Source organism: Folsomia candida, unplaced genomic scaffold (assembly GCF_002217175.1).
Source record: "Folsomia candida strain VU population unplaced genomic scaffold, ASM221717v1 Fcan01_Sc001, whole genome shotgun sequence".
In the NCBI taxonomy this organism is placed as follows: Eukaryota; Metazoa; Arthropoda; class Collembola; order Entomobryomorpha; family Isotomidae; genus Folsomia; species Folsomia candida.
The window spans coordinates 14,435,705-14,546,493 of NW_019091193.1; the positions used below are offsets into that span (position 1 = coordinate 14,435,705).

The following is a 110,789-nucleotide window of genomic DNA, read 5'->3' on the forward strand; positions in this document are numbered from 1 at the left end:
TAGACTTTTTTCTATCATAATCTAGATGATTTGCTGAATTTTTAGCTATGTGACTAGTGAGGAAACCCCGGGTGAAGTTTACATTAGGATTGGCCAAAATTTTACCGAAAAATTCTACGGCATACTGGTGTAAATATATCCTTGTACATATATTCACATATAATCACTATCTGGCGAGCAGCATAAACCAACAAGACGCGCTGGTGTGTCGGTCGGATAGTGAGCGAGCGAAAGACTTTATGCCCAAAAGGCTTTTGCAAGAGATGTGCAGTTTGATGGACGGCATTGTATTTGATTAATCTTTTCTCTCCCTTTCCCCAAATAAGTTACAGCGAGCGAGTCCATGGGTGGGTGTCATATACACATCTCTATACAGACTATTTACCTAACGTTGACTCGTCATTCATCATTTTATGTTATTAGGAAAGAGCCGGAATCCTATCTCGACTCAATATTTGCCAGCTAAAACGGAATAACATGCTGGGTGGATTGCCGACGAACACACAAACCAAACCCCAGCAACAACGTTGTCCCGAAACACTTGTTTTTCACAAAATTTCCAACTCGGGATTGGAGCCAAGTAGAACATACACAGAGACGACACAGAAACCGTGACAAGTTCGGGGGAAAGGAGTGGTGGTGGTGGTCGGTTGTCCGACGGGTCGTAGTTGAATGAAGGAAATACAATACTCGAGAAAAACAAGTCGAATTAGTTGAGTCAGAGAGGGTGAGAGACGCAGAGATGACAGTTTGACGCCGTTTTAGACGATAAGAAACGCGAAGGAGTTTACTGCATGCCAGGAAAGTTGAGATTACTTGAGAATTAGATGTTCACCAGTTGTTTCCCCTGGGATCTCAAATATTGAGTAATTATATACATGCACTCTCTTCTAGCTCACACAATTAAAGAGACATTCACAGCGACAAAATTACTTGCTCGCAATCCTTCTCACTTAATACATCGTCGTCCTCCGCCCTCCGTAACAAGGACAAAGCAATAAAACGCGTATTCTCAGCTCCCAGAAATTGCATACCTTACAAGCACTCGTGCATGCCAGAAAGACGACTCGCGCACAGATTGCTTTGAGAAGAGAAAGTGTTAACAACCTCTCTTGACATTTTAGTAATTTTACTATTCTTACAAATTCTATTTTAATCCAAAAACTCTCAAATCAAGTCGTACATGCACATTTTATCTGCAAGAAAATAAATAAAATTTATCGCCTGAAGATGATTAATTCATTCTATAAGTAGTACGAACTTAACATAAAACTTGGCTTAGACATTACTAAAATAGAATTTGGTCATTCATTTGGCGAAAACGCTTTCTTTTAATATTCAAGAACTACGTGCATATATCTAGTTTGGATCAATATGTACTTTCGATATGATATTTAATTACACTATTAACTATTTTTGTCAGTCTCAAACTCTCAGCAATTTAGACTACACACGCTAGAAGTAAATACAAATATGTGTACTTTGGGCTACGTCATATAGTCAGTAAGTAAGTAGTACTACTTCAAGTGGATGGGATAACTGTCACACAATTTGTAATTTTTCTATTTGAAATTATTTAGTTAACAGTGCACTTGATTTCATTGGTCGGGCAGTGAAATCAACTAATGTGGGTTTCTCAGAGCCAATAAGAAACCGCGAACAAATTTCCCCATTTGCTGTCCTCGTGTACAAGATAAACTGGTGAAGGTAGTTGAATGGATGTGAACCTAACAGGAAAATTGAAATCTCTAGTTTCTGGGAAAATAAATCTAAATTTAAAAATCAAAATCCCAGTGGCTTAGAATTACAGTATTGCAAATTGGGGGCTTTGTTGAGCACGGGATGTCGGCACATTCGGGCAATAAAAGAAAGCTCTCGAGTTGGAAATGTTGGAATGGATACTTTCACCGCCACCACCACCGCAATCCTTTTCTCAGGTGCGGTGCTGCACGGGCTGTGGGCTGATGGGTTGCTTGGAGTGATAATGTTCTTTGGGAAGAAAAGATGTGCTGCGTCTGATGTGAGAGCTCATCCCTTTGCATCAATAAACGGCTCAGAAGGAGAAAGGGTTTGAGAAATCTAATCTGATGCAAATCACTTAGAAGCAGACGGAGTAGGAGGAAAAGTAGCTAAGGAGGAGTTTTTTGGTGTCCATTCGGTCAGAGAAAGTTTAGCTCAAGACTTAAAACTTTGTGTAAAGTTTGACCATAACATCTCCAACCAGCCAACGAGGCAGCAAGGCAGTGGTGTTGGTGAGAATGGTGGGATAGATGAAGTGACTGCAGATTACATTTTCCTTTTCACTCGAATTGACACAAAGTTTGGGAAGTAGAAAAATTCCTATGTCGTAGCTACGCACATACTGCTGCATGTATGTCTTTTATGTATGGATGGACATTGGACAAGGCCAACTATTTATCACAATGTTTGCAAAGAAATTGAAATAATTCACGAAAATCGAGTGCTCAGCTTCTGACAACATCAATAACCCTTACTGAAATTATTCAATTCCCCAAGTGCCTCGTGTTTACTTAAGAATTCAGTATTCCAGTATTGACACAACGTCTCTATCTCTTGTAACTCACACCTCCTCCTCCTCCTCCCAACACTAATGGGACAGCATGTGCCGCTGGCAGCTATGCCGTAGTAGCATCATCATCGTGATCAGCTAAAATAAAACACAGATCAAAACTTTACGTTTATGTTCTCAGGAGATGTTTTATTTAGCGTGGCTTTCTTTTTACACCCAAATTTGATTAAATCGATACAACCCATTGAATAGCAGGGTGGGTTCGGATTTAGACATGGTGGATGACGTGTGAGTTGAGTGGGGATCTTCAAGGAGACACTTGAGGGCTGGCCAAGTCGAATCAAATCTCATCACGATAAGTTGTGCAATATCAGACCATGCTGTCGATTTATCCGACAGAGACTTTTCTCATCCTGGAATTCCGGTGGTGGATGGATGGATCAGGAAAAATGAGTAAAGGTAGAAAGAAATCTGAGCTGTTGTTGTGTTATGTGATATGAACGAGACATGTGCAGAGACGGTTCACAAGGAGAAACAGCTAAGACAAAATTTAAAAAGCTTCAAAAACAGACAACGAAATCTGCCTAAAATATAACCTTTGCTGCGGTTCGTGTTGGAAGGTAGACGAATAAGGCCAGGATTTATTTGATGATAGAAACTGTAAAAGACACTAACATATCATATGGAAGTACATATCAGTGATATCAGTGCTGTGATCTACATTTACTGAGATATTATATTGCACTAGATATGCAGATGTAGATTGAAATTGCGGACCGTGATGTGAAAATATGTAAAAATGAGAAGGGCCGAAGTGAGATGATGGGCCGCCACCGTACAAAAATGGTTGTATGAAAATGTGCATGCACATAGATGTTAAACATTGGTTGGTGTAAGTCCTTAGCCCAAACGCTATGCAGCAGCCCCACTCGTGGATATCGGTGATCAGAGAATCTGTCCATGTGCAGATTTCGTCTCACTTTACCTTATTCGGTTCAATCGACAGTTCAAATAAACTCTCCTTCTTCCTGTCTTCTTCTCTCTCCCCGTCTCTCCTGCTAGGAGAGGAAGCCATCTATTTGTGCATGGATATGGAGTAAATTCAAAATCAAACGCACTTACTACTGGCTGACTTGCCGGGGTTAGTGACAAAGTTTAGGTTCGCAGTTGTATGTATGTATGCACGTAGTATTTACACACTCTTTTTTCTCTCTCCTTTTCTTCTCACCACGACCCATTCGCCAAAATAATGCCCTTCTCAAGTCTACATACATACATGTGGAAATAAAATTTGGTATCCAAAGTTGAGTTTCAGAAATCATATGAGATTTCCTTTTGCTTCTTAAGTTAAAGTTCAATGTACAGGTCTCAGTTTTCTTAAGCGACCTGATTTGATAGTCTCCTCCTGTTGTGCTCCTTCTCCTCCTTCTTCGTCTCTCATGTCCCGGTTGACTTGGCTGTCTGTTTCGAAAGTGTAGAATAGAAAATTGCCAAAAGGAGTCAGGAAGAGGAGCAGATTGGAATTGAAATGAAATCCCCAAGACGTGGTGAATGCACGGGTGAAGGCATGCATGCCATCCATGTCAGCCTGGCAGCGACGGCAGCCACCGACCAAAGTCCGTGCCTGCCTATGATACAGTTGATTTTCCATAAGAATAACTTCAATCCATGCCGGATGCCCCATTAATTTTGGGAATCTTATGGGCATTCTGTGGTTGTTCCATCGTTATGGATGGAGTTGAGCAGAGAGAAGAAACTTTCTCTGGCTGTGATTTCATTCTATTGCCGCCATATCGAAGGATGCCAATTATGCACTTAAACTACTGGCTCATAGTCCAAAACCCATCGTTTGGTGAGAACCTCCTATCCATGGCCAACAATAACGCAATAGCGTCCTGACCTAATAGATATTTCTCTACATCTCATTCACTTGGCTCAGAATTAGGCTCGTCGATGGCGACGAAGAAGGAGGAGGATGTGGACGAGGTAACCGTTGAGAGCTCCGTCGTCGTCCTGATGCTGGCGAACGCACAAGAGGAAAAGAGAGAGAGAGCTCACAATACGTAATCAACTTTCCCCGATGAACTAATAGGAAGAGTGAATAGTTATGCTACTTGGAGGGTTTGCGGAATTATTTGCCAGGCTGTGGCTGTATGGATTTTTAATAGACATGCTCTTCATTATTCAGCTCAGTTTATTAGATTTCACGTCCTAACTGCCATATTCTATTCTCCATCCTTTATTGCTACCACTATTTTCACTATCACTATTGCTTTCATCACTTTGCCACTGCATTTTCACCCTGAAGGGGAATAGTTAATCTTCAGACCCCTGCAAAAAGTATGCACGGCCTTCTACCAGGCTTTGTTTTTGGCCTTTCTCATTTATTTGTGCAACTAGTAACATGTATTGTGTGCTATTTTAGAAGTGTTGTGACTACCAGGATTTTACTTATTATTTATAACCTGTTCATTGTGATGGGGAATTAAAATAGCGAATCTTTGTTATTATAAGATTGGATTATTCCCTTAATTTACCAGCATATATACATATTGCTGACAGCTGCAAGAAAAAAATATTTTGTGAATGGTGAGAAATATGAGAAATGTTTTTATAACTCGATTTTTATACAAATTTTCCAACCACTTTTTTCTTTTGAGAAGAAATATTGAAAACAGCGTGAACTCTGACAAAACACATTTGTTTCCAAAAAGAAACTGAAAGTTATTTAATAAGTATGAATTTGACCCACTAAAAGTTACTTCAATAAGCTTAAGTTTCCTTAAAGTTGGTTTTATGTATGTGTCTGTGTTTCGTTCAGTGGTGGTGGCAAAAGGAAAACATTAAAACGAAAGATTTTTTTTGCGACGCGACGTGTTGTTGTTGTACTTTTGTTATTCGCATCCCAAACTATACCAAAATACGAATTGATTACGCCGCTGGTTGGCTTGTTTTTTTTTGCAAATACACATGGGATTTAGAATTCAGAGTTAGAGAGGAGGAAAGAAAAGATGGGATGTGGCAGCTGCATGTACGCTTCCTCATCCCCACACCATATTTACAGAAAAAAATGCTAGAATTTTAAAGAAGAGAACTAACTTGGATATATATGCATATATAACTTTGGATACTATTGTTCACATATAGGTTATTTGTTAGCAGGCACCAAAAGCAATTCTAGGAGCGAGTTTAAAAAGAAGTAATTTTATGCATAGAGAAGAAGAACTTGGTTCGCACCGGAAGTCCAAAAAGTTATACAAAAGTTTGGGCATACATGGATACACTTGCCATTCTTTTGCATTCATTAGAAATTCTTGTTGCAGTCAGTACATATTCTCGTAATTTACTACATTATAATATACTCTGGTGATGTAGTTTACTACAAAAGTACAAATTCTTGAGGGGACCTCGGCTCACCCTTTGTATTCTATACATCTGCCGTCATATGAACTCAGTTAGACTGATAGAAACGACTGACTTTTATTGAGCTGTTACTCTATATGCATTTAGCTTTCATATCGCCGTAGCTTTTATAGCGAGTGGTTGGCACGTAAAGGCTTAGGAAGTGAATATTATACAAATTTGAACAGCAGCCGGAAGTCCGTGTTTAGGGAGTTGGCTCAATCAACAAAAAGAACGGAAGAAAATGCTGAAAGAATTGCTTATTAGAATTCGATGCAGGTCGTCTCATGATGAGTTTTGGTTGTACCAACAAACCAGATGAGATGACAGTTAGGAATTTGCTGTTCTATGTTCTACTCTCTCTCTCTGTCTCTACACCTAGAGCGTCTTGCTTGTGATAAGCATAACGCCACAAGCGCCGCAGTAGTAGCAACGTCAGCGCCAACGCTTCATAGAATGCTTCATCAGACAGAAGAAGGGTCGGTCGTTCCAAATACAAAGCCAGCTTCATCCATAACAAACACGTCTTTTTGAGCCAACTGACAGATAGACATATTATACGGCTGTACGGTTCTCTCCAATGCAATCCATCCATAATATGGATGGGTGGATGAGCAAAGCAGGACAAGCTACCACGAAGGGGGTGGAACATATATTCGTATAAACATGTACAGATATACGTACACGGGCGACACAGTTGTCGAAGTCAAGTCTGAGACTCTCTTTGTTCCACTAATCATTACCAGAAGAAACAAGTCCTCTTGTTTCTGAGCAAGTCGGTGTCCTTTTACTGTTCGTCGGTTCCTATCTACTCGTTCAAACCCAATCATGACCATGACAGATTTTTAATTATTAGAGTCACTCCTGGAAGCAGCATTGGGAGAAAGTGTGGAAAGAAAACTAATCAGGAGGATATATAAGAAGCACTGAGAGATCTGTCTTCAAATGTATATTCAAGTATACAAACATGAACCAAAGTTTGCAATCGTGAATGAATGACTGAAGAGAGGAGGATATCAATCTTAGGGCAACCCAAATTAAAAGTTTGACCCAAAATAATCTCGTTAGGTAGCCCAAAAACTTTCTAAACCAACCCTCTCTCTCTCCATCCTCTGGCTCGCGTTTATTTACCTCTTGTGGCAAAAAACGTGTTTTTCTGCACGAGAGCTCCAGGATGTGATGAAACCACATCGAGCAGGTTTCTCTGGCTCAGATTATGGTTGGGGAGGAAGCGGGCGTGATGCAAGCGGGATAAAAGAGGACGAGAGGGCATGACACTTAAGGTATAACATTAGCATGCGGATTTCTTCGACACAGCTCAGCAAGGACTGGGTGGCCTTAATAATTTTCCACTCTCGGTCGTCCCTACAAGGAAATAAACTTGGGGCGACCAAAATTGATACTGAGGTGGACGAACAGCAGTTGTTCTCACTGGTGGAATGCTTCGTTCCGTGTACACGTTTACTTCTCAACTCGGCTCATGCACTTAGGAACACATAGATTCTGTTTGGATTGGATATAACATTAAGGCGGATGGGGCAAAGGAATGGGGACTCCTCATGCAATTTCGGAAGGGAAGGAAACCCGGGTAGAGGAGAGACACGCAGAATCCACTGCTCGTTTCCTCCATCCAGAGAGGCAGCACGGGGGCACACACAGGCTGTCCGACAGAGAGAGAGAGAGAGAGAAAGGCCAGGATTACTTCAGAGCAGCAGCATCACTCTTCTCCAACACACGGATAACCACGGAGCAGCCCCCGTCATCCTCGTCGCTGAATAGTGAGAGAGAAATAGTGAGCAATTCCACACAGGCAGCAGATTTGCTGAACGACGACGGGTTGAGAAAAAGTGAGCCAAGTTTGGGGAAAGTAGAGTGGCAAGGAAAACAAGTCGTACGTACGTACGTATAGCGGAATCATACCCGTGGGTGGTTGGTGCGATTATCCACACAGTGCAGCAAGCAGTACCTACGAAGACGCTTAGGTTAGACGCTTGACGGTGGTACATATTGGTTGGTGGCACGGTATATATCGTGCGGTGGATCCTATCAGTGTTTCGTCGCTCATACATTTCTATGCGAAAGCACCGAGTTGACTTTTCCAGTCGCATTTAAACTCTTCTCGAATGGATTTTATTGAGAGTGTCACCGTCGTCTAGTCAGTCTCTGCTCTGCTCTCGCGGACGGGATTTAAGCAGGACTGAGGAAACATTCAAAGAGAGTTCTCCTCGATCCGTATTATACGACACCCATACGAACATTTTTATTCACAGCCTGTTTGAGTGAGTTTGCTTTCCTCACTCTCATCTCATACGGCACTTTACATACCACTCTCATCCAGCCAGGCACGAAGAGTTAACTAGAGTGCAAGAGGGAAACCAGTGTAAAATAAAACATAAAGCAAAGTCAACGCAAACTTTCTTCTCGCCAGCCCTTTCTCCGCCGCCCGCCTTGGCCTGCCTGCCTCCTCCTCCGCCTCGTCTAGTGAAAATTTACTTGACTTGTTTCCGAATGGGACAACTTACATCAGCTTACACGAGACGGGTCCTGATTGCGTGTGCTAATAAAAACCAGAGAATCCCTCTCGCTGCCCGAGTGGTGCAAGGAAAATCACCACGTTAGCATCTCTGCTGTAAATTTACGTTCACTTTCCCTTCGCACTCTCTCACCCACACATTCTTGTCGGTCCAGTCCTGGAGCAAATAAGTGGTCCAGTTCTTGCTAACTAAATGTACAACACTCGCTGGCACTGGGCTGTGTCTCGCACATATTCTGTGTTTCCCCGTGTAGCGAGAAAATGTGGATTGAGAAATTAGAGACTTTTCCTCCTGCTGCATATACATACGTAGGTTCAAAACATATGTGAAGCAGTTGTGCGAGTGGGAAAAAACCGTCGCAACAAATCTGAATGAATTGGTCTACTTTTCTCCTCTACGACCCTGAGCCAGAAAGAGTTGGTCCAGACGGTTTTGTGCTAAACTTTTAAAGAAATACGAAATGAACACAATGGAGAGATTATTGGGAAGAATGTGGGTAGCTGCTGCTAATAGCATTTGAACTTCTGACAAACGGTTTCTCCCTCACTACACTTTCACCAAGTATCAGTGTTACGCAGTTAAGAGAGATTTGGGGACAGAAAAAGAAGGACGGACGAGATATAAAGAGAAAGAGAGAGTGAAACAGAGAGCGAGCTAGAGGATGAAGCTGCCATTAAACGTAATGATAATGATAGTCAAACAGAACTGAAAGAGTATCACTGTGATTAATTACATTGCATTAGATTGTGATTCGGATCCTGCTCAACTTGAGTCTGCCCAAGTCTCTTCTTGAGAAGTCTGTCTGTACTCCACTTTGTCTTTTGCAGTAGCATTTATTTCCTCCTTGTTCTGTGGGAAATTACAGCTCCCCCACATTTGTGGCCCATCCAAATCTCATCCTTCGGAGAGGAGAAGACGAGGCCAGTTGAGATCCAGAATCTCTCAAGATCTCCCTCACGCGAAATCGATGTCGTTATACTCCTCACTTTCTCTGCCCTAATAATATTCATGGCTACACGATAATAAGTAGTAGGACGGATACAGATCAGTGTGCTCCCACTTCTCTCGTGGCTTTACAATAGTTCACAAGATCTGTGATCTGCATAACGAAACGGAACACAAAAGAAGGCTCGGAACAAGAAAGCTGCTGTACCTTCATCGTCGCCCGTTGTCGTCGTCCTCGTCCTCGTCGTGGTGGTGTGAGACACTTTACGGACCTCACGGACTCATATATTTATAGAAGCAGACTGCTCTCGCAGCAATTCTCAAGAAAGATGAGAGCTTCTCCTCATTATTATCCACCATGGACTTTTCTCATCTTTGCCATACCATCCTATTGTGGTTATGAGTCTGACGACCACCATCAAAATAATGGAAATGGTAAGAGTACTTTTTCCAAGTAAAACATTTTTGCATTATACAGAACAGCGCAGCACATACTTTTGTTGTACTCCAAACTTAAAGCCGAAACGATAGTCAACAACCAAAGCCACATTTCATATCCACACAAAACAGAAAAGAAGTGTGCTTTCTTATATTTAGACCGACGCGATGGGACCTCAGCTCTGCGTTCAGTCGAGTCTGTGAATACATAATGCCTTCGTAATATCCTTAATGCTCCACCTATGCATTATGCATCATAAGCGTATTGTATTCCAATTGAGAATCTTATTATGTGCTATACTGCTATTTAAAATGGCAAAAACTCCAATTTAATGCTCCCTGTAGAAAGTAATAAGCACTGAAAAGTGGACTGAATTTCTTGGCACGGGGGCATACTCCACACACACACACACCCACCGAGGAAAGAAAGCTGCTTTTTATTAGAAAACCTCCACCACGACCACCACCACCTCTTGACGGTGCACAAACATTACATTCCTTCCCTTTCCTTGTTATTAGTGGAGAGAAAAGGCATTGTGCCAGGAGTGATGCGTTTTTTACTTCAAAAAACTTGATGCCACCGCTGCTGAACAGCTTCAACACCGATAAATTGGACAATATACACATACAAATGACTAATTATTTCTCACTGTTTATTACTAAACTAGATTTGACTCCCTGTTTCTTAATAATTTCTTATTCATAATTGTTCCTGCTTCTAATATTTTTCTAAAATATTTAGTGCACATTTTAAGCATTACTGTGAATCTACATACAAATACATAAATATGTACATACAGACTCGTGTGTGATTATTTTAATTCACTGACAGACAGACTGACAGACCGTGTGGGTGTGCATATCCGACTAGCCATATGTTGGAGTGCTTTGTAGTACAGTTGGGGATGTCACGGCTTTGCAACTCCTAAGCCGATCGTGTGTATCCCCTGCTCGCCTATGGATCGTGTTTTTACAGAATTTTCTCCACTCACTCACACTTTAGTCCATTTGGGGATGTCGGGATATTTCTCACTCTCCTAAAGACCAATGTGCTCCAGTCTTTACTGAAGTCGAGCAATTCAATTGTCGAATGTAATTTATGAGCCGTAAACTTACGAGTTACGAACTTGGCAGAACAATAAAAGAATGACCTGTGAGCTCGAGTCTCTCATTAATAATCGGTAATGGTGAAATCTGAGAAATATGGCGAGCACGGAGCACATGCTGTGCAGTGAAGAATGAAAATAGGAACAACACGCTTCACATGATGATGATGGTCTTGGTGGTGTGACCGTTGGACGACGACCTGTATCGGTGAAAGCGCTCTCCTTTCCTTTGCATTCCCTGGCTGCATAAATCGAAAAAGGCTCCGGCCCCCAAAAAGGACACAGATTGATAAAATGCCACAATAAAGATAATCCAAGCAGAGAGCGGTACATAATAATCGTTGAAAATCTATCCTGCAACAATAACAATAAAGTGAATTCGCCACATCTCAAAAACCCATTGCAGGACAAGCAGCCGTGCTTGCTCAAGTGCGATTACACACATACGCAGAGCACATTGGAGTCAAAAAGCAATAATATCGCCGTAGTGAAAGCAGTTAAGCCACAAACCAACAAGTCAGCTGGCATTTGCTCACGACCTCGCGGAGAGAGTACGAAGACGGTGGGTGCGCATTATTAAACACTTTATGATTCCTGATCATCGTCGTATTTTCCACGCCCAAAAGTCAATTTCTTTGCCTTGTTTCACTCTAATGCGTTTACACCAACAAGCAATAAGCACCAGGGCTGTGCTCCTTCCAGAACATACTCTCCACGACATAAACATGCTAGATATTATACAAGATATTATTATACTACATACATATTTATAGCTCCAGACTCTTAATTTCTCTCCAAACAGCGACGTCGGCTATTCCTTCGTTTCGCTCGTAATTGATGAAATATTATTACTGTGTTTTCCCTCGTTTCACTTCCCACTTTCTTGGTTGCATGTTCTGCAGTGGTAATTATAATGTAATATATTTTCTCTAATTACTGTTTTCGTTCAGCTAAAGATCTATCATTACTCCAGGCTGCAAATTTAAGCACATGAATGGGTTGTTTGACACTTTCACTATTTTTTTCACACGAAGGTGAGTGTGAAAATTTTACTACTTTAAAATTCCTGTGAAGAGTAACGAAAATGATGCACACTTTCACTACCCGTAACTGGAAGGCCTGTAAACTTATGTGTGCACATTTCCGTAAATATGCATGTACCTGTACAAAGCCTGTGGAGTAAAATTGTTATTCATGGTCCCAGAGGGTCTGTTATGAGGGAGAGTAAAAGGAGAACCCTGTCGTTTTACGGACAACAGAGTACATGAAATAATGAGATAAGCGCACCAAAGTATATTTTTAATCTCTTTTTCAAATCTGAATGTACTCCCCATTTCCACATGTGTGATACAAGTTTGGAGGGAGGACTACTGACTGGGGGGCAATTGCGGGGAATAATTGCCCCAGCTACGAAATATGACACATCGCCATTCAACCTACCAACCATAATGTATGCATTCATAATTCTTGACTTGATATGCGCCCGTTCATGTGTAGAGGCAAGTAGGTACGTATGTGCGATATGGGGAAATAGTGGTGGTGGTGGCAGATAGATATTAGTATGCATTCAGTTTTCATGATTCTGTCTGCTTATAAATTACGTTTTTGTATGGAAATTAGGCTTATGACATGTTGTCCATAATATATTACGGCTAATTTACTCGGCCGCATGCCAAAGGTTTCGGGAGGAAATCATTATGTAACAAACTGCTGGTACTTACTTGTTTTACACGCCTAAATCAGATCATGGCGTAGAAAAGGGGGAAATAATGTGGTGCACATATTTACAATTAGTCATGATAGACATACCTATGTACCATGTGTGCGTAGGTATTTAGGCAGGCAGGCAGACGTACATTCACAACCCAGAGGCTAAAGTTTGATATCCAGCAATTATGTAGACGAAACTTGTTCCGACCTCGGAACGTCAAACTTGATTATGAGAGACGATAAGAGTGCGCCAAGAAAAAAATTTGAGGTGAAGGAGGCTGGATTTCGATTCGAAAATTAAAGTTTGGATTGCATCCTTCACACGCTGAATCTGTTTCCACACGTAATTAGTGCTTATCACGACATTTCCATTATTTTTTCCACTCTTGTCAACCTCGAATGCTTTATTGCTCACTAAATGCCAAATGCAGTACACATTCGGTTTGATCATTATTATGGGCGTCTGTAAAGGGAGCTCAGAGGCAGTTTAAACTTACCAACCACGGCAAATAATTTACAACATGTCAAACTTGTTCAGCCCGTGAAAAATGTACAAAAATGTACTTATCAGAATTTACAATCGCTGAGGAACTCTTACTAAATAGTTAGTTGTGGGTAAGTAGGAATGTACTTGTTATGTAAGACCCCGTTACATGTATAAGTATTATACATAAATGATACCCCCAAGCACTATGCTATGTACCGATGGGTGTAGTACTTGTGGTAATAAACTATTTGATCGCCTGTAAGTTAAAGTAGTTTGTTTGTGCGGAGATGGTAAAATTTATTAAAAACGAAAGGCCTCAGGAAACAGATTAAATATTTACCCTTGTCCATACTACTATTTGCAGGCAGACTATATACATAAATACTCGTGGTATGTGTGTTGTAGCAATGAAAGTAAGTTTGTTACTTAATTTAAATGATGCATATTGAGTTGTCTCTTAACCACAAGTCACCAAAGTAGTCTCTGCGTGCATGGCAAATACTTAGTTTGGTTGGGCAAGTCATTTGCTTTTCCGTTTATGTTTGCAGAAATCGACAACATGGAAGAAATTTCCGACATTCCACACACATTGATGCCTCGGAACCAATCTCTCGTCGATAGAGAAAGTTCATTTCCAAGTCAAATTCAAACTTTTTATTTGCGTCAAGTTCTCGGATGAACGCGCCTGCCCACCCACCTGCTTGCGCTCAACAAAAGCACGTAATAGGAGATGTTATGTCAACTGCTGAATTTGGCTCAATCAGAGATTTTCTCGCCAAATTAGCATGCATGGAAATGTAATGAAATCTCAAGTTTTTTGAAGCCATGTCCTTGTTTCAGAGTTTGTTTGAAAGTAGGACACGATTTCCTCCTCCTCTTCTATACCTTGTGACATGCATGAAAATCTAGTCGCAGATGGAGAGAGAAATGTTTCCCTCTCACGTCCTTTTCTCTCTCTCTCTCTCTGATTCCTCTCCCTTTGCACAAAAAGTTACACATGAATGAGAATTTTAAATAATTTTGGATTAGTGTGCTAACGTGTATACGAGGAGGAAAATAGAGCAGAGTGGGTCATGTATTTTGTGGGAGCGTTGAGCAGTCAGTTTGCTCATGCAGTATATATGTAGGGGTTGAATATGTACACATCGTTATATCCACGAGGAGTAGAATTTCTCCCATTCCTCCTGACAAAACGTGACACTACTGATTTTGTGGACCATTTTGCTACTACAATTCGGACGTTTTTAGCTGCCATTATTTCGCAGCTAATTTATGTTTAGAAAATGGCAGCCGAGAATCTCCGACAGTTGTTTTCTCTGCTTGAAAAAAGACGCTCCCAACTTTCAGCAATTCAAGTCTCAAGTGAAAGTAAAAGTGTAGAAGAATGGATGTAGAGTGCGGAGAGAAGAAGTATTGAATCCCAGCTCAGATGGTTCGTATTAGCAGGAGAAATGGCAATGGCAAATGGCAATAGCAATCCATTCATGCATTCATGGTTAGTGCCTGCATTACTGTACTCAGTTACTCAGCAGCAGAACATCCGCGACCCAAACAGCCAACGAGATTCGCCTCTCCAGCAACCAAACCATTTATATATTATTATATCGGTACTACTTTGTATAAGAGTGGCTCACGTAATGGCTTTGAGTTTACGGAGCACGATACCATGATGATATCCCACGCCACACCAAGACCACCACCATCACCACAACAGCCGCCGCCGACGCTGGGCCAAATCGGACTTCTTCAAGTAAAAGTTGGACCCACAATGTGACTATAATAGGCGAGGTATAGATGGCTATGGGCCTACGAAGGCTAGAGGCCAGCGACAGAGGAAAGCTACTTCTTCTTCTCTCTCCCCCTGTTGTGCGTCTTTTCATCTGTCCAGCTTATGGTTCTCTGGCTTAGCGCAGCTTAACTTGCCCTCTGCTTTGTTCTAAGGATGGAAGATCAATAATCGGATAACATATCGAACTTGTAATGTTATACCCACCACTTTCTCCTCTTCCTCTTCTTTTCTTCGGTTGGGAATGCTTTGTGGCGGAGGTTCATGTTGTTTGGAGCTGGAGGCATTGGTGGATGCTTGCGAACGAGTGGAACAACTATCCAAGCCAACACGAGGACAGTTGATGAGTCCCAAAAAAAGTGAAAGCAGAAGAAGGACGAGAGGAAAACAACCTCTGGCTGTATTCAGAGCTTGCCCGGAGAGTGTGTGCATACATACATGTGTGTACGTACATGGGAGAAAGCAGCGGATATTTAAAGCACGCATCCCCACCACCATCCCCTTCTATCACCTTCCATGCTTTTCCTCCTTGCCAGCCAAGCTTGCCAACAGAAAAAGGAAAACTGTTTTTGGCAAAAAAACGCTTGAGAAAGAAAGAAAGAAGAAAGAGAAAGAGAGGACACGGATAAATTTTGACTCGGTATTTTCTCTAACTTACGTGAGAACCAGGGCTATGTACAGTACCACCCACCTACGTCTACATACGTACATATATACCTGCCACTATTTTTCCTATTGGTATTCTATAGAGAATCTCCCATGCGAATGGCCAATATAAATTTTGCTGACTGTGAAGTAGTCAAGCAGTCAATTCTGGAGGTTTTGAGTGGGTATTGAAAATCAGATTGCAGAAACTAGCTCAGTGCACAAAATAATATAATATTGCAAGATTATGCCAAAATAATGCCCTGTCGGGTGTCCGTATCTGACAGGGAATGAAATAAATAATAAAATGTGTACGTTCTCCTGCACTCGCAGCCAACCCGGCGTTGTTACCTAAAGTTGTGTCTTGTCAAAGTTTACGATTCGCTCAATGAAAGAACTCCATTCGATTGCACAAACATTCTTACAACAAGTGTAGCCTCCGTATGTAACTCAATAAAGGACAAGTATAGAAGAGCCTGACAACAAATAAACTTAATATTTTATTGATGTGAGCAGCAGAGTGAAAGTCGGTCGCGAGTTGTGTACGGTATTTACATGTGTATAAAATCCCATTGTGCTGTGTCGTTATCATCGAAACAAATCTATGTGTGATATTGCATTTGGCTAAACTTTCTGCACTCCATGTTTTATTGGATGATTTTTTTGGAACAGGACCAGGCGGACGTGTGGAGCTAACTGGATTATACCCGGGACCGTATTTCGATATAGAACGAAATCATCAAAACGTTTCCACGCACGTGGGCACTACAGCCTATTTGCCCTGTTATGTAAGAAGATTTCATCAATTTCCCATTAAATTCAAATAAAATTGGATAAATTTGATACTCAATACGTATTTAGTACACACATGCCGTTTTTAACTATTTTTTTTAATTTGTTTTTTGTAGGTCAAGCAGCTCGGGAACAAATCGGTAAGTCAATTACTATTTCCGTCTGTACGTGTATTATGTTTCACCCACCGCGTCACGACCTCGTCATCTCGGTGCACATTACAAAACAAAATTCCTTGGGACGGAATAGGCTGCCCATTTTTTCGTGTATGTACTTTTACTTTCTTTCTTTTTTCTTATAACTTTTGTTGGAAGAGGAAACTTCCATTTTCGTGTTTTATACTTGGCACTTCATTTCACCTCCTACATCTCGCATATGAAAAAAACGAACGCGTGTCAAAACGAGAGGAATTGTATCAAGTCATGCAGCTGAAGAGAGTTGGGATTTTTCACTCGTTCTCAAACTTTTCAACTCAAGTTTAGCGAGCCCAAGGCAGAGAAAAATTTCATAACATTAATGTGTTTTACATAGGCATCGCCAATCTCACAGTCCGTTCCCTCCGCTTTGCTCTCTTCCATTAATGTGATGACATGTTCTCGTGCTCAATCCTTTCACTACTAATTATTGCCGTGGAAGAACCCATCAACCCGCTTTCTATGAAGGCTGTACATGCGTTCATCACCTCGTATTTTACAAAAAGAAGCTTATCCTGTCTTACAGCGCAGAGATTAAATGAACAAAGGATAGCACAGTTCAGGTTCAAATATATCCACATGCAGACAGATAGGTATACATCCATTGTTTCTCTTAAATCCTTCGTTTTGAAACTATACTACCGTTGGCCGTGTAATTAACATTTACTGTCTGCATTTACAGTTAATTTGCAATTTTTCTTTCCTCAATGTTGCTGAGGAAGGGGAATGCTTTGCTGTTCTGGCCGTATATATAAAATGATAGCGTAAATGCATGCATACATACAGGCAGTGAAACTGTTGTTCCTGGATAATGTTACCTTCCAGTCCAGTTACACCAGACTGTTGAAATTGTCTTTTACTCGAAATTGCCTATATCCTTCGTCTTAAAGGTCTCGTTTAATGGGGTGCTCAGGTTTAGCTTTTAAAAGCTATACATATTTAAAGCATGGGATGATTTCTCCTACATAATTTCGCTAAATGAGGGGCATCCACCCTCTCCACCAGAAAGTACGGACTCAAGAAAGTCCGCAAAGTGTATAGTCCAACCAGACTACATGCATGTATGTATGTATGCATACGTACATACGTACCAACCCCCTGCGGGTCTGTGTCTGTCTTCTCTTTCTTATGTATACTAGCAACGATCGATCTTTTATTCATTGCAAAATCACAAATTACGAAATCACTTAGTCATTGCCCTATAAGTACATGTGGAGAAAAAGGAGAAAAAAGAGAAGGGTTTGAAAGCCAAAGTGCGGTTATAGGTTGGATTGGATTGGATGATGCCTGGGAAACTTTCGCCGTCTTCACTTTTAAGCCCGCTGTGTCAGTGTCAGCAGTAAAGTTTTGTTAAAAATATATTGGAGCGGAATTACTCCAACCACCACAGAGATTGCCCCTCCACTTCCTCCATGTATAAGCGATGATCATGATGAACGGCCTGCTTGCACATTTCACTTCTCGCCATCCAAAGCTTTTTGAAGAAGTTTTCCCAATTCAACGGTTTTGCCATAAAGTTGTTGATTAGCTCAAGCCCTTTTGACTTTTCAGATTCAATAACTGCCCAGACAAAGGAGAAGTAGGCAGGCAGGCAAGTCAGCACAAGAGTCAAATCGGCTATATGCTACTTAGTTCTTGGTTATTATGGTTAGGTTGAAGTGAGGAGGGTAATATGCCTGCGAGTGGCGTAAGTAGTCTGCATATGCGGCGGCTGTGACTTGTGATAATAATCCAGCCGAGCGGTGGTGGTGGACATATACATATAAACGTCAAAAAGTTATTCCTAAATTAGATTCTCCACTAATGAAGTTTCTTCTCACACGAGTTCTTTAATTTATCTCTGGAAAATGATACTAATTTGACTTCTTTGTTCTTTCAACTTTAAAAAATTTGTCTTATGAGATTTCAATTCTCCGCGACGCATGGTGTACATTTAAGAGCACTGCATGTGGCGGTGGTGGCCGGAACAAGTTTTGCGAGTCAGTTTTAAACAAGGGAAACGGAGCAATATGTTACACGGCATCACAAATCACAAAGGCTCCCCTTCCCTGAGTTCATTTAGCCATGCATAAAGAGAGATAAAAGGTATAGTGAGACAAAAGATGCTTTCCGTGTAACCACTTTCTCCGACGCTGCCTCCGCCGCGGTATTGTACGTCGTGCCCTCGTCGTCGGAAGAGTGAAAGCGGCGTGTGGATGGATGGAGGGAGGCAGCGGCACGAGAGGGACTGGGAACGACTCGGAGGATTCAAAAGGGAGTCGAAAGGGTTTGGAGAGCGAGTTTCTCAACCGCAAAAAGCAATGTGAGTGGCACTGCTTCTGATAGATGGTTATAGAAAAAAGAGAGAAATCCAAAAAGAAAGAGGGTAAAAAAAGTTGGGCCACCAAGTCATATACATCCATAGTCAATGTTCATTGATTTTTGACCAATCCAGGACATTTCAACTGTTTCATACAATTCAGAGTGGAGGTATTTTAAAGAGAGAAATCAGAAATGACAGCCTGGAGTCAGCGGGTTTTTTTATAAGACTCATCATTTTTTAAACTCAATTTACCAGCCTAAGTGACCAGCCTAACTTAACTTGAGGGAACTAACAAAGTAAAGTGACAGTTTTTAGGATAAACTTCCCCCATGAGATTTCTTTCTGATTTTTTATCTCAACCAGCCGCCAATAATAGCCTTCGTCTGTTCTACACACACCACACACACTTCCAACTTTGGTCCAGACAATAGGCAGGGGTTAACTAAAAGTATACAGAGGACGGGTGGGGAGAAAATGCTTAGAGGTGCTCCTCCTATCTCGATTTTGTGGCCATTCCGGAGGAAAAATATCAAGTCTTCTCAAAGGGATTTGGAATATATGTTCTCGAGGATTTTAGAACTCGAAGAAAGGAAAGGAATCTATCTGTCCACTGAATCCCTGACAAAGATAATATATTATTGCCCGCTTTGTGACACAGTTCTTTTGTACGTACTGAATGAATACTAATTTCCGTCCGCAAAAGTCCTCCACACAAACCAAGCCAAGCGGAGAAAGCTCTCTCTACAGCATAGTGTATCTTATTCCATGGCTCTCTCTCTCTGTGGATTAGTCTGTTGTGTGTGAATACGGTCGGAGGAAATGTGGAGCAACTATGCATTCTTGAGACCAGTTGAGACTTGCTTTCTATTGAGATAGAAAGTTGCAAGAAGAAAACGCGATCTATGTGCATTGTGTGCTTATATGTAGTTAAACGGTTTGCTTGACAAAAAGAACGAGCTGGTTATATACCGCACAGCAACAGCAAGCAGAGCGTTTTGGGATATGTGGTTGTAGAGATCTCTGTAGCTGTACGCCAGAGAACATTACGACTACCACCCACTATTTACTAGACTATGTAGACTACTGACACTTTGTCCAAGCACCAACTCAACACTGTCAGCTCTGTTCCAGGAAAGTGGAAATTTCGAATGAAATTTCCGTTCGACTTGCTCAAGTAATTCGTATTGAGCCGATGGGTTGGTTTCATGTGAGAAGGTTGTGCGAGGAACAGTGTAAGCAACTTGTTAAATGACATCCTTTGAGTCTTACAATTCCACTCCATTATGCGGTAGAATGCTTATCGAGTTCCGACATGTAGCCAATAGGAGCCTTCCACCAACACCAGCAGAAGATGATCGAATCATAAGGATACCTTTTGACAGCAGGAAATTCTCAATATCCTTTCCCCAACTATTTTGTCTTTGTCTATTTCAACTGACCGGAACTTCAAATTATTGAGTCCTTTTATCGTGTAATCTTCCCATCGACGTGACTAAATCGAAGTTCTGCTGGGGCACGTGTTACCCATATACATACATATGTATACACATACTAGTTATTTGGACCATTGGTAAAAACATTGCATTTTTTTTTGCTCAAAGCTGCTCTTTGACATCATGCTTTCTGCAACGTGATGACAACACGTTACCAACGAGTCAGTTTTTTGCCTTTTCCGCCCTCAATATTCGAATACGTTTCCGGAACGTGATGATCATTCGCTGATATCAAAACAGCAAATATGTAGCAACAGCAACGACGTATGTATATACATATATAGCACATTCTTAGGCACTATATGCACATTTCCAATGTCGTATTTTTCAACAGTTGCTTTTTCACTACCTATAACTTTCCAAAACCTGTTGTCCTATATATTTGGACTGTGAGAAATCAAGGACTTTGCAAAGGGATATTTATGACCCACTTTGAAATCGCATGACGTTTATTATCTGGAACCTTATGGCGGTTTATGCTGAACCAGGCGATTCAGCGGTTGATTATTACATGTACTAGCTCACTGCATTCAATCCGATATTATTGGACATGGCGGCAACATACATAAAATAAAAATCTTTCCATTTCCTGTAACAGCAAAGCAAAAGCGTCGACTTGATATTGATCGTCACTCACGTATATAGAGTGAGCTAGTCCATACATACGTGCATATATACGTACACGAAGTATGTATACCATTATTGCCCATCAAGAAGTTGAATTTAGATGCAAGTTAAAGGAAGGGCCGAATGACTTGATATCATTTTCTTTGCTGCTCATGCAGGCACACCACACAGACACCAATAATAGTCAGTTGAATGTCCAAAGTCGTCGGGCACCAGAGTCGTATGTAGTAAGTAGCCCCTTTCTCTCCCTCTCTCTCTCTGAAGGAATGGCAGCAGTCGTCGTTGTAGTTGTTAGCTGAAATGTTTTCATAAATCCTGACGCCTTTTGGACGGAAAGGAAAAGCAAAGGCAGTGGGAAGATCACATATATATGAAAACTGTAAAAATTGTGAAAGGCTCTTTATGTCGGACGCATTAGGTATTATGTATTTGAAAGATGAATGTATTTTCTTATGCCATTCTGGCCCCTTCCTTGTGTGTGTGTGCGGAATGGGATGATATGTGTAATGGAATGCATTCCCCCATGCCCAGATGAGATATTATATTATGAACTCACTTTGGGTTAGAGAATTCGTTGCGAAATAAAAGTTGTCGGAGAGAAGGAGAAAGCATGCATGCCAGCCAAGAAGACTGGTCTGGATGGTGTTGTACTCTATGTAGATGTACGTATCTGGATGTATGGTGTAAGTAAGTAGTGGTGCAAGAAGGAGTTAGTTGGCCAAGAATAAGAGGAAAACTTGCTTGCCTCACAAAACTCTGCTGCTGCTGCTGCTGCTGCTTTATTATTATAGAAAAAGGCTGAAACTGGTTCCATCATAAGTAGAGTATCATAACTTTGCACTTTCATTGCATGCATGATATTTTGTGGATTGGACGAGGAGCTGGAAGAGCAAAACTACTACTACTTACTACCTTTCTCACCAATACACTCGCCCTAAAACTCTCCGTATATTATGATACAGCGATAAATCGAGCTTTAACTCAAATTTATTATTGTAAAGCTCCCATGAACAAGGAACTTCTTTTTCCGTTATGCTCTTCCCGTCCGCCTGCCTGCCTGCCTGCCTGCTGGAGGTGGTGGTGGAACATACTCGCGGTGGATGAACGCGAGTCGTCAGTCAGCCGACCTTTCTCATTGAAGTGGATATCCGAGAGAAAGCATCGAGCTGCTGCCTGCCTACTTTGTCTCATGTAAATTTCTGCTGACTTGTGATCACGGAATAAACGTGGAGGCTATGCTATAAAAAGAACCATCCAACTAGATTTCATACCTCTCACGCTATTGAATATGTTATTTTTCAGCTTTTGGTTCATGATTGATATTCTTGAGAATCAGACCAGAAGAGGAGAGCAACACGAGCCTCGAATAATTCAATCTTCAAGATTCCATTTCTTCAGTTGTGACTCCATTTCGCTTCTTAAGTATTTCTACATCCCTCAGACGCTTTCTGTCTCTTATCCCACTTTCACCGTCCACACGCTCCCTCTGCGCGCTCATTGAGAGCTTCTTCTCCTCCTCCTTCGTCTTCGTCTTCTTCTTTTTTGGAAGAATGAAAAATTCAGCGAGAGAGCTTTCCACGAATTTCACTCTCCCCAATCAATAATGATTTCCCTTTAGATTATACCTATAGTTCAAATAGAAATGATGTTTATTTAGTTGACTGACTCAATTTAGATTACATGAACAGACACTTAACAAGACCTTTCTGAGCGAGAAAAAAAGAGGCAGCATTTCACGTGGCGCTAAGACTGCTTATTCCAAGGGCAAGTTCCAACCCAGCAACGTTTTGCATAAAAGTTTCTCCCATCATTTTATACCTCTCCAATAATAACGTGCGTAGCTACTTTTTATGACAGAGTTGACAATAAAAAGACATGTCGATTGCTTCTCAAAAAAGTAAAAAGAAAATCAATGAAGTGATGGATCGATTTTGACATGAGATGGGCACTAGGAGCAAAGTTTGGAAGAGTTTCCTCATGCAGACTACAAGGTACATCATTAAAAGAAATATAATGTAAGAGGACGACAGTTGCCACGTTTTTAGCATCATGAGATGATGTTGAGAAGAAAAAAAAGTTTAAATACGGACCAGCAGACATGGACACACGGTCATGTGTCCTCGACGTGGAACAAATCCGTCCTTATTTACTACTTGCCTACATTGCTTATGGGAATGTAGGATTACCCTCTTTCATCGTCTTCTCCTTTGCACCAGAGTCATGCAGGTAGAAGTAATAGTGGAATAATACGAACAATCCGATCCGACGAGCTTTACGTGCTCCGTGCCTATCCATTAAATTATGATTCCGACATGCGGTACAAAATTACCAAATTTAATCGTTTAAAATAATATCATTTTAAATGTCTTGAGGAGACGTTAGCCAACATCGTTGCTCAGAACAGGAACCTCTCTCCTCATGCTGCCCCATACATTTTTTAGTTTAGAGTCATTTCGGACTGACTATCTAGGCAGTACCGCGGATAAGTTATGCATATCACAGCTTTCTCTTTCGTCCTCATTATAATAACCTAATAATAACTTCCACTAGTCAAGGTGGTCAAGGGAAGGAGTTGTGCATAATTTGGTGCCAAATAATAGAGAATACTTAACAAACATTCACGAGGGTGGTGAAAGTCCGGTCAATTTGGACAAAAATATATAGAAGCGGACTCTGTCCCTAACCCGAGCTAAATGAAGTTGCAAATGTAGATTTGTTTTGTCCTGAAAAGAATGTTTGTTGGTCACAGACCTCATATTTATTTCTGACATGATGGTCTGCTACTTTACTCTAGAAAGATAATTGATACGATCCGTATTCACATACAACTTAAATTTGGATCAAGTTTGAGAAAATCGCAAAAACGTAATATCCCAAAAAAGTACACTTTCCGACCCTAATGCCTCAGACCTACCTGCTCATCCTAGGGTACCGGGGTTTAGCTGACAAGTCTGGGGCCTACAATCTCTATCGCCTGGGTCCTCGCAAGGAATCTCGCAGCCAATGGTTCTAATGCATATCGTTTGTGATCTCGACTATCTCATTCCGAGAACCATCCTCTCCCTCGCAAGCACCCATCACGGACGGATATGAACACTTTTCTTGTGAAAAATAATTCGTGTCTGCTGGCTCTCATGTTCGTAATGAAATGAGGGCGAGAAAACTGAATGTGAGAGAATTTTAGACAAAGAGTGAGATACCGTCAACTAACTGTTATCGTGGCAAACTTTCCTGCAAGAATCTTTTCTACTGCTACGTGCACTACGCTGTTGTACGTATAAGTTACATATAGAAGAGTTTGCTTTGTTCCTACATACGAGGACACAACATATCTACATACATTACATATGTGCATGCACACACACGCAGCGGCTATGGAAAAATAAATTTTAGCACACCCAGTGGTGGTGGTGGTGGTGTTGGCGGCGGTGCTGGTGGATGGAGAAGGGTAATATTTTGCAAGTTGTTGGCGAGGAATCCAACTGGCCGAGTCACAAGATTTGGTGGTGGTAGTATGTATCTTTGTATTTAATTAATTTAATCTGTAATTTAATCTGTAATTTAATCTGTCAGGTCTATGACCACAAACCACCCAAGCTTACAACAACCATGGTCCTCTTTCTCTTTATATTAGTCACTCGGCATTAAATATTCCTCTATCTTTTGACCATTTGTTATGCAAAAACTTGGGAACAAACTGCTTGCGTTATCTGCCAGCGCTCGGTTACTCTTTTGGTCTCCTCTGTTCCGTTTCCTTCTCTCTGCTCAGTGCTTACCCTCCTCTCGTTCTTTCTCTTAACCTGCTGCTGGTCCAGGAGGCCAGGTATGCATGGTGTGAAGGTATATGCACGTACATAGGTACCATTTACATGGCTATTACCTCCCACCAACATTTTTTGTTCTCTTTTCCTCCTCCGTGCCTCAGCCAAGCCGTCCAGAGTTTGCTTTCATCGAAAACAAGGGTGAAGCAGATTGAGTGAGTGCAGATATTCTTCATGTGTTCGAACTTTGAACAAGTTGAAGTGGGCTGGAGCTGGAGGAAAGTGTTGGATGGATAGAGAAAGCGAGGTCGGTCGGTCGGTATGGAACACGCTGTCATGCAATTTACCCGGAAAGATTGATTACAAAACCCCAACCAAGAACCGAGAACAAGCCTATCTCTCTCTTTCTTCGGAACAATAATGCCTCCAACTTTTCTCTCCATGCTGCCGTAAGTGCTACATTGCTGCTGTTCCGTTACTGCTACTACTACACAAGACCAAATGGACCCTCAAACCACCCAATATCTATACATACATACGTTTTCCTGTGGACGTGAGCAGTGGGCAGCTCTTGGGAAAATTATTAATTTTTCCATGAAAGTTCACAAGAGAGATTGGGAGTGGAGGTCACACGAACGATCAAATTGAAAAGCGACCAATTTGCGAACGGAGAGCTCAATTTTACCTTATTAATTGTTTACTTGGTCCCCCTGAGGAAATTGAAAAACCTACCCAACATGTTTTGCTGTTTCATACGCAGTGGTTTCAAACTCAATTTTATATTTTTTAGCAGACAATAATTTATAATTTATATATTTATCACATATGTAATTTGGTGAGCATAGAACATTTAATTGAATAATTTCGCTTCTTGTTTTCTTGCACGCATCTAGTTAAGCAAGTTTGGACATTAAACGAGTCTTTATCTGCAATATTACGCCAATGCTAAGATATTTTGGTAACACTAATGTATACATCTGTACCTGGAAGCGGGTGGGCTTGCCGTAAGTAAAAGAGAGAAAATAATATTGCGGTCTTAACTGTCTGGAAATCTTTATGTCGTAATTGAGTCATTTTCAAGCTAGTAGATGTGTTTGGTGTGGTGGCTTCTTGCTCTGGTGGAGGTGGTGGTGGTGATACGGTAGTGTGTTTAATGGGGCGAACACCTCAACCATTTTATGATCTTCAGTGGACTTTTATGCCATTTATGCCTTGGAAGCATTACACTGGGGACATTATATTTCATGAATCTCCGACCGACCCATTGTTCTATGTTCAGCAGTGGCATCCGCTCATTCGCTCAAGCACCTCGCTCGTAATTGAAGGAAAACTTTGGAACTGGACTACGGACGACAGACCCACATCAACCCTTTTCCCAGTGCTTTCCACTGACCGAGCAAAAATTTCTTGCTCTCTGCTCCATTACTTGCAATATGTACAAAAACCTGTTCCCCAGTCCCCACCACCACCACCACCACGGACCACTAACTTAAATGACATTTGTAGCAATTAGAGATCGATATCCATATCCATTTGCCTCAACAATACGTAAATGCATTCATCCAAAAGAAGCAATTTATGTACATGGACTGTAAATGTGACTTTTTATGACGAGGACTAAAAGTCAAAGTTGTTTATGCCGAAGTGGATTAATGTAATAATTCTTTGCCATACACGCGTGTTAGCATCATTCAAGACAGCAAGTGTTGTTGGATAAAAATCCAATTTTGCAGATAAACGTAAAATTTTCACAAATTCCTTGAAGGCAATAAATTGTTTGCTAACAATACCCTGGAGAAAAGGGCGAAAACAGTAGTGTTGGGGAAACCAAACCTGTAATGTATAGACCCAACGGGGAAACTGCCTCTCGTCGCATTAGTGTTGGTGTTAGCGAAAATCCTCCGACAGTTTGAGTCCATAACATAAACTGCGTGTGATCAAATGAACCACCGATCAGATAACCGAGTCTGACAACAGAGGAGTTTCAGCCGTCTCATGCAAAACTAACTATAGCGTTTAATTCCGTCATTAGTATGTACGTATTTGTTTCTCTCTCACACTTTCACTCTTTTTGCATGCTATCGCGTTTCACTTTAGCGAGTTTGTTTGCAATGCCTCCAAATTGTTTCTGGTTGAAACAATAGGCCTTAAAAATACATGGTTTGAAAATAATGATTTGTCGCGAAACGAGAGAGACGGATGTGTTAAAGTTGGCATGACTTGGGAACATACTGACGGAGACAACTTGGCTTCTGCTTTGTGGGACGGATAGCTAAAACTACAGGAGAGGAAACTTTTCCTAATATCATATTTCATGTCATATCGGATTGCTGTTGTATTATTCATTTCAAAGCGAGCAGGTCAAACCCTTCTTTCTTCCCTTATGTAGGGTGATCATGGGTGGGTGTGCGAACTGCTAGTTGGTTGGGCTGCAAGAATGAAAGCATTTCTTTGTTCATCAAATTTGATTTAGAAGGAAAGTCTAGAAAATAAATGCGTGTGCAGTTTCTTGGTCTAAATATAAGAAGAACATCTTTTATTTTATAACGCATATCTATACCGAGAGAATGGGGGCAGAGAAAGCGGTGATATATTTTATGCCGTCTGACTGATAGTTCTTTTTCTTTAATTTCTTAGGTGGCGTGGATTCGGAAGGTAAGTGTATGACATTGACATTTTCAACACATCCTTTGAACGCAGAAGAAGGATTAGATGCTCTTGTTGGTACACTATTTTGACGTGCAATATGAATAAAATATGCATATGGCCCGTAGTAAAAGCGTTCATGTACAAAGTACACATTATTTATTATTCCTGTGGCATATGAGCTGGATAAATGTCATGCAGTAATATGAAAGATTTTGATGTTTTTTTTTTACTTTTTAAAATCTTTTAGGTGGATTCACATATTGTCACAGTGGATCGCTACACATTCATCGCAGATGAACGTTTCCAAGTCATTGCGGCTCCACCAGGTGAGTTATTTTAATGCCTATGATGGTTTGTTATGCAATTTTGAGAAATAAATTATTCATTACGTGTTGTTATGTCATAGGCGACTCTTGGATCCTACAAATCAAATACGTTCGTTAACTCATTCCATATCTTTCCAACTATAACTTAACGAATAATTTAGATTTTCAAATCATTAATGAACAAACTGAGAAAGTACCTTGAACAATTATTAATGTTAAAAAATATACAAGTATTCAGTTATTTTGAATGCGCTCATACATTTGTACCAATACGAGCTTACGTATTTAACAATTTCTCAATTTGTACAAGACTGGTAAATCTAAACAAGAGTTAACATAGAATTGGAAAGATATGGGATGAGCTAACGTGCAATGTCCACAGGTCCAGCCCCGAGATGGTAATATAATATAAATCAAAATATCATGAAAAGACGTGAAATGTATAAATCTCAAATATGAATAGATGGCGTATACGAGTGTCAGATATCGACTGAGCCGAAATTGTCATACCCGATCTATCTTACGGTTTTGGTCCCTACCATTAGGTACGTTTTTCCGCTATCCTCAGCAAAATCACAAGCACGTAATTCATGTCCGCTCGGCACTCGACAGTTTTTATTAAAGTTACAGAGGAGACAGTGATTTAATTTATAGTTTGCGTCTTTTTTCAGACTGGAGCCGCAAGAAAGTCCTCATATATGGGAGTCGCCACAGTCAATTCTGCAATTAAAATGCATTGTACAGGCGAGTGTACACACATAATAATACATTTCGTCGAAATATTAACAACAAACTCTATAAAAATGACAAACAAATTGAATTTTATTGAGCCATAATTATTAGATGAGAACCTCTGTTTGACAGTTATGCTTAAGATTTGACTCATGCTAATTGAATTAAAATGCATTGTGCAGGATTCTCTACCTGATAATGTTGGGAAAATCTTGTGGTATCATAATGGTCAATTGTTGGATAAAAACGATGACAAGAATTCCATCACCTTTCAGGTAAACAGTTTTCCTCACTTTACAAAGATTATGGATGACGCTAGATTAACATAATTATTTCATGTCATATTTTAGTCCAAGATAGAAGACGAGATGATTGTTGAAACAGCAACGTTCCGCGGAGTACAACGTTCCCAAAGTGGAAATTGGACATGCTACTTAAATACTGTTGGTTTTGCCAGGTAAGTTTGGCTTGTTAGATTTTACTTGTAAATTAGTGATTTTAATACACATTTGATTTATTAAATTCAAAGACAGACAATTAGTTTTTTAAAATTCCGAATTAACTTTATACAATTTCAATGAAATTATTTCATATACACCTTAAAAATTATTGTGAAAATATCTCAGTATACAAATTGTGATTTATGTGTAATAGTGCTCTCGAATCAAGAATCTCAATTTCACCAAAGAAATGTGTAGGGAAGCATGTGGAGTCCAAAATTCAATTCGATTGTTACGTTATAAAATGTTTTTTTTGCAGCGCCACTGTTGTCGTCACAGGTGGTAAGTACATGTCTGATCCCATGTAGGTCTCCTGATTTTCCACACGGGTAGAGATTCTCCTACCCACCCACCCACCCACCTACCCTAGCTCATCTCATCCCCAATACTTATTATTATACCTTGCAATAATAAAAAACATGACCTATTTCCTTTGTACAGGGGAGGCATCGGCTTCTCTCCAGCGTCCAACATATGGCGTGTCTAGCTCATCTTACTCCTTGATACTTTCTCTTAGCTCAACAACATACCAAAAGCTGGAAGCTGTTCTTTTAATATTCCTGCTCTACCTCGTAGAATTATAATAGTCAAGTTCTCTCGCCCAACTGCACTTTGGGGGGCTTATAAGGACTCCCACCAGAACCATCCTGACATTGCTTAGAAATATAGATCCTCTGACTCGACAAACTTAAATTTCGTAGGCGAGGTGTCATGTAATAAGTTTAAGCATACTTGTAATAATAACAAATTAAGCGTTATTCAGGCTAAATGTTGCATACTTACATACATACCTGCGCCCTATGCTGTATATTGAATTTAAGTGCAAAGGACCGGCAAGTGAGACCTTACGAGGGACATGGTCGTCAGTGCTACTCATATAAAAATCAATGTACAGCTTCAAACTCTTGTTAGTGATGTCATAGTAAATGTTAACTATAAATAAGTATCTTGAGAGTAGTGTTAATATAATAAATCTGCTAGGTATGCATTCTTGACTGACCTACATATGTAGTTACTAGTCAAGACCTTCGTACTGCAGGTCAAATGCGCGTGCACAATTTGATTAGGACTAATGAAATACTTAATTAGGCTATACAATAGGGATATGCACGCTGCTCTTTGATCGGGTCGTCCTACTTGCTGATCGTTAATGTTGGAGGTGAAGGGGAGGGAATGATGCGTCAAATGTACCTTTTATAGTGAGCAAATAACCACCCACCCAGACTCATCTTAAACAATTGCTCCCAAGCCCTTCCCATGCAGACTACCAGAACCACATCCATCTCGACTGATTGTTTCCCCGACTTGGAAGAATGATAACGTCAATGTCTACATATTTCCCCGACAAAATCGCATCCGATCCTGTCTCGGCGTTTTGGAGCCTGGTGCGTACGTATGTATGTGTGTATGTATGTACTAGGGAATGTAAGCTGTAATCAACAAAAGTACCTGAGATGAAACGCGCAGCGGAGGATGAATTGGAACCCATATAAATGCAGCAGAGGAAGAGAGGATATGCATGTATGTAGGTGGATCACTGTTGGATATATTGATTTCTCACGTATTATTACTGTACATATACTTCAACTTTGATTTCATTTGTAGTCCCTGAAGGGAATTCCTCAAGTGCTGACTGACCAGCAGCGGCAATCGACAAAGAAGAAGAAAAAAGAGAGGCAGAAATAAGAATTCGATACAAACAATTTGAGACGTTGTTGAGGAACACAAAGGAAAGGGAATTCCTGATACAATTTAATCCAAATCAGAAAAACCAGCTCTTATTGGATGTTTATCTAAATGTCTCCTTTATTTGGAGCACGATCACCATCAAGCTGAAATCTCAGCAGAATAAGTTGAACGAGAAAGCAACATCCCACACAACTGGCTGAACTCATCGTCGTCATGAAGTATCATCATCATCTACTTTCTCCACCCGGCCCGATGATATCCAGACCAAGGACAGCACAATAGCAGGATGGACTATCAGTGTCTGGGCCCAACCACTTCATAAATTTGATAACTTCTCAACAACGTAGCAAAGAGAGAGAGAGAGAGAAGAGAAGCGAGATAATCAAAAGATAACTTTTTATCCAATTGGAGCTTCGATTATACTTTCTTCGCTTTTTGGACAGGCAATTTCCATTTCAAACTAAATTGAATTTTATATTTGCCTTGATCACAAGAAATAAAAAAAAATTCCTCTTAATTGAATTCTGTAATTATACGAGATGAGAATAATCTTTACACAAATTACAAACAAAGTGTTATGTCTACAATATATTAAACCTTGAATAAAAAAACAGTATATAGAGCAAAATGTAATGATACAATTTTCTAAAACAAGTCGTTGCATATTTAATTTTATTAAATTTAAAACCTAATCATGCCAATTTAAATAAAACTGAAATCTTTTCAGACTTGAAAATGTAAATACTTTTTCCACATGTCACGCAATACCGACTACTTAGATACGAAACTGCATATGTATGCTTCATACAAAAATATTTAGCCATCTTACTCATGGTCAATTTCATTCATCTTCCGCACAAGTAAAAGTGGTCTGGGTGTAGTCCATACATAGATCAAAGCCATGCTTCATGCACATAAGACAACTACGATTAGGCTTTTAGTCATGCATTTTATTTGCATGTATATTTTTCTGAACTCCAGTCATCAGATTATTCACCATTGTTCATTTATGACCGTAAACTTGATATGAATCCACCTCACGAGACAGAAGATTAATAATTCTTCCCCAGAGAGACTGCAAATGTCTACCAAACGTATGCAAATTGCACCGCTTCTACATTTCTTTATGGGCTTTATGGAGTATGTTTTGTGCATTTTTGTCGGGTAGGGAATGAAAATGAGCCTGTGTGCATTACACATTACTCACAACAACAACGTAACTGTGTGTGTGGCAAACAAATAGCAAACAACAACACTTTCACTCATTTCTCACCCATCCATCAATCATCATGCAAAACGTACATGTAACTGAACTTGTTCTGTCTGATCCTGAGGAGAAGGGGGAGACATGGCAAAAGAAAGCTCTCTCGTGTTCTCTCCACCAGTGAGGAAAAAGTGATTTATTTTTGCTTTCCTTTTCCTCCGTGACGAAGGATCGACGAAGAAGAGTGAGAGGAAATAAAAGGCATAAAGAAAGCAGAGAGTCAAGGCTTTCTCTGAGGTTAAAAAATGAATGTGCACCCTTGCCACCTTTGCTGTTCAATCCGAATTTGTTAACTCCATTGAATATGAAATATATGCATACATTTTTATGTGTTAGTTAGTATTTTAGGTATTTTATGAAACAAACCTTCAAAAATAAAGACTTTTGCTATATGAAAAAGCATTACTAATCATTAATCATACAGTTACAATTTATGGAGGTAGCAAAAATCATACTGGGCTCTGATGAACATATAAATATTCCTGCATTTTCGCATTATGGAATTAATATTACTCGGGAATGAAAGCGAAAGTGAACATGTGGAACTGACTGAGGGTGCCAAATTCAATCAGCTGACTTCTTTCGATTTAACACCCGACAACAACAAACAAGTCAGCCGACTGCTCTGAGAAGATGCATTTAATAATTTATAGTTAAATTACATTGCCCACTAATACTAAATAAGGTAAGTTAACTTCAGATTTTTTAAAACTTCGTGTGCTCACTGATAGTGTCAAAAATTATATGTGAAGTGTTCTTTTGTATAAAGGAAATGGGACCAACTTGTACAAAATTTAAGTTTAACGTTGAGATAGTTGGGATTGGAGTGGATGGACTGAAAAAGTGATAAATCGACTTACTTATTGGTAAGTTTTAAATTGTCATCGTGACAAAATTTTCCGTATTTCCTCCGTTTTGTCATTTACATACGTTTTGTCCTTCGACTTTTTTCAGAACTTATAAAATATTGACAAAATCCACTATCATATAAATCACACATGCTTAACCACAAATTCTAATCAGTAGCATAAACTTTCCGCGTATAACCCAGTTTTCGTTCATCTAATTTTCAAACACAGCTAATAACATTGTTACAAGATAAATAACGCATGTATGTACAGATCCCCACTTCTACCTAATCAATGTGAATTCATGCATGTTCAGCCAACTAATTAATTTGAATTTCATAAACAATTTAGAGCCGGAACTTGGTCACGGGAAAATGGCATCTCAGGGTAACTCCAACAATGGCAACATTCCTTCTTCTCCAAGTTCCAGCGACCTTCCTAATATCGGGGGGCCGAATTACAAGGCGCAGTGGTCCGACCGCTACAACTCTGCCTGGGCATTTGAAGACTGTGATGCTATCGCCATCAGGGAAGGAACAGTTAATCTCTTTGAACATCTTGTGGCCTCAAAGGTACAAATATTAGTTATTATATTTTACATAATATGACACTATTAATTTATACTTAATTTGCAATGATGTCGCATTTATTCAGGAAGTCTGTATCAATCCTTCAAAGCCAATGACAAATCAAACAGTGAACATTCCTGATTACGAGTGCCAACCTTCATCTGTTGCTGAACAAAAAGACTACATCTTATCGCAATTACTTGCCCAGCTAGAATTAGCGTCCACCGTTTGTCTTGAATCTCCATTTTTTGTAATTTTACGAAAACGGATGCTTGTTTTGCACAGAATACTGTATGCCAAATTCCACATTATAGAGGTATGAACAATTTGTTTATTTAGATTTTTGTATTTAGAATTTCATAACCGTCAAATAATATTAAGTTTGGGAGATTCGAGATATAACACATTAATTAATCGAATACTTATATTTTGTTAAATTATGGATTAGGCATCAAATTTAAAGACTACCAGAAATGATTCCGTAATTGAAATAAAAGAGATGTCCAAGACTTTAGAATCTAGTTCTACGGATTCACTAATAGAACTCGGGGTTAAGACAGGATTAACTTTATTGTTCAGTATATTGAAAGTTAACTGGATTCAAAACACAGGTATGTAAAGAACACAGTAATTATAATCATTTTTAAATACAAAACTAAGTTTCGTTGTAATTTTCCTCTCTGATGCAGCTCATGCAGGGCTTTGTCGAGATATTTTACAGACGGCATCTGATGGTGAGTCGTAATTTATTATACTCATTACGTGAACATTGAGAAAGCTGAATTTTTTTCTAGTAATTTGGAATTTGCCATCACTGTCCCTTGCTGACGAATCCAAAATACCTCCATTAGGGACTTCAAGTCTACAAGAAGTATCCAAATTTTTAAGGCAAGTTGTGATGCAGGATTATGGAGCCGATATTGAAAGTAAGCAAAAACAAAATAAGTAGCAGTCATACAACGATTGAGTGATTACACGTGTCTCGAAACTTTGTTTTATAATTAGGTGGCGTCCTTGCAGCTGAAATTTTACTTGGTATGGCTGTTCAACGCGGTAGTCTTTTGCATATGTTGGAATGGATTGAAATGGCGTTAAATAGTAGCAGACAAGATGGTCAAGACCTCTACGTTTCTAAGAATATTACTTTTTCTGCAATGGCCGCAGTTCGAAGAATTTCTGTACAAGAAGTTGAATCAACGTGGAGTACTTCAGGAACGTTCAACAATGATAAACTTGATGTCTATTCAGCCGCCGTGATATTGATGAATGAAGTAAATTGAATATCGACACTGGCCGATAATTCAACAATTTTAATTAAATGCAAAATATTTTTCTAAACATGTCTGTGTTTATGTGTTATTATAAATAGTTGGTGAATGTATCTGTTTGCGCCGATTCGTCAGATATGAAGAATTCTACCACCTACAACTCTTTAAAAGAATCCAAAGTTTACTCCACCTTATTCAAACACAAACTTGATAATGGGGGATTGTCAATCTCATCCGTGCATAATAGGGATAAAGTATCAGAAGTAAATATATACGTGTGGGGGTCAAATTCGTCCTATCAGTTGGGTGAGACAGGGCTTGATAGAATGATGCTACCAAAGTTGGCTACTTCTTTTTCTGATGTAGACTCTGTAAGTTATAGAGTTCTGACTGCAATAATAATTTGGTTGCAATTCCATTAAACTGATTATTAAATCAAACAATTAGTAATACACATAAATAAAATACTAATAATATAGGTCGAAGCTGGTCAATTTTGTACATTTTCTATTCAATCAAATGGGACACTCAAGGCTTGCGGTACGTTGTATCAAAAATCTATTCTTTGTATATTTATTTTCAAGTTACATTGAGTACGTTGGAAGTTATTTCAAAAATATGTTTTATATTAACAGGGAAAGGATGTTACGGCAGGCTTGGCCTTGGAGATTCTAACAACCAACCGATCCCTAAGCAATTACCTTTGCCGTCGGATACAAAATTCATCAAAATTTCCTCATCAAAAGGTTCTGATGGGCACACCTTAGCATTGACGTACGATGGTAGAGTATTTTCATGGGGCGATGGTATGCATTAGTATACATATATTATCTATACTGTGTTTTATTGAATGTTGATGATGCAAGTTTTATACCCGCTTATCAGGGGATTATGGAAAGGTAAATATGAAATATTATTTAATTTAAATGGTTGTTAAATAATATTTAATTAAATATTTAAATAGCTTGGACATGGTGGTGTGGCAACTGAGAAATTTCCAAAGCAAATACAAGGGGCATTATCTGGGAAGGTAGTAAAGGACATATCTGCGGGATATCGTCACAGTGCATGCGTTACCGAATCAGGGGAGCTGTTTTGTTGGGGTGAAGGAGAAGGAGGACGACTTGGTACGATGACCGATTATTTTATATGCACAATACAATAGTTTATGTAATAATACAATGTTGTTCTTTTATTAATGGTATCAGGTTTGGGAGATACTAACGATCGCCAAGTTCCAACTTTAGTAAAAGATGTTTGTAATGTTGGATCAGTGTCTTGTGGTAAATTAGCATTTGTAAATAATTATCTAAATCTGATGAATCTTTTTTGATATTTGAATTAAATATATATTCAGGTGGGAGTCATACACTTGCGCTATCGAATTGTGGTAAAATCTGTTGGTCTTGGGGTGCAGGTATGTAAAATATATTAATAATATATAAATCTTAATAATATATAATTATTAATATATAGATTATAAATACATAATCAATATATAAAATACGGTATATTTGATATCAAAAATTATCAGTAATAATTATTAGGAGAGTATGGCAAGCTGGGAAACGGTAACGTTTCTCGTGAAATTCGTCCGAGGGTAAGAAAACAAACAGAAAACTAAAAAATTTTGCTGTTTCACAATTATGAAATGTATGTATATTTCAATCAGGTTATCGAAGCTCTTCAAGGACATGTGATTATGAAAGTTGCGACTGGTTCATACACATCTTTCTGCATTACGAGTAATGGAGAGGTAGAAATTTCTAATATTATTTAAACATAATAGACATGTCAAAATTGTCCTTTAATTATTAATCGAACATTAACATTCTCTTGTTTCTTCCATCACTTATTGTTCTTAATTGCAGGTGTTCGCATGGGGAACAGGGGTTTGTCTAGGAAGAGAGGCTAACGAGACCAAAGTTATGCTACCAGAGAGAATTGAGGCACTGGTTCGAGAAAAAATGGTTGATATCTCCATTGGAGAGTCGCACGTGCTAGCTTTAACAGATAAGAATGAATGCTACGCCTGGGGAAACAATGCAATGGGACAGGTATCTTAGAATATTATTGAGACTTTTAAATAATTTTACTACACAGATATTAGAGTGGAACATGTACTATGCTTAGTCAATTATTATAACCTTTCTGGTTTGTTAATACATTTTAAATTAAATAAGTTTTGTATTTTGTAAACCATTTTTAGTGTGGAAGTGGAAATACAATTTCGCCGACTCTAATTCCCCGAAAAATAATTGCATTGGAAGGAGTAGCAATTCAAGGAATCTCTGCAGGAACAAGCCATTCCGTTGCTTGGACAAATTCTAACTTGTTGACGTAAGTCACATATTATTCCTAAACGGCTGTCAAAATATCTGCTTATATTCTATTAATATTCTTTTTTACTAGTCGAATCAGAAATAAGCAGTCATTCTGGATGGATACAAAGGTTCAAACTATCACAATGCTTCGAAATCTATTGCAACAATACGGTCTGGACTTTAGTAAATTGATCAAGCCCTTTGATTCAGAAAGGTATGTATGATACATACATACAATATATGACAGCCTTCATTGTTAGTGCAAAGTGTTAATTGAGTTACTATAAACAGCGAGCACCAGCAATTCATTATCTTATGCCTCAGACTTTTAAATAGTCATTGCTATCAAATGGTCCAAAATCAAAACCTGGGTGATATGATGGAAAACGAATTGTCAATGCTGAGGACCCTTTTGTTCAAGTAGGATGATTCTTTTTTCAACTTTACGTCTTACCACCGAATAACACATTTACATTTTCCAGAATGCTCGATATCGATCTTCCTCAAAATGTTCAACAATTAGTTGGCGAAACTCTTGTAACTGGCGCCCCTATATTACTACCTCCTTTAAAGGAAAAATTGTCACTTTTATTAGACATGTTGCATGACGTACAAAATCTCAGCAAGGGCCAGGTACATATAATGATAATAATTCATTAAATAATTGCTTTATGATTTTTTTGTCTGTATTTATCACAAGTTTGACTTATTATTTTTATGTAATAAATTTTAGAAAATGCTGTGTGAAGTCATTCTCACCAGTTTAGAAGACCATCAACAAGTAGGGGTCTTGGTGGGTCTTGGAGTGGTCAAATCTAAAAAGCCAGTGGATAATTTTTCAGCAGATGATATTTACTCTACTCAAAAACTAATGACTCTGGTGCTAAATATATTATGCACGAATCTGGTATGTGTTTTAAACGTTCGTGTTTAAAACGTACTGTAACTATTTATACATATTATGTTGTAAAAATTTCTTACGGTGTGCTCTTACATTGCCCATTTCTTTGTAGGAACAACGACTTGATCGTCTTCTCGTCGAGTCTAATGAGGATGAAGAAGTCATTAGTTTTTTCAATCAGCGATTATCGGACTTGCTAACATCATTGCAAAATCACATTTTCTCGTATTTAATATGCTCCAAAGACACACTGGTAAGTGAATACATATATATCCTATTGTTGTCAGTAAAACATCTTATTTTTTTTGCAGAAGAGCAATTTGTGGGATATATTATGCAACCATGTCGTTCTGTTGTTGGAAAAGGCTACAGAAATATTTAAACAAGTTGCATTTATTCTCAAGCGGAAGCAGACTCTACACATACGAGTTGCAAGTACGAGAACGGTCGCCCAATTATTTAAAAAATGTTTTGTGATGTTTTTAGTTGTACATACAACTGGGATATGTAAAGACGTTAAGTTTCTGAAATTTTTCTGCAGGCGTAATTTATGTTTCTTTCTGTGGATCAATGGTGTCACGAATTTTGAACACAATGCTGCTTCCCATCGGTCGGGGTTATCACCTTGCAGTGGGAAGTTTATTGAAGCTTGTTGTTCGTATGGAAGATGTAGTACGATCACTACCTCCAACTGAAGCACTACGTCACTCCGAAGAATGGAATCCCGGTATGCATGTTGCAGTTGTATACATATGTATACATTAAACTCATAATAAATGATGTGATATAGATGCTGATACTCCTACTGCTTCCGATTCTGAGCATGAAAAATTGTCTAGTGTTTGGACCTGGTTTTTCGACATGGAAAGAACATGTGCTCATTTAATTGGGAGACTTGTGGGCGACCGTATTCGAGGAATACCGATGATTCAAGAAGAAGTTAACTGTAAAAATTGGTTACTTAATCGATTGCTATCACATGGCATGGAGGAGGCATTTGCTGAGAGTACAATGGATGGATTTAGTAATATTTTTATAAATCGAGATGCACAATGGACCGAAACATTAAAATGCGCATTGGGATCTTCCAACATGACGGATGACTTGAAAAAGTTATTCCAAATGATTATTCCAATCCCCGTGGATGATAACTGCGTGAGAACTTTTGTTATTTATAAATAGTTCTTGAAAATTTAATCATACATAAATTTAAATAGCCTCAAATGTTTTTTGATAGGTTTCATCTAACACAGTGACTTGTCTATACGAGTTAATGTTTGAACATGCCAAGAGTTTAGGTAAGTGTTTCAAACTCTTTCTTTTATAGGATTATTTGTATGTTTGTTTTTTTTCAGACTGGGAGTCTGCCGGAGGAGGATCAAATGTCGACGATCCTTTGCTGGATTCAGTATCAAGAGTTTTGCTGCTAGTTTTAATCAAACATACAGGTTTACTAGCCCAAATGATGATGATGTCGGTGTAAGAATTTATGAATAATGAATATACACATGTTATTTGCGGACAATCATGTCGATTGTGAGCTTTATTTTATAATGAATCTTTCCCTGTTTTTTTAGAACGGAATCCAGGCATAGTGCAAAACTTGATGAATTATTTGGCCTGGTATTCCATGTGAGAACCCGATTGATATCCATCCGTCAAGAAAAACTTATTAAAGGATTATTAATATCATCAACTGAAGAAATATTCAACCCTCAAAATCAAGAGGACGGTGGTGGTGTTTGTTCTGTTTCGCCTTCAATTATTGATACAAGAGCACATGATTGGATTGAAGTGTCAGATGAAGATACCCCAATCGCTGGAACATCATCTCAACGTCACATGATTCGCACATCGTCTTCATCATCCAGTCTTGGTCGTTTGCAGGAACCGAGTGAATTTATGAACGACTTGAGAATTTCTGCCGCATCAGATTCGGCACAAATCAATAATATGGAGTTGTCGGCTAACCGACCTTCTTGGAGGTTTTATGACAGTGAGGTTGAGGGATATCAAAGCCCACCAAGAATGCGACATTTGGCTTTTAATGCGCGAACTAGCGTGAGGGGTTCCGGCCGAGGTCGAGGAAGGGGAAGAGGAGTATTTAATTCCTTAGTTATTCATAATAACGAAGAAGAAGCCTCTATATTTCAGCCCAACAACAACCAGCAGAGTTCTACAAATCTATTTCCAGCTCTCCAACCTCCAATTGTGGATTTAACAATGGATTTAGAAACGGATGGCCTTAATCGTGATCCCACACACAATGGATACTTTTTACTGCATGAACCTGAATCTCCAGAGCACCCTCCTCCTACTGGAGGTTTTCATAATTCTGAATTTTATGCCACTAGTAGCAATTCAAATCCACCACTACTAGTGCAGCAGCACTCGAATGATGCTGTAAATATTCTTCAATCTGGTTCTACTTCTGTTGAAAATCCTGATCCGGACGACCCAGCTGTGGATGATGTTTTACCTGTTACGACACCCGCACTTGTTGAACTTGGCTATGATCAGATTTGTCACAAACTTATTAGAAATTCCATGTTACTCATATTGGGTGTGCAGTCATCAACCACATTTCATCATCATTCTGATGACAAATCTGGGAATTTCAGCAATACGATGGACAATATTCATAGTGAAAGAGATGATTTTGCTGAAAATCTTCCATCTGCTAAAAGTTCAGAAACATTTCGGTCACCTGAAAGTCGATACTACAGTAACAGTAATGGAGGTATGAAATCTGATATGCAGCAGAAAGAAGCCGTTGCCGGCGTTGAATGCGTTCGTCGTCTTGGTCGGAATTTGCTACGATTTGTTGCATCTGAAGTTATCATGTCCAAACAAGATTGGTACAGCGATAGTTTAGAAGATCCAAGCGGCTGGAATTCAGAACCACAGTGTGTAATCAAAGCTCTGAAGCAACAGGAAGAACGTGCAAAACTTCGAATAGATGCATTCAATCACATTTTAGAATTAATGTCCACTTCGAGGGAAAATTGTGAAGATGATGACACCCAATCTCAAACTGTCAACAGCAATGAGTTTTTGTCATCTGTGCATGAGTTTCTATTAGCAGGGTGCTATCAACTAGGGTTATCTGCCCCTCCTCTTCAGTTTTCTCCAAAACTTGAAACACTAGAGCTGGAAATCAAAGTACAGTTGGCGCACTATTTGGATTACGTACAAGCCGCTCCAATTAATTTACAAAATCAACTAATCACGGTTGTGCACAACATTATGCGTTGGCTCATAGTCAGTATACGTGGATTTACTCCAGATAATACCTCTTTGAGCTCGATCGTTAAAAGAACTATCATGCCATTCCAAAGCGAAGAAGTCAAGCTGTTGAATGTGTTTGCTCTAAGTTGTCGCTTCAAAGCCAAAGACGTGGACCTCGTCGTCAGTTCAGGACTGTTGCCAGTTCTTGAGAAGCTTATATCTTCTACTACTCATGTGAAAAGTCAGCACGATCTTTGGCCTGGTTTGCCACTATCCCATTATGTTACACTTGCCAGCATACGACTACTCCAGCTTTTGACCGTTTCAACGGCGTAAGTACATAATAATAATAATAATAATAAATAATAGCTTTTAAATATTAATTGTTAATTTAATACATGACGAATATTTTTTGTCTCCATTCTTTTTATGCAGAATTCATATTGACTCCTTAAACGAAGGACTGGTGGAGAAAGTTGTAGATATAATGCATGGACAAGTTTATGGAATGTTGACAGCGTTGTGTGGGGATCGAATATGCAATATTGATGGAAGTTCGCCAACTCCACAAGGAACTCCAGATACTCCAGTTGCCTCTTTATCTCCAGTCACAGATTCGCAAAAGCCAATTTGTTCATCTGCATTTGTAAATTATATTTAAAAACCAAATTAATTAAATATCTCCCAAAAAATATATATGTACATGTGTATATTAATTTATTGTTTTACTATTTACCTAGAATCAGCAAAAATTGCTAACTCCTGCAGAAAAGCAAGACCTGGAAATGAGATTGGGTGACTCTTTGGTGTTTCTCCGCAGGTTAATTTCTAACGGTCCAATGGGACAATATTTATGCAGGTTAGCGAAATTATTTTTGTTGTACTCATCATTTATCAATTAAAAATATGTGCCGTGTGTAGATAAGTATACTCAATTCTCATTTGAACCTGTATATAATAATAATTTTTGAATCATTTCGTGCAGATATCAATGGATTAAGCTATTGATGTCATTCATCTCGTGTAAACCTTGTGATGACGTTGATTTGTTTTTAAAACTCGGAAGAGAAAGCGTGGAAAGTGTGGAAAGTGCGTCTCCAAGTTCGAGTGAAGATGGTCAATTTCTTACAAATTCTGAATTTAACCTATCTCCAATTGGAAAAGATATCTATAAAAATATTTTGCTTACTCCTGGCATCCGACCACGATTATTAACCGTTCAACTTCTTGAATCAGTTTTACTACTTGCCACCAACGAGGGAGCCGACTTCAAAGAACAGGTCCATTAAAAAGGCGTATAATGTCACGGAAAGTACAAATTTTGAACGTTTGTTGTATCAATTATATGCAGGTTGTCAAAGAACTGCTCTTACAATTGCAAGATGCAATGTGGCTCATTCCATCATATGAGAAAGCAAAGCAGAACATTCTGTATAGAGATGAAATATGCCGCAGCATTTATGGCGACACGTTGTTTACCGACAAAAGTGATAGCATCAAGTTGATGTTCGACTCAGAAAAAGGAACGTGCTGCTTTATTGAAAATTGTCAGACTCTAGTACATGGGCGAGGTATGCAAAATTATATTTGTTAGTAAGTATTACTTCCAACGTGAATGAGATGGACGTAATAACCATCGTTTGTTATCTTAGGTGGTAGAGGTTATGGAGTTGCAAACGTGGGGTTTTCTTCAGGTAGAATAGCTTACTTTATAATTAAAGGTTATTACCTGCTGTGACATGTAATGATTTTATTTGGTTTTAGGATGTCACCAATGGAAATTTTTAATTGTCAAAGAAAACCGAGGAAATGAAGGAGTGTGTATTGGAGTTTGTCGTTTGCCCATCACTGATCCGAGTCATAGAAGTAGTGAGTTGATTTATTTATTAAATTGTGAGAAAATGATTTGCCTGTGGCAATATGAAGCATAGCATAAATATGTTATTTACATATATTTGATCTATATATTTGCACAATATACATACATTGTCCTAATTGTCATATTTGGTTGATGTAGGTTCGGATATGTGGCTATATCGTGCATACAGGTAATAATTTACTAATTTATGTTTGTGTTTTTTCTAACCACACTGAGATTTTATTATTATGTTTGAATAAATTAGTGGAAACTTATACCACAAAGGAGAGCATTCCAACACGCTTCCAAGCTATACTCAAGTAAGCAATTGTACAATGTTAAGAATTGTACACTGCTAATTGTCATAATATATATTCAGGGAGACTACATTACCGTTATCCTGGACGTGGACAACAAAACTCTTAGTTTTGGAAAAAATGGCGAAGAGCCTCTTGTTGCATTCCAAGATGTTGATGCTGCAGGTTCGTAGCATTGTTTTCATTTAGAAAGTGTGCCGGTATCAAATCAAATGATAGTGTTCTGTTTCCTTTGCAGAAGTGTTCCCTTGCGTATTGTTTTATAGTACCAACCCTGGAGAAAAAGTAAACTATAAGCATATTTCCTAGTACTTTATTTTATTTATGATGGATAAACTAAATTCGATATAGGTAAAAATTACGGATTATGAACCTAAACGTCCTTTAAAAACATTAATGGCTGCGGAGCCGTTCTGCTCGCCCGTTGGAAGCACTCTTGCAGAATCTCATGTAGCACTTATTCGTAAACTTCATTCTAATGATGTGTGGACAAAAACGGTATACGCATTACTTTTAATCAAGATTTGCATTATGGTAACAATTGATAACAATTAAGGCTATTATTTTTTGGCGAATATGTAGGTAAATGATTGCTTAATGGAACGCCTACTCAATGCACGAGACATTTTAATCTATTGCAATGGAGACAAAACACCAACACCATCCACACCTTCAGAAGTTTGTGATGACGACGATCCAATTGAGACAATCAATATTTGTAACAGTACAGAAAAAATTACAAAGAAATGCAGACCCGATAGTTTTGAAGACATTGACAAGCTATGTAAAGAAGTTTGGCCTGCATTAGCCGTAATGGGTGGGATTGACCGAGGTGGTGAGGACGAAATTAATTTTATTGATATCATCTTTGGCATTACTTACACGGGACTATATGTACAATACCTACAGAAATCGATACAAGTTTATACTTTATTTAATTTTGTTTAGCACGAGTTGGTGCTAAATGTGTCCATAAACCTACTGGACGACGAGGCGTCATTCTCGGGGCTTTAAAAGCTGGACTTACAACTGTGAAAGTACAATGGGAAGACCCAGAGTCTTCCGTTAGGTAAAGTCTTTTGTTACATAATATTATTTATATGCATATGTACATATATATTTATGCTTACACATTTATGTATATGCTACTCCTATTATACGCAGACGTATTTCTAATATTTAAATTATTTTGTGACAGTGATGCGGCTATATCAAGCTTGGAGCCGTTACCAAGCAAGTCCTTTGATGCAGCCAAGTTTACATGCGCAAATGCCGAAGTTTTGAAATTGTTGTGCAAACTCGCCGGCTTGACTGGTGAAGTAAGTTTTTTATAATTTATATTTATTTTTGGGTTTATAGTCACTAATCAAGTTCATTGTTATACTAAATTTATTTAGGTGGATTTTCCTTCTGATAATGTGGACCATCCATTTGAAATTTATATTGATGAATCCGAAAATAAAAACCCTTCCGAGACAAATCAAGAGATGACTACATCGTTAAAATGCATTGATGGAGAAGGAGTGGATGCAACTCTGTGGGGTTCGTATGCACCTGAAATTCACCAACGACCATCTACAACCGATGGTATAAATCAGACGTCAACACCTGGTAACTCTTCAACTGCGGTTGAAGTTTTGTCGTCACAAATGGTGTCCGATATTATTCAGGGTATTGAATCACTTTGCTTTGTTCTTTGCTGCAAAAATTATTAACTACTAATTTTTTCCATGTTCAAGAGGTCACAAGAAAAAATAGTCAAGAAACTTCAACTACCGATGACGATTGCAATTCCATTAAGCAAGATATGTTTCACAAACATGTGTGTATACTTTACTTAATGCAGAATTATTACAGATGTTTAGTGCTATTTAAATATCATCAATGGATTGTGGTTGTCACATTTATAGGATGATTCAAAAAAGTCAATATTGGAACTAGAAAATGCGGTTATAAAAATTGGATTTATAAAATTTGGCGCCATGAAAAGCTTGTGCAACATTTTAAACTGTGGGAGCTTTCTCGAGCTCCTCTTGGTACCGAAGGCTCACAAACGCAATTCCAATTCATCGAGCGCTAGCAAGAAAGAAATAGAGGAAGAAGACTTTGATAAGATTGACCATGACCTTGAATACATGTGTCCCAATTGTGGGAAAAACAATCCATCCGCTGATGAGTGTGATCACTGCTCCAAAAATGACAGTATGTCAGCGGCTTTGAGTGAAGTTTTTTCTTACTTGGCTAAGGTACAGTAAAAAAATATGCAATATCTATAGCATTATATACATGATTCAAAATAACAGTACCTTTTTTATAATTATTCAAGGAAAGTATAAAGCCCTGTCGGACATCGTCATTGTACTCGCTGCTCGATCTGGAGAGAGTGCAGTGTGTTATTTTGCACCAATATTTTAAGCATTTCACTGACGCAGTGGGACCAAACTTTAGTTACAAAGACCCCTTTACAGATTCATTATCAGAAAATCCTGATAATTTTGCAATGCCGAAACCACTACAACAGCTTAACGTATGTTTTTCGTCAAATATAGTAAACGTAGTTTACAAAGTCTAGTAAAATTTAGTAAATTTATGTTACTACTATATATAGGAAGTTGATCCAAGAGCTACAACTTCAAATAGGACTTTTCGAGGACTGCCTATGACTTTGGCGTCGTTAGCAGGCCGCGTATATCCTCCCTTGCGCCACACACCAGGTAACATCCAAATCTCTTTACTTTTCAACACTATGTATAAAAAAGAGTTTTCTGAAAAATCTCACATATTTTTTAATAAGATGGAGAACGTCGAGATCGGCAACGACTTGAAAGCAGCTTATGGAGAGACTCTGACGGTCATGCCGGTAATTTCCTTGGTGCATCTCCCTCCAGAAATTCTAGTCTTTCAGGGCCGCCTAGACGACGACAGAGACCACCATCTCCTCCTACGATGCGAAGTCTGATGAATTCTATTCCAAGTTCCCGTCTCCCTACTCCTTTATTGGAAATGGGGTTCAATCCACGACAAATACGAACAGCAATGCAAGTATTGGGTCTAAGCGGAGAATTAACCGTGGCTGCTGTTAGTCAGCTCAGTCTTTGGCTGTCCGAAAATCCTAGTACAGACTCAGAAGATAACATAATTCCTGATCGGTCTATGCGTGGGTACCACTCGGGGAGTGGTAGTAATAACAGCAACACTTCACAATCTCTTGTAAGTAACAATTTAACTTAAAGATCTAATCCTATATGTTGATAATTCGTTGGGCTTTCGCCCTCCCTACAATCAGTAACGACTAATCCCTATTATTTTTAACAACAGCAGGCTGAAAATCGTCGAAGTTTATCAGCATCAAATTCTTGTACACCCGATGCATACCAACCATTAACAACAGGTATTTCATAAACACCATCCTTAGCTAACTTGTAAATTACTTACTTGTTGGATTGAATCATTCAAGTTGATGAATGTCAACACTTACATAATTTATGCACTTTTACTTGTAGGCATAGAGCGAGTTGGACAATTAGTTCCAATGGACAGATCATTCCAAGACTACATACGGTATTATTAAGATCACGCAAAACCATAACCATAAACGCATAACTACGCAATATTGTTACGAAATAACCAAAGATGTAAATACATTAAACTTTTCATAGGCAAGTGCGAACGTTAACGAGAGATCGGGAGATCGAAAGATCGGCGAGAGATCGGGTCCAGGATGGTAGGTTCATTAGATTTGCTGGAGAAAGTGCCACCGAGGCCAGTAACCAAATTGCGAGATCAGATGCAATGCACACCAATCATCGATTGCAAAGACACCGCTCTTTATTTTTGGTAATACACGGAAATATATTACAAAATGTATGCGACGCTATCAGGTAATTAATTACTTGGCTCTTTTTAATTAATTTTGCAGATTCCGTTAGTAACTGTTCGTACTCAGCATGGAGATAGAGGATTATGTTTGTTTTGTTCAAGTCTGGAGCATGATGTCCTTAGTCATTTTACCACTCATCACATGGGATGTGGAATAAGATATCCTGAAGGTGCTTGAATCACTAATTTGAAGTTATAGTTATCATTGCATATATGAATCATATTACATATATTCTGCAAAATACCATACAATATATCTATGCACAGCAATAATAATCGTTATCCTGCAGGTGCTTGTGGCGAAGTTCGAGGTAAATGCATTTTGTCTAATACCTATTTAGTTATCAGGCAATTAAATCTTTAGATTGCAATATTTGCATATAATTAATAATAATTATATCTTTTCTTCCTCTCATCTTACAATACTAAATTCTCAGGACTTGCATTTGGCCTCTGTGAGCATTGTTATCAACAATATGGCGGAGAAAACATTCCACGACCCCATAGCAGCAACTCAAACACGTCAGTTAATGAAACTGCCCTTTCTTTGCCTCCGCTAACTATGCTTGCAAATAACTGCGAAACCTTGGATGAAAATGACTTTGCAAATCGGGACGATCATTCAATTTACTCCTTTAGTAGAGCTTCATCGTCCTTCCTAAATAGAGAGGTTGTAGACCCCGGAAGTGGAATGCTGGCATATTTAGGTGGGTCAATGAGATTATTCCATAATGTTTCCAGTTTAATGACAATTTAAAATGTTGCCATATTTAGGACTCACTGAACGAAAGCCATATCCCGACAATGTTCCTTTTGATCAATGTGACCCATTGGGCTCTAGCGTTGCTGACAAAGTTGCTGATTTAAAACGGACGGGTAAAAATGCCTAGCTTTGCCAATTGGTTTCCTGTGTACGTGGAGTCTTATTTTGTTATAATTTGTTAAATTATTGTTTCATTGTTTTGCAAAGAATGTACAGCAAGTCTTCGCCCAGTTGCTGAGCAAATCTTACCAATGGACGAGTCAAAGCAACGAATAATCACAATGAAGAACTCTGTTGAAGCAGGAAAAGTTACTATTGCTAGGTAAATGCATTTTTGTCCAATATTTAGGTGATTAAATCTTTAGATTGCAATATTTGCATGTAATTAATAATAGTCATTTCTGTTCTTCCTTTAATCCTCTAGAAGTATCATCATGAAAGCATTGACCCTTCTGAGTATCAGGTAAATCTTAAATTTTATATGATTTTCTTACATTATGATCTTCAAACTGCAAGTATATTTAACATGTTCTACATATTTGTGCAGTGAATCATCTTGTGACATGGTTGCAGCATTGCAAAGAATTGGACTAACTGATGTCGATACAATTATTAAGGTATGTCAAAAAGAGTTTACTTAATTACGCATGTAATTAATAATATGTCAGCCAGGAAGTCCATAAAATAACATTAACAATATATTTTATTTTTCCTAAGCTAATGTGCTTAACCGCAGCTGGAAGAATTCAAACATCGGACGATCCTGAAGAGGACCGTAGGCATTATCATATCAGAGATTCAAATAGAGCAATCCCTAGTGCATTTTTAAACTTGCCATACGATGCTTCTACTTGCACCAAATTACAACACCTCGGAAAAGTTGTGGAAGTATTGACAAACACCAATGTAGATTCTGCTACATCGGTTTTGGAAATGTGTACAAGGGTATTTTTTAAATATATTAAAGAATTTATAATCCAAGTAGATGATAATATAACATTGTTATGCCTTTTTCACTCTCATATATAACATTGGTTGATAAATTTCTAATCTTTTATATCAGGAACTACTTAGTGCTGCTGTGGGATTCATTAAAGTTGATCCAGCTATGGAAAGCATTCGACATCCGAACCTCGTTGTGACCATGTCGCTTGTGAGCTTGATGAGTGAAAACTCTTCAGTTATATTAGAACAAGGTGAAAATATACATCAGATCTGCAACGTTTTTTTATGATTTAAATAGTTATCAAGAGTTTATTAATTAAAATGTAGATTTTAATAATGATGGTACTGGAGCAAATCCTAGCATCCTGGACGCTTCTCTGTGCTTAATCGAGTCATTAGCTACCTGTGCAATGTCGGCTAAATTGTCAGGAGGTCACCGACAGTGGGCCATTCAACAGTTAGTGAAATGCTTGTCATCTCGGGAAGCAATGTTTCGTGTAAGGAGTTTTATAGTCTATAACCTTTGCTATCATACTTGCGATAAATAATAAAGTGTTTAATTAATTAATTATTTTATGAAGCAGGGTTCAAAAATTCCTCATTATGCTGAAGAAAACTTGATATTAGATATTGGGTTCGCCGAGTGTCGTTTGAGTTTACTTAAACAGGGCATTTATTCCCTACATTTAATGCCAATGTTTAAGGTAGTAACAATATTAATCTTGAATGTTACATATGCATATACAAGGTCACTGATTACATGTAATTAATCCATTATTTCAGCAACTGCTTAATCATCTGACAGCATTGTTAAAAGTAAATATTTTGGATTAATGAAATAGATTAATGTTATGTCTATAATCATACTATTTTGAATTCGTGAATCCATTTTGTATCAATGTAGGATCAATTCAATTACGAGCGACCGAATGTTGAAAACGGAGATCAGTTGATGTACTCGAGGTATTTACAGAGTTTGGCCGCTCTTGCATTGAGCCTTCGTCTTGATAAAATCCTAAGAACTTCCCTTGATCCATTAAATCTCAACAACCAAAACTGGCAATGGTTAGCGAATTTGGGATTGACTATTCGTACGGCAGAGTCTCTCATTTTCCGCACAAAGTTGCCTACGGACTTTGTCGAGAGATTTAAAATCGGTACAACTGAAAAAGCATATGCACATATACGGTTGAGTATATATTGGTGAGTATTTTTTTGTTCGTTCTATATTCCTGCCCTTTCTAGACGAGGAGGAGGCTATTCGTCGGGCGGATGGTCAGTCAACCGTTTGGAGTTTGGATATGGACTCACAGCTAATGGTCTGGGCCAGGTAAATAAAAAGTCATGTCAATAATACGGTTTTGGAGTGGCTTCTTAAATTTTAGGCTTTTAAACTCGTATTAATCTTTCATTGTGTTAGAACTATTCCACAAGATTGGCAATTCGGAGGAAAATGTGAAGTCTACATGTGGGGAAATGGCCGTCATGGCCAGTTAGGAGAAGGAGGTTGGTTGTATTTGCGAATATATTCTGCATGAAAGTTTTTAATATATATATATTTATGTATATAGAACTAGCCGGACGACAAGTAACCACACCGAAACTGTCCCCAGCGTTTTCAGGAGCACAACAATTAGTATGCGGGCAAAATTGCACATTTCTGATTCAGGGTTCAGGGTCGATTCAGTCAATCGGCGAAGGAAGCTATGGCCGACTGGTAGGAAATTAATTTTAATTCATTTAAATCATTCATTTAAATCGGATTTAAATCATTATTTACTTTGTAACATATTTTGGGAAATTTAGGGACATGGCAATTCTGAAGGTAAATTGGAGAAGAAAGATATAAAACATATTCAAACTTCAAATGTTTGGATATGTCTTCATATCATATGCCGACGCCACGTGAATCCAGTCTAATTCAAATTGTTCTTTGTTACAGACATGAATACTCTGACTACTATTTCCACATTATCCGGCTACATTGTGGTTTCTCTTGCAACATCCTGTGGGTCTGATGGCCATTCACTTGCACTTACCGAAGACGGGGTAGTTTTCTCATGGGGTATATTTGAGTGTTATTTAATTTAATATTTTGTGATATCAGAATACTTTTATTTATTTCATTCCTTTCTAGGCGATGGAGACTATGGTAATCCCCCTGATCTTACTTATAACAAATACCACTACCAGTACAAGGAACCATAATTATAATGAATTTTATGCATTACTAAAATTACCTAATTTTAACAGGTAAATTAGGCCATGGTAATTCAGACAGAATGCGTAGGCCGAAACAGATTGAAGCCTTGAAAAATGAATTCGTCGTTCAAGTAAATCAGTTTTTTTTTATTTCATTCAACTAATTTTCCTATTTTAACTTGGGGACAATTATTCTACAGGTTGCGTGTGGGTTCAAACATAGTGCTGTTTTGACCTCGGATGGAGCAGTGTTTGTGTTCGGGTCGAACGAGTATGGACGCCTAGGACTCGGCAATGTTGGCAACAAGAAAATTCCCGAAAAGATCACTGCATTCGGAAATAACAAGATTGGATTAGTTGCATGTGGTAAGAAAAGTTCTTTCTTTCGTTCTGAAATTATTAAACTACTAGTAACAAGTTAAATTTTGTTACTTTGGAAAAAAATTAGGACTAGCGCATACTATATGCGTTTCTGCCGATAAGAAAACAGTTTGGGCTTTCGGAGACGGTGAAAACGGTAAACTTGGTCTGGGGACGACAAATACCGTCGGAAGTCCGCAAGTCATTGATAGGTTGGTTGACAGATTTGTCATATATTCTGAATTGTTTTTCTCGGGTCAATTTATTATTATTTTTATATTCAGCTTGCAAGATATTGGTATCGAGAAAGTATGTTGCGGAACTCAATTCTCAGTTTTCTTGACATGTGACGGAAGGATATACACGTACGTTAGAAATAAATTATGCACAAACTTTAAATACATTTTAGGGTTTAATAACATTGAAAGGATGGAAAGAAGTCATTCATGAGCAGGTAAATGAATGTATTATATATTTTTTTAGTTGTGGTATGGACCGCTTGATTGGTCAACCGCACGTGAGATGTTGCAACCGACCAGCGCAGGTATGACATTAAATAATACAAATTGTAATTGTTAAGTATCATGCATTGTATGCATCTACTTTTGTCCTAATTTTCTTTTAACTGATGCTTACTGTGATTATGATTGCAGATAATGAGTTTAGCGGATAAACACCTAGTTGATATAGCTGTTGGTGCTGAGCATACTCTGGGTGTCACTTCTGGTAAGAAAAACAGGTTTTATTTTTCAACTGGAATTAAACGAGCATGTTAATCGAATGCCCACTTGTAAATACACTTTAAATTTAAATAACTCGATTAGCTGGCGAAGTCTTTGGATGGGGATCAAATACGGACGGGCAGGTTGGATTAGGACATACATTAACTGTGAGAGAACCTGAAAAAATTGCAATGTTATCAGCCCGTGGAGTGCAACAAGTAATTCAATCTTTGCATATATGTAAATATACTAGTGTTCATGAAATAACTAATGCGTACACTATATTGTATCTAATAGGTGTCAGCAGGTAGAACTCACAGCGCGGCTTGGTAAGCTAAGAATAATTTTGTTTCGGGTTTCATAATGTATATTTTCAGAGCAAGAAAATGTAATCTCATTCACAGATTGATATGTAAATAAATAAATCCGTATTTTATTATTTGCTTAACAGGACGGCCCCGCGTGCTGTGCGTGGTGTAAATTTGCAATTTGGCGTAGATTTAAAATTAGGGACCCCTGATTGCGTCCCCCCACAGGTAACTTTGTTATAAAAGTTAATTTATTCAATACAAAAACAAGTTAAAATATTGTTTTATCGCAGTATCATCGTCTTCAAGATATTCCGATTCCTGCGTTGAGAGCTCGTCTTAAAACACTGTTTAACTTTTCCGATCTTCTTTTTGGAACATGGAACCTTTTACCGTTGATAACACCAGTGGTAAGTCATTTACGTGGGTGTTTTATTATTAATTTTCAAAATGTATGTTCCACACTGTTTCTGACCAAACTTTTGATGAAATAACAAACTTCAAATACTTTTAGAATGCTGTGATTTTTTTCAGTTCTGTAGGTTAACATTAACACTAGCAATAACTCATTAAAATTTACCTCGAAAATATGCCAAAATTTACGACTTGATTTCATTATCATCCGAAAACCGTTTTCCCCTGATGTTTTTCTTTAAGTTTCGAAACGAATAATAATCACTAAGGGACAAGTCTGGACTGCACGGGGCGTGGTTTGTGCAGGTAAAGCGATTTTCGTCTGCACTAACCCTCGCAAAAAGCCAGGTATGAGGTGGCGCGTTGTCGTCTAAAAAAAGGCCAACTCTTTATTTTGACCCCACGTTTCTTTTCAACCGGAGGACGCAGCTCCTTCGGGGTTCCTGCATACACGGCCCCATTTATTGTAGTATTTACAGCAATAAATTTTATAAGGAGGGGACCTTTGGTATCCTTGAAAGTGGTCATCATCATTTTTTTGTCAGATTTTTGCACTTTTCAATTCACGGGCGGTGGCAACCCCTCGTGCTTCCATTGAGGGAATTATTATTTGGTCACCGGGTCATAATAGTAAACCCAAGTACCATATGCAACTAATAAAATATTGAGCAGGTTCAAGTCTTCATTCAATAGGTTAAAATTGGCATTGCAAAAGTCGACTCGATCCTGTTTTTGAGATGCTGAAAGCAATTTTGGTACCCAACGGGCGGAAACCATTTTCATACCTAAGTGTTCAGTTAACATGGAACAAATTGCTGGTTTTGAAACACCCATCTCATCTGCCAAATAGGACAGTTTCAATCGCGGATCTCTCATTATTTGTTCCTCTAGTTTCCGGAGCCTTTCTGTGGAAGAAACGGATTTTGAGCGTCCTGGCGACTTTTTGCCCGAGACCTCGTTTCGCCATCATTTAAAATTATTGACCCAATTGAATTTGTGTTTTGTGTTGGGCAGTCTTCATCGTAAATTTTAAGGATTCAACCATAAATCTGCGACACGTATTGCCGATCCAGCATTAAAAATTAAATCACACTACGATATTTAATTTGCAAATCTAGCATTTTTTCCGTCGAGGTAAAGTTTGCCGATTTATTGCTAGTGTTTATGTTAACCCACAGAGCTGAAAAAAATCACAGCCTCCTAAATGTATTTGAAGTTTGTTATTTCATCAAAATTTTGGTCAGAAACAGTGCGGAACATACCTTTTGAAAATTAATAATAAAACACCTACGTATTACTTCACACATACTTATTTAAAGTATTTTTTAGCGTGGCATGCAATAAATGCGTTCTGATTAATATATTTTGATATTTATACATATAGAATTGCTCTCCACACACGAACAGTGATCCCCAATATTTCCCAACTTCTCCAAAATTGCGTCGTTTGCTCACATCTCGTGTCTATACATTGCCATTTGTTCGCACGCTACATCGTACAATGATTCAATCGAGGACTTATGGCCCACAGATTACTGTTCGCAGATTAACTACAAAATGCAAACGAAAGAAACCCATATTTACTCAAATTTCGACTCAAGTTGTCCAGATTGCACCACAAGAGTTAAGATTGCCTGCGCGTGCTTGGAAGGTGATTTTCTTGCTTTCTTTTTTGTTCATCTGCCTAGTGTCTGTATGCATTTATCATGATGATTTCGAATTTAATTGTGTTGTTCTATAGGTCAAATTAATTGGCGAAGGGGCTGACGATGCAGGGGGGTAAGTTGTTCAAAGAGTTTATTTATATAAATAAAAAAAAGTTCATCATAAGCAAAATCACATTTAAATACTCTTAATTAAACAGGGTATTTGATGACACAATCACTGAGATGTGCATTGAACTCACAAACGGATCTCTTCCGTACCTGATTCCAACGCCAAACTCGGTAAGAACAATTAGTTAAATACTTAATTACGAAACAAATAAAACTTCTTTATGGCTGAACAAATTTGAATTGAGTTACACTCCCATTGGTTCCTGTAGGCAAATGACGTGGGTTTCAACCGAGATAGATTTTTACTAAATCCTGACTTGACATCAACGGATGACATACTGGCCTTCAAGTTTATCGGTACCAATCTTGCAGACTATATAATTTTTTTGTAAAAAAAAATATTTCATTAACTTGCATTTTGTAGGCATTTTGTTTGGCGTTTCAATACGAACTAAAAAACCTGTTGCAATTCATTTGGCTCCCATTGTTTGGAAACTCTTGGTGTAATAGTTCTATTTTTTAATATTATTATATGACAATTTAGTATCAAAAAATGTAACGTTTAATGATTTTGTGTTTCAGAGGTGAAGAAGTGACTGCTGATGATTTAGAAGAAGTAGATGCGATGTACATAAAGGGTTTACAATCGATCCGGGATCACGTCGCATCTCAGTTTAACGAAACAAATTTCCACGAGGTTTGTTTAAAAACTATGTATATAAAATACTAATTTAAAACTAAATTCTAATTTCACAAACTTGTCATCAAAGGTAATTCCGTTGGAATGCTACGAGGGTACAAGCAGTACAGGGTAAGTGTTTCGTATTATCTGCCTTCATGGGTGGTGGGGTTCATAATGATTCGCTAATTCGTTTATTATTTCTTATATAGGAAACTAGTCCCCATTGTTCCAGGCGGTAAGACAATCAGCATGGAAAATTTTAATTATCTTAACCTCTCAACATGAAAGTTTTATTTTATTATGTGGCCATTGCATTAATAATCAAGTAATTTCAGGTCGAAGCCTCCCACTCACTTTCTACAACCGAATGGACTACATTGAGAAAGCTGTCAACTTTAGATTACATGAACTGGATCTTCAAGTAATGCCACTTTCCAAAATTTCGATATCATTCATCCGATTAGCTTTGCAAATTTTTAAAATTTTTTAAATAGGTGGCGGCAATACGCGAGGGCATGGCCGGAATTGTTCCCGTCCCATTAATGTCTTTGATGATGGGCTCTCATTTAGAACAATTGGTCTGTGGCTTACCAAATATTTCAATTCGATTATTGAAGCAAGTCGTGAGGTAGAGAAATTTATACAAGTTTTCTTATTTGTTTGACTTTCTTAAGTATTAGAATAATTTGCATACTATTATTCGTGTATATAGATATCGAGAAATGGACGATAATAACGAACTTGTCCAATGGCTGTGGAGTATATTGGAAGAATTTTCTAATTCCGAGAGAGTGTTGTTCATGCGGTTCGTCTCAGGAAGGTGAGCTCCTTTGGGTCGCAATTTAATAACATATGTATGCCAGAGTCAGTTATTTCTCTTTTGAACTTCGAAGACGGCTCCCCCCACTAACAATGATTTGGTCGTGTGAATATGTATGTTCAATTTAGTCAAAAAGTATGACGAATTGCCCGAATATCGGGTTTCTACGACAATTCCGAATATTTGCATCAAATTACCCCACCCGACGTATATGACCCCCACCGATCAACCCCTTCTGGAATTTTACTCATCTTGAAATTTACCTCCTCACTTGCCCCATACTACAAATGTACATGTGTGCTATTTAATTAGTCTATGGAACTATGTAATAAGGGTATCTAGAGAAGATATCCTACAGGGACATTTCAGGGTCAAGGTGGTCCCTCTACTTTTTATAAAGAAAGTGACGTGTCTAATGTGGTTCTTTAAAAAATAAAACTCAAAGTTTAAATTTTCCCTACCTTTACCATCAGTAATTGAAATCTATTAGAATATTAAACTTCAATTTGAACACATTTATAAATTATTCATTTGTGATGTCTAGGTCAAGACTGCCTGCGAATCTCGCAGATTTTTCGCAGAGATTTCAAGTTATGCGAGTTGACCGACCATTAAATGGCTTGCCAACTGCTCAAACTTGCTTCTTTCAACTTCGCCTCCCCCCGTATTCTTCCAAGGTAAATTCAATTTGTTTTTTTTTACTGATGTTGTGCGTAATGTATAATACATACATATGCACTGTTATACAGGACATTATGCGTGAACGGTTGAGGTATGCAATCAACAATTGCACTTGTATCGACATGGATAACTATATGTAAGTAAACATCGTTATTGATGCTAAATATTTATTATTAATGCATACTGTTAATATATGCTTACAATTGATAATTAATTATCCGTCAGAGAATGAGGCATATTGATACATATGTACAAAAGACAATGCGAGGCTGGTAATTTGTATTTTTAATCCGTAATTTACAGGCTGGCCCGAAATGGTGGAATTGAGTTGGAAGAGGACGAAGAAGAACTCTTTTTCCAAGGATCTTAATGCAAAATTTCTTGTGATATTGAATCCAAAAAAGTCTATTGAAAACCAAAGTTTAACTCACCAACTCTTATTTACCTGAATATATACACAAATATATTGTAAATTTTCTGCATGTAATACTCACATTGTGCTAAGTAGTTTTGTTGTATTAAACAATAATGAAGAATTTAACAAAGTGTTTGTCGCAAGTCAACTTTATTGATTCCTCACATGTCTTATCTGTACATCAAGTATGGTCAAATCCTATCAATTCATAAACATAAAAGTTTTGACGATACATATTCATTTTGTGTGGTCAAGTATCAACGCCTTGACATCGAAATGTAATGTATGTAGCTGAAATTATATCTGAAATTATTTGTGTGGTTATGCATTCATATATTTGTATTAGTAACATCTAGGTAAATTCTGGGTAGTAGTGGGACTATCTTAACATTTAATGTTGTTTGTAAGTCCGGGAGACATGGTCCCTATGGGTGATGGATGATGGTATAAACGCATATACACATGATGTGGTTCAGGTAGTTTGTGGATCAATCATCTAGCTAGGGCTAGGGCATCTACTTGGTCAGTATATTCTACAAAGGCTACTATGCATATATACATATAACCTCATACATATAATTACGATGATATTTCATTGCCAATTACAATTAAAAAGGACTGACAAGGGGACCTTAAATACTGTCACATCTCGATTTCCTTTCGGGTGATAGACTGTGATGTTTGACATAGTTATTGATAGATAATTTAGTGTAACTAAAACTTTGTCATAGGACATACGGTGCAAAATCACGTTTTGCGAAATACTTACGTGCAATTTTTCCAATGCTTTTAATATAGATATCAGCCTTTGGAATAATGAAATGAAGTTTATAAATTATATATCCGTAATTTTATGATAACCAATATGCAAAAAAAACATGCAAACGTTCTCCAATTTTATTTCAGATTGCAAAAATCTGCAAAATTGTCTAAGTTTGAATTTCGTCGTTTGTTCAAAATTTTACCAAAATTTAAATATTAAACTTCTTTTATTTAAGCATTACAAAAAAGTTTAAAAAAATAATGTTTTTAAATATTTCGAAAAAACGTGATTTTGCACTGCACCGTATGTCCTATGACAAAGTTTTAGTTACACTAAATTATCTATCTATAACTATGTCAAACATCACAGTCTATCACCCGAAAGGAAATCGAGATGTGACAGTATTTAAGGTTCCCTTGTGAGCTATGGAATTAAGTAATAGATAATAGTTTTATGGAAACCTGTTACTCAAACCCTGACATTTTTCTTGTTTGTGCCATTTGATTTAGAATTTTATACGAGAAAAATTATGGGGTGGCCTTGTAAGATTAAATATATTATTTACAATGTGTCCCAGCCAACAATATTTCAATTTCACAGAAATGGAGTCATGTTTGTGCATTAACTGCAACGGTATTCAGTATAGGATATCGTATTTCGTGATGTAAATATATACATATACTTTTAATCCTGTCACTGCCCCATCATTGACTTTGCGTTGTGAGTTACAACGCTTGTTAGCTATTTTAACCAAACGTCATAAAAGTAAATTATGAGATTGTTTCATGTTTCGCGTGTCTGTCTGACTGTTGTTTGAAGTATTATTTTCCAGTCCAAATTGACAAAACTTTGTAGTTCGGCAAAGTTTTCCAGTGAGTTCATGTTCTTATGGAGTTTTGTGCTTTAACACACAGGTTGGTAAACCACTTGGATACGGTGCCTTGCGCTCGTTGAACCCATGCTGATCTTCTGCCAGTTGCTAGAATATCTACTCATACAGGAAACAAAGTTCAAGCAAATTAAGCATAAATCTCGATTTTAACATCAACCAGCATAACATACCTCTTGCGATTGTAGTGAGATTCGACTTTGCACTGAATTCGGGCTAAAATAAAAATAGGAAATTAATTGTAATTAATTAAGGGGATTTGCTTACTAGTCATTCACAGAGAATTATCACAGAGGATTAGCCAATATATTTGCTTAAGATTAGATCTATACATTACGTATGAGAAAAGTAGGTATGCTGTGCATATGCTCATCATTGTTTGCTGCGGTTTTTTTGTTACGTACCCTAATTTATGCATAGCAATCAACATCTGAATCGTTGAATATTGCATTAAAATAGTAATAATTAGCTATGTGATGAGTTTTTCCCTAAATGAAATCATGCAACCACTCTCTGAGATTACAAACAGATATTTAGTAGCATAATGAAGGGGAGTTTCCCAAATTGATTAGGCTAAGCACCAATCTCGAGCAATTTCGTCGTTATCTTATGTCCACATGAAAACACACAACTGTGAGGAAAAGACCTGGGGTAGTTTCACTGGTTTCCTCGTTTCATGCCCATAACTTCATGTACGAGGTAGTCGTGGCGGAGATATAGGAAGAATGTCATTAAGTTTAAGCAAACAAAATCACCCATCTGAGACCTTTGTCAATATTTTCGCAAAACTTTCATTCTCGGTCTTTGATGGTATCTTGGCCATTACTACTGGTTATGTATGACGAGGTTGTTGGTATGTAGTCAGTGATGAGATTCTCGCATTGCAATTCATTAGCGTCTCTTTCTCCTTTTCCCCGCATTTGCAGCTATTTGTTTTAATATGGCAATTTGGGCTAATTTTTTTCCCTAGTTTTTTTGAGTCCTTCTTGGTAACATTCTCTGCTCGGTGTTGTTGTATTATTACACAAAAAGAGAGAAATGGGAGTAAAACTTTCTCCAGCAATATTGCCAGTGGAGAAAGTCAAATTGACGTTGAATTATTATGTTGCATGTCACACAAACTAAAATCGCCGTCTTGTTAAAAATTGTTATTCCACTCGAGACATTGAGAATGATAAAGTTACAAGTCGGCCCGAGAGTGTTTATTCTCGTCAATCTGTCATTCAATCCGACTTTCTTGGATCTTTGAGTTGGTGAATGTGCGTCACAAAAGATTGATGGTTTTGTACATTGCGAACAACAAAATATCGATTTTTTCAACTACCTTTTGTCGATTGGAAGCCTCGAGCGTTGCCGTCTCAATTATCTCGTTGACGAACTTTGACGCAACTTCCATGAGGTGTGGATCCTGGCGTGGATCAGTGGAATCACTGCTGCTACTGGTCTCCTCGGAATTCTCGACAGCAAAGTCGTACCCATTGGAGGTGCAATTTGGGGGTGGAGTGGACTGGTCATAATGTTGACTGAATTGAATATCCGGTGGCTTAACAAAAGGGGGAACCACAACCGTTGGGGCTGTGACAGGAGATGAATTGTCACCAGGGGATCGAATGCAGACTTTGCTGCTCTTCTTTGGACTTTTAGACACGGTAGAAGTGGCAGAGTCTGTCATAGTCACCTCCCCAGAGGAATCTCCCCCTCCTCCTCCTTTCTCCTCGAATGTCAGTTTTCGGCTCCCTTTCATGCAACTTTTTGGGCTTCCTGGAGCTATAATGAAAACATTTGCAAATTGATCACTCACAATGTGCACAACTGTCTAAGGGCAAAGGTATGCAACTTCTTGACACAATAGTCCCATACTTAATAACAGGTCGTCAACTGTCAGCACGTTTTTCTTTGGTTTATTCTACCTCTTATTACAAAAAATATGATTCTGTCTATTTTGAGACACTTGTAATTCATGGAAAATGACTTATTCATGGAAAAAGAGAGGCTTTTAGAACAATACAAGCAGTTATAAATACGTAAATTGATATATTCATTTATAACTAATTGTCTTTGTTTAAAATAAGAAAACAAGAATAGTTTGATCCTTCAGTGTCTAAATATATACATACGAGTGTGTATGGTACATGTGTACATATCTACAAGAATGTATGACTGCCACCGTCGTATTTCCTTTCGCAACTTTTCCCATTGTCGTCTGTCACGGTGTGATGTGAGTGAGAAAATGGGAATTGTGTGCAGGCGTGAAGTAGAAAAATTAGAAACAGAGTAATCGTGTAAAACTTCTTTAATCTTACGTGTTTCTGCAAACCGAATGTGCGGTTGGTTGTCCATCGTATGTCAGACGTATGTACTTTGGCCCAACTTTTAAAATCTCAATTTCTTCTCACTTCGCTCGTCTTGTACAAAGAAACAAGGTCTTAATCGAATTCTTCCTAAGTTGTTGGCTGTTGGAAGTTGGCTATGTTCGCTCGAGTAAAATAACAGCATCCAACATGGGCTGCACAGATTATTTGTCCACTTGATGGCAAGTCCGTGCCTTTCACTTCTTTCCCATGCACATGTATACCCACCGCCGGACGAGACGACTTTTTGGACTCGAAACTTTCTCCTTCCTTGCGTGCACGGATCAGTCACAAACTCCCAAGTCTAAACGTATATGAAAACCTCCGGAGTTGGGTCCAGATGAGATTGGGAAACGACGTGAAATGCTATCTGTATAAGTATATAAAAAAAACATTTGGCTTTTTTTTCCCTTCTTGTATGAATCTTATTAGACAAAACCAAGTCGATATATTTGAAGTTGTATTATGTACACACCTAGAAGAACAAATGAAAAGTTGATGTGTTGTCACCACTTCACTTATCCTTCAAGTGCACTCTCTCTCAGAAGTTGGAAGCATTAATGGCTCTGCATGTCCTATTCTATCCTTGGAGTCCTAACCGAATTCGCATCAGTCAACTTTATTGAACCCACTTCTTTTGATTTTACTTTGGTGGTAGCTCTTTCTGAGTGAATCCAATTTACGTTGTGTGCCTGGCCAACGGTCGATTGACGCGATGGGGAGTTACCATCCATGCACACCACTTTTGGCCTTTCAACTTTTTTGTTTCTCAAAAAGTGGGGAGAAAACTGACTTGCACTTTATCCAGCTCACTGAGCTTACTTGGAATATGACAAGACAAGAGGGAGAGAGAGAAAGCCTTGTAGCTGTCAAATCCCTTCAAATTAATATAATCTCGCCAAAAAAAGTTATTTAATTTTGTCGGATAGCTTTGGTAGCTACACAATATAGTCGTAGTTGTCGTCGTATGTACATTACTAGTACCGCTGCAAAAGATTTATTTAAACGGTGTAGCTTTAAAGTTCTATATCCAGTTTTACTTGCAGGTTTTCGGTTGCAAAACTACTTAGGAAGAATTAAACGCAGTCTTTGAATTTCAAGAGTATTAAACTCTGAGAAACGTACGATAGGTGGTTTATGTATATCTTAGAATAAATGATGAATTCTGTCTTTGAGGCTTTTTGATTGTCAAAGTTGGAATAAGCTGGAATTTATGTGTAGGAGGGAATGGAAGAGACGTGGCTACGTACAATGTGTGTTCGTATTGGTAGTGCCGCAATAAAATAGTAAATGGAGGAAGGAAAGCTCTCACTCTTAGCTTAAGTAGGTTTGATGGCTGATGTGATGAGGAATGGAAAGATGATCCGACTTTCTCCAAACAAGCTCACGTCAAGTAAATCTCAGGGAATTCAATCCTTTGCTGGAAGAAGAACCAGATGGAAATGAATGGTGCGGTTTGTGAGTAATTATTATATGCTTGGTTTTGTCTGTGTGTGTGTATGTACGTATGTATACGTAACGTAGATATATATTCTTTGCGGGTGATGATGAGACTCGTGACTAAACTGAAGAATCGTGGATTGACTTTATTCACTCAAGACTCAAATTGCTTGTGGGCTCTGCTAAGCCTTTGTATTCTGAGAAGGAGTCGGCCAATTCGATAATGAGGAGGACTTTTCAGATTTGGTTTGTTGTTGCTATTCTTCTTCTTTTTATATAACTCTTAAATGTCAGAGGTTTTGATTGGAAGAGCTGTTGGTAAATTTTTTCTTCTCGAGCGCAAGGAATTATGGAATGTAGCAAAATTCTAGCAAACCACTCGGTGCAATCTCCGGTGGAGGAAAGAATGGACACAGAAGAGCAGAGTCAGTGACGAACCGATCTTGAGAAAGATTCTCTTCTCTCGCTATCTTTTTGCTTTTTGTGTGCACAGCACGGAAGAAATAAGGGAAGGCAAGTAAGCACAAATCTTAGTCAAGGAAGGAAGAGAAATTGAATAGAATTTCGTACGAGAAGCGGACGAAGAAGAAGAAGAAGATGATGATGAGAGCTCAGAAGCAAAGTGCACACATGAGGTGTATTCAATCCTTATGTACGTTCGACTTTCACCAGTCGACTATATGGGTTGGAAAGAAGCGTGTGCTTGTTAGTTACTTGACGTCGCCTGTTTGCAGAGATGCTGATGATAGGACTGCTACGGTGGGAGTTCTAGTGTGAGTGTGTGGTTCGTCTATTTGGTGCAGTCAACCACTATGACAGCTCGATAATAAAAATGTACGAGATAGATATGAAGCACAAAGAAAATCTTTTCCTCTCTGAGAGCAACATCAATTTTTTTGTAGAAAAAAGATAGCAGAATACACACTTGTTTGACTTGAATCAGAGAACAACCTGTCACGGGGCCGTTACTTTCACAACTTTAATGGAGATGTAATGCGTTTCGTTTCACTTCGCAAGAGCAAACTACTCGCAATACTTGTTGGTTCAACATTTTTTCGCTGGTAAAGCCCCAGATTTTTACATGGGCCTAAAAGATAACAATGTGCAATATGAAACCCTTGAAACGGAGATTTTTTGTGTAGCTTTATGAATTTGGTTGAATTTGCATTACGAGAAGGGATGTAAAATATTCTTCTGCATTATTTGATATCGCATTTTCTAACATGTTCTTACAATCTCAAAACTCGCCTTCGCCTTTTGGTGGGTATTCTTCCACTCCACGCTTTTTGTGAAACTGATACTGCTGTTGTTGTTCCTAAACACACGGATTGTGCTTAGTTTCAGGTTGCGAACGTCAATTAAATTCACTCACGTCACTTACTGTTCACTCAACATTTTCTACTTTGGTATGTCTGGTAAAAAATGTTCTGTTTCAGTTGTGGTTGGATAAATTGTTGCTGAATAAGAGGGCAAGTTTAATCAATAAATAGATTTACTCATTGTGTTAAATTCCATCACTCGCCAAGTCGCCATCCACGGCATGGACAGGGGAAAAATAAGTAAATTCAACTCCACAGAATTAAAGAGGTGGATGAAATAAAGCTGTTGTGATGCCCAAAATTCTATACGGAATTGAAAATTTTTCTTCTGGTGCTGCCAATCCACCAGAATTGGATATCGGCTCACTTTTTCTCCTCTTGCCTTTGTCAACGTCAAAGATGGTAATTCCTCATCCTATATCCCTCCAGATCCCATTGTGCTTATTTCTCCTGCTTGCCCTTGATCAGATGCTGCGGATGCTTCTGATGAAACCTTCTGGTTCTCTTTCTTGTGTTATGACTGGGTCGACGTGAAGAAAGTGAAACGGAAAAATGAAAGCAGGGGAGAGCGATGTAAGTTATGGAGTGTGACGGTAGGAGCTGGTTTTGGTGGTGGTGGAAGTGGCTGGAACACTGCTCAGGAAACGGAGAAAGTCCGGGATAGAGGCTGCACTTTCCTAGAGTCCAAATACCCACCATTGCCATCCTCTCGTTCCCTCGTCTCCTTCTCTTTAATATAAAGTGAGTCGATAGCACCAAGAACGCGGCCAGCCAGCTTGCGTGGCGTTTTCCCCATCTCTTGCCATCCACCACCCATTGTACCGAGGAAGGTGCAACCCAATTCCTCTCTCCGATTTGCCCTGCACCCTGTTTACACCGTATCCTTAAGAAAATCGAAACAAAAAGTCAGTGACTAGGATATAAAATTATTGCTCCTGGTTCCTCACCAATGTATACATGGGATGGTATTGCAACCTGCTTGTAACTTGGTTATACAACTCACTCCGTACAGAAATTGATCATCCGGGACTATCCAATTCTTTCAAGTGTTATTATTAACCACAGCACCAAACCAATGCCAATGATAAAACGATCTATTGTTTTCTTAATCAAATGTTTATCCCATACCCACAACAAATCAGCCCAGATTTGTTGGGTGATGGGAAACTGCAATTGTAGCTGAATCATTACAGAAGGAAATATACAATAAAAGCAGAACGGGATGACCAGTGCTCGTCTAGTTTTGCTCACCATTTCAGTTACCCAGAATATTTGGGAAGAATGCATAACCAGGCGAATGCTGCGAGAAAGTTTTAGTAGTGAAGTGAGAATTAGGAGGAAATGGCATGGAAAGGAAATTTGTTCGTATCCTATCCTAGACCTGCCTGCCTAGCCCTAAGCTGGTTTGACTCGGATAAAGCTGACTGAATGTAGGTACGAAAGTTTGCACTGCATTCCACCTTGACTCCTCAGCGAAACGTGTGTTGTGATAGTCCAACTGACTAATATGTAGATGCAACCATGGTGTGATGAGGAGCTATGCCTCAAGTGTTGATGTTTACTTTCTCTCTTGACTCGCTGTACACACAAACGTTGGTTGAATTCTCTACAAACCTTATCCGTACTTTTACAGTAAACTTATCTGTTCTGCTAGGATAGGATAATTCAATTAACCGCAAATGGGCATGAAAATCGCTACAGCATTTGGACATTTAAAACTCTAAAGTACAGTTATTAAACATGTTTCTCCTATTTATGATATTACACCAGTGAAAGTAGTTTAGTTCAGTAGCCCAGTCGAATTAGTTCCACCATGAACAAGAATATACGTAAACGGCATTATAACTACCATGTTAATAAATACGATGATGATAAATTGACTAACAATGAACAAGGTAGTGTAGCCGCATCTAAAGTATCGTGAGTGATGATATATATGCGCATATACACAAGTATGTATGTATGTATGTGCCTATTATTTATATAACGAGCACTCTTAATCTGTGCTCATCCGTACTTCCATCGTTTCTGTTTCGCATCGTCTGCACGTTAACCAATCTTTATTATGTTCAAACATGAAAAGTGCTCTTGGTCTAAAACTGCTAAAAATACCATACTCGTATCGTTGAAAGTCGTTACAGCATAAAACTTTTTCATCATTTTAAGCGCAGGTGAAACCTAACAAGCGAGTGAACGAGGGAACTGCTCTTTAATAAGGCAGATGAAGCAAAGTGTTCAACTGGAGGTTCAGCAGGCACCGGGCAAAAAAAGATATATAGATCCTCAAACATGATGATGGAGAAAGCACATTGGAGGGAATCCGCTGTCGTCTTTTGTGGTTTAAGCCTCCTATTGCATATTCTATGTATTATGCACAGTGGAAACTTTTGCTTGGAAATCATGCTTTCGCAACTGAACTGCTGGCATGAGGATCAGGTTGAAACACTGTTATCTCTCTCTCCCTCGCTCTCTCTTGGTCTCTATCTAGTGTTCTCTCCATCTCTTTCACCGAGGAGAAAGGTGAGGTGGTGGAAGGAGGAGGAGGAGGCGAGGATGAAGCTTCAAATAAATGGAGTGAACCAAAGAGAGTCAGGTTACCAAAGAACCTCTGCTACAGCGTCAAATAGCTCTTAGAACACGGGATGCAAAATGCGTAGCACAAGTATTTGCTTCATCAGTGCTATAGTGGTCGCATCCTCAGAGTTACTGCTTCAGATTGAATCTAATAGCAAAGTATAAAGAGTGAGTAAACTATGACCTCGTTAATCTGTTCATAAACTTTTAATCTGGTTAGTTCATGTATAAAGCTATCGTCTAGTCGTTGGTGGATCCATATAAAATCCCATTTATTACAGATAATTTGGCTGCTGGGTCTGAATTTTCTATTGAAAGCCATAAATATTAATTTATTCACAATATACGTTGGCCACAGGGACACTAGCTGAGTCACTTCCGTAGGCAGAGACGGCTACGAGATTCCATTAGTACCGACAGATTTGGTCATGATTTAATCTGGGCTGGTTTTGGCTGGAAATATGTAGGAATAATAGATTGGTCGTGATAAATTGTCGTTTTGTGACATGACAGACAGATGATTCTTATTGTGTAGGTGAATATGCATACAATAAAGTAGAAATATTGTTGTTGTGTAAATTTTCTCAACGACGATGCATGAAAATAGTAATTAGATTAAATTTATTTTCTATAAGGTTCTAAATTTTATCCAGTTCCGTCTGATCGAGGATGGAGTCGTGTTTGTTTTGCTTCCCTGAACATTTTTAGATTGAGTCAAAGCTTATGGAACAGTCACGTCCGTCTGCCCTATACAGGATAGAGCCAAAACGGCTGAACTGATCGACTTCAAGTTTTGTACACATGGATGTTAGACAAAATTAGGAATTAAGTTCGAAGATGAGCCAAATTGGTCGCGTGGTTGACCGGTGGGGGTTATATTAGTGGGTGGGGTAAAATTCTTACTAAATTTTTTGCCTAAATGGGGTCGTCCATACAGATTTTTGAAAATGGTACTTCGGAAAAAAATGAAATAAATCTCGGCATTTTTTCCAGAGGGACCCAACAGGGTGACCTACACTGTTTTTTTAATTAGTCGGAAGAAGCTGAGGAGGGGAGGTTGTGTACTATCAACTCACGGATCTCGATGCCCTTTGGATAAGTTATAGTGTCCGATGAATGTACAAGAACCCTGAAGTGGTTTGATTCCATGGCCACATTTGCGCCCGCCACACCCACTCAAAGGTGCCCAAAAACCGCTTTCACTCATTGAAATCCACGCCAAAAATCCAATTTTACTCCGATTTTGAAATTTATTTCACCATTATACTCCCAGATAGTTGCTTTCTCATGTCCAACACTAAACTCAACTTTTTGAAATGCTTAGCATTTTTAAAATTTAAAATTCTGAATGAGCATTGTTGTAGTAATCAACAAAGCAAATTATGGCTGCGAAATTATCATCAAAAAAGTTGAGTTTGATGTTGTATATAAGAGAACAACTATCTGGGAGTATAATGGTGAAAGAAATTTCAGAATCCGAGTAAAATTGGATTTTTGGTGTGGATTTGAGTGAGTGAAAGCTGGAGTGAAAGCGGTTTTTGGGCGCCTTTGAGTGGGTGTGGCGGGCGCAAATGTGGCCATGGAATCAAACCGCTTCAGGGTTCTTGTACATTCATCGGACACTACAACTTATCCAAAGGGCATCGAGATCCGGGAGTTGATAGTACACAACCTCCCCTCCTGAGTTCTTCCATGCTGGATTAAGGAAATTTATGGCAGGATAATATCTGAGGTATGGCAACTATGCCATTAAAGGATAGGAAAGATATGACCCACATCGTTGAGTTTTCAATCACAATTTGGTAATATTAGTCATATAACAAACATTGAAAAGGCGAATCTGACGCTGGCTCGGGCTAAATGAATTCCGCACACTAAAGGTTTTATAAATATGATACTTGACAGCAACCTCCATAACTCAGAATTTATTTGTATGCAGACAAATTCTGTAGTATATATATTAATGTAACAAAAGCAGAGTAAATACATCTGATCCAAAATGTGTTATTCGACAAAATTCATCATTGCAATTTTCACTGTCATACATTCCCTTTATCAGAGTTTCACCAATACATTCGTATTTCGATCATAATAAAAGTCTTTTATTTGTGCTTCTAAGCATTCATTTTAATTCTCCATCTGGATCTGAAAATGAAAAGTAATAAAAAGTCTTTGAAATGAAAAAGTTGAAGCAACCTATACACAAGTATCAAACAAAACTAGGAATTTCCTAGGTGTATAGAAAATTGTGAAATTCTCAACAAACAAAATTTGTACATTTGTTTGATGTCCCAGGTTTCTGAGTTGATACAATTTTACATAACTCAGCTTTGATACAGTTTAATTCAACTTAAGGTCAACTCTAATCAAACGTGGCACAAAAGATTCTTTAAATGACAAATGCCAATTGAATCCTTTGATGTCGAGCAGAAAGTATGCATAAATGTGTGTTATTCAAACAAAATGGTGACAGGCAGACTAATGGAAATTTTATCACAAAATATTGAGTTGTCGGATACCTTATCTATGTATGTTCAGCTACTGGTACATGTAATGCAAATGAAGGCAACCTAGATTATTTTTTCACAGCATGAATTTAATTTATGTATGTATGTATATTTTCTATATGCAATTCTCTGGACGTGCGGATCATCCAGGTTGTCACATTTTATGTATGTACTAGACTTTCACTAGTACACTTTCACTTCCAACTTGTGGTAAATTAAAGCGGAATGATGATGATAAAGATGAAGCCCTGGGGATATCATAAGGTTGTGGACTGTGGCTAGAGTGTTAGTTGACTATTATTCTGGGGAGATAAAGCACGTTTGCCAGTCCCAAGTGCACACAAATAAAATTCTTATGCGCTATTAACATTTGCTCTTCCTCCCATTCGTCTTGTTCCTACCGAAATAGAACACTTGATAAGTTTCCCGAAACATGCTGATCCATATAATTCCTTTCCCTGACCATCTCTGTAGAGGAAAGATGGGCTTTTCTTCTCAACGCTCTACATACATACGTACGTACGTACATGCACTTATAGATTAGGCTTTCTAGATGTGTACTTAGGTTTCCTGCCTGCTCTGTTGAGTTGAAAGTGAAACCCAACACATCCTCCCAGTGTACACATATTTGTGTGAATAAAACTGGAACGTGGATTTTCTTCTTGGACAAACAAATCTCTTATCCGCCTTATCTCTTCGTACCATAATTTATTTGAAGAAAATAACCACAATAAAATTCCAGGCACCAACATGAGCAGGACTTTTATTTGCAGATCAAAAGTTCTCAACTAAGCTATTCAAAGAATTATTGAACCAATGCAAATATGAAACACAAATTCAGTCCTTTCAAACTTCGTCGTGACTACTTTCTCTTTCACATACCATTTCCCTGGACTAAAAATAGAAGTTAAATCAAACTGTCTGCATAAAATAAACGTGCTCTACATCGACAAGGGAACATAATAAGTAACTGAATAGAAATTAATGAAACATTTAATTGAGTGAAACAATGTGTCCTCGTTAAATATGATTTGCAGTCTATATTTAATTCTATACTGTACAATGCGAATATCTAGATGATATATTGCATTCCATGTTATTTTTAGGGGTTGAAATAAAATAGGGATTTCGGTGTTTTTGCTACATTTCAGTTACGAAAAATAACTGTCAACATACAGATGTATTTTCATTTCTTTTCATTCCTGCATATATATGCTCATGCTGTACATACATATATAACATGCTTAGTAGGCGTGAAAAAGTTTCCCATTGTTATTTACTTACATCTATCTTGACAATCATTGGAGGTTTTCTGAAGCATTGAGCATTTGACCCTCTTCTCTTGCAACTCGACTAGTTTTCTCATTTTAAAAGTGATTGGAGGCCTGTGAATAGTGGGGTCCAACAAATTTCGCGAACATGTGGGCCTGGTAAACAGCACTTCGGATTGTTCCATCTGGCTCGAGTATAATTGTTGAAAAGTTTGAACCTCTTGTTCTGAGGGTCGATTTTTGATCTCGCAACCACGAGTCCACAGCACAGAAGAGTCTTTCATTTTCTGCAGTCGGTCAACCAGAAAATATTTGGCGTCCACTTTATTTGCTCCAGCATGGGATTTTACAACTGGCGATCTGCTTGCGTAGACTATTGACTCTTGCCTGAACTTAATTAGGGCATCCATTACTACATTTTCTAGGACTTGGTAACTTTCACACAAGTCGGCAGTGTCGATGACGGTATGAAAAAATCCGGGATTTTCACTATGAAACTTTGAATATCTCTCTTTCGTTTGGAGAATGGAGAAAGTCATGGCTTCTTTGTGAGTTAGGTGATGGTGATGCTGCTGCTGCTGTTCAGTGTGTTGTTCTGAATGCTCACTCTCTGAGAGTGCCAAGTGTACAGGTTCCTTAATTTTCTCATCTGTTGAGTTTCTATGCTGCTGCCCTGGCTGATGCTGCCTTTCACCGTCCGTACTTTCTACATTTGTGGAAAATGGATCATCTACAAGCCCATTATCGCTACCAGCTGCCTTGTTCTCTTCTGCTGATTCGAATTCTTCAGGCGAACTTGTGTTCACATTTTCAGTTGAATCATGAAATCGCAATCCTTTCTTCTTCTGTTTTTTTCCAGACTTTGGCTCTTGATCTAGGTTATTAGCTGCAAATATTTACAAAAGATGGACCAGTTTCAAGCTTAGTAACAAGAAATAATAAAGAGCAGCCAGCTTCAAAAGAAGCAAGCCAGGAGGGTGAAGTGAGGGCGAAGCACACGACACAAAGTAGTACAGGAGCAATTAGTAGTTGTTTGAAGAGAGGAAGATTGGGATTACAAAATTTACCGGAGGTAGATTTTCTGGAGGAAAGTGGGTTTGAGGGGAGCAGTTCTTCCGGTGCTTGAGTATTAGATACAGATATTACCCCAGGGACCCCGGTTTCATCAGTTGGGATAGAAACTACATTAGCATTATGAACCTGCTGAGTCGTCGGCATACTTTTCAACAAACCATTTTCATTTCCATGCTCTTCTTGATTCCCAGCCTCGACTCCTGTAAACCAATCGATTTCCACCAAACGAGTAAGCTTCCAATAGTGTTCTCCACCATCCTGGTGAAATTATTTTTTATTGCACACACCTGAGTCTAACCTCCCTTCAGGGCTTTCCAATCCCGAATCGGGATCAAGTCCCGGCCACTGAAATGGAGTGCATAAACCTCCAGTTAAATTTTCCATCTTGGGTGGGACTTGCGGTGGCTTATTGGTTTCTTGGACAGATTGGTCAGGCACTATTGGGACAGCTTGAAAATCATGCTCTTCTTGGTCTTCTGACTCCTCCTCATCTTCATCCTCCTCTTCGAAAAAGTCATCGAAAAGTTGACTTCCGTCGTCAAGAAATTCCTGGTCTGTAGGATGCTTAAACGTTGGTTGAAGCCATTTGGGGTCCAAATTCTCCGGGGATGACAGGTTCATTAAAATGTCTGGGATTTTCAAAGAAGGAATTGCGCTTTGATCTGGTTGTAGTATCAAAAGACTGGCAAGTCGATTAATTCTTTTGCTCCCGTAGATTAAAGCCGCTGGGACACTTCCCTGAAAGTCAAACCATGCAACACCCAACATTTAGTAAGTTAGCATACACAGATTTTTTAGGCGTAAGAATGGAGATAATAAGCGTGCATCAAGGCCTCCCATTAAGTTGCTCTATCATCACCTCAGTTAAACTACCACTATCAGAAGACCGGGGGTGGAGATGGTTTGTCTCCACATTTTCAGCGTTAGCCGAGTGTGGGGTCGTTTTATGAACTAGGTTTGTGTCTTGCTCAGCCCCGCTGTTGCTGCTGCCCATTATATTTATGTCTGCAACCTTGGAATTTAAAAGTTCCATTTCTTCGTTATCTGCCCACTCGTCTGGAAATTCGGCTTCGGTGGCATCGTCATATAAATCATCGTCGTCGTCGTCATCTGCGTTCGCGATGGCGTCCTGATCGTACACGCTGTATCGCTCCATTCCTGGCGCAAGAGACTTTAACCGACCCCGTTTCTTCTTCTCCATGTCTAGAATGGTGTCTTGTTCAAGGTGCTCACTTAGTCGATTTGATATTCGAACTCGAGAAGCGTCCTTACTCGTCTGTATTATTATGTCAAACCATGTTTCACCAAGTTCCGCTTTATTACAGGCACTACATTTGCATTTGCATGTCATGATCATTAATAACAATTACCCGAGCTTCAAACAATTCCAACGACCTCTCTGACCCAGTAAAAATAATTTAAATAATTAGTATTTCTCATTTTTCTAAACTTCTAAAAACCTGCTCAAGTTCCATCTTTAATTTATTAAATATTATGTAAATACCATACGCCTCCAGTTCCTCAATATCTTCTTCGTCTTGCTGTAGCTGATCATCATCAACCATAAAGTCATCGAGGTCAGCAGCATTGTCATTGCTGGAAGTTGCGTTGACTTCAAACCTCGGAGACTTGAGGATGGAATGTTGAATAGGCTCCGATGAGGACACCTCAAGATCGTGTTCATCTTCTTCCTCCTCATATAAAATTTTTTCAGGATCCTTTTCTTCTGCCGCAGATGGGACAACGGAAACTATATGTCAACATATTATGGGTATTATTGTTTATTTGGATATTGGGCTTTTCTTGGATGACGGATTACGCATTTCTGCAAAGTTGACGAGATGGTGATCTTTCTCCTCGTCTGTACTTGCCCCGGTTTCCGACTTATTTCCTTCGCTCGACTTTCTCTTCAATAATCCTTCTCCAGGGTCGCTTCCTATGCTTCGTCGTATGCTCTCAATCCTTTCCTCGTCCAACGGGAACTCTGGTGGCGTACTTGGCAGTGCCAGAACTAATTTCGGATTCAAATTCCATTCTCGAAGGGCAATGGCTGTATTTAGTGGTACGACTGCGACCAATAGTGCCATTTTCTCAGCAGCCCGTGCAATCTGTTAATATGTATATCCTTATGCATCAAAATAGTACGTCGTACCAGGAATGGAGGATTTCGATGATCATAATGACATTTTCATAATTTAATAGTCCTCAAACTTGGAGAGAATACAAACCTGGGATGTTGCAAAACCACAAATTCGGCCCAAGATTTGGCAAGTTGCTAGAAATTCTCCGTTGTTCTTCATTTCTTGAAAACTTTCATATGAAACTGGAATGTCCAGTTTCGGATGGCTGCCTTCTATTGTTGTTGTCATTTACAGTATTATTATCAATATTATCATTTGCAGTGTATTATCTATTGTTGTTATGAACTTACCTATTGTTGTTGCCGTTGAGTGAACTCCGCTAACGTGGACAAATGAAATGTAATTATTACGACGTATGAGTACGAACAACAACCATAAATAACCATATTACCCCAAGTGCACCTTATTTCTAAACTTTTCTTTAAGCAGTAAAGCCAGCGTGTGGCAATGACTGAGGGGTACAAAGAACAGTATATGTAAAATAGTAATTTATTATGGAGAGGGCTGGCAGAAAAATGATAAGAAATCCTTAGCATTCATTTCGTACCTTCTCGGAGGACCAACTATTAGCAAAATCGGCGGAGATGGACGGTTCCTGCAGTAACCGTCAAAAATTGTATTAGCTGATTGACATGCTTGGTGGACTAGGATTTCAGAGTAGTCCAGATAGGCAAGTTTCTTGTAGGATGGACTAAATAAGTTGGCAGCTGCTCTCTAAAATTGAGTTACGAATAAACCTAATTACTTTCACTACATGACAAATTGGGCAGAGGAGCATTTTCACTGTTTGCATTGCATCTACACAATTTTCATTACCAGCTCTGATGGTTCTACGAAGGTTTCGTCTAGCCACAAAATTTGACATAGGCCATGAACCAAAACAAGTCGCCAGTTCTCCATGGATGAAATTGGGTTTGGATGAATCTTCACGCGAGTCAAGTTTAGCAAAGGTTGCAAACATTCCAATTCTGCAATGTCGTCAATCTCGTTCTCTGACGGCGCAATACAACACATAATCATTTAGTTGAAACATTGTAGCGAATATTTATACATACATATATTTAAAAATAAATACAAAATATATGCATGTAGAAACTCGAGAGCAGAAATAAGTGAGTTTAATTGGAATACCTTAATTAATTTAAGGTATAGTGAGTAGTTAATTCAAGTATAGGAAATACTTACCACTGATATTAAGTTCCGTTAATTCTGTTAAATGTTTTAGTCCTGTAACTGTGGACAGTTTATTCTTGTGCAGATTTAAGTAGCGCAAGTTTTGGCAGCCAATGTATTCGGTGATTGACCCCAATTTGTTGGAATTCTATAAAATCCTCACAATTTCTCAGTATTCAATAGAATGGATATAAATTTCGATTTTTTAAAAACTATTCACTGTCTCACCAAATGTAATGAAATGAGACTAGGACAGTCGATTTCTATGATTGTCTCAATTTTGTTATGGGATAAATCCAGTACTTGCAAATAATTTAATCCAGAAAATCCTTCCACCTTAGTAAGTTCATTATCTATAGATTCAATAATAATCATTTAAAACTTAATAACTTTTAAGCGAATTCTCAAAAACAATGGAGAATCGAAACATACGGCTTAAATTGATATGGGTAAGTGACCAATATTCAATCAGCTCTACAATGATGGCTATTTTATTATATGAGAAATCCACTTCCTTAAGCGATGCAGGGAGGGGTGGTGTTATCTCCAAGAAAGTCTCGAGTTGATTTTTCGATGCATTTATAGTTTGAAGGTAGGGCATAGCCCCCAAATTACGAACGTCTATATACGAGTAAAACAATACTTTCGTGAAATATGCATTTGCTTTTCTAATACGTATATTAATATCAATCAAATATATGCAATTGAGGAGTTAACTCTTAAGTTCATTGTCCGAAATGTCAACGGTTTTCAAACTCCAAAATTCATCCAGGACCAGAAGTTGCTCTGCTGTTAAGCGGTGGTTGACGAAAACATTTTCTTCTAATTCCTTACAAATTTCATCATCGTCCTATAACGTTGATTATGGACCATAATGAGTTCGCAACTTCCAATAATAACTATGTATAAACTAAAGAGGGACAGCTATAATTACATCTATTTAACCATACCTTTGGCAATTCTACGACCTCATTTTCTCCTTCATCGCAGGTAACTTCCTTTTGTGCATTAGATTGTATTTCTCGGACCTCAGGAGTTTGATCTTTCGGCTGATATCCGGTTCGTTTCCTAAAATTTTCGAGGTATTCCAATGTCGTGATATTCGAAACGGAGTTGACAGAAAGTGGGCCTTTGCGCAACAATACGCTGGTGGACACATCGTCCTTTGGGGGAGCAAATTTACACGTGGATCTAAATTCTCGTAAATTCACTTCAACAGCAGATAACCGTTTGTTCTCCATTTCTTGCGCCTATTGGGACTTTCTAATAAAATCATATATGTAGAAGTAAGAAATCGAAGGTGCTGTCGGGGGCTTTGAAAATTATTACATGTTTTTCCCAGTTATAACTCGGAGGGGATAATCTGAGTAACCAAGTAACTATAGGGGTTTTTTTTATTAAAATTAAAATAGTCATCTATTTCAATTTGGTATTGTACCACAAGTGACAAGTGATTGACTTAAATTTTAAGGGCCCGGGGGAAGTTGCTTAGAAATCACGTCAACTTTGACAATAAAATTCAGCAATGCGCAAGAGGGCACATTTTTCAAATTATGTTTAATTTGTTAATCATATCTTTAGATTTTACTTACATTTTTTTTGACAATGTGCCCTCTTGCGCAGTGGAGATATTTGGTCATAAAGAGATCACAAATTGGCTTAGAATTGCAAAATTGATGGCATGAATTGCATTTTGAGTATTCATGGAACAAAAGAAAACTACTTTTTTCAAAAACTTGAGGGACTTGAGGGAAACTTTTTCAAAAACAGTGACCAAATCAAAGCTTTTGAACGCGAGCGTGCCATAGAAACATGTTAATTAATCTTGGTCGTAGCCTAATATAGTGATAATAATCTTGGATCCCTAGCAATTATTGTTGCTATATATAAAATGAATTTTCGAAAAGTAAATCTTTCCCCTGGCCCTTAAGGTTCTCTGTATACAGAGCAAAGCCAAGCAATCGTGGCGTTTTACCGATAAGTATATATATCATGCAGTTAGTGTTGTCCCTTTTCTCTATAATTTCAGGTTGTAATTTTCAGTATATTTTGTTAATTTACAATAGAAATATTCTGTGGATTTTAAGTATTAAATATCAGTTATAAAGTGTCTTAACTAATGTGACTGAAAATAGATAGGAAATTATGTATATTTTACTAAATAATGTATGCAAATAAATTTTTTATTTAAATCATTATCTAAATAATGTACATTAATAATGAAGATCAGAGATTTTGCATGCAAAATAAAACTGGGTTTGATCAACATCTAGCACCGAATGCGACTTTAGCAATGCAGTTTTCTCACTTCAGCCCGAAGGATGGAATTGAAATTGAGTCGCCAGTTTGACACATGCACCCACAGGATAGATACAAAATATTTTGTTTTGACAGTGCAAAACCTAAAATGTGGGGCTTTTCTTGTTAATTATTATGAATCTCTGAAAAAATAAAAAATGTATATCGATTGAGTGTCCAGTGAAAATGTGAAGTGACAAAATATGACTGACAATACTATTAAAAATAGATAACACTACTAATATTATAGCATATCCAAACCTAAATATTTCAAACTCGTTACGTGTGTAATAATAAATTACAAAATGACAATTACTGGAGAAACGAGGTCATTTTGGACGTGCGTCCTCCTCGTTTCTGTCGTAAAGCTGCTCATGTTGAAGTCCTAGTAAGTTATAGCGCCTAATCTTTGCATTTATCAGGGACAAGTGTAGCATATTGTACAATTTATTCAATGAAGAATCTTCATATATTAAATATCCATAAATAATATGATGGTCTCCAGCGCCCATAGTTAACTTAACTGTGCCCCTTTATTAAATAGCTCTGGTGCAAAATGCATACTTAAATTATTGCCTTGAATTAGATATTTCGATACAGCTCAATTCTAATCAATAAGTTATGCTAGAATGGACACGTTTTAGTTTTCAACTTTTATCACATGGGTCGTAGGAGCTGAAGACCTCAAAATCTATGTCATGAAAAGATGTTGGGTCAAAATTGTCCATGTTTAATTGAGACTCACTGAGAAATCAAAGGCCATCATAACTTATGACTCGTAATTTTTGATGCGTTTATATGAAGACGAAGACGGTACACCGCAAACATATTTCTGAGCATATAATTGGATACAATTGGTACAATAAATTAGTAGGTGGCCTGTGGAGTGGGCTAATTGATGAAACATCATTCATTATGGTTAAGGTTTTTTGCACTGTAGATTATGTGATTTTAATTTAAGCTACAGGTGACATTTCCAAAAATTAGTAGTTTTATTAAACACAACATTTTCCTAAAATGCATTTACTACTTCATTCAAAAAAATATGCACGGAAACTCTGATAAGGCCTTGTCCCTTGCAAGGGACTGAGAGTCAGAGCTACGTCATATCGCCATAACCCCCACTGGAATAGTCTAGAAAGTTATACTTTTACCCTTTTCAAATATCAATACAAAATTCGAATGAACAGTTGTGTGCAGGTCTCATGTATTTATTTAAATATGTAGTAGAATCGGAAATACTTTTGGCGTCATGAAACTTCTGAAAACAAAGTTATCAAAATATGATAACATCAAAATACGACACTCAGCCAAAAATTTTGCTCAAAATATAAAATATATGTATCATTTATATTTTGTCAGTGTATTTTCCCCACCTCGGGGATTTGTAGTCCCATTTAGATTTTGCAATGCGTCCGTAAGTTACATCCCTCTTTCTCATACAAAATGAAAATATATTGCTTACCGTTTTTGGCAATATCATGTCAGTCAATGTCACATAATTTGTCAGCTACTCAATCGATAAAGCTGACTTTGGTTGGAAACTTCAGCTTGGAAAGGGAGCAATATTATGTACGCACACTATGAGCCCTATGATGCCATTTTGCTGTCATTTTCAGTCGTTCAACCGACTTCGAAGTCCACAGGAACTGGTTGGCAATTACTCACAGTCTTCCACTTGAAAAGTGGTATTACGAAAGCACGTCAGAATGGACATTAGACTACCCGGTGAGACGATGAGGCAATAATATGTACATATTGGAATAATGTACAATTTTGTAACATATATATGAGCACATCCAAATTGGATAAGCCCATCCTCGATAGAGTTTTAGATTCAATTTTTTCTGATTTTTTTTATCTGGACAGCCACTATTTGCATACTTTGAATGGATTTTATCCTATGGAGCGTTGGTATTTGACCCCAAAATGCTGGATGTCCAAAATCTCAATTACGCCTCCCCGATGACCATACTGTATCAGAAGCTCACGGTCATTGTCACAGACGTTATTTTGGCTTACGGAGTACTTGAGTAAGTTTGCTCTTATATGTATCTATCAAGACACAATTATATGTACGTGAATGTAGAGACGGTTGTAAATATTCGTAAATAAATTAAATGAGCAAATATTATCATCCGAAATTTTGCCTCTGCTTCATAGATGCTCCAAAGTAATGTCTCTGATAATTCCAAAGACAGGAACAAACCCCAAATCAAATTATGCAACAGAATTATTTGGTTTGATTTTTATCAACGGTGGACTTTTCATGGTGGATCACATACATTTTCAGTATAACGGATTCTTGTTTGGTATACTAATGCTCTCAATTGCTAGAATTAGCAAGGTATTTATAATATTTTCATTAATCTAGCCATAGTCATTATTGTTAAAAATGTTTCTGCATAATATGCGTGTTTATTTTTATGTACTTTCACAGGGAAAATGCTTCCAAGGCGCATTTTTATTTGCAAGCTTACTAAGTTTGAAACATATATTTTTATACATTGCTCCTGCCATTGGCATCTACTTGCTGAGAACATGTTGCATCACAACGGATCGTCGTGGGGTTCCGAGGGCAATTAATTTCGGTCCTCTGTTCGCCTTTGGGGGATTGTTGGGAGCGTGGCTGCAGTTGCTTTTGGACCATTTTATAAGCACATTCCCCAAGTATGGCACATAGGTTTTGAGCGTATTATATTATATTATAAGACCATAGTACAGTCTCTCTTTGAATATATTGAACAGATTGTATTTAGCGATGAATAGATAGCACGACGATTTATTTTATTTCTGCTTTAAGATTTTGCAACGGTTGTTTCCGTTTAAACGTGGACTTTCTCATGCCTACTGGGCACCTAATATCTGGGCTGGCTATAACTCTCTGGATCTCATACTTGGATATGGTAAGCCGCAACGAACCTCTCGTTTCCTAAATACATGTGAATGTAGCTGTGTTGGTTGTATTTCATACGACAAGTGGTGGTCCAGATATGTATAAAGTAGTTTTAATCACATTGCAAATGTCATGACTCTTGTCCCATGTCATCAGGCTTGAGACTTGGAAAAAGTGGAGCAACTTCTGGATTAGTTGGTGAAAGCAGTTTGGCTGTGTTGCCTCAAGTCCAGCCCATCCACTCATTCCTCATCACTGCAGTCGCAATGCTGGTGGGTTGATTACAATGAGCTTATTTCAGATTATGTACATTGCATATATGCATAAGCTGCAGCAGTATCGGATTAATAAGTAAAATATCCTACAAAGCTGTTCCTCATATGTACATTTGTCTACGTAATACTTAATCCTTGTTTGAACAGCCAATTCTGTGGACACTGTGGAGGAACCCGTCGCCAACGTCGTTTATCTATGCTGTGACTTTGACAGCCTGGACATCCTTCATGTTTGGTAAAATTGCCATAAAACTATACTAATTCTGCTAGTCTAAATTCGGAATGATTGAAAGTTTTCGTTTTTTTGGAGTCTGAAAGTATTCTTGTCACTGCCATGCGAGCATAATTTGTTTTATAATTTTCAGGGTACCATGTTCATGAAAAAGCAATTTTGAACGTGATTATTCCCTTTTCCCTGATTGCCCTCCTTAATCAAAACTTGTTTTTTCTGACACTTGTGGCAGGCACAGTGTCCTTATTTCCACTATTGTTCACCCCATTTGAAATAGTTTTAAAAGCCGTACTCACAGTGTTCCATGCTAGTGTAGCCAGTCAAATAGTTAAACCAAAGCTAAACTGGTATCAAACTCTGTACATTCTGGGATTTCTACCAGTTTACATTTTTGAGAACCTAGGTGACGCTTTAATCCCTAAATTACCATTTCTACCACTGCTCTTGGTTTCCGATTACACATTCTTGGGTATAGGAATTTGTTATCTTAGTTTGTACTGGAAATTTGTGACTAATCAAGAACAGACTGTTACTACGAAAAAAAGTCTAACGCCCAGAGAAAAGTCCACCCCACAAATCCAACCGGATAACGTGCGCGTCTTAAGACAACGGAGTACAAAAAATCTACAATATACTAATAAGTAATATAATATGTTTTTGGAATAATGTCTTGTCTTATTTTATTAGAAACTTTTGAGGTAGATTTTTTTAGTATAAATAAATTCTCAGTCAGTCAGTTCATTGTAAAGAATACGTACATGGTTCACTTTTTCTCAACTACATTTGTCCTATGCTCATCGATATTCCCGATTTAGCTCAAACATCGTACACTGAACAAATACATTGACCAAATATGTACACTTTCTGCAACTGGTTTTGGAAAATAATTTTTTATAGAACTGTGGGCGAGTTTCGGAATTTCTGAGAAAATAGTTTTGGCATTATACTATGCTCCCAAAAACTAATTGCATTTGTCAAATGTTTTTCATATACAAATAATCGATTCGTGCATTAAAACTTTCAAAATTTCTGAAATGATAAATTGGTCAAATTTATGGCCACTTATCTCCGTGTCAAATGATTTGCACCACTAACCAAAACGGGAATCGCATGCCTTAGATTTTGTAGAATTACTGAATTAGACCGTTGGCAATACCTTTTCGGAAATTTTAAAATTTTAATGCACGAATCGCTTTATTTGTACGTGTAAAAAAATATTTGGAGAATGCAACTGACATATTTTTGGAGCATAAAACTTACTCCAATGTGGTCAGCCAAGCATGCTCGCATTACTATCCTTTATTGGTTGAGTTGAGGAAAAGTAAACCACATGTTATCTATACGCTTAATAATTAATTTGAGATTTGTTCAGTCATTCCCACAAGATTTTCAACGAGTGTATACAGTAATGCATTCAAAATACTTGACAAATATAAATACTTATCAAACGATAATGATAATACATAATGATCAGTGGGTTTTTGGTAGAAGCGTACTCTTGTTATTATTATTATTAATCTTAGCAATAACACTGTAAGTTGTTCTTCTTGTAAAAAAGAATACAAATCATACAAAAGATACAAGAAAGGATTGCAAGGCAATACATTGATTATTAATTTAGAATATCATTGTAACACTCAATAATTAAACTTATTAAGGAGTTATTATTATAAGATTATTACTGCGAATTTGTACTGTTCATTTAATGAACGTCCCATAATTAAAAATAAATAAATATTCACTTAACTAACTCACCCATTAAACAGGGAAAGGGCTCCGCAAAAGAAGCGATTAATTAAATTTTACATTGTGTGTGCAAAAGGGATTTGTGAAAGATTCTACATAGTACGTTCTTGATCAAAAATATATACGATATAAAATTATGGCCAACGATATCCATTATTATTACCTCTAGAGTCATAATTAAAATAATCCAGAGGGTTGTATTCCAGTTGACTGAAATCCGGGGCTGGATACGGATTCCTGTAATACAACATACACTTAATGCAACCAGATAAACATCTAATTTTAGATAATGGTTCAACTATTCATGTACTACTGCACCAATAGGTATTTAGCAAACCCAAAGATAAATAATTATTAATTAGGTAAAAGAAACTCAAGCTCAACAGATTTTTTTGCAAAAAGGTAATTAGCTAACGATTTGATATTTCTAGGTATTAAATAATAACTCAAGCACAAGCAAACTTTAACATTCATGATATTACTGAAAACTGCCGGAGTTTGACCCGGATGACCCCCAGATATTTTGGCCATCGTATGGCAAATATCCGGCTCCACTAGGAGCAAAGAGGTTTGGGGACACTGACACTGGTTGTGATGTCGTGTTACTTCTGGCATATCCACTTGATTGCCCAAGTGCAGTATGACCATAATCGAATGTCTGAATGGAAATATATGTCAAATTTAAAAAAATAACATGAATATACCATGATACCCGTGTGTTTTAAACAGCCTAATTGTTAAGTACCGATGAACCGGAACCTACTCTGACATCGGTGCGTGATGTTGTCACAGCAGCAGCAGATGATGACGAAACTGACATAGAATTCCGGCTTATTGACGAAAACGATCCGCCGCACCTATTGGTAGAAGCTGACGAAGATGATCCAGTAGTACTGTGGTGGTTGCTTGTTTCACTTCTTGACGGTGGGGGGTCTGCAGGGGATGGACTGCGACTATCTAAAGTTCACAGTTATTTAAACTTGTTACTTCTACGATGATAATTGTTATGAATAAATACGCTTCATATTAAATCATTTTCCTGCTAAAGTATCTGAAGTAAAAAAAATGTTATTACCTAAAGTAATGCAAGCGGGACTGGATGGTGCAACTGGACTAGGAACTGCGTTATTTGCACCTTGAGATCCATCAGTGGTTGAACCTAAAATCAAATAAGAAAACTTATTATTAATTATGTGCTACTTTTTTATTGCAAAATCTTTGTTGACGACCAGGCAATTTGGTTTTTCTAGATATCTTTCATGTCTTACCCGAACTACTAGAGCTAGAAGAGTCGTCCTCTATCACGTAATTCGGCTTCTTTCCAGTTTTCCGTCTTGGTCTGATAACAGGTATGTCATCACTTTCCTCGTCGCTAGAGAGTGTCAAGTCAATGCAAACAGCCGGGCCGCTATCTTTTTCCTTTCGTGATTCAGTCTGAGGTGGGGGCACAGTCACATTAGGTTCACACTTGGGAACAGGAATACTCTCTTCAACATCATCATCATCAAGATTAATGGTCTGATTCATTTTTGAAGAATCGGGTTTCATTTTCTGAAAAAAATGTAGTCTGTATTATATACATGCGGTTTAAAAGTATTGCTAGTTGCTACTACATTTTTCATAGTATACTAAAATATTTATACTATTGACTGTTATTATAAATATAAAGGATGTAGAGGTTGTGTGCACCTTTGTTGGAGGACTACACTCCTCCTTTTCTTTTTTTAGTTTTATTGACATTGTTTTCCATGATCCGTCTGGCAATAATTCGACGTCCATGCTTTCACTATTGGACATTTTACTGATAACCTCTTGGAAATACCTACAACAAGAAGTCAAATAATGAAATAACTTAAGTTTAAATCCTTTAATATTAACCTTTAGTAATATTTTTCGTACCCATCAATACTTAAGTCTTCAAATAAGGTCGGCTTATCACAAACTGGACAAACCCAACTAGGCTTTCTTTCATTCATTTGCAAGAACAAGTTAGCATCAAAACATTGTAAATGTTTGCAAGTAGTTGCTCTGCAAGGTAGACTCATGCGACACTTTCCCAGAGGACATGCTATCGAGACTTTCAGAGACGACATTGCTACCATACAATCTCCGTCGTCTTTCGCACATAGTTCTTTAACTGAAATATACATTATATACATGTATGTCGATATATATTATATATGAAATATATATATTTATATAAAGAAATAAACATACTCAGTCCTCTGGAGTAATCTGCAGGTCGAGGGCCTTTTTGCTTCAAACGTGTGAGCAAGTCCAAAGATGTCATTTTTTTAACCAAATAGACGCATAATGCGTAACCACGAGAGCTATCAGATGCCCATCCAACGGTAATTGTGTTTGTTGTCGTCGGACTTAAACGAACAAAACTTGTTATGTTCAACGGTCTTGATGGACGTTTTGGCTCGACTCCAGGACGATTACTCGGAATAGGATGAGGAAGTGGAACTACTTTTGAGTTCACTTTTACGACCAGGTTAGGAGGAAATTGGTCGTCTTGCTCTTTAGATGATGTGTCCAAGGAGCAGAATCGTAATTGAACCTGTGTATGGTTATAAGATCGATTAGTGTGCAAATATATATTTTAGTACAGTAAAAAAATACCTAAAATACTCACTTGAACCGTGTATTGTAGTTTTTGATCTCCCAAAGTGCCGGCAACATATTCTCTTGATTCGCTAATATCAGACGCCTGTTGTGGTGTCAAACAAAATGGAAAACTTGCTTCTTGTGATCTGTTCATTGCTTGCGGCACTAAACAAATTTGGTTCGACTTGCATTAGTAACAATTATTAGGATAAAGTGTTAGGTTAGGGAAGGAAAATTTGAAAAGAATTAATGAAACATACTTAAGCTGCTTGGTTTGATCAGTTCGCTCGTTACATCATAAAATGGTAAACGTTTCATCTTAACGTCTGGACATATTGGCATTGAAATTTGTGGTTGGGATTTTTGAGCATTGAACATAAACGCAGATGTAATACCCTGTCCAGAAGAAGATTAGAGTGGATATTCAAAAAATTTAGCAACAATTCGGTTTGATAGGATATTTACCTGCAGAACTTTGTCCGATGCTCCGCCAAAAGCTGATGAAGTTGTATACAGCCTAGTTTGAGTGTGGGGGATACCATTGGACATGGCATATGAATTAGCCATATTTCCCGAAGTTTGTCCAGCCATACTCATTGTTTGCCTGTAAAGATTAGGCGGTGTGTTAACAACAAACATGTGTAGCTTTGATTTTTCAAAATTGTAATATAATTATAATATAATTGTAACGTAATTGCAAACTAAAAAATATGTGCATTTCTTAGTGCACTGAACACTTTCCCAAAGCCTGACTACTACTGAACTTCAGCCGCCAATTCATGCCCTGGGGCGGTCTCCTTATGCACTTAATCTCTAGTTCCCCATCAGTTAATTTAAAATGAGCTTCTAGTTGAAATTTATAGTTTAAGTGACTCGTCTTCAAGATTAGCACAGTATAGTATCATATCTGCTGGCAATACAATATCCGCCCGTAACATACAACTAATACAACATAATCAATGTGCATACTTATCATATCATACCATGAATTGAGTGAGTTTAAATATTCAAAAATAACTCCCAAGTGAAAACCCATGGTTGTTGGGTGCAAAACAAAGTAACGAGGAAAATTAGGAATATAAGCTTCTAAAAATCCTTTTGTTTCTCTTGTTCGAACGTTAACAAAGTAATACGAAAATTCTGGAATGCATTAAAAACTCAAAATGACTTACTGGGTTGATCTGTACAACTCTTTTATCTTTGATACTATTGGGGAGGATTTGTTCTTAACCAGTTCCAAAGACCTTGCTTGCAGCTCATTCTTGCGACCACTTCTATTCTTCCCAGCGTAAGCTAACAACGTTTGAAGTTCCGTTACTCGGAAAGACATCACCATGTTCTAAAAAATTGTTTAATTGCTGTTAAATGTTTGATTACATATATATGTTAAATTTAAATGTTTAAATTGCTTTCTCTTGACAAAAAATATTTTAGCACATCATAAAATATAAATATCCGAACATACCCGTAGGTCAGAGTCCATTTTTGCTACACTGGTATAACCGCAGTTTTTCAAAACTGGAAAGAAGCAGTTCAAATTTAGTTTTCAAACTATGAGGTAGATTTGACAATCACATACAAGAAGTTGTGACCTTCTCCTTACCTGTAAAGTAGATAAGGGGTGGGTGTCACCAGAGTGCCGAAACTTATTTATGGATGTGGAATTCGACACGACGACTCAAAATCACGCCCTCATTGCTTCTGTGCCCTTTCGTGACTGTCGTTTTCGAAGGTTGTGAGCAGAAAACGAAGACGGAAAAAGAGGCGAAGTCGTGAAAATAATTTTCTTCACAGAGTTACTAAACAAAAGGTCAACTCACTTGAAAAGGTGAAAAGCCGGCCTCAGGTCACATTTCAAAAGTTCTAGAAAACACTACTTCACAAAAACGCTTGAGATCAATGAACCCTAAACGACTTAAAAAAACGAGAGTAAATAATATATTTTTTAAGAGCGACAGAAACTGTTATATTTTTAAATTGCAGTTATTGCTATTATTCATTATTATTCACACTGTGCATTGTTCACTTTCACTCCAGCACGTAGGCACGTAGCAAGAATGAGTGCGTTTCGCCGTGCCACTACTTATCTACGTCGCCCAAGAGTGATTAAAATTGGAGTGAGTTAAAAAATTATTAAAAAAGGACCTCGAAGCGGTTGCGCACACGGTGGGTGGGTGGAGCATGACTGCCTATCCTTCCCATGTCACCCAAGCTCCTCCCACAAATCCCTCGCGCCAACGACCAGCCAACGTTGATGCCAATCACGGCTCTCGAATCCGTTTGCTTCCCGCACACGTTGTCGACAGCTGGGGCACTCAGACTCAAGGTCTCACTTTCTCCGGAAGTCTCAACAAAAATTCTCACATGAAATTCCCAAATCATCATTTCATTTTTTGTAACACGTGTCTCGCCAATTTTTTCTTGATTCGTCGTATTCTTATGCCCCCGTGGGCCTCATTACCGTAAGAAATGTAATAAATGCACATAAAAGCAGAAAATATTGAAATATTCAATCGATGTAAAGTTTATTTAAATCTGAGCTCTCTGCCAGTTCATTTTAATTAGTTTTGATCAATTGAGTATTCATCTACTCTTAGTCACAGATTACATTATTAGTTTTAATACTATTCATCTTGGAGAAGTGCGTCGGTCATGCAGTTCATTGTAAATTCAGTTATGTGTCGAGTTATTTATTAACATTATTAATATAACGATGGTGGTGGAATGACCATGTTCCTCGCTGAATATTTATTTACATATTTGGTTATTTATGCTTAATTAAACGTAATATAGGTTTACATACTTTGTATTTAAGATTGCATATTATCATATTTTTTCTCACATATGTACACAAATAACAGAAATAGTGTGGTGTGTAATTTTTCGTTAAATCTGCTTTTAACTGTAGCTTCGTTTGCATTATCACTAAAATGAATTTTGGATATTACAATTAGAACAAAAATTACAAGTGGTTTGTTTTTCATTTCCATTAGAATTTCCAAATTAACGTACATTTCATACTACGTAAGTCTCTATATCATGCAATCATATAACAATATGGTGTGTGATTTTGTACAATGTAGAAATACATTATTATCCATTTTCCATATATAGATCATCAAATTTTACACTCTGTAATTTGCATGCTCACCAATGATTGATACTGTGGAAATTTTCAGTACTTGTAAAACTTTAATCCTACAACTATTGTTTATCGTTATCTGTATAAGCACCAAATAACACAATATATTTATCAGCAGCCTGCTGCTTTGAATATGTGCTACACACGTAGACTAAAAAAGTATGTAGTTGTGTGTATTATATAATGGGTCAGGTTGATTGCCACCAACTCTTGCATAATTTACACACGGTCCATATATATGTACTGAGGGTATTCATTACGAGTTCGCATTGTTAGCAACGCAACCAAAATAAAACAAAGTTCGCAAGTTTGAAAAAAAATTTGGCTTGAAAATTCATTTGCGAAGTTGTGCATCTTGCATCTTGCAATTTTTTAAAAATTATTTTGCGATGCGAACATTCGAACTCGTAATGAATACTCTCAAGGTATGCATAACAACAAAAAAGCTTGATTAATTTTATCCACCACTCATTTAACTCTATTTGTACATTTTTTTTTACTTTTTATATCTAAACGGTCAGTATATCATCGCTTTATAAACTGAAAAAGTGCATATTAATTTTTAAAAAATTATTGATACATGTATTATCAAATGCATTAATTTTCGCCTCTTACATTGTCAAAATTGCTCTGTATTTATATTCTCAAACACGATTTACTTACTCAATGTGATTTAGTTAAAGGTGACGTAGCTCGTATAAATATTATTAGATGTGATCGTATTTACTATGTAAAATGTTGTGTAAAAAATACATTTAGGACCTTGCATGAAAAAGTAGTGTTATTAAAAACCTAGTTAGCATTTAGTTTTTAGTTTGGTTGGCAGCAAAAATTGAGCGATATCGAACCCTGCAGTCCTGGCCTAATTTGCTGAGTTATACAATTTCTCATAATCTCAATTGTAAAATTTCAATCCGTTTTGAATAATTTTGAAAATCGTTTTTTAATAGTGAACACGGTTTAAGACTTTCCTGTTTTGCAATCCCCAAACTTGAAAAATTTCAAAAATCAAATTTGCATGTAAAACCGGTTGCTAATATGTACATATGAAAATTGTTTAAAAGTTATATTTGTTTTCTCAATTAACTGACGGCTATCTTGTATAATAATATGTGCATATTTATCATTTTGACTTTCTTTTGAGATTCTGAACGCACACGATGTTTATATTTTTGGCGTAATATCCATAAATTATGATTAAAGCAAGTATGTATTTAAGCACATTGATGTGTACGCCTTATATACATAATAAACAAAAACTGTCGATAGTCAAAATTTCCTATCGTTAACTGGCGAATAATGAGGCGTAAACGTGTATGCACATAAAAGCTCCAGGTAAAAAAACGAGATTACTCATTAACATTAGCCATCGATACTCATTAACTGTAGTGGATATCACATGCATAAAAACTAATTTAGTCAAAAGGTTAGAAAATCAATTGGTATTTGCATATTTTCAGTGAAAGTGTCCTCCTGCTGTGCATTCGTGAGGCTGGACATGATGTCTGAGTGAAGGAGAAGAAGAGGACGAGAGGATTGTGGATAATGATTAGAGCATTATGCAGGTTACGAATATGCGTGTAAGCATATCTGGTTTCGGGGCGAAAGGTGGGATCGGTGGTGGTGGTGGTGGCTAAGGATCGGGGAGAAAGTAGAAAAAGCTGCAGGTGGATCGAAATTTTCCTTTGACTTTGATTCAAGGATGGGGGGATGAGCCAGCCGCATTTCACAGCAGAATGCTCCGATTTCTTTGGTTTTCATTTTGGTTGAGCAAGCACATCGAATATACTTCTGTCTATGTCATTGAGGACACGTGCAGTCTCAGGCAGCCAGTTGCGGCTCTATTTTATTCCATTTTTGTCCTATAAAAGTCCGTTATAAAATATGAGAGAGATGGAGCAGTTTAAGGGAACCACATCACGTTCTCTGGGCCGACTTTCTCCCTCAACGAGCCTTTTTGTAGCAAAGTTACTGCTAATGGAATCCAAATTCTGTGATCTCGCACCGAAACGCTTTCTTTGTGGTTTCTCGTTATGCTCGAGCCTGCTAATTCCCTGATAGACTCATTTACTCTTTTACCTTGCCACGACCACCACCAAGCCGTCGTCGTCCCCATCCTTCCTTCCTTCGTTACCTCGACCCTAACATGTCACCTACATACGAATATATTCCTCCTCCTCCTCGCCTCCAACTAACCAACAACCAACCGACCAGCCTTTTACTCACTCTTCCGTCACCAAGCCGACAACCTGATTTTCGAGCTTTCATTAATACCACGCCTGCTGTTGCTCCATGCTGCATGCATATATGGATTCTCTCTACTTGATGATCCTGTGGTTTCACGTTCATTCGCGGATAATGAATTTTTCCTACCATTGCAACTCGTCCACTCACGTCCATTTTGAAATTGGAAAGCAACTACTGGATAAGTAACCCGCAGGAATAGGATGGCAACTTCACCGATTGCTACATATGTACATATCACCCACAATAAAACATGAGAGTAATTGAATTTTCAGATGCAAATCACGTTCTCTGATCTCAACCGCAACGGATCTGGTGGGGACGACACAAAGTAGAAAAGCGTAAAAAAACGACGAGAAATTAAATTTTTGATCAAAGCATCGATATTATACATACCACAGCAGTGCCACCACCTTTCCCCAGCTAAAATCACTGGTTCTTGTGGAAACAAGGGAAACAATGAGGTCAAATCGATATCGAACCAATGCTGGTTTGGTTATAACGTGTAATAATTGCGATCGTTTGTTACAATAAAACCTTCTTTGTCCGCGCTAAGGATGGAGCTGCCAAGAGTTATTAAAAGTTGAGAGAGAGAGAGAGAGAGAAAGCAAGTTTCATCTTTAAAATGTGCCATCCTCCTCGTTCACCACCACCACCGTCCTCCCCGACATGCTCTCGCTTTTCACATTCTAATGCAGACGTACGTACAAACCTGGAAATCTACTTTCACTCTCTTTCTCTCTTCTCCCTTCACCTTCTTTAGTTGTCAATTTATCAAAAAGTTGAAACTTAACGAGTTCAAAGCCTCCAATTCATTACTGACGGACGACTTTTAAATACGTTATAAGTGAATTTAATTCTTTATAACTTGCACACTATTCAGTAAACGTAACTGGACATGGTTTTTTGTTCCAAGCATTCAAAAGAGGCAAATGAAGTTGCAAATGGGGCTTATAATTTCTCATTAGAGGAAATGAAATCTCACTTGAGTTAAGTCATACTTGTACGTTGTCTCCTCCTCAATTCACTCTGAATATAAGCTTTATTGTCTACTGCTTCTGACCACCCTCATGAGAAGCTCATTTTGCGAAACCACAGTTTTATTATGATACTGTAAGCTACTTATTATAAGTGTGTAGTACTTGTGATAAATTGTAGTCATGCTGCTGTCCTTCTGCTATTTCCTATGGTATGTGTACATACAAATATACCCGTGATTTGGGTTTCCGTCCTTAGAGATTCGCTAATACTTTAATTTACATTTAAATATATGTATGACTTGACAATATTGGTGGTGAATGGTATTGAAATATAAAGTAATCGTTCTTTTAACCATAGTTTTAAGCAGTTTAAATTCTCTAAAATTGTTTCACGAATAATTTTGTTCGTTGGTTAAATTGTCAGAGATTATTATGTAATTAATATTAGTTGTGGTCCTAGTATTTATTTTATGTTGATTAAATATATTTTATATCTCATGATTTCAGAAATTGCCTCCATTGTAACTTTTTTTGCAATTCCGTTAACTCTTAATTTTTCGTAGTTGATTCCTATTACTTGGAAATTCGTGATTGTTGAGTTGCTCTTTGAGGAAATATTGAAATGCTTTCACCCTTTAATAAACCAAGATTCGTGGGGCAGAAAGGAGCACAGCTATCGTCGCCACGACGGTGAATGTTGTAAAAACAATTAAACACATGCGGTCGACGACCATTGCGGCGAATTTCCAGTCTCCAACAACCTCAGCGTCCTCCTCGGATTTTCGCATCCGTGCCGTAATGAAGCGGATTTCTCTGAGAATGCCTTGGAGGTCACGTTGGGCAAGAGCACATGGGGATGACATGTCCGATGTCTCCATCCTTGAAACAGAGGACGAGAGGTAAAGTCATTGAGCCCTTCACCTGAAGTGTGCATGTCTTACCTAAGGTACGAAGAGCTCATCCGAATGTCATCATCCATGTCCAACACCTAAATTGCAAATTATTATCATTAATTGATGTTGTGCATGATCTGACGAAAGGGATTTTAGCTTCATATTTTCATCTAGTATAACCTTATAAATATACTAAAATGAACATTTATGGGCGTAGAATTGTTTTGAGCTTGATAAACAAATCTGTCCGATACTGACAGTATCATACTGTGCTATGGCATATGTAAGTAGGTACACAGTGTTGATTGTCTTCTACTGGCTGAACATAATTTCAGGAAGAAATTGACAAAATGCCTGTTCCTCCCTTCTCTATGCTTATGCTTGCATTAATTTACGACATGTGATCAACGTATGATGACGACCAAGAAACAAATTGTGTATACCGTTCTTCAGTTAGTTATAATATGTCATTCCAACTCACGTTTTCCTTAAAATTCTCATGAACCCTCAATGAATTATTAATACTTAATTATCTCACTCACGTTGGCTAACAAGGACTTGGATGACCTTTCCTTGATATCTTTGAATCCCTTCATTTTCTGTTCCTCTCGAATCGATTTGCGAGTAATTTTTCTTCCTGGACGGCTACAATATGATAATATTGATTAGATTAGATCGGGTAGATAAAGTTGAGTAACGTAGTGCTCCTCCATTCGACATATTATACATAACCATTAAAGTCGAATCTTGTCATGTCATTTGATCATGGCTTACAAGACGCCTGATTTACCTCATGTGAAGAATCCAGGGCAACCACTGCAGAAATACTGTTTTCACCTGTAGAAGTATAAAAAAAATAACGGAGCTAATTAGTACTGCATCATTCCATACACATAACTTTTTATAACGTAATTCTATAAATGAGTTTTGGTCTAATTATGTAACACAATTTGTGTTCCAACAAGTGACAAGAGAATAAGTACATCATTTCCTATCGCATACTGTCTCCAGCCATTTCACATTTTTTCTTAATTGGACCAGTATAAAGCGAGCAAGTTCAATAAATATCACGGAGCGACATTAACGTGGATGTGTGAATTCACGATTCCGATACAGAATGAGTTTATGACCAAAATACCAAAAAACGATGAAATAACGGCCGTCATTGGAAAAGCGTATCAAGAAAGAAAGGAAAATGATTGGATTTCTAACAAAAGTTGACAAAAGGGGCAGCGAGTGTGTGTGGAGGTAGATGGGAAAAAACCGTGAGTGGACCACCGACCGACGACGAGCACACAATGTGACGTGAGATCAAGTAAGTGCAGTGTTTTCCAATTCCCTTCAAAACTCGACTGATCCACTTTCCCTCCCGGTTTCGCCAGGATAAAATCATGGTCAACCACCACGTTTGCTTTCTTTCTTTTCAGTCAGCACAAGAGCGGAAAATCCGATATCCAACAATGTGATTGAGATTACATACTTGGTAGCTGTAGGTACATTTGTGTATGTCGGTACGACCACGGAGGGATTATAACTGGCCCTGAACGCTAAAGCAGCAGACATTTTTCTGACTCGGAATATGAATCAAACGAACCGAAATTGTATTTTTCACGAGGTAAATAAATAGTAAAAGAGACTGTTAAAAATTAGATATTGAGACTTATGTAAAAAAAAGACCTAAAAATAAATGTGTACTTTCACCATGCCAATGTATAGAAACAATCTCATTATTGTTACGAGTGCTAATTACCATGTTGTCACACAAACAGAACCATTTTGTTCTTTCTTTGATGCGAGGAACAGGAGCACTGAAGCCACGAAATGCATAATTAATGATGGGCAGTCTTTGCCACACCTTTTTCATGCTGAATTGCCTTCTTAGGCGTAGACTGAATATATAAATAACGGTTTGTGCAGTTGTCTCTAATTTACTTTGTTTGTGGACCGAATTGTTCTAAAGTAGTGGGGAAATGATGCCAAAATATTGTGTTTATCGTTATTTGAGGTGAACACTACCTTGACGGAATGTAAATATGTATGTAGGTTAGCTAATCTGGTAGTTCCTATATTGCAAATATGTAAGTTAAAGCATAGATATAATTCTGACGTCCAATTAGAGTTAAGGACTACTCACAATACCAGAAGAGATGTTCATTGCCTCCATAACTTATAAAATTCGAACGTCTTGTGACCTATTTATAATTACTCGGCGAATGTGGTTGAAGAGAATTGACCTGCATCTTATATGACAATCCATGATAATAATAGTGTGCAGTTTGCTACAGGGTAAGTTGACGATGTAAGTCGGCAACATGGATTTGAATTAGTCAAGTTGAATAAATAACTCAAAATTTTGACCTTATACAATTAAATATTAATGGGCCAAAAAGAGCTATGGCACTAAAAAATCATAGCCAGATCTCCCCATCGCCTGAAATTTCCCACGTTGGTGAGGTCAAGAAGGTAACAAAATGTGTTGCACAATCTATTTGACCACAGATGTGCACAAAATATTAGAGAGAAAGTCACGAAGGAATTTCTGCATTTCTGCATATTTATTTTAAAGCGTATAGGTGACGAATAACTAAATCATTGCCAACGTTAACAGTATACTTTCCTGAACATGTAAGGTTGTTACCCCTAATATGATGAAACCAGAAGTGCCTCTAAGCTTAACCCACTAATCCCTAACTCAACAGATGTGCATATGTAGTAATTGAATTTTGCGTCAGTAAACAATGAAACTATTTCCAATCCACTATTTTTCAATAGCTATACATATAATATACAATGCATAATTTGTAAAATTATGTTTAAGCCCTTCTAACTCAAAATTGCACGTATACTCACTAACAAAGCGGCAGTGGAATAACAATGCGACCCTATTTAGTTCCGACGGATGCGGATGGTGAAAGTCTAAAGAACTGCTACGAGAAACTCACGAACCTCAATTTATCAACAACTATTGTGAATCATGACTGGGCCGAGCCGACATTGTCACGTGAAGCCAAGACTTGTTTGCAATGGGGACGAATTATATCATCAAGCTTCAGTTTTACTTCCTCCATAAGGTACACAGTCATGCATATAAATACATATCTACGCACATTTCCACCAGATTTGGGCTACTTTTCCCACGTAAATATTTAGGTGCTACAATGTGTCTATTCCAACTGAGTAATTATGAAAGGGTAAAATGTTTGGTAAAATTATAAGTAATTTGGGTTTCTACAATTTCATGGAGTTGAACTGTATAGTAATTTGGCATTGAGAGTAGAAGCTCGGCCTACAGATATAAACATCTTATGCATATGAAGAAGGAATTAGGGTTTGTAGGCAATTACGTTCCCTGGGAGTTGGACACAAATTGTTCTTAATACTGTCTGCTATATGATGCGGTCCTTCTTTAGGGTTTTGGTGGTAGGCTAGATTTTGCGTGGCTTGAAATTGCAATAGGTGAAAGAAGGAGGCAGGAGCAGACACTGGAGGTGAAAGGATCGCATACAGAGAAAGGGCAGGAAGAATGAAAGTGAGCCATATATTTCGATCACATCCACAAATTTTGCAGATCCCCACCGCTATCACTGCTTCCTGGCTTGTGAGCATATTTCAGATTGTGTACGTAGCACGGGATACACAAGTCGAGGGTTTGGAGGAAGATGTGGATTGCTCTCAGTCATTCCATCCATCCGGCCTTTGGGGACCGTCGAGCCCTTCTTGATCTGTCTTGTGGATGGATTTCGACAGAATTCTCCTCTCAATCTAATCTTTATTATATCTCTTTTTCACTTATCCTCTCCTATCACGTAGTGCAAAACGGACTTTTTCCATGTCCTGTGCACTCCTTGCCAAAATCTGGCAGCCATAAACTTTCCAATCAACTAAAATACTCCCACCTGCCATGTATTCAGCTCGCTATTTGTGTGGTTGGTGAAGGAAAAATAAGGCTTCCGCTCTCTTTCAATTCACTCGGAATTGAATAATGGAAAATGTGGGTGTTGTTATTGTTGAATTTGTTTCTCCCCCCTTTGTGATTTTGCTAGATTGTCTGGGAAACATGTCTTGTGGCCTTGTTTCATACATACATTCAGATGCGGCTTTGTTTTATTAGTCTGATTCCGAAACTGGCGGAAGAATAACCTTGTCTTGTGCAAGGATTCAATTAGGCTGGTGGCCACAGTTGCACACAACGAGTTTGCACGAAAGGAGCAGTTTTAGAAAAGAGTGGAAAATGACAGTCGCCGTCTGGCAAAGTAAGCCCATTAATACCGCATCTGGCACTCTTGCAATCATGTTCAAATTCTTGCTCCAGCGGAATGTTAATTTAACTGAATGTCACTTCTAAACTCTTATTTTAATAAAGGGAACATTCCTATTATTGAAAATCTTTAAAAATTGCGTAAGACTTAATTTGACATAAAATCAATGTCTGCGGACTGATTGAACATAATGATTCGTTATCCTAGCGTGGGATCTCACAGCCCCTACGCATGTATACACTTTTGCAGGTGAAAGTTACGCAAGTACTCATTCTGTCCAAAAGTTAACGTACTCTGTTTTAATATTCATGCAGAATGACACGTTTAGAGGAAGAGAAAGGCGCATTAATGAGAAGAAAACTTTAACGGTTTTTAGTAGTGGATTAATAAAAATATATATTCGAAATATTTTACTTTTTTTAATACAACAAGAATTAATTGAATTAACTTACCCAGGGTGGCATTTCGTGCATGTTGGCAGTCCGATGATGGTAGTTTAAAACGACAACAGTTAATACCACTGAAGAAGCAACCATGAACATGATACAATTGAAGTAAGTTCCTATTAATCATAGTAAAAATATGTTAGTACAGATTAAGATCGTATATCAAAAAACACTCAAAAAAGAAAACAGATTGAATAAAACGCTCACATTATTAACAATAAGAATTAAGAAGCTCTATGAGCAAATTGACAATTAATACACTAGGGCATGCATATAGTGCAAACATGTTAATATTATTATGTGAACACAATTAAAGCTCCTTTGTACTGCGAATTTAATGTAAAATAACAGTCAACAAAGTTTGTTTTTGAAACAGCTCAAGCCAATTGAATTTGCATTGCATGTATTTACGTTTGAATGTTATGCAAGTCTTTAGAAGCATGTGATAGTTAAACTACAAGCAAATTAATGTTTAGCCCGAGCCAGGGGTTATTTTTAACGCTGACTTATCTGATGTTACCAATTTTAAACTAAGAACCGAGTAGTACATGCGATGACACCTGTTTTCCCTGTCTCGCAATACTGAGCTTATGGCGAGATTTCTTCAGAAGATTTCCTTTTACTTTGCAGAAAAATTAAATTTGATGAAATTTTTGATTGCATATGCAAGATTATTACTTATTATGGGTGTGATTCATGAGGTTCGTTAACGTCGTTTGGCAGCTTAAATTCGTTAACTTTCGAAGTTTGTGAAATTATCCTCGTGAATGACCAAATTGCTCGCCCACTCAGCATTCTTTTTATCTCTTTCTCTCGAATTTTAGAATCTGCATTTTTATTTCCAATGAAGTTTAAAGTTATTGCAGTTGGTAATGGGAAATAAACAAGATGCGAAATTTGCGGAGCTTTAGATCTGCATAGCGTAAGCTTCGCATACAAAATTCTATGCATTCTCTGCTCAAAAATTCACATCGTTCACAAACCTCGCAACTTATGTTATGCACCATTTGCGAAGTATATGAAGCTCTCACGAACCCTCTCATTCTTTCATTTGAATCTTCGATACCGTTTTAGTGAGCTAGTTATCGCGTCGCAACAATAAAAAAATTCCTAAACTCTTAAAAAGTTCAACTTAAAAATAATGTAACCTGTCATGTCAGCACTTATCCTTAGTGTAATACTCTCCATAACTAAAATAACTGTACACCACTTTAAAAGAGAGCCGTCTGACCACATAGCGTAGTTTATGCCTGAAAAACCGAGCGTTTTCGCGAACTTTCAGCGCCATTAACTCATGTCCAGTATTTCGTATTAATGTTTCGTGTTAATGTTTGTTATAAAGATTTGGTCTATCAAACTTCGTTGAAAATATCTGGGTTTGCATTCCCATTGTAACAAATAATCAGTTTCTTTGACGAAATACAATCACACCATGGCTCGGGCTCAATCAAGCTGCACTTTTAATATCTGTCAGTGAGATTTTTAGAAATCACTTACAGATTTATTATCAGCAGTTATACAACAAGCAAAGAGTTTAGTGTACGTAATCAACACGCAAACAGGGGTTCACTACTTATCATCAAATGCTTTCACTGTGTGTAGTGTGATAACATGGTCATATTGATTCGCATTGCTCTTCTAGAGGCTTTCTCCCATTCTTCCACTACTAAGCTTCTCTTCCTACGTAAGCATTTCGTGTGGCAGTGCTGATCATTATCAAACGGTTCTACTTAACTAGACAATGATTGAAATGATGCATGTGAAAACGCGTTGTTGTTCGAAGCAACGTAGTTTAATATTACACGACAAAAATCAGTCTTGGATGCAAAACACGGCGCACTATATTTGTGCAAGACACGATAGCTGTCAAAATTCGGTAGCACAAAATGTAACAAAACGAATAATAAAAACAGCGATAGTTGGTCTTTCTTCTCTCAAAATGCATAATAGCATTTTAAAAATGAAAAATAAAGTCAAAACATGACTTCAAAAGTTAATAAATATGATGGCCAGGCAAATATTGCATGGTCACCTCAAATTTTAGAATCAAAAGATTCAAAAGTTGTCGCCCATGGCTCGACGCATATAGATTTATCAAAAACTGCAACACATCTATGAAATTTCAGACGTTGTTGCAAAATAAATCCGCAAAAAGAAAGTTTCTGTAAAATTAATTCAGAGCTTTCTTATGAAACCATGAAAATCAAAAAATTTCACAAATTCGTTAACATCCAAGATACCGTCTCTTATGTATGCATATAAGGTCAACGGTAAAAATCAGTTGTGTAATGTTTATTTCTGTAGGGGTCAGTGGTAGCACATGTGTATTTGGTCTGTGGTTATCATTTGGCTGATACAAATCTCATGATTCTCACATTACGATGCTCTGAGGGAATGCATGTAGATGAATGTATGCAGAATTGAGTGTATCCTAATTAGTCTGCGCTTTGCGAAGGAAAAGTTAATAAGTGTGATTAGTAGATAAAAATGTATCTTAGAATTAGTGCGTGTGGGTCAGCTTATTATTTCGAACAACAGATTATTATGGAAAATTTATTTCGTACGTGCCGACAACTGACAAGTAGCAGTAAGTAGGGCATAATGATTATTGCGACAGATTAATAGTTTTGCCAGCCAGGTTTTAAATGTTAAATTTCACAATTACAAGTGGTCACTCACGATAGACAAAATAGATCAAAAGCTGTTATGTGACAAAATTCACCTATTTAAATCGTAAAATGCATTATTTGGCATGTTAAGTGTTGAATGTTTTCAACGAAAATAGGTCGCTTCTAAAATTAATAAAAAAAACTCGACTTGATGTAAGTTAAATTTCAGACTTGATTCTTGCCTAAAAGAGGAATTGCATCACTGGTGCGTGGCAAGATTTCTGTCACTAACATTGAGAAAACAGTAAGGGAGAGAAGAATGGTTATACCTGGACAAAAAAGTTAAAAGTGTAGTGTTCACTGCACAAGAACGCAAGTATGTTACAAACTAGTTATGCATAACCTTTGGGCGTGTGTAGTGGTATTGTTGGCACAAAATGATACACCATTTTGTAATAAGGTGTAAAATTTATATGTAATATGCAGGCAAACTCACAATCAAACCTTCAATTCACGCAACACACGAGGAAAAAATCTCTATCAAGAGCGTGTGATGCAGTTGATCTCAGCAAGCAGTACAAATTGGTCTAAATTTAAACTTTGACAATAAAATAGTGATTCAAGTATTTACAGGGTAGGACATTACAGGATAGAGAATGAAGTCGTGAAATAAAATCAGATTTATAATAAAATTGCAATAAAGCGAGACATTAAAACAGTCCGAATAATATCCATAATATACTGGCCGTTCCTGTGAGATTCAAGTTTGCGATCAATCTCCATCTCAAATTAGTTTGGAGAAAGTTTACGAGATTGTGCACAGGTAGATACACACATAAACCCGAATCTCACAGGAGAGTATGCGGATAAACTGACAAATTATATATTTGGAAAGTTTGAAAATGATTAAACCTAACCGAGGAGCGGAATTGCATCAGATGAGGAGGGAAGCTTAAAATTGTAATTGTATTCATTAATTCATTGAAACTATCTGAAATCTTGTAATGTAATACTTAGATAATACCGTTTCGGCGACCAAATTAAGGAACACGGTCAAAGAAAGAAGTATCGTGACTGAAATTTGTTGAAAAAATTGTTGCAATAGAGTTGCAATTCATGGCAATGTAGATAAATTTAGATTTAAGGGAATCACCTCCTATTTGAGAACCGGCGTAGATCGGGTGAGGTGAGATTAAAATTTAAAAAATTAGAAAATTAGAATCATATTTTACTATTTGCAGTACAGATGTTTGATTGAAAAAATGGTACAACTTTCAAAGTGAAAGCACGTTGTGAAAAACCATGTCAACTCATAGTTCAATTGCACTTCTTTGTAAGCCATCGACAAAAATATACTCTTTTCTGTAGTACTGTTACTTATGATTCCCTTGATTTCATTCGAATATAAAATTATTCTATCACGATGACTCAATTTTTGGTATCCAAGTAACGCGTTAATCGCTAATTAAATGACCGGGTTTGAAATAAAATATTTAGGTGAAAAATCATTTTCTGAAATATTGCGTTTGGGACACCAATATGTAAAGTAAATCAAGTAAAGTCAAGTAAATCCTACCATAAACACTTCATGTCTATTGCTGGGGAACGTTTACTTATGTTCATTATGAGTTCAATATGACACATATTCTTTATGCCTATGACATACAGAACTCAACTTTTATTCTGTAATGGCATGTTTACAGAATAAACGTGTATAATCTTTGCCTAAAGCCCATATTGACAGTAACCATAACAATGTCATATTACTGATTGGCATCCATATGCTTTCCCTTTCGTACTTAATCCCCATTTAATCCCACTTTCATATTCTGGTATTTTTCAATATACAGAGTAATACTTGAAATAAAATGAACACTCGTATTTGCCATCCTTTTCAATGGCATATATATAATTTGTCAACATAGTATTCTAAAAAAAATTGGGCGGATACCGAAATTTTGAGGGTAACGATTTGAGATATACACTTATTCGTAAGCAAAATTGAACAAGCTCAACTCTACAGAAAGTAAGGATGATAGTTCTGTGTTCATCTTCAGAACTCCTCACAACTGGCGATGAGAAGAAGATGAGAAAGTGTACCAGACTAAAATGTTGATCTACTTGAATATTTTATGAAGTACTGAGTGATAGTACGAAAAGTTTTAGTCAAATGAGTTGGATTAAATTCCTTTCGTCCAACGTTTTTTATGCCTCTTTGTCTAGCTTTCCACGTATCATCTACATAGAACTTACAATAATGCAGTGGGCATAGTTAAATCATGTAACATGTGAGGATTCGTGGTGCTGCAGATTGAAGTTGATATAATTATGGACATATGTACACTGTAAATGACAGTAGTAGTAGATAGGTTAATATATATATTTATTTCTAAAGTGCACTTTCATGTGCCTATGATTAAATATTTTTGAGGTGCTGAAAGACTAATTTAGAACCAGCGTTGAACATGACAAATTTTAACGAGGACTTTGTTGTACACGTTTAAGTGCGTTACCGAATGAAGTGTCACAATATCAGAATAATTCCTACTGTACGTACGTCACATATTTACATTTTACAGAATAATACGTTTGTTTAAACAGTTTTTCTAGTTGACAGTGGCGGTCATAGCTTTCTCAGCGGGTTCACTGGTTGACTGACCATCAAATCGACGTTACTTTGGTCACCACATGAATAAAGAGATCAATTACTTAAATATTATATACTCTGAACTGATATAGGGCGGCATATGTATGCATGAAACCCATAAGTTATCTTTTGATGCATATGAAACATTTCAACGAATCCAGACCAACTACTTTGCTGTGTAATTTAATCAAAAGCAGATGTGATGAGTATCACCAAGTACCTATGAGCGGTACGGCATCTGACGTTGAGGGCATCTTAAAAGTTCAATATTTTGTTAATTCATTCGAAATTTCGTGTACAATATGAGTTAATGTACCGTTTCTGCCACTATGTTAAGGAACACAGTCAGAGATAAGAGAATGGTGACTGAAATTTTTTCAAAAAATTCAGTTCCAATCCACAACAATACAGATCAATTTAAATTCAAAAGAATCACCTCCTGTTTGATAATCGCCGAAGGTCAGGTCGAGTGGAGTGGTTAAAATTCAAACATTAAAATATTAAAAATATGCAAAAATCTTGTATGAAAGACAACTTTAGTACAAAATAGGTATGTCTAACTCTAAGGTGTTCAACTTGGATTGACCACAACTCCAGTACTTTAAATTACGCTATTCTTATGCTTTACACACTGTCCACAACTATGTAATTGTTACACGGGCTAAAAATATGTGACTTTATTCCGAGAATTTGGAATGATCTGGTATATAATCACATACAAATAAGGCATTTGCCATGAGTGGCAATTTTTGACTTGTAAAATGCAAACTCTGCAAGATATTAAATGGTAAAAGTGTTCCATGAATTGCATTTCCTTTCAAAGATAATTTGTTCTCTTTTTATTGAGTTTAATTTTTCGCTACCCCGTCATATTATACATATGCATGTAGCAAATGCCTGTCTCCTGCTTATCCCACCGCTGAAGGAATAAACTATTGATTTTGGAAACCATTAAAAATTCTAATCATTACCTCCATGCAACGAGAAAAGTTTTACCGTTGGTTTATTTTACAGCTGCGTGGAATGAGTTTTTGCAAATTATTAGTCCCCCGGTGCTGATAAATAAAGCACATGGATTGCGGGGACGTGGTTGTTTGTGCCACACTTGTTAATAGACTTTCTTTAATCTACTTGCCCCGGAAACGGGTACGTTATGCTTTTCTAAAACATGTAGCCAATCCGGCTTATGGTGATTCAATAGATCTTTTTTTACTCTGTTACGACATGCTACATAGTGAACAGTGAATGTCAGATTAATGTTGAAAATTATAAGTTCTCTTCTAGCGGACTTACCTAAGGTCAGCTTTTCACCCGAATCTGGGGGTAACGTAAACCCAAGTAGGGCCATCGAGCTGATAAGCACACATGGCACCTGGATTTGCATCGATTTAGTAATAAAATAAATTGATTCGATACTTTTCAACGCATTAACTTTGAAGGGCTTACAATTAGGTTAAAAAAATAATACAATGTTCTCCTTCTAACATGGATGGTAAATGTGACGTCGACAAATGGCTGAAAAAAATTATCATATGAAAAATTAATATCACATGATCCTTCTTCTTATTATATTTATTTTCTTTGTTTTGTATTTTTTTTGCATCAAAATACACACGAAAATCAAACACTTGGCACATTTGGACACTCGAATCTGAAGATATTTTGAAAGTATTTCATTGATAATCATTGTCATAATGTCCCACGTTAGTAACCTTTGCAAATATCAGAAAAGTTTCAAATTCTTAAATAAAACCAGATTGACGAAGAATCAACAACCAAGACGTGAAGAAAGTCCAAGTGCTCAAAATGTTTGTTGCGTGGGTTGATTGATGGATTGACGGTCAGTTTGGCGAAAGCCAGTTTGGCGAAAAAAAAAATTTTCGCCAATGTGGTAAAAAATTGCTATGAAAGTACTAAATGGCGAAATTATTGTCACATTTGGCGAAAGTGGAAAATTCGTAAAAGTACATTTGGCGAAATTTAAATTTCGCATTTCTTTATGTCAAATCGCTTGGTTGTAGGCCTAATTCTTGAGCTTTCCTAAAAATACTTTGACATAGGTGGAACCTACTCAATTATTGTCTTTGTGAACATGGACTTTGTAGAATCAATTGCCGCAGCCTCGAAATCTAGTATGATTTGAGAAGGATTATAGTTTTTGACGTTATCTTTTACAACATCAAACAATATTTTGTAGCACTCTTTGTTTTTTAGGGAGAAGGCACAAACTATTGGAACGCATTGTCGGCTTGTTCGGCTTATGCATAAATTGCTTCTTAAATGCAATGTATTGTGTAAAGTTGAATATTTTTGAACATGATTTAAACGTCCCGTCACAAATCCATGTATTCGATGGTCCCCGGAGGGTTGAACGCTCTTCATGACCATGAGTAACGATTTTCACAAAATCCTCGTTTTCGCCAAATGCGACATTATTTTCGCCAAAAGGTACTTTAAATAAAATAAAACTAACGTACGGTGAAATGCATGGAATTTGTTTTTCGCCAAATGGGATTATTTTTTGGCGAAAGTTTTTCGCCATAAGTGTTTTCGCCAAACTGACCGACTACCGATTGATGCGAAGAAGAAATAAGAAATATGCATGTAAGAAATGCGTAAATATGTATGTATGTAGAGATGTGTAAGAACGTAAGTATATTGGTAAATTTGAAGTTCATCACCTCCTGTTGACAACCGGCGTCAGTCAGGTGAGGTAATCAAAGTTCAAGCATTGAAAAAATAAATAGACACCAAATTAGTAAACCGACTGATGAATAAAGTATTAATTAAAGTAACCAGGACCGTACAGGGCAACAACTATAGTATATCACGTTTTTCTTTCCGGGCATTCCTAAAAGGTTGCAGCAAGTTTAAGATCAATTTCATTCGGTTCAATTTATTTTGTATTCATATCACATTACTCTTCATTACAATATTTTAGCCCCTTATATATTTAGTCATGGCTCACCTATAAGCTCCCATTCACCATTGGTGATAAAACTCGACAGGTCCCCTCCGGCATCATCTTTCATACTCAAGTCCAACTAATACAAAGAATTTATAACGTCATTTAAAATAGAATAATTATTTCTACTCATACCTGCAGGATTTACATACATAGTTTTCCTATTTGGAAATCAAGCAACATAATTTTGCGCATTAATGTACCTGGAATCCGTCGTATGTCCAGCTCCCGAACTGTAAATTCGGCAAAGGTAATTTATTAAAATTTCATACTGATATAAATTTGAGGTGAAATATCACTAAAAGTGACATAAATAAACCTTACCTTCATCTCGCACTTTTGATCATCAAATGGAAACCAAGTGATGTCTATTTTACACGTGCTCTTGAAAATTCCTGAAGAATTAATAATAAGGTGACGAATTAGTTTGCCAATTACATGCATATTTGTGATTTTAAGCTGGATAATCATAAACTATTTGCATACACGTTTTCGCAGTACAATCGAAATACTTTGCCTACCTGGGGGTACGTACAAACAACTGCCATTGTTTCTAACAACTATATTTGTGGCGAATGTCCCGTCGAATCCTTCATCGGCACTGCAAAAACAATTGAAAATGTAAATGGCAGCGTAGAAAATGGGGGCAGCATCGTCTACATAGCTTGTAACATACATAAATAAAATACTAAAAGATACGAAGATGAATGATGCTAAGAAAAAAATATAGTCAGACTAATGTATCCTCTGCTGTAGAAAGTGTGTGTATACATATTGTCAGCATACTTTCTGCATTATTTGGAAAAAAGTCTACATAAATCCATCATCCTCTTCGACAAAGCTTCCCGTCTATTAAAAAGTTTGCATGACAAATTAATGTGAATAGCTAAATCCAATTTGAGTTCATTTTGTCTTGTGAACATTGTAAGAGCAAGATGTCAAGAAATGCTGAGTAGGAATACATCAACTGCAAAGCCATCCGCTTGTGATGTATCCAGTGAAAGGCGGAGGAAGTGGGTTTGATTGATGACTGTGATGAATGAGTGTATCAAGCCTGTCTCCCTCATGTCATGTAATGCATAATTGGACCTATCTCTTTTTTCAACAAAAAAACACAAGCACGCACAGCCCCAACAATGTTTTCCCCGTCGCACAAAAATCCTCCTCCTTTCCTCGTCCGCCCAGTCTCTTCGGCTATTAATAAATACATACATATGAATGTACATATATTCACATTCATCTGTTTGGGTCACTCCATAGAGATGAAAGCCCTACTTTCTCTTTCACTGACTTTTGTAATTCCACCCAAGTTTCATGAATACTTTTGCGAGTTGATTGACAAATTGAATACTGGGACTGCCAGCAAGGTTTAGGTTTTTTGTATTCTCAATTAAATTCTTCAAATTCTTGACAAAAAGAATGATAAATGCATTCCACTCTGCTAGAGATTTTCGGAGACAACTCATCTCTGAAAATTTGTTGTCTAGAGGATTATCAATGGCAACCATTGTTTTTTCATTTTACGGTACATATAAAGCCATCCATTTTTTAAGAAATCCCTACTAGAGCTGAAATTGCATTATAAACTGACTCGTTTCCTCATTCTTTATACAGCGCCGGCTGGAACACATTTTAAAATTAAAGAATGGCCAGGGTTTGATAAATGTGGCAACGGAAGTCTGTTGAACTTGTAACGGCTTTATGTGTGCTCTGAAATTTTTCATTGAAAGAAAAATGCCCCACTGGGAATTGAATAGCAAATAGACCAAAGATAAATCATGTCTCGTAATTTTATCTCCTGACAGCCTCAAACTTTATAAGATCTTACGGCCGACCAAGCAACAAGACTGAAAAGCCAAGTTATTCAATACACGCTTTTGCCATCCTCATCTTCTCTTAAAAACCAGGCTCATGGTAAGAAATGGATGCTTGACGGCTCAACGTGCTTTCATTACGAGTAATGCAGGTCTAGAAAATTGCTCACGCAAGCTCTTTGTGATAATTTATTGCTATTTTGCCCACTTGCTGAACTTGTGGTTTATTTCTAATGGAGAAAGCAATACCGTGAATGAATTGCCTCCCCCTCATCCATACGAAGAATGAGCATTAACCATTTCTTTTCGCACTGCCCTTGTCCCAATTACTCCTACGCTTACATATGGCATCAAATTAAAATAATTGAACACCGTCCGTGTGTTTGTATTACGGACAATGTCCACTCACCTGTTGTACATAAGGACGTCTGGCTTCCATAATTTAGTTGGGTGTATTCTAATATTATCTACTCTGCCATATTCTGAAGTATTCCATTTCAAGCTGCTATCTGTCCACTCTGAAAAAATATTAGTTACTCGATCATTACATTTGTAGTTGACCAGATTTTTTTGATCAACACTTTTAACAAATAAAATGCACACCACCACCAAAGCATGTAGAAGGTATTTGAATAATTATAATTGTATCAAATAAAAGGAACAAGAAAATCCTGCGCTGATGATGTAAACTTTTATTTATGATCAATCCAAATTTGTGTAGATCAAAGCTATGCTAATTAAAGTAATTTAAGATCCGTTATATTCGCTGACTTATAATTCGTTGGACATTTTATTTGATAGACAATGGACATTTCCTTAGTGCTTAGAAAAAAAATATTCCAATCAAGGAAATACAAAAAGACTTTTGAGTCCGTCAATAATTTTAACAGAATTTACGTTCCCGTGCGAAAAATTTACCTAGATTGATCCACGCATTTGTTGTGAGTACTTGATCCTTCTCATCCTGAAATCGATAAGAATCGTGTTTACATACACACAGTTATGAACCTTATGCATAAAGGATTGAAAATGTAAAACCAATGCAAAAGGGATTGAAAGTTATAAAATTAAATACATTTGTATACATAAATATAGTTAACTTTTCAATAGATTAGTGTAATTCAATATTTCAAAAGCATTTATTAACTGAATATAGCATATTTGATTTTTTTGTTTTAAAAATTGGTTAAAACCTATTATTCTTTTTGTGAGTGAATAAGTGGAGGCTAATCGATAAGTAATCGATAGTTATATGACATTCATCGTTAGTTTTTGTTATCGTAAATAGCCTTATACTATTGATGATTAAAAATTTTAATTTGGAAAAATTTGAGGGCAAATAGAGCCAAACAAATTAATTTCGTGTCTGACCCGAGTTGTGATTTGTTGGGGAAATTCTTCGCTTCTCAGATCACCACAAAGGACGAGTCTTTATCTTCCCATTTGAGACTAATAGCATGGAAATGACTTTGCATTACGAACAGCCATTACAAAACAGCAGGCGACGATTAAAGTGTATACTCAAAAGCGCAGGAAACGTCTGCTTCTCAGCAAAACTTACTTTCACTCGAAATGAGAACAGCGACATAAATATATATCGACAATATACTCGCATATAGTTTATAGCATAAGGCTTAGTTTGAACTACTTATTAAATTTGAAGCAAAGTCCTCGGTTGAGTTTTTTCATAAACAGTTTGTTTCCACCAACTTACTCATGAAAAGTGAGGAAATGCTAGTCTCCTGCTTTCACTTTTACGAATATGTGCACATGGACATGCATTCATATATAAGTAGTTTCAGGAATTAAATGAGTGGTGAGAACTAAATGAGTGGATTCGAGGGTTGTACTCGAGTACTGCTAAATTGCGGGGCTTACCACATCTATTATCTGCATCAGTGTAAGGCCAAAGCTGACTTGTAAAGTTTCGTTTTCGATAGCGACGGGTCGTTCTAGATTGTTGTACGTGAGCAGCAAATCCTCCAACAGCCTCCTCTCGTTCGGTCCTCCTTCAGCACCTGAGCCAATTAAAACGACGAAAAATTGTAGCATCAATTCGGTCATGTACATGTTTAACGACTTTCACCTCATGCAACTCAGGTATGTACATAACTAGACACACTTTTCTCATGAGCTTTGCATCCCACAGCGTTATTTAATTACTGCGAGTATAATTAATTGTACTCATAAATGAGTATGAAATTATAACATTAAAGACTACATTTCATTACATTTCCCCTCAGAGTGAGTAGTTTAAATTTGATCTCTGCTTATTTTCTTTGAAACTTGGTGGTGGTGGTGCAACTCTCATTACAATGTGAGCACTATGTGATCCCTGGAAGAGGTGAACTTGAGCATGTTTATGTTTAATATATTTTGTAAAGGCTGCCACTTTCTGCTTCCAACAACAGCAGAAGTCCCCACTTGAAAAAGATCACTCGAGTCTACGGGATGGATGATTAGCTCAAGGCGGATCATTTTACTCGTCGTTGAGGCGTTATGCATTGTGTCATGTTGGGCAATGTGTTCGAGGAGTTAGTGGTCTCTGAACTTTTGGAATTATGTGGTAGTAGTGTCGTTTTACGTAATGAGGTCGAAACACTCAGCATAAAACGCTGTAATAGCAAGTCAAGTCCAACTTTCACCCACTCAAAGTTTCTTGCATTACATTAAGTACTGTTGTGTTAACATTGCTGCTGCTGTGTCGGCGTTTGCTAGGGACATAATATTCATGTAGCGATATTCGACAATACTAAACCCGTATTGAATCTCGTCTAGTATGAGAACACAATAGTTGAGTTATACAAGATAGACTTTAGTTCAAATATAGTAGGAAACTTTGGCATTATGTCAAAAAACTTATTATTTAAAACTTATATTTTGTAACAGTGGACCTGCTCGTCGTAAATCTTAGCACCAGTTAAGTCGGGTCTTATATATATGTGCATAATATAGATTTGTTATGTTAACGTATACTAACCATATTTCTTCATATTTACATTAGTTGGATTATTCGGCCTCCAAAAATGTAGATGTAATCATAAATTCGACTTTGTGGGGTTAATCGGAAAAGTGCTTTAATGCCATTTTATCAAACGCGCAAACAACGTAGTGAATAAAATTGGATTTTCATGCATACAATAAAAATTTATGATTTACTAGCAGAATGTGTATCAATAATAATCTTGCCACAATCGTAATATCCTGATACTCCAAGCAAATCCACACTTACATAAAAAAGTCTACAAGCAATTTTTGCGTGCTTACTATTCAGCAGGATATGTACGTACATATATTACACTCGCACTGGTACTATGCGAGTATTAGACCACCTGTAACTGGCGATAAATTCGACCAAACTAGGGACACGAGACAATGACACTTTAGGAAATAAACCTATTTGCCATTTTCTTGGAAAATTACCAGTAAAAGTTACAGTGGTGACCCAGATTCTACAAATGTGCCAACTTACATCTCTTTGAAAGTAAATGCTAAGTTGAAAAATTTTCTCCTTGTTTATAACACCCGTTTACTTTATGTCTGATCTATTCAAGCGGCGTTTTCCTATAAAGTTTTCAGACTGTCATAAATCCATCACAATCATAAAAGTTCAGTGCAATTTTGCAGAGTCAGAGATTCAAGGAACTTTGAGTATTTAACCTACTAAAGTAATGCTTATCACGATTTCCTACGTATACTGCAAAAGGTTGTGGAGACAATTAACTGGCTCAAATTCTTCCTCCACGTTTGTCATCATTGAGACTGCACATTCCTGTTATCTCGCTTCCTCAGAGCATAAACATACCGTGCTGATAGCACATTAAATATACCAGTGTTTCACTTTCAATGTAGCAACCACCGATCATTAAGCACATTACGATACGAATTGTGTATAGTGTTCAGATCCAATCAGTTACACATGTACAGGTTTACTTAGGAGGGGAGGTTGTGTACTATCAACTCACGGATCTCGATGCCCTTTGGATAAGTTGTAGTGTCCGATGAATGTACAAGAACCCTGAAGTGGTTTGATTCCATGG

At 37.6% G+C, this 110,789-nt stretch overlaps 7 protein-coding genes across 18 annotated transcripts; 3 read left to right on the forward strand and 4 right to left on the reverse strand.

Annotated features, from left to right (window-relative positions):
- Positions 1-7,622: 7,622 nt before the first annotated feature.
- LOC110842930 (zwei Ig domain protein zig-8) lies at positions 7,623-31,276 on the forward strand. 3 transcript variants are annotated; one of them, XM_035854033.1, is made up of 15 exons: positions 7,623-9,145; positions 9,210-9,846; positions 16,256-16,371; positions 16,492-16,515; positions 27,390-27,407; positions 27,649-27,727; positions 27,808-27,836; positions 28,110-28,125; positions 28,191-28,272; positions 28,399-28,471; positions 28,642-28,734; positions 28,810-28,916; positions 29,219-29,241; positions 29,401-30,484; positions 30,565-31,276. In XM_035854033.1, exons 2-14 carry the CDS (start codon positions 9,741-9,743, stop codon positions 29,541-29,543), a joined length of 909 nt encoding a protein of 302 aa, XP_035709926.1. In that variant the 5' UTR covers positions 7,623-9,145; positions 9,210-9,740; the 3' UTR covers positions 29,544-30,484; positions 30,565-31,276. The 3 variants fall into 3 exon arrangements, with proteins under 3 accessions (XP_035709926.1, XP_021944501.2, XP_035709919.1); XM_022088809.2 differs by having other exon boundaries at positions 7,623-9,846; XM_035854026.1 differs by having other exon boundaries at positions 7,623-9,846; positions 29,401-30,480.
- A 589-nt stretch (positions 31,277-31,865) lies between these two features.
- LOC110846908 (probable E3 ubiquitin-protein ligase HERC1) lies at positions 31,866-57,322 on the forward strand. 2 transcript variants are annotated; one of them, XM_035848946.1, is made up of 96 exons: positions 31,866-32,597; positions 32,682-32,778; positions 33,112-33,332; positions 33,415-33,645; positions 33,778-33,940; positions 34,019-34,063; positions 34,124-34,255; positions 34,335-34,600; positions 34,699-34,968; positions 35,077-35,137; positions 35,233-35,403; positions 35,483-35,496; positions 35,562-35,724; positions 35,806-35,880; positions 35,955-36,014; positions 36,145-36,197; positions 36,270-36,353; positions 36,469-36,654; positions 36,807-36,937; positions 37,010-37,135; positions 37,213-37,341; positions 37,404-37,554; positions 37,655-37,828; positions 37,935-38,075; positions 38,134-38,257; positions 38,364-38,549; positions 38,613-38,977; positions 39,060-39,120; positions 39,178-39,301; positions 39,400-41,382; positions 41,486-41,696; positions 41,791-41,909; positions 42,036-42,330; positions 42,402-42,621; positions 42,703-42,744; positions 42,815-42,919; positions 43,068-43,098; positions 43,174-43,228; positions 43,288-43,390; positions 43,464-43,510; positions 43,577-43,723; positions 43,808-44,060; positions 44,174-44,294; positions 44,424-44,544; positions 44,623-44,896; positions 44,965-45,047; positions 45,136-45,471; positions 45,552-45,752; positions 45,834-45,939; positions 46,020-46,435; positions 46,544-46,616; positions 46,729-46,786; positions 46,885-47,062; positions 47,145-47,274; positions 47,395-47,415; positions 47,542-47,811; positions 47,879-47,980; positions 48,075-48,189; positions 48,292-48,330; positions 48,415-48,484; positions 48,585-48,812; positions 48,931-49,063; positions 49,140-49,309; positions 49,394-49,516; positions 49,596-49,628; positions 49,717-49,969; positions 50,058-50,142; positions 50,233-50,318; positions 50,384-50,529; positions 50,619-50,637; positions 50,755-50,877; positions 50,950-50,964; positions 51,066-51,145; positions 51,215-51,380; positions 51,463-51,586; positions 51,659-51,739; positions 51,858-51,918; positions 52,028-52,100; positions 52,199-52,314; positions 52,394-52,425; positions 52,548-52,632; positions 52,698-52,814; positions 54,203-54,469; positions 54,560-54,597; positions 54,683-54,764; positions 54,863-54,950; positions 55,018-55,096; positions 55,176-55,290; positions 55,364-55,404; positions 55,485-55,510; positions 55,611-55,696; positions 55,770-55,903; positions 55,988-56,095; positions 56,640-56,772; positions 56,845-56,912; positions 57,080-57,322. In XM_035848946.1, exons 3-96 carry the CDS (start codon positions 33,135-33,137, stop codon positions 57,144-57,146), a joined length of 13,890 nt encoding a protein of 4,629 aa, XP_035704839.1. In that variant the 5' UTR covers positions 31,866-32,597; positions 32,682-32,778; positions 33,112-33,134; the 3' UTR covers positions 57,147-57,322. The 2 variants fall into 2 exon arrangements, with proteins under 2 accessions (XP_035704839.1, XP_021949440.2); XM_022093748.2 differs by having other exon boundaries at positions 49,397-49,516.
- Positions 57,323-58,698: 1,376 nt separating this feature from the next.
- On the reverse strand, positions 58,699-64,625 carry LOC110846919. Of its 4 annotated transcripts, XM_035860469.1 has the most exons (6): positions 64,016-64,625; positions 61,670-63,949; positions 61,147-61,564; positions 60,168-60,610; positions 59,017-59,059; positions 58,699-58,942 (listed from the first exon to the last, which is right to left on the reverse strand). In XM_035860469.1, the coding sequence occupies exons 3-6, from the start codon at positions 61,181-61,183 to the stop codon at positions 58,833-58,835; spliced, it is 633 nt and encodes a 210-aa protein (XP_035716362.1). In that variant the 5' UTR covers positions 61,184-61,564; positions 61,670-63,949; positions 64,016-64,625; the 3' UTR covers positions 58,699-58,832. The 4 variants fall into 4 exon arrangements, with proteins under 4 accessions (XP_035716362.1, XP_035716368.1, XP_035716364.1 ...); XM_035860475.1 differs by having other exon boundaries at positions 63,868-64,625; XM_035860471.1 differs by having other exon boundaries at positions 62,507-64,625.
- A 3,805-nt stretch (positions 64,626-68,430) lies between these two features.
- LOC118434007 lies at positions 68,431-76,909 on the reverse strand. Its single transcript, XM_035846631.1, has 17 exons — positions 75,644-76,909; positions 75,411-75,543; positions 75,126-75,314; positions 74,922-75,046; positions 74,706-74,841; positions 74,337-74,512; positions 74,068-74,234; positions 73,811-73,839; positions 73,608-73,732; positions 73,199-73,487; positions 72,884-73,129; positions 72,750-72,778; positions 72,239-72,655; positions 71,667-72,117; positions 71,373-71,579; positions 70,319-71,191; positions 68,431-68,672 (listed from the first exon to the last, which is right to left on the reverse strand). Exons 1-17 carry the CDS (start codon positions 75,932-75,934, stop codon positions 68,650-68,652), a joined length of 3,906 nt encoding a protein of 1,301 aa, XP_035702524.1. The 5' UTR covers positions 75,935-76,909; the 3' UTR covers positions 68,431-68,649.
- Positions 76,910-77,041: 132 nt separating this feature from the next.
- Positions 77,042-81,403, forward strand: LOC110863056 (probable dolichyl pyrophosphate Glc1Man9GlcNAc2 alpha-1,3-glucosyltransferase). Its single transcript, XM_022112320.2, is given in 10 exon segments — positions 77,042-77,379; positions 78,611-78,719; positions 78,861-79,024; positions 79,155-79,338; positions 79,432-79,578; positions 79,581-79,661; positions 79,795-79,897; positions 80,044-80,159; positions 80,310-80,397; positions 80,528-81,403. Coding segments are annotated over 10 exon segments (1,587 nt in total). The 5' UTR covers positions 77,042-77,296; the 3' UTR covers positions 81,040-81,403.
- LOC110860141 (E3 SUMO-protein ligase PIAS2) lies at positions 81,049-87,031 on the reverse strand. Of its 6 annotated transcripts, XM_022110233.2 has the most exons (15): positions 86,571-87,030; positions 86,354-86,467; positions 86,216-86,268; positions 85,923-86,089; positions 85,216-85,354; positions 85,011-85,146; positions 84,779-84,915; positions 84,358-84,703; positions 84,040-84,277; positions 83,830-83,962; positions 83,409-83,691; positions 83,216-83,299; positions 82,886-83,097; positions 82,623-82,798; positions 81,049-82,377 (listed from the first exon to the last, which is right to left on the reverse strand). In XM_022110233.2, exons 3-15 carry the CDS (start codon positions 86,231-86,233, stop codon positions 82,275-82,277), a joined length of 2,172 nt encoding a protein of 723 aa, XP_021965925.1. In that variant the 5' UTR covers positions 86,234-86,268; positions 86,354-86,467; positions 86,571-87,030; the 3' UTR covers positions 81,049-82,274. The 6 variants fall into 6 exon arrangements, with proteins under 6 accessions (XP_021965925.1, XP_021966620.1, XP_021967320.1 ...); XM_022110928.2 differs by having other exon boundaries at positions 82,904-83,097; positions 86,354-87,031; XM_022111628.2 differs by lacking the exon at positions 82,623-82,798 and having other exon boundaries at positions 82,904-83,097; positions 86,354-87,031.
- A 217-nt stretch (positions 87,032-87,248) lies between these two features.
- Positions 87,249-108,819, reverse strand: LOC110842940 (neuronal acetylcholine receptor subunit alpha-7). Its single transcript, XM_035846634.1, has 18 exons — positions 108,628-108,819; positions 107,668-107,713; positions 107,159-107,267; positions 105,457-105,536; positions 105,260-105,330; positions 105,139-105,168; positions 104,939-105,014; positions 104,777-104,821; positions 103,417-103,487; positions 103,264-103,342; positions 102,407-102,409; positions 102,287-102,336; positions 102,191-102,224; positions 96,721-96,830; positions 92,800-92,846; positions 92,552-92,654; positions 92,058-92,104; positions 87,249-91,995 (listed from the first exon to the last, which is right to left on the reverse strand). Exons 1-18 carry the CDS (start codon positions 108,817-108,819, stop codon positions 91,752-91,754), a joined length of 1,437 nt encoding a protein of 478 aa, XP_035702527.1. The 3' UTR covers positions 87,249-91,751.
- Positions 108,820-110,789: the final 1,970 nt, after the last annotated feature.

What these genes read in the sequence shown, in the direction of transcription:
- LOC110842940 (XM_035846634.1), bottom strand. Translation starts at nt 108,819, where the DNA reads ATGTACATGACCGAATTGATGCTACAATTTTTCGTCGTTTTAATTGGC. An exon ending in TTAACATAGTGGCAGAAACG is followed by an intron (nt 102,225 to 102,286) that starts GTACATTAACTC and finishes TGAACTTTTAAG; the next exon opens with ATGCCCTCAACGTCAGATGC. An exon ending in CCAAGTCCTTGTTAGCCAAC is followed by an intron (nt 92,105 to 92,551) that starts GTGAGTGAGATA and finishes TTTGCAATTTAG; the next exon opens with GTGTTGGACATGGATGATGA.
- LOC110860141 (XM_022110233.2), bottom strand. An exon ending in GATCAAACCAAGCAGCTTAA is followed by an intron (nt 84,916 to 85,010) that starts GTATGTTTCATT and finishes AAATTTGTTTAG; the next exon opens with TGCCGCAAGCAATGAACAGA. An exon ending in AGTGTAGTCCTCCAACAAAG is followed by an intron (nt 83,692 to 83,829) that starts GTGCACACAACC and finishes CATTTTTTTCAG; the next exon opens with AAAATGAAACCCGATTCTTC.
- LOC110846908 (XM_035848946.1), top strand. Translation starts at nt 33,135, where the DNA reads ATGGCATCTCAGGGTAACTCCAACAATGGCAACATTCCTTCTTCTCCA. An exon ending in TTTACAGACGGCATCTGATG is followed by an intron (nt 34,064 to 34,123) that starts GTGAGTCGTAAT and finishes ATTTTTTTCTAG; the next exon opens with TAATTTGGAATTTGCCATCA. An exon ending in TGCCTGCGCGTGCTTGGAAG is followed by an intron (nt 54,470 to 54,559) that starts GTGATTTTCTTG and finishes GTTGTTCTATAG; the next exon opens with GTCAAATTAATTGGCGAAGG.
- LOC118434007 (XM_035846631.1), bottom strand. Translation starts at nt 75,934, where the DNA reads ATGGAGAACAAACGGTTATCTGCTGTTGAAGTGAATTTACGAGAATTT. An exon ending in TCGTAGAACCATCAGAGCTG is followed by an intron (nt 74,235 to 74,336) that starts GTAATGAAAATT and finishes ACTCAATTTTAG; the next exon opens with AGAGCAGCTGCCAACTTATT. An exon ending in TGAAGGGAGGTTAGACTCAG is followed by an intron (nt 71,580 to 71,666) that starts GTGTGTGCAATA and finishes ATTGGTTTACAG; the next exon opens with GAGTCGAGGCTGGGAATCAA.
- LOC110846919 (XM_035860469.1), bottom strand. Translation starts at nt 61,183, where the DNA reads ATGGACAACCAACCGCACATTCGGTTTGCAGAAACAC. An exon ending in AGGCTTCCAATCGACAAAAG is followed by an intron (nt 59,060 to 60,167) that starts GTAGTTGAAAAA and finishes TTTTTATTTTAG; the next exon opens with CCCGAATTCAGTGCAAAGTC. An exon ending in TCTCACTACAATCGCAAGAG is followed by an intron (nt 58,943 to 59,016) that starts GTATGTTATGCT and finishes CTGTATGAGTAG; the next exon opens with ATATTCTAGCAACTGGCAGA.
- LOC110842930 (XM_022088809.2), top strand. Translation starts at nt 9,741, where the DNA reads ATGAGAGCTTCTCCTCATTATTATCCACCATGGACTTTTCTCATCTTT. An exon ending in CCATCAAAATAATGGAAATG is followed by an intron (nt 9,847 to 16,255) that starts GTAAGAGTACTT and finishes TTTTTGGAACAG; the next exon opens with GACCAGGCGGACGTGTGGAG. An exon ending in AATACTGTTGGTTTTGCCAG is followed by an intron (nt 28,917 to 29,218) that starts GTAAGTTTGGCT and finishes TTTTTTTTGCAG; the next exon opens with CGCCACTGTTGTCGTCACAG.